The 131,278-nt window shown below is 36.6% G+C and overlaps 1 long non-coding RNA gene across 2 annotated transcripts; it reads left to right on the top strand.

Moving 5' to 3' along the window:
- Positions 1 to 9,824: 9,824 nt before the first annotated feature.
- Positions 9,825 to 106,829, top strand: LOC147349338 (uncharacterized). 2 transcript variants are annotated; one of them, XR_015150364.1, is made up of 4 exons: positions 9,825 to 10,589; positions 72,987 to 73,203; positions 104,739 to 104,868; positions 105,545 to 106,829. It is a non-coding gene; the product is annotated as an uncharacterized LOC147349338 (long non-coding RNA). The 2 variants fall into 2 exon arrangements; XR_015150363.1 differs by having other exon boundaries at positions 9,830 to 10,589; positions 104,739 to 106,829.
- Positions 106,830 to 131,278: the final 24,449 nt, after the last annotated feature.

Here is a 131,278-nt window from a genome sequence, read left to right as displayed (position 1 = left end):
CCTCATTTTTAACAAATAGTCTTTACATCAGTATTCTATCTTTTATAGCATGTTAGCTTTCTTATGCTATTTAAATGCAATATTTATAAAAACAGAGAAATACTTATTTCCTCTGCATTTCTTTCCATTTGTTGGCTATTATGGCATTTATATTAGACCTTTTTCCATTGAAAGAGTGGCTAAATTTTGGAAAAAATGGTAATACAGTCTCAGTTTGTAAAAAAATTTTAAATGAATGGAGAACTTATTAAGATATAAGATGGTCACATTATTTGGTGATCTATGACAACTCACCTCTGAAGTACATCATGTTATAACACAGAGCCACTTACTCTGGACAAAGTCACTTTCAGGAATGGTTTTATTACCATGAAAATGAATAGATGTACTGGCTCTAAAGTGCCACCATTGCCCTTTATGAGAATAGTGAACTAGATTAGCTGGCACGCTTGCTTCCCTCACTCTTTATGAGCCTTATGTGTTTTGGGGTATTTTCAACATTTTTATCTAGATGATGTTATTTTCAGAAAAATCCTATAACATTTTCCATGTAGGCAAGGAAAACATGAACACTGAACTTGCTTAATAAAACTCAGTCATGAAAATGCATTTGAATATACTTGTTTAGCAATCCTAACAAAATTATCTTTAGACTTCGCCCAGAGAAATCTTTCGAGGTTTCACATTATGGTTAAGGTACAAAAGCCTGAATGCAGAAAAAAGTGATCAGAAAATACAGAGGTTTAAAATGATGAAAAATATTTGTTCATTTGGGTCCCTGATTAAAATTAAGCACTGCAATTCTGCAGAATATAACTATATTTATATAGTTATATAAAAGCAAATATTAGTCATAAGAGATCAGTTGTCTAAGTAGAGAAACACAGGGTGATTTTTTTCCCTATTTTTTCCTGTGGTTAGTGTTAATATACATATACTTAAGAGTGCCTTATTCTCAAAGCAATTCAACTGTAATTTATATATACCTGATATTTTATGTAATGTGCTAAAAGAAACATTATTCGCATATAAAGATCATTGCAGAGGTGAAGTTGGTAAAAGTAATTAGTGAAAATTAATTTTGTGGGTTAAATAGATTTCAAATATTCTTATGGAAATTGGTTAGACTAAAATTTTGAGGGAATCACCTTCCCCTACATCTTTTTTGCTTCTGCTTTTGAAAGAAGCTAACAGTACTACTTAGTTGTATAGCTTTCTAAGATTTTTTTATACTCTTCATATTAAATATAAAGTGATACACTTCACTAATTATATGTGCAAAGAGTTCTCTATCAGGAAACTGTCAGCATGAAAACCCTCTTCCCACCAAGGAGTCTCTCCATTACTGAAGGTCAGTTGGTAGAGGTTATTATGTCCCTAGTAATAACAATTTGATCCTTTGTTTCCTTTGTTATATTTTTGTTCTCTCCACTGTTAAATGAACCTCAGCTGAAAACTATGAAATCAAAACTGCAGTACCTTAATAGCAGAGAAAAAATGTCATGGGGCAGTCTCTCAGCATCAAAGCATCAGGGGTATATCTTTTCAAAATGAAAAATATAGCTCATCTGGTTAACATAAAGGGCAGCAAGTTTTTTTATAGATGAAAAGTGGAGGCAGCAAAGTGGTGGTTGTCAGCAGATGCCAAAGTCTCAACTTTTCTGTTAGATGATCAAATATATATTAAGTCTGCATAAAAAACGCAGTTATCACAGGATTCAACATATTGTATCAAAGAGAAGCCAGTCCTCATCCCAAGTAGAGGTATTTCTTATTTTAAAATTTCATTTCATACTTGCAGACTTCCTAACCAGCAAGGAGAAAAATGGGGGTGCGGGAGTTGAAGATGAGCCTTGAAATATGAGAAGAGTGAGCAAAGTAAATGCCATGGTGGCTCAGATGGTAAAAGCGTCTGCCTACAAAGTGGAAGACCCAGGTTCGATCCCTGGTCGGGAAGATCCTCTGGAGAAGGAAACGGCAACCCACTCCAGTATTCTTGTCTGGAAAATCCCATGGATGGAGGAGCCTGGCAGGCTACAGTCCGTGGGGCTGCAAAGAGTTGGACACAACTGAGCAACTTCACAAGAGCTTAAAGTCATGACCTTGTGGATGACTTTTTGTAGGGATGGGACATTTCCACACAAGAGGTGAAAACAAGTGGATTTTTTTTTTTTTTTAATTCTGAGTTCTAAACATCCATTCTCTCTTGGTTCCTTCTTTGACATTTCTGCTAAATTGGCCAACAGAATATTCAGAATAGTTAGATCTTCTTGGCACAGGGAGCAGGGACTTTCATTTAACAACACGCATTTCACAAATATGCATTGTCAGTTCCTCACACCCTCCTCCCAGTGTATGTGATATGTGTGTAAAGGGATATATGCTATCAACTGTGGTATTGAAAGTTAGTTTTGAAGTATTAGAGAAATATTGGTTTTTATATCAGTTGCCTAGAAACTAGCTGTACAGTTATATATATATATATATATATATACACATACACATCCAACTTAAGCAAAAGCAATGTTTAAATTCAATTGCAAAGCATGCCATTTATCCATCAGGATGTCACTAACTGAGTAGAAGGGATAATTTGTATTTAAGTTTAAACTTTAGAGGAACACAGTCAAATAGAAAATTCTGTGATTATGGAAATTTATATAATAATGAAACAGCCTTTTAAATGTGCCTAGAAAATCTGTGATGTGCATTCTTTATTTAATTTTGATTAATTTAAGTATAAATATAAATAGATGTGTGTCTATTTACTATCTACTGGAGAGCATACCTTTAGAAGATCAAAAGGACAACAATGCAAATCCCCAAATAGTTGGAAACATCAAATCTATTAAAACAGATTTTATAGAATATAAACCTATTTTGGAATAGAATTATGGTGACAGGTTTTTAATATAGCCTTGTTCATATGTAGCAACCTCACCAACTGCGTTTTCTAGTAAGTATGTGTCTCAAGGAATTCTGGGGGCTTCCCGGGGACTTCCCAGGTGGCTCAGTGGTAAAGAATCTGCCTGGAAATGTAGGATATCCAGGAGTTGCAGGTAGATCCCTAGGTTGGGAAGATCCCCTGGAGGAGGAAAAGGCAACCACTCCAGTATTCTTGCCTGGAGAATCCCATGGACAGAGGAGCCTAGCTGGCAACAATCCATGGGGTTGCAAAGAGTCAGACACAACTGAGCAACTGAGCAAACATACAAGGCAAACAAATTCATAGAGCATGATTTTATTAGGAATCCTGAGAATTCATAGATCAGTTGATTGTAGGACCTAAGAAGCAGATTATTTAATGAAGAACAAAACAAATAAAAAACCATCCAAGATAAGTGCAGGTGACATAATATCTTTAATATACATCAAGCAAAGTCCTGTAGGAGAATTGGTGTGTTTAATTCCATTGTCATATAAAATAATTTGCTTCCTAGAAAGAGTGGTATTTGTGGTGATGAAGAGAGTAAGAGAAGTTAACTATATAGTAAAGAGACTTAGCAGCATGAATGTATTATATTTATGGAAGTTTGGAAATTATTGAATGGGTGCAGTTTAAAAGTCATGTTAATAAGCAATTTGGCATCAGGACATATCCTAGATGTTATGCCTAGAAATTTTAATCTTATTCTGTGAATGATAGAGTCCAGAAATATTTTAATAAGTGTAACAACATGATTTAATCTGTGATTCAGGAAACTAACACTATAGCAATGTATAGGGGTGATTGCCAAGGTAAGAAATGGAAGCCAAGGAAACAAGTGAAGAAGCTACTAAATGTAAGTAAGATTTTAGAAGGAATGTAGAGTAAAGGATAACTTTGTAGGACTTGCAAGAGTTTGGAGTTGATCATTCAAGTCAGACAACTTCAGGAAAGAAAGAAGTCAAAAGCTGGCTTTTACCATCTAATCTCAAAGCTTGACACAAAAGGTGATGTCCCTAAGAGAAGGTTTGGTTTTTGTTTGCTTACTTCTTTATTTTGCTTCTTTTTAATTTTGTGGTTTTTTTAACTGGTGGAAGTATGGCATCTTTGTGAAGTCCTTGTAGAAATTGATGATTAAAGGTAAAGAACATGAGTTAAACAGACATGCAATTCACAAAGTAAAATTCCAATTATAGTTATATTTAAAAATACATTGTGGAGTTAATGCAAACTCAGTTGAAAATTCAAGCAGTACAAAGATATGTAAAGCAAAAATGAAAAGCAAAACTACCCTCATCTCTATCCTTTCAACCATCCTACCTATTAAGGGTTTGTACTGTTAATAATTTGCACTGTTTACTACTATAACTTTTTCTACATAAGTATAAATACATTTTTAAAGTGCTAATAATTTCTTTTAACTATGTATTTGTATGCATAAACACCCATAATGCATATATAATACTGATGCTACTGAATTACATACCTGCTAGGGTTTCACAATGCTACAGCCCTGCAGATGTGTAATTTATATTTATACAAATAGAATAATTTTCACTCAAAGGAACAATTTATCAATATATCAAATACCCTTTTCATGTCAACATGTATAGATCTATGTCATATATAGATCTATATCATTATATCATTTCTTAACACAGATATATCCCTATTTAACTATTCTTTTTGTAATATACATTTAGGTTTTTTAAAATGTGTTTATATTACAAATAGTAGTGATAATTTAACACCTTGATATCTTTAAGAATATTTTCCTTGTTAAAAAAACAAAATCATTGTTTTAATATAAGTTCTACTGAGAAATATATAAAATAGGCAACATTCAAATATTAGTATGCAAATAAAAATTCAAATATATATTCCTTTACTTAGTTTTTAGAAGCTCTTGTGAAGAAAACAGATAACAGTAGAAATGATCACATATGAACTTTAAAAAACAAAGATTTTTAAATGTTCTGGTGTATTATTTTCAAAATGATCTCATTTTTAATTGTTGGAAAGTCATTATCTATGCATCTGGTATATGATTCTGTATTTTTTATCTAACCATCCACATAGCTTCTATGCAATGCTGACACAGCCTTTACACACACACATGCACAATTTGAGTCCTTTTAAAATGTACCATTTAAATGTGATATGTTCTATCTGAAGTTCAATGTATGAAATAACTACACAACTGCAGTTCAGAGAACCCCCATCTGAATAAATGTGAATACAAGCTTCACCTTGTGAATATTCAGACATTGAATCTCAGGAAGAAACTTACTCCCAGTAAACATTGTTTTTATAAGGAAAATGCAGATCTAGGACATGACTATTTTCAGAATGATGCAAATCTACTGACACAACTAAAAATACAAGTTAGCTTAGTGAGAATTGCAAAAAACTTTCTATTTGTGCAAATATAATTCTTTCCTGGCAGAGAATTTGATGCTGTGATTTCTCTTTTCACTTCATTCAGCTTAATTCTAATTTGTAATCACCCCTTTCTATAAAAATAATAATAATAACCAATTCTTCTGAAGGTGGAAAAATGAAACTGTGATAAGCTATCATTATTTTGGAGGCCATATCTGTAAATTATACACATGCAAATAATCCTCTGCCAATTCTATGATCCTTTGGTTTCAAATCACAAAAGACAAAGAATTATGCATTATTTTTTCTCATATTTGAGATCCCTAAAATTTGGAAACAGAAATAAGGAATTTATGTTTTGTTGAGCAGGAACTACACTTAGAAGACAGACCAGCCCACCTACATCATGCAGTTTTATTCATCTGCTTTAACAAACTGGGCTGCACGTGTGTCTTCATGTTAGACTAGATAAATATACCCCTTGAACACACGGCATTGGTCAATCAAAATGTCTTGCTGAGTCAAAGATACAAGTGGAATTTACTCACCCATATGGGTCCCATATATCAGGTTTGTTCCCTACCCATCCTATCCTGAAAATTCTAATGTCTTCCAATGCAACTTCTGTGTTGTTATACTGAATTTGGAAGTTTCAGTATGTACTAACTTCAAAATGATTTCCCTTTTTCTTTGGCTTTCCTTTTTCTAAATTATATCAGTGTTCAATTATGTTATCAATCTGTACATTACAGTATATATGATGAAATTGTTACCAATCAATGTCTGCTTATATATATATATATTTTTTGAAGTATAGTTGATTTATGAATTCCCTGGTAGCTCAGCTGGTAAAGAATCTGCCTGCAATTCAGAAGACCCTGGTTCTATTCCTGGGTTGGAAGGATCCCCTGGGTAAGGGGTAGGCTACCCACTCCAGTGTTCTTGGGCTTCTGTGGTAGCTCAGATGGTAAAGAATCTGCTTGCAATGTGGAAGGCCTGGGTTTGATCCTTGGGCTGGGAAGATCCCCTGGAAGAGGACATGGCAACCCACTCCAATATTCTTGCATGGAGAATCCCCAGGGACAGAGGAGCTTGGTGGGCTACAGTCCATGGATTCACAAAGAGTGGGACAGGCCTGAGCAACTAAGAACATAGCCCATAGTTGATTTACAATGTTGTATTAGTTTCAGGCATATAGCATAGTGATTCAGTTTTATCTATATATATATTATTTTTCAGATTCTTTTCCCTTATAGGTTATTATAAAATATTGAGTATAGTTCCCTGTGCTGTATACAGTAGGTCCTTATTGGTTATCTATTTTATATAGATGTTTTAATACCAAACTCCTAATTTATCCTCTCCCCCTTCCTTCCCCTTCTTTTTGAATTAAAGTTCACCAGAGTGAAAACCCAGAAATGCACAGATAGTTCTAGAATCAGTTTAGCCTTCAGCTTGTGGGCACAGCCGAGGGGAAGAAAATGCAATTTTCTCTTACAGTTCCAGTTACCATATGAAAGCTTTCTGTTAATTATGAGACTCAATACATTTCACAGAGGTTTAACAGATGGACCCAAGTGTCCATCAATAAGAAACTAAGCAAATGCATTTTGGCATGGTATTAGGCAGTTTGAAGAAGGAAAAGGAGAGGAAGAGGAGGAAAAAAAGAAGAAAAGATCTGGGAGAACGATCCCCCTCAACTGTGGAGAAATACAGGGTGGGAGAGAAAAGGGGAGGTATGTATACAAAAGGGGAGGAGGTACATACACATTCTCTGTTTATTCATGCTCTATTTTTTGTTCCATCCATACATCACTTTTCCAACCAAAACTGCATTTAAATAAAAACATCTCCCTCTCTCTCTCTGTCTAAACACACATACACACTCACAAATGTGGACAGAAAGACTCCCACAATCCTCTGAGGAAATAATATTATCCCCAATTTATGAATGACTGAAATGAAGCTGACTGGTTACAAGTCTGAGGTCACATAATTAGTATGCGCTGGAGTAAGAACTCAAGCACAGGTCAATCTGACTCCAGAGGCTCCATCCTCTCGTCATGCCAACTCGCATCTTCCATTACTGGAAGTCTTTCTCGACATGCTTTGGCTTTCTTGCTGTCACTGTTCATAATTACCCATTTGGAAATTTCGTCGACTCTTAAGATTTGACTATCCACTCCTATAGGGGTGACACTTAAAGCAGTATCTCCAGTCCTGGTATTTCTCATCTCTTGCAGTCCATGTTGACAGGAGACTGACTCTCAATAGTCAAATAGGTGGCCAGCCATTAGGTTCACAGTGATCTTAGCTGGAGTAATTTCTCCTATCCCAAATCACTGTGTTTATTATCCAACTACCCTATAATGTCACCTGTTACACAAAGCTTTACATTACCAGGCTAAATATTTTGAAATCATTTTTTTCCCTTCATTCCTCACTGTAAATTTTGATCTGTTATTGAGTTATTCCACTTATCACTTTAATCTCCTTCACATTTGTCTCTTCTTATCTGCGGGGAGCGAGCTCCGCCTCTGGCAAAGGTCATGAGGAAGGAGGCTTGGCATACGCAAAGGCGGGATCAAGCCTCAGGAGTCTCCCTGGAAATTCTCGAGCAATCTACCCCCAAAACCAGAGTCTGCCTACTTTCTGCTTTGTGCTTTCACCTACACCTCTGACTTTACGGGGGGCTGTCCCCCACTACCTCTCTGAAAAAAGTTAGCTTACAGCTCCAGTTAATAATAATTCCTGGGCGTGATAAGAGTGTTTTAACCTACAAACTCCTCTGAAGGTTCTCTAGCCTGCCTGACAGGCTCGTCCAGCCACATGTGATTGCTCACAGCCTCCCAACCGTGAGAGGCACAAGATGCTTTAAACCCTCTAAAAACAGGTTCTTTAGAGAAGTTAGAAAACTATTAGTATAAGTATAATGGGCTAATTAGAAATTGTGTTGGTGAAGGGTTTTTCATTTGTTGAGCCAATGTTTGCTGCTAAGTTTCCATATCCCTTACCTGCTGTGTCCCTGGCAGTGTATTGATTAATATAATGGGTGTAAATAGTAGCTTTAATGTTTGTAACCTGGGACCCTTGAGTTAATTCTTTTTCTTGTTATAGCCCACCACACCTTTGCTCTGTAGGAATGCAACTTTATCTAATGCTTTTGGAGGGTGGCTCCTGACTAATCACCTTTAGAGAAAAATAAGTTTTCTGAAGAAAAGGTCTTAAAATGTTAACAGGCCTCCGGGCCAGAAGATGATGCAAATCACCTAAGCTTTTGCATATAAGTTTGCAGGAAGAAAGCCTGGTTTGCTGCAAGACTCTACCCCTTCCCCCATTATCCTCTATGCATAACTTAAGGTATAAAAACTACTTTGGAAAATAAAGTGCGGGTCTTGTTCACTGAAACTTGGTCTCACCATGTCGTTCTTTCTCTTACCTTCTGGCTGAATTATTCAGCCTCTCTTCTCCACTGAATTTCTTCACTGAGCTATCCTTATTTCAGCCTCTTTTCTTCACTGAATTTTACTGAGCTATCGTCATTCTATTACTCTTTATATCCTTAATTAACATTTAATTAAGCAAGTGTTTCCTGATCTTCGCCTACGCCGTCTCTCCTTCGAATACCCTGGATCAGCCGGGGCTGGTCCCCGGCACTTATCCATTTTAACTGTTGAGATTTTTACCCAAGGACTTAATCCTCTACATTTTGACTAATGAAATAATCTCCCAGTTAGTGTTCCTATTTCTAAATTCTGCCTTCAAATTCATGTCTTATAAAACGGTTGATATTTCTGTCAATATTTTATTGCGTACAAAAATCTTTCTGACAAAAAGTTAAGATAATTATGTTAAGTAATAAAACATGGAATATTCTAGACTTTCTAAAGCTAGTGTATTAAATTTGGGCTCCTACAGTTCCATTGTGATGCTTTCTTCAACATGTACATTACTTCTTACCATTTGATTATAACTAAGCTTGCTAAATGAAGATTCACTCCATCTTCTTAAGTGAAGCTTCACTTTAAGGAAATCCTCCACTAGCACATAAATATGCACATAGAACCATCATTTTTTATAATTACAAAACACAAGAGATCTGTTCTGTCATTTTGGTTTCACTGTTACATGGCCCATACTTAGATCAGCAAAAACTAAGTCATAAGCAAGGTTTTTCTGTAGCAGTATGAAGGATAGAAAGCAAAAACTTTTGAATAAAAATAGATTGATCAATTTTGACAGAGGCTAGGTATGAAAAGTTGATGTGAAAACAAAAAAATATTTAACTGGATGTAGAAATCAAGTAGATATCGGTGTCCCTTAAGACAGCATGTCCAAACCTTTGTGGCCCCAGGGATCAGTTTCATGGAAGATTGTTTTTCCACAGACAAGTGGTTGAGGGGGGTAGTTTGGGGATGATTCAAACACATTACATTTATTGTGCACTTTATTTCTATTATTATTATATCAGCTCCACATAAGATCATTAGGCATTAGATCCTGGGGTTTGGGGACCCCTGCTATAAGAGAATAGTTTCAGGGGAAGTATAAAAGTAGAAATTAATTGGAGTAAATGAATGGGGAAGGAGCAGCTACTAGCAGTCTGAGTTATTAGAACATGTATGTGTGTGTGTGTGTGCGCGCGCTTAGTCATTCAGTCTTGTCTGATTCTTCGTGACCCCGTGGACTGTCACCCGCCAGGCTCCTCTGTTCACAGGATTCTCCAGGCAAGAATACTGGAGTGGGTTGCCATTCTTTTCTCTAGGGAATCTTCCCAACCCAAGGATCAAACCCAAGTCTCCTGCATTGCAGACAGATTCTTTACTATCTGAGCCAACAGGGAAGCCCGAGTTAGTAGAACAGTGGTTTTAAAAGCTGATCAGATATCAGAATCACATGGCGAGATTTTAAAACCCACCATACCTGTGCTCTATTCCAGAGCAATTGCATCAAAATTTCTGGGGAGGGGGATTGGTTGTCAAGAGCTACCAAAGTTTACCCAGGTGATTCTAATATTTAGTCAGTTTTGAAAACCAATGTGTGGGGTATTATTTTCAAGAACTTGGGTGCAAAGGAAAGGAGAGGAAACTGAGAGAGGAAAATAAGAGAGACTTGACAATAGGAATTATTTTCTGAACAGAAGTTGAAAATATTTGGGATTAGAATCCAGGTTATGGAAGAAATGGAAGTATAGAGATCAGAATCACTGGTTGGAAACTCATCCTTGAAAAGAAAAATGATGAACAGCTCATCTTCTGTGACTGGAGAAAGAGATGGGAAAGTGAGTACAATTACAGTTCTGTGGTTTTTCATTTTCACTTGTTTCATAAGGAGATTAGGACAGGAAGTTGGGGGAATTTGACTGATGGCCACATGTTTTGCTAAGATTATTTTCACCTTCTACAGTAGGAGTGGCAGTAATGTGAGGCATATGAAAACATTGGTAAAAAACTGAAATAACTCACATGGGGAAGGTAACTGTTCAAGGTAACTTTCAGGAAACTCATATTGATCAGGTGAGATTCAGAGCGCCATAATCTAGGTAAATGTGTAATTTTCTCCAATGGCATTTTAGTATTGAGATACAGGAGGAAAAGAATGTTGAGAGACATCCAATACTTGTTGTCAGGGAAAACACGACTTGAGAAAAAAAGACTTAAACGTTGAGGATACTGTCATAAATCTGCTTGACATAGACCATTATTTGAATAGATGGAAAGTTGATGTAATTTGAAATAGTTTGGAATGAAGTAATGTTCAAGAAGGTCATGGACACTGCAAACCAAGTAGTTCTATGATGTGAAGTGTGGGAGAAAATAAACTTAAGCCAAATAATTTGAAATTATATTATGTTTATCAAACTAGATATTATCCAAAGGAGTAGCAAATGCCAAATGAGAGAGAGTGGAGAGGCATGAATAGGGAGCAAGAGGGCCAGAGTGAGAGAAAGTGGGAGAAGGAGAGAGAGATGCGAGAATAGGAATAACCAGGGTTCATAATATCTCATTTCCTCAAATCCCTTTTCTTTGCTTTTCTCAGTTTTTAGTTCTGGTTCTTTTCCCTCTTCCTTCCTTTCAAAGTCCTGTGTTTCTCAAGTTTCTGCTCTTGGCCCTTTTTTTTTTCTTTTTTATAAGGGTATTATTGACGCCTTCACTGCTACAGTTTTCCATTATTATATTTGATCCCTGTGTTGGGAAGATCCCCTGGAGAAGAAAATGGCAACCCTCTCCAGTATTCTTGCCTGGAGCATTCTATGGACAGAGGAGCCTGGTGGGCTATCGTCCATGGGGTCGCAAAAGCGTTGACAGGACTTAGTGATTAAACAACAACAGCAATTTCTCCTGAGACTTTCTCTTTGATCCATGGGTTATTTAGAAATGTGTGGTTTAATTTGGGGGATTTGGAGATATTAAAAATATTTATTTATATTGCTGCAATGGATCTTAGTTGTGGCACATGGGATCATCAGTCTTCCTTGTGATATGCAGACTCTTTTAGTTACAGCATATGGGATTTAGTTCCCTGACCAGGAATGGAACATGGGCCCCCTGCATTGGGAGTATGGGGTCAGCCACTGGACCACCAGGGAAGTCCCTGGAGATTTTTGAAGTATCTTCTCTGTTACTGATTTTTAGTTGAATTCCATTTTGATCTGAGGTCCTACGTTGTAAAATTTCAACTTGTACTGATTTGTTAGTTCGTTTTATGATCCATAATATGCTATATCTTGGTGAAAGTGCCATGTGAACTTGAAAATAATGTGTTTCCATTGTTGTTGTGTGGAGTGGTCTATAAATGTCAATTAAGTTTAGTTTGTTGATGGCATTAAGTTCTTCTATATTTTTATGGCTACATGTTCAATCTATTACCCCAAAAGAGGGCTGACGTTTTCCACCATAATGATGGATTTGTCTCTTTCTCTTCTCATTTTCTTCAGTTTTTGCATTGTGTATTAATATTTTGAAATACTGCTGTTAATTGCATATACATTAAGATTGGCATGTATTATTGGTGAATTGACCCTTTTATCATGTAGTATTCATCTTTGTATTTATCAGGTAGTATTCAAATACAACATAGTAGTTGTATTTCCTATGAATTTTACTTTGGTGCTTATATAGCAGGCTTTGGTATTTTGAAAGGGTTTCCCAGGTGGCGCTAGTGGTAAAGAACCTGCCTGCCAATACAGGAGACAAAAGAGACAAGTTTTGATCCCTGAGTCAGGAAGATCCCCTGGAGGAGGACACGGCAACCCATTCCAGTATTCTTGTCTGGAGAATCCCATGGACAGAGGCGCCCTGGGAGCTACAGTCCATAGGGTCACACAGAGTCGGACATGACTAAAGCAACTTAGCATGGACATGCACGCATAGTATTTTGAAAAGCTTCCCAGGTGATGCTCCTGTGTAGTCAAGATTGAAAACCATTTCTCTTAACAGTTCCAATCTCAGTGAATAACTATAAAGTTAATACTTATCCAACCCTGGGAGTCATGATAAGCCCTGAGTTTATCTCCACCTTATTCTCATTCCACAATCAATGAAAAACAAAATACATTCTATCTTTGGAAAAGATCTCTTAACAATATCTCTTTTTAAATGTGTAATAACCATTTTAAGCTTAACATGTAAAAACAAATTTCTGACGTTGCCAATCAGAACTAGACTTGCAAAGTCTAGAATATCATTTTGACATTTCTCTTTCTAAAATGCTACTATAGGGGAAAAATTAATATTGTCAAATTGATTAAAGTCAATTTATTTGATATGGATTAAAAACATCTGGTGGGGTAAAATTTGGATTTTACATATCTTTTCCTTCCCCTCAGGTTAAATTATTAGATAATAATGTTTAAGATTCTAGTACTTTGAGTATACTTATATAAAATTACAGAACAAGCAATTTATAGAACTTGGGTTTAAAAGAAAAAGAGCTTATAAATCTGTTGCTTCATCTCTTTGTCATGAGTCAAAACCAGAAATTTTAAATGCCAACAGATTGCCTAGGGAAATCTGTCTCATAGTCAAAAGGAAGGAGTATTGCATTGTGAGTTGGTCTGAGCTTCCTTAAGCTTGACATGGTTTTCTTCCCGCTTGCTCTCTTAAAAAAATAAAAATTAAGTTTAGAGCAATATTCAAAGTTATACTGCCCTTTTTTGTTAATATTGACTCATAATTTCTGAGTATGTCACTGCTTTGTTCTTTCAAGAAAAACAAGAACTACCCCAATGTGGGTGTCTGACACAGGTTTTCAAACCTCTTATGGTCCTCAGTCAATGAATTCAATCTTCTCTAATAATATTGTAGCCATGACATCAGTCAGTAACTGCAAGGAAAAAAATGACTTGTTAGTAGAGAAATATGTGCATATTTGTGCAAATATCAGGATCTATCACATCCAGTGTTTGGTGATGCTAATATATAATACTCTGTTTGTTTACTCTTCTATTAATATGTAAATAGGCAAAAGGAAAGGAAAGAAAATATTCTTCCAGTCATACATGTGGCTGAAAAGGCCTAATCAATACTACATTTACAGTTTCCCTAGAACTCTACATGTTTAGCTTTTAGAAATCTGTCTTTTAAATATGCTATTTTTCTTAATTTGGAGTTAATCAGCTGAAATAGGTTCATCCCTTTCATTTCATCAGTATCACAAAGTGACTGTCTGGGAGCCTGAGTTCTAATGAGGCAGCATTCCAAACACGTACAGACAAAGCAGTGGTTTCCCTGGCAACGTGCACCATGAAAAAGCTCTTAGAATAGTTATTCCTACCCTTACACATGAGTCCTTTTCATTTCAGTAAAGCTTCCTGTCAGAATGCATTCATCAATGTAATTTACCAATGAAGTTTGAGAGATTAAATCCCTTTCTCCACAAAAATTAAAAAATAAAAACTGTAGCTAAAAATCAACAGCTAGGCTGAAATTATACCTGTGCTGTCAAAGGATGCTTCAAAGGAAGTAAAGGACATCGTAAGATTCCTGAATTCACTTTGAACCTGAAATTAATTTTCATTTGATTTAATCTGGGGACATAGAAATTAGATGCATTGGGAGGAGGGGCAGGTGTATTTAATCACTAGCTCTAAAATTATCCTTTGTGATCCAAAAATAATTTTTATTAAATAGTAGAATTTCACAAAACCTTAAGTTGCTATATGCATTAAATTAAGATTTATGATATCCTTTACTAACATTACACTTTGTTAGTGATGTTTACCAAGAAAAGCAAATTCTGAAAAGGTGATGTCTTTTCAACTGATGGAACTATGTAAAAGATTCTCGGATGAGATTCTTGAGCCCACTTTCCATCTAAGTATGCAGTATTAAAAGGCACAGAAACAGGCAACACCTTGTGTTATGTAGCATTTCAAACATGATGGAAAAAACCTGGAAATAAAAGGAGGCTGGTTGAAAGAATTGCCCATACATAAAATAATCGCAACACTTTATTTGGCTTTTTTTTTTTTTTTTTTACTAGAAATCAAATTCCTTGAGTTTAAAATATACCCACTATCTGTAATACAAAATGAGAATAACTCACTTCCAGCATTTCTCAAAATGTTAGCACCCAACAGGTACAGGGAGAGTTTATATGCTAGTGATTTACCCTGGTGGCTTCATCGAGCATCTACCTATGCTTGTTTTTAGCAAACATGCTTCAGCAAAGGAACATTTGTGTTGCCCAGTGCTTTTTTTTATTTTTAACACGGTATCAAAATTACTTTTATGTAGATTCAGTTGTATTTTATTGCTAAGAAAAGTCTATATTGCTTTCGCTTTTTTCCCATGACACGCTGAACCTTATAGTAACATTAAGTAAAAACTACCATTACAGAATAAAACACAGACACGTACAAACACATAATTTAAGAAAGAGGTAAGAAAATAATTTACATTGATAGAGCAGGGCATTCTCACTATTTTTTTCACCTGAAGATTGAAAAGGAAACTCATTTCAGCTTGTAACATTGCACGGACTGCTGCAGACACAAAATGAATCAAATCTCCTGTTGGATTAAATGGGTGGTATTTCTTCTCTTTCCTAGCAAGATAATTCCTTGCTTACTGCTATAGCATGCAAACGCAAATGTTGTCTTTTTCAGAATGTTTTTGAAAAGTGGGTCCCATTTTACTGTTGTTTGGGGATAATAAAATCACAAATTTCATTAAGCATCAAAAAGGATGTGGAATAAAATATAGTGGGAAAGAAGTAACAATTTAGGATACAACAGATGAGAATTTCATTACATGAATATTCATCAGTTTCTTAGAATTTGCATCTTATGTACAGGCTTCAGGGGGAAAAAAAAATGTGTGTTTTAAATCTCAGATTTTTTCTCTTCCTGCTGCTTTATCTTTTCAACATAGGAAGACATCCACGTGACAAAATGTAGAGAACATACTTTTAAATATTCAAATCTGTATACTAATCAGTCTCTTTCTTTATATTAGTTAGCAAACCTTTAAAGATAAGAAAATCAGAAAGATTTTTTTTTACTACATTTCTTTTTGTTTGTTTTTCAATGGACATTCACAGCTTTATGCTTATAAGACTGTATATATTTCAAGTACTTTCATGAAATAGAATATCATAATACACAGTTCTCTACAATTAAAGTTAGTGTGCAAAACCTCAGCTGAAAATTACTTATAAAACTTCCAATTACAGTTTACAAGTTTAGGTATTCTCTTCACAGTTGAAAAATATAATGCAGATAAAAGTTGAGTGTGCTTCTCTGCCTCCAACTACAACATAAAGTTGATCTTCCATAGCATGTTTCTTAAAAGCAACTCTGAAATAAGTTTCCTCCAGATCCTTTAAATTATTCACTTTCCCTAATTGCTTGTTGTATCATTCCCCAGCAGAATGACTAGAAAAGCCCTATTGCACTTAATCTAATTAGGGATTTTTGGAAAAACCGAGGTTACATAGTTCTCATTAACTGGTTAAAAAAAAAAAATTGTACCATCTCTAGAGGTATAGAAATAAACAACAACAACAACAACAAAGGAAAAAGGATGATTCCTTTTAAAGTTTCAGAAATGAATGTAAGTGTTCATATTCTGGTACATTAACAGTTTGTTCCAGTACATTGATATTTTATGTGGAGGCCCTACTCTGCAATTAATATGCCTGATGCAAATTGAAAAACCCATAATCCATCCTTCTCTGTTGGAATGTAAGAGTATATTATTATTGAGAAGCTACAGGATACCAGAGCCATTTTTTAAACTTGAATGCTCATTACCTTAAATCTGCATATAAAACAGTTTTGCATTCAGACGAGGTAATACATAACAGAATATATTGTGGCGCATATAAAAAAAAAAAAAGTGCTCCAAATAAAAACGACCTGTGGGCTTCCTTTGTAGAAGAAATTTATGCCGTTCCAGGCATTAGGGATTAATGATAGCTAACAGCAAAAGAGGAGAAATGAGCATTAAAATACTGTGCCTAACTTTCCTGACTACTCCAAGGCTACAGGACAAACTGAATTGTCTAAATATCCTTAAAGGTAAGGACTAGGTATTTATCATTAAGCAAATATGGTATTTGGGGATTGCATCTGATTTTGTCACATTAGTATTCAGAATATTTCTTATATAGTTTTGAAGGAGAAAAGACAACCTTAATGGAATAAGAAAAAAGAAAGAAAGAAAAAGAAATCCTTTGTTTCTAACAGTTCAGAGAATCTCTTTCCTTGTTTCCAAAATTATGCATACAGTTGTTTTCACAGGACATATAATTCTGCCATTGTCTTCTACGATTTACAAAATCCAAGATTTCAATGAAAGTTCTACTGTACCTTTTTTAAAGGGAAAATTAACCACATACCACTAAGGAAAGAGATTCAAATGTAATATGTTCTCAAAATTGAAAGATCCCTTGGATACTAGTTTATTTCCTTCATGACTCTCTCTTAAACCTGTTCAATTCACTTGCTTCCTATTTATTTTAATTCACTTGAAAACTGTTCAATTCATTTACTCCCATCACCACCACCTGAGATCTGGGCCTTATTAGCATTTTAGCATTCACATGGACACTTCCTTCTTGGTTCTCTTCCTGTCTATCACTTCAGATATTTAATGCTTCCCACTGGTGGTTATCAATATAATTGTCTTATTTTACTTACCAAGTGATAAGATTCTTGAGGCAAGAGGCTGTGTGATAAGACCTGTATCTTCCAAAACAATCATAGCAATTCACATTATTCACATGAAATAAATTTTTGTTAAAAAATTTTATAGTTATTGATTGTGGAAAACTGATTTTTTTTCACTAGAACAAAAAAGGGAATTCTACATATTGACACTTAGGAGTCTCATATGATAATCTTCGTAGTCAAGCATAGTTTTCACTTGCTGACAATCTCAATGTAGTAGTCTAGGACAGAAAATCAGCTAGGGCTTCAGAGAAAAATCAGAGAAAAGAGACATTCTAGGGGCTGTGTGGGCTTCTCAGGTGGCTCAGTGGTAAAGTATCTGCCTGCCGATGAAGGAGATACAGCTTTGATCTCTGGGTGGGAAAGATTCCCTGGAGAAGGAAATGGCAAACCACTCCAGGATTCTTGCCTGGAAAATTCCATAGACAGAGGAACCTGGCAGGCTAGAGTCCATGGGGTTGCAGAGTAGGATACAACTGGGAGCACAAGGGACTATGTAAAATCAGATACCTCTGTTTTGGGAATACAGAAATTTACATCTGTAAAGCCTATCAATGTGGTCAAGTTCAAGCCTTAATTTAGCTTCAGAGCCAAATTTCTTTCCTTTCAGTCCATGGGGTCGCTAAGAGTCGGACTTGACTAAACGACTTCACTTTCATTTTTCACTTTCATGCATTGGAGAAGGAAATGGCAACCCACTCCAGTATTCTTGCCTGGAGAATCCCAGGGGCAGGGGAGCCTGGTGGGCTGCCGTCTATGGGGTCGCACAGAATCGGACACGACTAAAGCGACTTAACAGCAGCAGCAGCAGCAGCAGCAGCAGCAGCAGCAGTGCAACGTATGTTTGTTTGTTTGTTTTTTTGTACTCTACAATGATACCACAATAAGGAAAGAATTGATTTATGAGAATAACATATATTTCTATATTCAGACCAGTATGTAACTTCACATTAACTTGGAAAGGTTGGCATCAGATGAGTACACACATACACACGCACATATACACATACTCCCTCATGTTTAACTTTGGCTCCAATAAAATAGGGCTGGATGGCTCTCCTATTTTTTCCTAGTACAAATGTTTAAAGAGGGCTAAACAGATCATTTACTTGAAATTGCCTTTGGTAGAATAAAGTTCATGTTTGTCAAAGTGACTATCACTTTATCATTATTCAAAAGATACTTTAAAGAGAAAAGTAGAAATGGCAATACAAACATTGAGAGAAAAAACAATAAGGCAAAGAAGAGAGATTCTCCAACAGATTAAGTTCATTGCAAATGTATGTGTAATCAGAGAATAAAATTGACTGCCTTGTGATTTGACTCATGTGAAAATGATTCTCACAATGAAAAATCTGTTAGTGGCCTTGCACAGTATTTGGCATTTTCACCATTAAAACAGACTTTTGGTTTCAGATATTGCATCTTATGGCATCTTCACACAAAAAGAGTAAAGCTAAAATTATATCGATCCTGTAGGCTATTGCAGAAGATTGGAGGAGGGAAGAAGAGGGAACTGAAAACAATTGTCATAAATTACAGCTAAAGATTTTAGTTTATACATGAAAAGAGTATTCTGAATGTAAATAACATTACATGTAACACCAAGAGAAGTTACAGAATTGCCTTCCCATGATGATTTTTTAGAATAGTATAGCATATTATAAATCAACTATAGTTTGGTTAAAAATAGTTTAGCTTAACATCTGGCTAGAATGGTAAGGATAGAAATGTGGGCAATAAAAATCCTTAATGATAAAATTTTAAATCCAAAATTTCATTTACTCTTTCTAATAGGGATGGTTCTTTTTTTCATACAGATAATTACTTTATATATTTCATTAAACTGTTTTCAGAATCTGCAAATATCATGAGTTTAGTTTTAAAGGCAAGTAGTACTATCTATAGAATAAAAGTAGTTTATAATAACCAAGGTGAATTGATGTCATTATGTGATAACTTGTATTAAGAGAAAGAATGTGTTTGTGTGTACAAGTGAAATTCACTGGCATAGAATGCAAGTGAATAAGGAAGAGGGCAATGAAATTACAACTAACTTTTCTTTCTGTCCCCTGAGAACTGGACAATTAGAATTTTTAAAATTTACAACAGGAATAGTTATTTTCAGACATTAAATCATTTTGACTGTTCATGTTAGCTATAAAATCAAAGTATTTCTACATCAGTGGATATTTCTACCAGTTAAGGTGATGCACATTGTTGAGGTACAGTCACTTTGTCTAATCCCCACATCTAATTTTGCTTAATGCCTTAATATGTGGACAAGTCATTCTGTTTCATCATCAGTTAATAGTGGACATATATATCTTTCTAAATAAGCTTAACATAGAAAAAAAAAATTAACACTCACCTGAGAATCTATATATTCTATATGAAATAATTCCTCAATTTTATCAGTGAGATAATACAAATGATCCGAATGTTGAATCAGATTCATAATAATTAGGGATTTACCAATCATTTTGAGGACCTAAAAGACTAGAATCTAGAGGCCCAGGGAGAGGCAGCTGGAGAGTTGGGACTCTGGGTCTTTTCTTATTGCTTCAGATAATCTCTGGGGTGTTAATAACATGAAAAGTAAACAGTATCAGTTATGACACACCTCCATATTACACTCAAATAGGCATATATTTTCTGGGAATTTATGCCCCCTATGTACATGGATTCTAGTTGTGTTTAACATAAGGAATGCTAGGTACATCCTGCAAAAAACACCCCACAGATAAGAGCTCTTCCGCTAGCTTCATCAGCTTGTTTGCCAAGATGTTTGTAGTTCTCATATTTTAAGTGTATTAGTCTGCTAGGGCTACCAGTACCAAGTGTCACAGACGGGGAGACTTAAATAAGAAAAATTTATTTTGTCACAATTCTGGAGGTCCGGGGACCAGCTTCTCATGTGTCCTTATGTGGCCTTTCTTCAGAGTGTGACGACCCCAGTTTGGCTTCTCTTTCTCTTCTTATGAAAGAGGATTGAATTAAGATACCACCCTTATGACCTCATTTAACCTAATTACCCCTTTAAAAGCCTTATCTCCAAACAGAGTTAGGGTGTCAACTTACGAAACTGGGGGGACATGATTCAGTCTACAACAACAAGGATATACGTGTTTCAGATGTCCCCCAGATAAAGGGAGAGTATGGACAGCAGACCTGCTTACTATCCCTCAGCTCTTAAAGCCACAAAACCCCATAGAACAGAGAGGTTTCAAAAGAACATCTAAGGAGTGATAAAGGATAAGAAGCTAAATCTTATCAGAGGCTGTGTTGAGAACAACAAAAAGAATGCATATTGCCAAGGAATTCTGAGATGATATAAAATACTTCATTAATAATGTAAACCTAAACTTCTCTGTAGTAAAAGTATAAAATTTATCTTTTGAAAGCTACCAATGTACCTTTTCCTCTAAAAACAAATATATTCCTAACAGTAGCTCCTCTATCATAGTGTGCACCATTTTTATCATAGCTTTGAATTAAGCAAATAAATCTTTAGAAACATAATACAGATCATAAGGTAAAATGGGGGTTCACACAGCACCCTATTTCACCATTAAGCCATAATTCAGTCATTAGTTTCCCAAGTCATTTCCACAATTACAACAAATATGTCTCATCAGCTATTCAAAATCTTAGTTTATCAAGCAGTTATTTGAAATTCTGGAAACACAGAAATTAGAGCCACAAAACCAGTTTACACACAGATAAATTGTATTAGGTATAGGAGAGTAGATCAGCCATAAATGTGGAGTGGAGTATGCAGTAAATGCCCCTGTTAGAATTCTTAAGGAAACAAGGGGTAGTGAGTACTGCTGGTCTCTTAACACACATACAGCTTCCTTCTTAAGAGGACCTTAAGTTCATTCAAATATACCCCCATTTTTCTGCATACACCATGTGACTTAGAAAAGTTGACCTTATTTCCTAGATCAAGACTTGAAACCTGATTACTCTAAGGCAATCTTAGTAATTCTTTTCCATTGCTCATGATTATTTTGAAAATCAGACATATAAGTCCCTCAGTACATGGGATTTGTCTAATTGTTATCCTATCTAATTGTTATCAAGGATCTAATTGTTATCAAGGATCTAATTGTTATCCTTGATAAGTTATCTACTTATCAAGGATAAGTAGATTGTTCAAACAGCCTCAATTATACTGAAGGGAAAGACTTTTATCCCTAAAAGGAGAACACCTCTTCCCTTTTATTCACTAGATTTGAATGAGAAATACTGTAGGACTCATTACTCCTGGAAACTTTTTTCCATTTCAAAGGGAACCAGAAGCAGATAAAGCTGTTAGGTAGATTGCAGAATAGAGATGCAGAAAAAATGGGGTTCCTTGCTAATATCCTAAACCCAGGAATGAACCAGAACTGAAAACTTTTCTACCTATTTACTTCTTCATATGCAATCTCTTCATTGCCATGGTAGGCTTTTGTTACTTGGAGATCAAAGTAAGAGATATATAATAATCAAAGAACCAAGGATATGTAAATAAATGTGCCTGATAAGGAAAACAGCTAAAATATTCTTAAGCAAGACCATATGAAAATTTTAATAAATTATTTAATTTTTGAGAGAATCTTGATTGATTTTTCATCAAAATTCTGCAGATCTGGAGATTTTCCTGTTTTGTGTCTATTATAATCTCCAGACTTGAAACATTGCTGTCACCTCGCACTCCTTCTTGACCTTTCCTCAATAACCAAACATTGGAAAGTGGTGGGCGTTTTCTCACCACAGTGTTTTTTCTAAACTGTACTATCTTTGTAACCTGTGCCAACACCTTATCTCAGATATTCATTATTCCCTCTCTCTTCTCATTCTAATTCATCCATCATTTAAAACATTGTAAGTTATTCGGTAATGCTTCAAAAGTGAAATAAAACATGTAGTACATGAACAGAGAGAGTAGTGAATGAAAAATAATGAAAAACCAGAAATGGATAAATAACTAAATCTCAAATTACTGAAGGAAAATGAGTTATGATTTTGTAGAAAAATAGCATGAGTGGATCCATATCTTCTAATGCTTATAATAAGATTATTTCCAGCAGATTAAAAAAAATTAATGTTGGAAAAATAAAACTATGAACCATTTTGAATAAAATGTGGGATAATTCCTTTATGACCTTGAAGTGGTTAGGATCTATCTGACTATGACTTGAAGTTCAGAAGCCATAAGATTAGAGATAGATAAATGCAAATAGGCTAAAAATAAGCTTCTTCATGGAAAAACAATCCTGTAAACAAAGTAAAACTCCAAGTGATCAACTGAGAAACTGTATTTGCTTTTTATGTAATATAGCTTCTCTAATACATGAAGTGTTCCTAGAAATAAATGAGCTTACGATTGACAATCCCCCAAATAGCCAAGCATATAAGCAAATAATTCATGTAGAAGTAAATGTAGGTGACTTAAACATATGAAAGGATATTCAAGTTAACTCACAGTAAAAAAAAAAAAAAAAAAAACTCTAATTAAAACTATAGCTTGATAATATTCTTTTACCAGTCAGAATGACACATCATTTAATAACACAATTCTGCAAACATCTAGAGAAGCAGGTACTCCCATCCATGCAAATCCATGGTACACATCTTTCTAAGGTAACTTAATAATAGCTACCAAAATGGAAAGTGGATAAAAACATTTCCAATTAATTACACCTTAGGTAGGTTAGCCTAAATAATAACCAACATGTGAAATTACTTATATATAAATGTACTCATTGCAGAAAAACATATATTAGCAAAATCCTGGCAACATCAAGGCTGTCAGCACAGTGTTACTTAACTAAATCATGTTACTTCCCTTTGAAATATTTCATAACTGTAAAAATGTAATGATAATGCTCCATATGTATTATTAACATGGAAGGCTCTTCAAGAAAGGACATACAAAGTGCTACTCTGACTCTAACAAAAATAAAGGAAATTGAGAACTTATTATGCTGATTCTTTTATGTGCATAAATCATAAAACAGCATTCATTCATATTAAGAGATGAGAACAGGGCAGATGGGGGACAAGGTAGCATGGAGAGTTTTTCTACTTTTGAATCATGCACATGTCACCTATTCAAAAAAAATAATAGTCTCTTGTCTCCTAGACCTACTAACATCCAAGTTCTTTAACCAGTTGTTTATAGCACTTTACAATTATTCTGGTAATATTTCTTCTTTCTTGCCCATGCTTAACCGCCTACTCATGAGACTCTTTAATACCTTAAATTTGCTTGGCGTTTTTCTACCTATGTGATATTATACTCATATTCCTTTCAATGTCTTCTTCTTCCATCTATTATCACCTATAGTAATCCTACATATGTTTCATGACGTCTCAAATGACAGCTCTTTCAAAACTCCTCTGATCAACCAAGTAGAAGTGATTTTTCCCTCATCAGAAGCCCTAGTGCACTTGTGCTCTCTTTTGCATATAAGATATTTTTCTTATACAAGAAGTCTGTCATTCTATTAGTTTTGAAGTTCCTTAAGAGCAAAGTTTCTTCCAACTGTATTTTTCAAAGTTTTATGTACAGGGTCCTATGCTAGATGCCTCATTTTCTCAAAAATTTTAGCTTACAGAATAAAAACTATTTGGAATGGTAAGTTCTTCCATCTTTATACCTTAAGAAATATCATCAAAGTATTTACACCCCAAAAAAAAAACAATTGTTAGCAGAATAGATGGTAAAGGAAGATGATTTTCAATGGCATTGGACTCTGGAATTGTGTGTTAAGAAAAAAAAGAAATGACTGGAACTAGGTATTAGTTTTGCCAAAAAACCATTGAAATCCAGGAACCTCATTGAAGACTCAAATAAGTCGTTGCTTTCTGGGAGCTGTAACTCATGTTAAATTATTAATTTTAATTTTTTTTTATTTTATTTTTAAACTTTACAATATTGTATTAGTTTTGCCAAATATCGAAATGAATCCGCCACAGGTATACATGTGTTCCCCATCCTGAACCCCCCTCCCTCCTCCCTCCCCATACCATCCCTCTGGGTCGTCTCAGTGCACCAGCCCCAAGCATCCAGTATCGTGCATCGAACCTGGACTGGCAACTCGTTTCATACATGATATTATACATGTTTCAATGCCATTCTCCCAAATCTTCCCACCCTCTCCCTCTGCAACAGAGTCCATAAGACTGTTCTATACACCAGTGTCTCTTTTGCTGTCTCGTTTACAGGGTTATTGTTACCATCTTTCTAAATTCCATATATATGCGTTAGTATACTGTATTGGTGTTTTTCTTTCTGGCTTACTTCACTCTGTATAATAGGCTCCAGTTTCATCCACCTCATTAGAACTGATTCAAATGTATTCTTTTTAATGGCTGAGTAATACTCCATTGTGTATATGTACCACTGCTTTCTTATCCATTCATCTGATGATGGACATGTAGGTTGCTTCCATGTCCTGGCTATTATAAACAGTGCTGCGATGAACATTGGGGTACACGTGTCTCTTTCCCTTCTGGTTTCCTCAGTGTGTATGCCCAGCAGTGGGATTGCTGGATCATAAGGCAGTTCTATTTCCAGTTTTTTAAGGAATCTCCACACTGTTCTCCATAGTGGCTGTACTAGTTTGCATTCCCACCAACAGTGTAAGAGGGTTCCCTTTTCTCCACACCCTCTCCAGCATTTATTGCTTGTAGATTTCTGGATCGCAGCCATTCTGATTGGCATGAAATGGTACCTCATAGTGGTTTTGATTTGCATTTCTCTGATAATGAGTGATGTTGAGCATCTTTTCATGTGTTTGTTAGCCATCTGTATATCTTCTTTGGAGAAATGTCTATTTAGTTCTTTGGCCCATTTTTTGATTGGGTCATTTATTTTTCTGGAATTGAGCTGTAGGAGTTGCTTGCATATTTTTGAGATTAGTTGTTTGTCAGTTGCTTCATTTGCTATTGTTTTCTCCCATTCTGAAGGCTGTCTTTTCACCTTGCTAATAGTTTCCTTTGATGTACAGAAGCTTTTAAGTTTAATTAGGTCCCATTTGTTTATTTTTGCTTTTATTTCCAATATTCTGGGAGGTGGGTCATAGAGGATCCTGCTGTGATGTATGTCGGAGAGTGTTTTGCCTATGTTCTCCTCTAGGAGTTTTATACTTTCTGGTCTTACATTTAGATCTTTAATCCATTTTGAGTTTATTTTTGTGTATGGTGTTAGAAAGTGTTCTAGTTTCATTCTTTTACAAGTGGTTGACCAGATTTCCAAGCACCACTTGTTAAAGAGATTGTCTTTAATCCATTGTATATTCTTGCCTCCTTTGTCAAAGATAAGGTGTCCATAGGTGCGTGGATTTATCTCTGGGCTTTCTATTTTGTTCCCTTGATCAATATTTCTGTCTTTGTGCCAGTACCATACTGTCTTGATAACTGCGGCTTTGTAGTAGAGCCTGAAGTCAGGTAGGTTGATTCCTCCAGTTCCATTCTTCTTTCTCAAGATAGCTTTGGCTATTTGAGCTTTTTTGTATTTCCATACAAATTGTGAAATTATTTGTTCTATCTCTGTGAAGAATACCGTTGGTAGCTTGATAGGGATTGCATTGAATCTATAAATTGCTTTGGGTAGTATACTCAATTTCACTATATTGATTCTTCCAATCCATGAACATGGTATATTTCGCCATCTATTAGTGTCCTCTTTGATTTCTTTCACCAGTGTTTTATAATTTTCTATATATAAGTCTTTAGTTTCTTTAGGTAGATATATTCCTAAGTATTTTATTCTTTCTGTTGCAATGGTGAATGGAACTGTTTCCTTAATTTCTCTTTCTGTTTTCTCATTATTAGTGTATAAGAATGCAAGGGATTTCTGTGTGTTGATTTTATATCCTGCAACTTTACTATAATCATTGATTAGTTCTAGTAATTTTCTGGTGGAGTCTTTAGGGTTTTGTATGTAGAGGATCATGTCATCTGCAAACAGTGAGAGTTTTACTTCTTCTTTTCCAATTTGGATTCCTTTTATTTCTTTTTCTGCTCTGATTGCTGTGGCCAAAACTTCCAAAACTATGTTGAAGTCATGGTGAAAGTGGGCACCCTTGTCTTGTTCCTGACGTTAGAGGAAATGCTTTCAATTTTTCACCATTGAGGATAATGTTTGCTGTGGGTTTGTCATATATAGCTTTTATTATGTTGAAGTATGTTCCTTCTATGCCTGCTTTCTGGAGAGTTTTTATCATAAATGGATGTTGAATTTTGTCAAAGGCTTTCTCTGCATCTTTTGAGATAATCATATGGCTTTTATTTTTCAATTCGTTAATGTGGCATATTACATTGATTGATTTGTTGATATTGAAGAATCCTTGCATCCCTGGGATAAAGCCCATTTGGTCATGGTGTATGATCTTTTTAATGTGTTGTTGGATTCTGATTGCTAGAATTTTGTTAAGGATTTTTGCATCTATGTTCATCAGTGATATTGGCCTGTAGTTTTCTTTTTTTGTGGGATCTTTGTCAGGTTTTGGTATTAGGGTGATGGTGGCCTCATAGAATGAGTTTGGAAGTTTACCTTCCTCTGCAATTTTCTGGGAGAGTTTGAGCAGGATAGGTGTTAGCTCTTCTCTAAATTTTTGGTATAATTCAGCTGTGAAGCCCTCTGGACCTGGGCTTTTGTTTGCTAGAAGATTTTTGATTACAGTTTCAATTTCCGTGCTTGTGATGGGTCTGTTAAGATTTTCTATTTCTTCCTGGTCCAGTTTTGGAAAGTTGTACTTTTCTAAGAATTTGTCCATTTCTTCCACGTTGTCCATTTTATTGGCATATAATTGTTGATAGTGGTCTCTTATTATCCTTTGTATTTGTGTGTTGTCTATTGTGATCTCTCCATTTTCATTTCTAATTTTATTGATTCGATTTTTCTCTCTTTGTTTCTTGATGAGTCTGGCTAATGGCTTGTCAATTTTATTTATCCTTTCAAAGAACCAGCTTTTGGCTTTGTTGATTTTTGCTATGGTCTCTTTTGTTTCTTTTGCATTTATTTCTGCCCTAATTTTTAAGATTTCTTTCCTTCTACTAACCCTGGGGTTCTTCATTTCTTCCTTTTCTAGTTGCTTTAGGTGTGGAGTTAGGTTATTTATTTGACTTTTTTCTTATTTCTTGAGGTATGCCTGTATTGCTATGAACTTTCCCCTTAGGACTGCTTTTACAGTGTCCCACAGGTTTTGGGTTGTTGTGTTTTCATTTTCATTCATTTCTATGCAAATTTTGATTTGTTTTTTGATTTCTTCTGTGATTTGTTGGTTATTCAGCGGCGTGTGGTTCAGCCTCCATATGTTGGAATTTTTAATAGTTTTTCTCCTGTAATTGAGATCTAATCTTACTGCATTGTGGTCAGAAAAGATGCTTGGAATGATTTCTATTTTTTTGAATTTACCAAGGCTAGATTTATGGCCCAGGATGTGATCTATCCTGGAGAAGGTTCCATGTGTGCTTGAGAAAAAGGTAAAATTCATCGTTTTGGGATGAAATGTCCTAAATATATCAGTTAGGTCTAACTGGTCTATTGTATCATTTAAAGTTTGTGTTTCCTTGTTAATTTTCTGTTTAGTTGATCTATCCATAGGTGTGAGTGGGGTATTAAAGTCTCCCACTATTATTATGTTATTGTTAATTTCTCCTTTCATACTTGTTAGCATTTGTCTTGCATATTGCGGTGCTCCCGTGTTGGGTGCATATATATTTATAATTGTTATATCTTCTTGGATTGATCCTTTGATCATTATGTAGTGACCATCTTTGTCTCTTTTCACAGCCTTTGTTTTAAAGTCTATTTTATCTGATATGAGTATTGCTACTCCTGCTTTCTTTTGGTCCCTACTTGCGTGGAAAATCTTTTTCCAGCCCTTCACTTTCAGTCTGTATGTGTCCCCTGTTTTGAGGTGGGTCTCTTGTAGACAACATATGTAGGGGTCTTGTTTTTGTATCCATTCAGCCAGTCTTTGTCTTTTGGTTGGGGCATTCAACCCATTTACGTTTAAGATAATTACTTATAAGTATGATCCCATTGCCATTTACTTTATTGTTTGGGGTTCGAATTTATACACCGTTTTTGTGTCTCCTGTCTAGAGAATATCCTTTAGTATTTGTTGGAGAGCTGGTTTGGTGGTGCTGAATTCTCTCAGCTTTTGCTTGTCTGAAAAGCTTTTGATTTCTCCTTCATATTTGAATCAGATCCTTGCTGGGTACAATAATCTGGGCTGTAGGTTATTTTCTTTCATCTTTTTAAGTATGTCTTGCCATTCCCTCCTGGCTTGAAGAGTTTCTATTGAAAGATCAGCTGTTATCCTTATGGGAATTCCCTTGTATGTTATTTGTTGTTTTTCTCTTGCTGCTTTTATTATTTGTTCTTTGTGTTTGATCTTTGTTAATTTGATTAATATGTGTCTTGGGGTGTTTCACCTTGGGTTTATCCTGTTTGGGACTCTCTGGGTTTCTTGGACTTGGGTGATTATTTCCTTCCACATTTTAGGGAAGTTTTCAACTATTATTTCCTCAAGTATTTTCTCATGGTCTTTCTTTTTGTCGTCTTCTTCTGGGACCCCTATGATTCGAATGTTGTAGCATTTAATATTGTCCTGGAGGTCTCTGAGATTGTCCTCATTTCTTTTAATTCATTTTTCTTTTATCCTCTCTGATTCATTTATTTCTACCATTCTATCTTCTAATTCACTAATCCTATCTTCTGCCTCTGTTATTCTACTATTTGTTGCCTCCAGAGTGTTTTTAATTTCATTTATTTTATTATTCATTATATATTGACTCTTTTTTATTTCTTCTAGGTCCTTGTTAAACCTTTCTTGCATCTTCTCAATCCTTGTCTCCAGGCTATTTATCTGTGATTCCATTTTGATTTCAAGATTTTGGATCAATTTCACTCTCATTATTTGGAATTCTTTATCAGGTAGATTCCCTATCTCTTCCTCTTTTGTTTGGTTTGGTGGGCATTTATCCTGTTCCATTATCTGCTGGGTATTCCTCTGTCTCTTTATCTTGTTTAAATTGCTGAGTTTGGGGTGTCCTTTCTGTATTCTGGCAGTTTGTGGAGTTCTCTTTATTGTGGCGTTTCCTCACTATGTGTGGGTTTGTAGGCTTGTCAAGGTTTCCTGGTTAGGGAAGCTTGTATCGGTGTTCTGGTGGGTGGAGCTGTATTTCTTCTCTCTGGAGTGCAATGAAGTGTCCAGTAATGAGTTATGAGATGTCTATGGTTTGGGGGTGACTTTAGGCAGCCTGTATCTTGGAGCTCAGGGCTGTGTTCCTTTGTTGCTGCAGAATTTGCTTGGTATGTCTTGCCCTGAAACTTGTTGGCCCTTGTGTGGTGCTTGGTTTCAGTGCAGGTATGGAGGCGTTTGATGGGCTCCTGTCAATTAATGTTCCTTGGAGTCAGGAGTTCCCTGCAGTCAGGGTTTGGACTTAAGCCTCCTGCTTCCAGTTATTGGCCTTATTTTTACAGTAGTTTCAAAACTTCTCCTTCTATACAGCACCATTGATAAAACATCTACGTTAAAGATGAAAAGTTTCTCTACCTTCAGGGTCACCCAAAGGGGTTCACAGCATTACATGGAGAAGAGAAGAGGGAGGAGGGAGTTAGAGGTGACCCGAATGAGATGAGGTGGAATCAATAGAGGAGAGAGTGGGCTAGCCAGTAATCACTTCCTTATGTGCACTCCACAACTGGACCGCTCAGAGATGTTCACAGAGTTATACAGAGAAGAGAAGAAGGAGGAAGGAGACAGAGGTGGCCAGGAGGATAAAAGGGAGTAATGAAAAGGAGGGAGACAGATCCAGCCGGTAATCAGTTCCCTAAGTGTTCTCCACCGTCTGGAACACATAGAAATTCACAGAGTTGGGTAGAGTAGAGAGAGGTTAGGGAGGAGACACAGGTGACCTGGTGGAGAAAAAGGAGAGTCCAAAGGGAGAGAGAGCAGTCAAGCCAGTAATCTCGCTCCCTAGTGAAAAATGGGTACTGAAGATTGGGTTCTTAAAGGTACAAAATTGGTAACAAATACATAAAAGCAAAAATTAAAAATCCAGAGTAGAGTTTGGAATTTCAAAAATATGATGTTAAAGAAAAGAAGAAGGAAAAGAAAGAGAGAAAAAACGAACAAACAAAAGCAAACAAGGTCATGAAAATTATAAAGAAAATATAGGTACAAAATTGATAACTAATACCAAAAAGCAAAAGTTAAAAATCTAGAGTAGAGTTTGGAATTTCAAAAATACAATGTTAAAAAAAAGAAGAAGAAAAAGAAAGAGAGAAAAAAACAAACAAACAAAAACAAAGTTGCAAAAATTATAAAGAAAATACAGGTACAAAATTGATATCAAATACCAAAAAGTATAAATTAAAAATCTAGAGTAGAGTTTGGAATTTCAGATATACAATGTTATATAAAAGAAGAAGAGAAAAAAACAGAAAAAAAAAGTCACAGAGATTATAAAAAACTATAGGTACAAAATTGATAACGAATACCAAAAAGCTAAAATTAAAAATCTAGAGTAGAGTTTGGAATTTCAAAAATACAATGTTAAAGAAAAGAAGAAAACCAAAAAAAAAAAAAAAAAAACAAGGTAAAAAAATTATAAAAAAAATTATATGAAGTTTGCTGTAAAAAAAAATAGGATCTTTTTTTTTGCAAAGTAATAGGTTATAAAAGTGAAAATTAAAGGAATAATAGAGGACTTAAATTTTTTTTTAATTAAAAAAAAAGAAAGAAAGAAAGAATGATCGTAAAAATAGTAAAAATATATCTAGGACTTTCTCTGGTTTTGTTGTGAGTATTGTGGGTTCAGTTCATTTTTGGCTAGTTCCTTGGTCCGACTTATATTTCTCAAAATCTATAGGCCCCTTCCTATGTAGTCGGTAGTAACCACAGGGTTTTAATCTATTGCCTGTAGCTTCCAAGGCGGTTCCCTCTGTTATAGCTTCTTCTGTTTGCTGGTCTCTTCAGTGTCTGGTTTCCGTCCTGACACAAAGGGGATGGTGGAGGACACTTTTTTTTTTTAGGCTCACTTGTTCAGTTGCGCTGTGGGGAGGGAGGGAGGGATGCTGCAAACAAATAACACTGGCGTGTGCTCGCAGTGCCTCAGCCACACTGGGTCTGCTCCCGCTCACGGCGCGTGTAGCCTCCCTGCCCACACTGCTCAGGCTCTAGGTTGCTCCACTGGTAACCATCCATGGCCGGCCCTGGGCTGCCTGCACCTCCCAGGTCCAAGCCGCTCAGGTTCAGGCACTCGGATGGTCCTCAGAGGCGCAGACTCGGTTGGGCCTGCGTTTTGTGCCCTTCCCAGGTCCGAGCAGCTCAGGTGATGAGGTGTTTGGCGAGCACGATTGCTGCGACTTATCACCTCCCCACCGCTCAGTTATCTAGGTGTACAACCAGCGCACCTTCTCAGGCAGATGTTGACCGTCCAGACCCTCAAGAAGTTTTAGTTAGCAAAGAAGCCTGCTTACAGTTTTATAGGTAATGTCTCTCTGGGGCTGCGATTGCCCCCTTCCAGTTCTGGCTGCCTGTCACCGGAGGGGGAAGGTCTGCAGCCGGCTATCTCTGTTCAGTCCTTTGTTCCGTGCGTGGGCCTGGCAGTGTCCTAGGTTAGGGCTGGCTTTTCACGTGGTAGATATCCCACAGTCTGGTTTGCTAGCCCAAATTATTTCGCTCAGATAGCGCTCAGGGTATTCAGGCCAGGTCCTTACTCTAAGCGACGCAGCCCGCGCCGCGCCTCCCTGCCCAGCCCCCGCTTGCTAATGGTGTGTGCAGGCATCTGCACTGCTTCTCCACTGGGGGAGTTACCATAGGGCTCGCAATCTGTGGGTTTTAATTGTTTATTTATTTTTCCTCCCTGTTATGTTGCCCTCTGTGCTTCCAAAGCTTGGCACAGATTCAGCAGTGAGAAGGTTTCCTGGTGTTTGGAAACTTCTCTCTTTTTAAGACTCCCTTCCTGGGACGGAACTCCGTCCCCCCCTCTTTTGTCTCTTTTTTGTCTTTTATATTTTTTCCTACCTCCTTTCGAAGACTTGGGTTGCTTTTCTGGGTGCCTGATGTCCTCTGCCTGCATTCAGAAGTTGTTTTGTTGAATTTACTTGGTTTTAAATGTTCTTTTGATGAATTTGTGGGGGAGAAAGTGTTCTCCCCATCCTACTTCTCCACCATCTTGGCTTCTCCTAAATTATTAATTTTTAAATATGCCTCTTAAAATTTGTTATTTTCTCCTTGAGAATATGCCAGTAATTTACACAAAGAAAGAGTGGCCCTGGTTATTGTTGTTTAGTTTCAAATCTATGTTTAATTCATTAAAAAATAATTGATAACCCAGTACTCTTGCCTGGAAAATCCCATGGATGGAGGAGCCTGGAAGGCTGCAGTCCATGGGGTCGCTGAGGGTCCGACATGACTGAGCGACTTCCCTTTCACTTTTAACTTTCATGCATTGGAGAAGGAAATGGCAACCCACTCCAGTGTTCTTGCCTTGAGAATCCCAGGGACAGGGGAGCCTGGTGGGCTGCCATCTATGGGGTCGCACAGAGTCGGACACGACTGAAGTGACTTAGCAGTAGCAGCAGTATACTAAAAAAAAATTTTAAACCCTATAGTAAACTCTAACATTCCCTGTTTCTGATAACTATATTGTAACTCTAGAGTATAACGTAATTACATAAGAGACTATCTTGTATTTTAGGAAATAAACAATGAAGTATTTAGGGTTAAAAATGTACAACATCTTCAATTTACTCACAAATGGTTCAGTAGGAAAGCTAGAGAGAGATGACAATACATCAAAATCTACTCAAGAGTGAATCCAGTAAAGGGGGTATAGGAGGTCCTTCTATTAATCTTGCAGCTCTTTGTAAGTTTTAAATTATATCAAAGTAAGAGTTACACATGTGTACATATACATGTTCAATAAGGTATATTGAATCTAAATTCAATATTGAAATTAAGCATTCAAATTCAGGGTAATTGCTGCCTTTGGCAGAAATGAATTTGGGAGTAAACAATAGGAAAGTTATGAGGTCTTCATGATGAATCACAATGTTCTAAATATTTTTTTATTATTAATTTTTATTGGAGTATAATTGCTGTACAATGTTGTGTTCATTTCTACTGTACCGCAAAATGAATCAGTCATACACATACATATATTCCTTCCCTTTTGGAATTCCTTTACATTCAGGTTGCAACAGGGCATTAAGTAGAGTTCCCTGAATGAACATATGAAAACAAATATGCTTTCATTAGTTATCTTATTTTATACAGAATATCAATAGTGTATATGTATCAATCTAAATCTCCCAATTCCTCCAACCTCCCCACTCTTTCCCCTTTGGTATCCATACATTTAGGCTTCCCCAATGACTCAGCGGTAAACAATCTATCGGCAATGCAGGAGACACACAGGAGCTGTGAGTTCGATCTCTGGCTTGGAAGAACCTCTGGAGGAGCCGATGGCAACCCATTCCAGTATTATTGCCTGGAGAAACCCATGAGTAGAGGAGCCTGGCAGGCTACAGTTTATAGGGTCTCAAAGAGTCTGACACAACTGAAGTGACTGAGCTTGCATTCAAGCAGACAGACACAACCTTAAATTTGGGGCTTCCAAAGTGGCAGTGGGTACAGTGGTAAAGAATCTGTCTGCTAAAGCAAGAGACACAAGAGATGCGGGTTTGATCCCTGGATTGGGACTACCCCTAGAGGAGGGCATAGCAACCCACTCCAGTACTCTTACTTGGAGAATCCCATGGACAGAGGAACCTGGTGGGCTACAGTCTATGGGGTCACAAAGAGTCAGACATGACTGAGCACAAACACAAACACACATGCACACATATCCATACATTTGTTCTCCCATCTGTATCTCTATTTCTGCTTTGCAAATAGGATCATCTGTTCCATTTCTCCAAATTTACACATATGTGTTAATATATATATATATATATATATTTTTTTTTTTTCCTCTGACTCACTTCACTCTGTATGACACTCTCTAGTTCCATCCACATCTCTACAAACAAAGCTGATTACCAAGGAGTATGATTCACTTGAGACTTACCTGTAGCTCAGATGGTAAAGAATCTGCCTGCAATACCAGGAGACCCCTGGTTCGATCCCTGGGTCAAGAAGATGCCCTGGAGAAGAAAATGGCAACCCGCTCCAGTATTATTGCCTATAGAATCCCCTGGACAGAGGGGCCTGGTGGGCTACAGTCCATGGGGTTGCAAAGAGTCAGACACGACTAAGCAACTAACACACACACCCATCATTCACTTGAAGTTATGATCAGTTTGTATGCAGGTCATGTTTTCTGTATGTGTGTTAGCCTCCAATAAATCTTAACAAAAACTCTACAAGAGGAGAAAAAAAGTTTTGCTAGCATCACGCACTCAATAAACATGAGTTTGAGCAAACTCCGGGAGATTGGGCAGGACAGGGAAGCCTTGTGTGCTGCAGTCCATGGGGTCGCAAAGAGTCAGACACCACTTGGTGACTAAACAACAATGATAATGAAGAGAGAAAAAGTCATAAGAAAAATGCCTTAAATAGGACTTACAGAAGTATAGTCGATATAAATGTCACTTTTTCTTGGACTGCTTTAATTAATACCAAATTTGGTAGCCTCCTACACAATTTAAAATTCACAATAAATCATCTAAACATTTCTTTAGTCTGCTGATTTTAAATACTTCATAATAATCAAAAGTTGCATGAAAGTTATAATATAGGATGCAATATCCTTTAATCATCCCAACTACTGTAATTAGGGCCTTATCTGTATTTAGATCCTAAAAATTTCTCCAAATAAGGTTGGCATTTAAAATATTTAACAATTTAAATTATTTACTGTATATCTGTATGCCTTTACTAGACTGCTTTTTTTTTTTTTTTTTAATTGAACTTTTAAATTTCTACCTTTAGGTCACTTTCTTCAACAAAATGTCTGAGTTACCTTCCCTTATCTTTCTGTTCTTTGGTCATCCAACATATATATTCTTAAATGCCTTGAGAAGTTTTAATTAACCTTTAATGCTCAAAATCCTCCAAGCCAGTCTTCAACAGTACATGAACCGTGAACTTCCAGATGTTCAAACTGGATTTAGAAAAAGCAAAGGAACCAGAGATCAAATTGCCAACATCAGTTGGATCATAGAAAAAGCAACAGAGTTCCAGAAAAACTTATACTTCTCCTTTATTGACTATGCCATAGCCTTTGACTGTGTGGATCACAACGAACTGTGGAAAATACTTAAAGAGATAGGAATACCAGACCAGCTGACCTGCCTCCTGAGAAATCTGTATGCAGGTCAAGAAGCAACAGTTAGAACTGGACATGAATCAACAGACTGATTCCAAATAGGGAAAGGAGTACGTGAAGACTGTATATTTTCACTCTGCTTATTTAACTTAAATGCAGAGTACATCTCGAGAAATGCTGGGCTGAATAAGGCACAAGCTGGAATCAAGATTGCCAGGAGAAATACCAATAACCTCAGATATGCAAATAACACCACCCTTATAGCAGAAAGTAAAGAACTAAAGAGCCTCTTGATGAAAGTGAAAGAGAAGAGTAAAAAGGTTGGCTTAAAACTCAACATCTAGAAAACAAAGATCATTGCATCTGGTCCAGTCACTTCATGACAAATAGATGGGGAAACAGTGAAAACAGTGAGAGACTTTATTTTTGTTGGGGCTCCAAAATCACTGCAGATGGTGACTGTAGTCATGAAATTAAAAAACACTTGCTCCTTGGAAGAAATGCTATGACCAATCTAGACAGCATATTAAAAAGCAGAGACATTACTTTGCCAACAAAGGTCCATCTAGTCAAGGCTATGGTTTTTCCAGTAGTCATGTATGTATATGAGATTTGGACTATAAAGAAAGCCTAGCACTGAAGAATTGATGTTTTTGAACTGTGGTGTTGGAGAAGACTCTTGAGAGTCCTTTGGACAGCAAGGATATCAGACCAGGCAATCCTAAGGGAAATCAGTCCTGAATATTTATTGGAAGGATTGATGTTGAAGCTAAAGCTCCAATACTTTGGCCACCTGATGCGAAGAACTGACTCATTGGAAAAGACCCTGATGCTGGAAAAGATTGAAGGCTGGAGGAGAAGGGGATGACAGAGGACGGGATGATTGGGTGGCATCACCAACTAGATGGATGTAAGTTTGAGTAAACTCCAGGAGTTGGTGATGGACAGGGAAGCCTTGTGTGCTGCAGCATGGAGTCACTAAACTGACTAACTGAATTGTTTGTTTACATATAAACTATTATTATGCAAGGAGAAAACTGCTTTGTAACTTCTCTGTTATCCTGAACTTTTAACTGCACTCTCTAAAGAAAGCATTTAATGGTTGTTGTATATACACATTTATTTTGTTGAAAACTAAAAATACCCAGACAAAGAGATTAACCTTCTTTGGAATTGGTATGAGGTATCTTCTACTCAGGAAACAAGTCAGAATACACAGCAGTAAGTACATTTGATTCCATAATTTTAGACTTAGTCATAAGCAGATTTTCTCAATGGTAGGGCCTCATATTCTTTTCACTGAAGAAGGACTCCATATTTTTAAGCTTCATTTCCCACAAAGGGTCTAGATAAATTTTACTTAGGAAACCAGAAGTGGGGCTGTCCTAAATGAAATGAATGTATGAGAAAAGGTCCCACAGATACACGTTCCCTTCCTTTGGTGGGAATATAGAAAACCAAAAAAGATGTTTTTTAAAATAAAATACAATCAGCACATTATATTATATCTGAACCTGCATTCTCCCTCCTGGACTGAGCTTAAAAAACTAGGAAACGTCTATGTTTACCCAGTTCTTAGGACAAATCCGAGCTTTCCTGGTGGCTCAGATGGTAAAGAATCTGCCTGCTAGGCAGTAGAGATCCAGTTTTGATTCCTGGGTCAGGAAGATCCCTTAGAGGAGGACATGGCAACCCACTCCAGTGCTTTTGCCTGGAGAATTCCAGGGACAGAGGAGTCTGGCAGGCTACAGTCCATGGGTCACAAAGAGTCAGACACGACTGAGTGACTAACACTTTCACTTACTTTTTCACTAGCACAAATCCTGGTATATAGTAGCTGCACAGTAAATATTTAAGAAACTGAAAAATCAGCATTTCTCTGGCTTGCCATTACCCTATGTATAAAATATCTCTGAAATATGACTGACTCTAGAAAATCCTCATATCCTCCGAGGACAGGAACTAGAGATTACAGTGCTAGGAGGCCCTGTGATTCTCAGTAAGTGATAAGCAACCCAAGCGGACAGAGGAGCAAGGCTGGAATACTCTAAGATGCTCTCTTTTCAAATAATTTTTATTCGTCAACTGCTTATTAAAGCATCTCAGGGCTTGACATCTTCTGTGCCTTCTGTATTTTTCCTACAGTAGAGCAGAAATTATTCACTATTGAATTGGGCACATGTCAAAGAGCAAAAAAGGAACTAGATGAACAGTTGCATTTCAATTGTAGCCACTATATAGCTAATAGTTTATCGTAACTCTCAAAGGTTTGGTCCCAAGATGCTCATGCAAGTTCACCCTTTGCTGACCTCTTACAATCTTTCTGTCAGCATTTTGAATGCTACTGATTCTGTGAGTAATATTTGCAGCAGAGGTCAGGCAGGCCAGTGAGTTCAGCATGCCCTCTCACTCATGAATTCCTCTTCTTCTGTGGCTTCTCACCATGAGTTCACATGCCGTGGCCTCTACATCCCAAACTGCAGTAAGCAAATTTCAATCCTGAGTAAAAGCAGAGAAAGTAAATCCTGACTACTGCTAGCTTATTTACCCCAGTGGTCTAAAGCAAGCTGAAATCAACAGACTGTAAATAAAAGAAGGCCCTCTTTTATGGCACTGCTATACACACTCACATGTTCAGATTCTTAGTTAAAAGCAGTTTTTTGTCACTAGCACTGCGTGGTTATCAGAGCATTGATATGTCTGTTGCTGTCAGAAGTGTCACCAGCTCTAGCAATTCCCCTTTTGGCTTGTTTTTCCTATTACTTATTCCATCTACGAGCTTGATGAAATTGTGGTGGACAAGCTGGTAAGAGCTTTCTGATAAGGCCAACAGGATTTGCCCCATGATGGTCTGCTTAAGTACTACAGATCCTTACTGTTAAAGCTTCCTGTTGCTAATAGCCCAGAATGCAAACAGAGACCTGTGCTGCCTTCCCTGGAGATACACAGCAGCCCACTTCCAATGAAGAGAAGTAACAAAAAGATCCTCTTGCTGCTAATCTTCCAGAGTGAAAGGGCCTGAAAATCAATGCCGGGAGAGGTTTTCCTTTTTTCTCTAAGCGTTAATCTAGGGATGATGACAGTGATAATAGTATTTCATTATACAGTTAGAGTAAGAAAGAAAAGTACAACAAACCTAGATATAAAAGATGAATGAATATTTGTGGCAGCCTTGTTGTTGGCTTTGGCTTGAAAAATATTTTGCTCTTTTTCTTGGCAGCTGCAGTTGCTACAGCTGCAGTCAGCACAGAGAGAAGTGTTGATCATAGAGTTGCACTGAAACATGTTAACAAAGGTAAAACTAATAGGTTTTTCATAAGTGAGATTCATTTCTATGGTATCATTAATGTGCTTCAGAATTTTAAAGTAAATGTGTTTCAATTCTTCCAACATGTTGGAATTGAAATTGGAGTGATGTCAAGATGTTCCATCATCAAAGACGTGAAGAGAATAAAACGGCTCTGTGTAGGGCAGTCATCTCAGGAGAAAAAGAACTAATAGAAATAAATGGCAAGTTTTTAGTTTGTTTGTTTTTGGCAAGCATTTGTATGACAAACTTACAATGTACTGGTTTCAATTCAGAAAGCACAGGAAAAATAAATAAATATATGCTCACTGCTTTGGTAGCAAAGGACTAAGCATGTATATTGTCAGAAATTCAATATTCCTTTCTTTCCTCTATATCCTCTACCAAACAGAAGATTTCACATAAATCAGAGACTTTAGATGTCTATGTGACTTAAGTAACATTTCATTTTCCTTTTCTTTAGATTTTTGCCTGAAACTGAGAGAATATGAAAAATAAAAGTCCCAGTGTATTATTTCTTTTATAGATACTTATTTAATGTCTCTTTTGTGGATAATTTAGAATAAGAAATCCAAACCATAAAGAAGATAGTGATGGCATTGCATGAATTTGAAAACCAAAGTTTTTTAGACCAAATCTTTTACTTGCATGGATAATGGTTCACTTTTAACTGGGAACAATTAATAGGTTTGCATAAATAGAAAGTAGTCTTAACAGTGCAACAGCCACAAATAGCCTTCATGAACTATCTTGTTGAATCCAAACAATTATTATAATTTATACAAAATCTAAATTAGAATGTAATTACTTTCTCTTCAAAGGAATCACAAAAGAATTTTTTAATTAAGAAACTGAGCATGTAAAGTTATTGGTCTATGGCCATAACAACCTTTTTGTTTTTGCAGAAGTCATACATTTAAGAATGTCAGTGTTGAAACACTGAGTAGTATAAAAACAGTATTAAAATTTGAAAAAAAAAACAAGCATTTGTAACAGAAAAGTGGATACTGACAGAAGCCAACATTTCTCTTGTTTTTATAATTACGGTGCTCTGTAATATTTAGAACGGAGAAGGCAATGGCAACCCACTCCGGTACTCTTGCCTGGAAAATCCCAGGGACGGCGGAGCCTGGTGGGCTGCCGTCTTTGGGGTTGCACAGAGTCAGGCACAACTGAAGTGACTTAGCAGCAGCAGCATAATATTTATAAAGTACTTTAATAAACACCCATTGCTTTTTATTCTCACAGAAGTTCTATGAGCCAGGCAGACAAGCCATTTTTTGTCCCCATTTACCTCTGTGAAAACAGCCTCAGAAGAAACATGCTCCCCAGAATTATATAATGATTAAGGGCCAGATCAGTGTCTACATATTTTCATATCCTACTTTTCTTTTTTGTCCAAGTGTCCTCTGCTTCTATGGATACTTGTTTCATTTTACTGTCTGTGACTTATATTTGTATTCATATAGCAAAGTAGTTGGCAAGCTTCCTCTTGGGGCATCAGAAATGAGGATCTAGGAATTACCAGTTGCTGAGGCTTTGTCACTGGTTGTGTGATATATCAGAAAAATGCACTAAGGAGTATTTTCATCTTAGATTTATGCTATAGGTGACACAGGCTTCCCTGGTGGCTCAGACTGCAAAGAATCTGTCCACAATGCAGGAGACATGGGTTAATCTCTGGGTCTGGAAGATCCCCTGGAGAAGGGAATGGCTACCCACTCCAGTAGCTACCCGCTCCACTTGTCTGGAGAATCCCCATGGACAGAGGAGCCTGGCAGGCTACAGTCTGCGGGGTTGCAAAGAGTCAGACATGAGTGAACAACTAATACATAAATCATGGCCTCATCAGCCTCATCAATAATTGACTAGATTCTTGGAATTTTAACAGTATTCAAAAAATTTGCATAAGTGGGAGTAACTTGAAAAGAAAATAAATGAGAGATTTGGATATCATGGAAGCTTTAGACTGAAGTCAGCTTTTTCTGATGAGATAGAATACTAGCATTATACGTTCTCTCTTCCATGATTACAACCCCAGAAATGTCACAGAAATAAGAGGAAGGTGGGTACGTTTAATACCAAAAGGTGTGAGACGCCCTCTGAGTATGAAATAGCGTGAGAGTGAGTGGAGAAGAAAAAACAACAAAGGCAGAAAAGTAGGCTCAAAAGATAACAAAATAGGCTGAGGCAGAGGTCTTATTCATATCAATTTATTTTCCTTGTATTCATTTTTTTCTTGCTCATTCAAAATTCAGAGTATCTTCTATGTGCAGAGTATTCTTCGAAGTGGTGACAATACAATAGCAAAATCAGCAAACTCCTGCCCAGAACTTCCATTCTAGTAATGGGGGAATTGAAAAAGACACCATCGCCGCTTCCTTCAAAGTCATTTTTAAGTCTGCTGGGCAGGATATTACCAGTAGAGTGAACTCAGCTCAGCTAGGAAAATGAGGAAATAATGACAAGGGAAGGAAGACCATGTGCACTTTTTTCTAAACGTGCGATTACGCACATCAGGAGTTAGGATGGTGATTAAAACTGAGGGAGATCACCCATGCTAAAAACTAACAGCTATGATGCATGCATACATCAAAATTCACAGTGGAATGGTTATGGGGGAAGAAGGCAAACAAAGAACGGCAGAATACCGCTATTCTCCTAAAGTGTCTCTCATTCCAAACTATGAAGGGGTTAATATTGAGCCTGCTTTTAGTACCTGCTTTTAGTTTCTTTTTCCACCTGAGCATAATAAAGCCCACCAAAAGCAAAATGAGACCTCAGAGAAACTCAACCACATAGAAAGTCCACATGCAACAAAGACAGCCAGATAATTGTACTAAAATAGCAATAATTTAAAATATGTGTATCAACTGCCCTCGAAGGTATAAGAGGATATTTGAAACCTGAAAAAGAAATAAACAGTCTTAAAAAAGTTTGCTTAAAATCTTAAAAAAAAAAATACAGTGTGAAAACCATATCTGTTGAAATGAAGGATGAAATATATGATATTGATAAATAGCAAAGGGGTAAATTTGAGGAGCACATTAGTAAGACAGAAGATGTTCAGATAATAGCAAATATTGAAGAAAATTTCAGGAAATGATAACACACATATACTGCTGATAGGAGTTTGAATTGGTACAACTATTCTGGAGAGCAATGCGGAAGTCCTTAAGTAAGTACTTAGAGAAATTAAACCTACACTTATAAAATAGCAATCCTACTTCTGATCTACTTACCAAATGTACTTCCACTTAAATCTGTGAAAGAACATAATGATTTCATTAAAGATTAATTTTTCATTGCAGGGAGATGGAGAGAACCAAAGACCCAGCATTATGAAAATAATATATATATATAATATATATGTATATATAATTGCTGAAAATGATGGATCCTATGCAGCATAGAGAACAATAAAGTAGAAATACACATAAGAACGAAGATAGATCTTAATAATAAAGTGTTGAATAAAAAATATAAGAAACATTTATATAATATAAATTCCCCAAAACTTCATAAAATTTTAAATAACATTCAAATATACATATATATTCAAGATCTTACAGCAAACACATTGTATAGAGTAGGATAATTGGAGTGGGAGGGAGCGGCAGATAGAAATAAGAATAGAAATGTTATAATAGGGCCAAAAACATTATTTAGATGAATTCTGAAATATTCATGTTACCATGATAAAAATGTACTTTAAGAAATGCATGACTAACACAATTCTTGAAGGAATGAATTCTTGAATTTAATGAATGACTTATCCCAATCTCACATTTTCCTACATTTGGTTCTCATCCATCCAGAGTTTTCCAAGAGGTCTATTATCCAGACCAACCTTTCCACTAGAGCTTTAAATACAATCCCTTCTTTCATCTCCAGCAACAGATCTTTGGCTGGCAACTTTAAGCTACTAATCGTCTGCAGTTTATTCTTTACTAACTGTACATATGTGTGTGTGTCCGTCATAAAAGTCTTCACTTGATATGGCTCTCATTTCATGCTCCCACCTTCTTTCACTAAAAGTATTTCCTCTGTAACTTCCAACTATAATAATTTATGTGTAGTTATGCTCTATGTTGATTTTCTTCTCAAAACCTGTCATTACCCACATGCTGTGTAATGAAGAATTGTAACATTTTAGACTTCTGTGTCTAGAATACTTGAAATTTGGTTTGATGTTTGATTTGAGAACAGATTTCCTGATCCTGTTCTCCGGGGAAGCAGAACCTAGTCGACTTATCTGTACCCTAATTGTACCATCCCTTCTGCCTCCTCTGGATTTGTTTGTCTTTGTAAATGATTAAATACTTCAGGAAGGAGTATAACATACTGGTCAAAGCCTCGTCTCTAAAAATCAACAAGGTAAATTCAAATCCCAGTCTTACCACTCATCAGCTGTGCAAAGTTGGCTCCTTCTCCTGGGCCAGGTGTTGTGGGTAAAGGACAAATTCCCTGGGTCAAGTTTCCTCTATTTATCTCAAAGATATCACTGTTAATCTGACTGAGAATTTGGAGTTCCACTCTTTCATTTCCCTTATTTTCCTATGTCTACACAACATATATTTAAATTTGTCCTTCCTATCACGTATATGTCTGTTTCCTTTACCTACTGTGGGCCTTACATTTAGAAGGTGAAGGAAGAAGAAAAAGAAGACAGCCATCCTACTTTCTTACTGATTATACCTTATTAACAAATATTGTCGTTCCATGACTATTTTGTTCATTTTCTTTATTAGCAATTTTAAATATTTTGTTTTTACTTTTTCCACTTATAGGATAAAGTCCAACTCCCTTAGTTTAATATTCCAAATCAACCACATTGTCCTGACCAATAACTTCTAATCTTCAGATATTCTCAGGTACATTCATTTATCTAATGTATACATTCTGTAAATCTATGAATATGTTTTTCTGTAATCCCTTTACCACAAATTTGCACTATATCATCTGTGTGGGGCTTCCCTGGTGGCTCAGACGGTAAAGCGTCTGCCTGCAATGTGGGAGACCCGGGTTCGATTCCTGGGTAGGGAAGATCCCCTGGAGAAGGAAATGGCAATCCACTCCAGCACTCTTGCCTGGAAAATCCCATGGATGGAGGAGACTGATAGGCTACAGTCCATGGGGTCGCAAAGAGTCGGACACGACTGAAAGACTTCACTTATATCATCTGTAATGCATTCCTTCCTCTTCTTCATAAAGTCATTTCCCAAGACAACATTCAAATTTCACTTTTTCTATTAACCTTTCTTTGATCACCATAAAGATCAAACAACATCTCACAACAGCATTTCCCTCCTAGAAAATCCCCCATACCTATTGCATAGCACTTTTCTGCAAGCTATCTTCTTTGTGTCTAGGCTTCTTATGTTCAGACCTGGATACTAAATTACATGAAGTTAAAGACTCTATATGCTACCTTCTCTGGTCACACAGAATACTCAGTAAAGGACTAGACTGCACATATCAATTCTGTGCAACATGGACTATTTGCTTTCTAGCTTCACAATGACTGGTTATGTGTTGATATAGCTCCTTCAGCTTTATTAGTGAACTTTCATTTACAAATATTAGTGAAAGGCTTCTTCAGGCTCTCTTTATATCTTTGACTCATTCTGTGGTCAAAAGGGCGGAAGGACAGAGCTACAGTGTGGCACTTAGATATAGGGAAGAAGTAAAACTGTCTTTATTCACAACTGACATGAATCTTATACACAGAAAATCCTAAGGAGTTCATGGAAAAACTACTAGAATAAGCAAGCTTAGCAAAATCATAGGACATAAGAGCAATCTACAAAATCAATTACATTTCTATCCACTAGCAACAAGCAATCCAAAAATGAAACTAAGAGAACAATGCCATTCTCAATAGCATTTAAAAAAATTCAGAAAAAAATTTAACATTTTTGTAATACTTGGACACTGAGAATGATAAAATATTGTTGAAGGAAATTTTGAAAGATTTAGGTAAATGGAAAGATATCTCATGTTCGTAGATTGGAAGACTTAATAACATAACGGTAATACTTTTTTTTTTCCCTAGTGTTCAGGGCAGTTTATCAATGTTACTTCTCCAAATGGCTATTTCTCACTTGTCAGGATTTGAAGAAATCTGAAGGGTGCAGATAGGGGTACAGGTGAATGTCAGAAGATACACTTTGAATGTCTGTGATGGGTAGAAAATAATGCAGTTGACAAGCCCCACATTTAAGGTGCTCAGGAAGTTTGGGCCCTCATGTTTTAGGCCCTGCCCTTTAGAGTGTAGTCTTCCCTCCCTCTCTCCTTCCAACCTGACATGAGGAGTCCACGGATAAAGGAATTATATTCACATAATGCTAGTGGTATATTTGTACCTCCCTATAAGACAGAAATGGTATGGACCTAACAGAAGCAGAAGATATTAAGAAGAGGTGGCAAGAATACACACAAGAACTGTACAAAAAACATCTTCACGACCCAGATAATCACAATGGTGTGATCACTCACCTAGAGCCAGACATCCTGGAATGTTAAGTCAAGTGGGCCTTAGGAAGCATCACTATGAACAAAGCTAGTGGAGGTGATGGAACTCCAGTTGAGCTATTCCAAATCCTGAAAGATGATGCTATGAAAGTGCTGCACTCAATAGGCCAGCAAATTTGGAAAAGTCAACAGTAGCCACAAGACTAGAAAAGGTCAGTTTTCATTCCAATCCCAAAGAAAGGCAATGCCAAAGAATGCTCAAACTACCACACAATTGCACTCATCTCACACACTAGTAAAGTAATGCTCAAAATTCTCCAAGCCAGGCTTCAGCAATACATGAACCGTGAACTTCCAGATGTTCAAGCTGGTTTTAGAAAAGGCAGAGGAACCAGAGATCAAATTGCCAACATCCTCTGGATCATTGAAAAAGCAAGAGAGTTCCAGAAAAACATCTATTTCTGCTTTATTGACTGTGCCAAAGCCTTTGACTGTGTGGATCACAATAAACTGGAAAATTCTGAAAGAGATGGGAATACCAGACCACCTGACCTGCCTCTTGAGAAATCTGTATGCAGGTCAGGAAGCAACAGTTAGAACTGGACATGGAACAACAGACTGGTTCCAAATAGGAAAAGGAGTACGTCAAGGCTGTATATTGTCACCCTGCTTAATTAACTTATCTGCAGAGTACATCATGAGAAACGCTGGGCTGAAGGAAGCACAAGCTGGAATCAAGATTGCCCGGAGAAATATCAATTACCTCAGATATGCAGATGACATCACCCTTATGGCAGAAAGTGAAGAAGAACTAAAGAGCCTCTTGATGAAAGTGAAAGTGGAGAGTGAAAAAGTTGTCTTAAAGCTCAACATTCAGAAAACTAAGATCATGGCATCCAGTCCCATCACTTCATGGCAAATAGATGGGGAAAAAGTAGAAACAGAGGCTGACTTTATTTTTCTCGGCTCCAAAATCCCTGCAGATGGTGACTGCAGCCATGAAATTAAAAGACTCTTACTCCTTGGAAGGAAAGCTATGACCAACCTAGATAGCATATTGAAAAGCAGAGACATTACTTTGCCAACAAAGGTCCGTCTAGTCAAGGTTATGGTTTTTCCAGTGGTGATGTATGGATGTGAGAGTTGGACTCCAAAGAAAACTGAGCGCCGAAGAATTGATGCTCTTGACCTGTGGTGTTGGATAAGACTCTTGAGAGTCCCTTGGACTGCAAGGAGATCCAACCAGTCCCTGCTAAAGGAGATAAGTCCTGGGTGTTCATTGGAAGGACTGATGTTGAAGCTGAAACTCCAATACTTTGGCTACCTGATGCAAAGAACTGACTCATTTGAAAAGTCCCTGATGCTGGGAAAGATTGAAGGCAGGAGGAGAAGAGGATGACAGAGGATGAGATGGTTAGATGGCATCACCGACTCAATGGATATGGGTTTAGGTGGACTCTGGGAGTTGGTGATGGACAGGGAGGCCTGGAGTTCTGTGGTTCGTGGAGTCACAAAAAGTCAGACATGACTGACTGACTGAACTGAACTGATCAGTGCAAGGGTACAAGTACTGAAGACTGCAATCCTTGGTAGGAAAAATAAAATAAAAAGTCCTAAGGCTTATGGACATGGGGAAGGGGAGGAGAAGGTGAGATGTATGAAAAGAGTAACATGGAAATTTACATTGCCATATGTAAAATAGATGAAAGTGAAAAGGCTCAGTTGTGTCTGACTCTTTGCGACCCCATGGACTATATAGTCCACAGAATTCTCTTGGCTAGAATACTTAAGTGGGTAGCCTTTCCCTCCTCCAAGGGATCATCCCAACACAGGGATCGAGCGCAGGTCTCTGGCATTGCAGATGGTTTCTTTACCAGCTGAGCCACAAGGGAAGCCCAAGAATACTTGTGTGAGTAGCCTATCCCTTCTCCAGGGGATCTTCACGACCCAGGAATCACACCAGGGTCTCTTGCATTGCAGGCAGATTCTTTACCAACTGAGTTATGAAGGAAGCCTCATAAAATAGATAGCCAACAGGAATTTGCTGTGTGGCTCAGGAAACTCAAACAGGGGTTCTGTATCAACCTAGAGGGGTGGGATGGGGAGGGAGTTCCAAAAGGGAGGGGATACATGTACCCCTAAGCTGAGTCATGTTGAGGTTTGACAGAAAACAGCAAAATTCTATAAAGCAATTATCCTTCAATAAAAAATTAATTAATTAAAAAAAATCACCCCAAACAGTGGTGTAAACAACCATTCCATTATTCTGGTAGAAGTTAGATATACTCTGGAATAAAGTTTCACTGATGAGAAAAAAAAAAAATTAGACAAGCGATATGAGGGCCTGAATTTACAGTTTCTTCGGGTCCTACACATGAGGGGGAGGCTTGGATATCTAACTTTCCCTCTAAGTTGACACTAATGTTACAAGAAATGTCTTTTTGTTCTTCAATATTGTTGAGTGTACGTTTTCTTTCATCCTTTAATTTTGAAAAAGGCTTTTTCCCTCTGCTTATGAAAGGGCAGACTCAGGTTTGGGGGCAATTAGGAGTTCCGTAATGTTTGATCCTTATGATATGTCAAGATTTATTTAGAAACAAGTAGATATGGACTTAGTACTGTTTATAAATAGCTTCCTTTACCTTTACTCCCAAATTAAAAAAAAAAAATTAACTGGGAAAAACACATTGTACAATATTTATACTTTGTTTCTAAATGTAAAATCAAGTAATATAAATCATCAGCCTTATAATTTATGCAGTGAAAGTATATTCCCAAGCTTTATACCATTCTCCAATAGCTTACTCCAAATATTTTTTGTAGCATTTACCTCATTTAAAAATCTCTGCCCATGTCTAGAAAGTGAGAAGTGACTTAGTCATTACATTTTGTTCTTGGAATCCGTCTTTTTTTTTTCTTTACCATTTGTGACTTACTGAGATCCAGCCTATATTTACTATGTCTTAAACATGTGTCTGTTATATAGCAGTTTATCCTTAGAAGTAGAGTGACTGGATTTGGATTTTAAAAGTCATTACCAATAACTAGAAAAAATAAAAAGGGGTTAGGTGCTGGTTCTGATTTAAAAGTGCTGGCCCACTTTTAAATTAGCACACAAAGAGCTATGTAAGGAACTTTCACCACCGAGTGAAAATTACATACATGAAAATCCTCATATTGAGCTTGGAGAATTTCCCATTCCTGTCAAAATCTTTTCTTAGGGAAGGAATCCGAAAAAGAAAAGATATATGTATACATATAGCTGATCCACTTTGCTGTATAGCAGAAACCAACACAACATTGTAAAGCAACTGTACTCCAATAAAATTTTTTAAAAGCAACAAACCCCAAAAATCAATCTCAAATACTACAAATCTACTTTCAATATATTTTAGTTTCTGATAGACTCTTGACATCAACTATTTTACCTTTAAATATCACTCAACAGAAAATTTATGATTTAACTGAGTAATGAAATATATTTTGTATGTGCTGTACCTTTCCATGACTTCAGTAGTTCTCTTTAGTCAAGAAATATTTCTCATTTTCAGCTATAATGTAAATTTTGAACTTTACCAGTGGTTCAGAGGTAAAGAATCTGCCTACAATGCAGGAGATGCAAGAAACATAGGTTTGATCCATGGGTCTAGAAGATCCCCTGCTGCTGCTGCTGCTGCTGCTGCTGCTGCTAAGTCGCTTCAGTCATGTCCAACTCTGTGCGACCCCATAGACGGCAGCCCACCAGGCTCCCCCGTCCCTGGGATTCTCTAGGCAAGAACACTGGAGTGGGTTGCCACTTCCTTCTCCAATGCATGAGAGTGAAAATTGAAAGTGAAGTCGCTCAGTCATGTCCGACTCTTAGCGACTCCATGGACTGCAGCCCACCAGGCTCCTCCGTCCATGGGACTTTTCAGGCAAGAGTGCTGGAGTGGGGTGCCATTGCCTTCTCCAAGAAGATTCCCTAGAGGAGGAAACAGCGATGCACTCCAATATTCTTGCTTGGAAGATCCTATGGACAGAGGAGCCTGTCAGGCTACAGTCCACGCGGTGGCAAAAAGTCAGACGCTACTGAGTACATGTAAATTTCAGTAATCTGAATAGCAAGACCTAAATAAAAGGTTGTAAGTGAGATAATAAATACACAGCCTTCCAAAGTTATACCTTAAAAATACTGAGGTATTCACGTACAGTGTGTGTGTGCGTTGAGTTGCTCAGTTGTGCCCAACTGTTTGCAACCCATGGACTGTAGCCCACCAAGCTCTTCTGTCCATGGAATTCTACAGGCAAGCATAATGGAGTGGGTAGCCACTCATTTCTCCTGGGGATCTTCCTGACCCAGGTAATGAATCCAGGTTTCCTGCATTGCAGGCAGATTCTTTGCTAAGTTACCAAGGAAGCCCAATCGTGTACAGAAACCATCTTTGAAATAATGTTAGAGCATGAAACTTGTATAATCTTATATGGCAGTAAAGAAACAGTAAAGCTAAAAATGTTCTAAAAGTGAAATAAAAATTACATTTGCTCTTGTACACATACATGCTTTTAAGAATGTGTATAGAAAGAACAAAATACAGTAATAAAAATTTTTAAATAACTTTTCTTATTGGCATATTAATAAAGTAGATTGCCCATTTATAGTTTTCAAGCAACCAATTTAGTCTATTATTTTTAATAATATGCATGTTTATTTCAGTAGAAGTCTTTCACAAGGTTGTGTTTTAAATTTCTTTTTAAATTTCTGATTTTTTATTTTATGTCAGTCTAATTCTCTATGAACATTTAAAAATCTCACTATTTTGGAATTTAATCAGAGCTAAACATTACAAATAGCATTTCAAGATTCCTTGAAAGGGATATGCAAATCATGAAAATATTTTATTGAAAAATGACTTCTATGGAATTAAAACATAGACAAAAGGATCCAAGGCAAATTTGATTTGGATAATTCTGGATAATTCTACAGATATCTTGAAGGCCATTTTCTAAATGTTTCCACATATCCTTGTGGCAGATAATGTAGCAACATTATCTAATAAATATTAGCTAACAGACTTTAGCTAAAATGATTATTGTTAAAGAAGCATAGGACAGTAACCACCTCCATGTGAGCAGAAAAATAGAATTTGATTTGAAATGCTATATAAATATAGACATTTTAAAATAATTTTCTACCTATAGTGAATAGAAATCTTTTTACTTGTGGTCTTAAAGTAGATTCACTCAGCAAAATAGCAATCTGTACTAGAAGAAGGAAAAAATTATGGCAGAGTTGCTGTTAAAATATATCTACATGAAACTTTCTGAGGAAGCTTCTGAAGTTTGATATTCTTCTTTTTATTTTTCCCATATCTAATTTCTTTTCATCTCCATTTCCCCTGTGGTTAATGATTATCAATGATAGTCTTAATGTCTGAATGGTTTAGCATAAAGAGAATATTCCCTTATATTTTAGAAATAGATAATTTTGTAGATCAAGAACTCTCTTAGATTCCTTTGCATCATGAATGTAGAAATTTTCACCTAGAAATTATATTTTGGCCTTCTAAAGTATCTGACATAAATTCTGCACTATTCCCCATGCTCTTTTATCGTTGGACTTATTCAACTGCAAAGCTCATCTCTTTCATGGATGCTTTCACTTATTTATATAAATAAAATTTTTCTTATCATTCTGCACTCCATATGAAACTATTAGTCTATTGATCTATTAGGTTTTTTTGTTACCTGTCAATTTTAAACTAAAGATTTATAGAAAGTTTGGAGAAGGCAATGGCACCCCACTCCAGTACTCTTGCCTGGAAAATCCCATGGACGGAGGAGCCTGGTAGGCTGCAGTCCCTGGGGTCGTGAAGAGTCGGACACGACTGAACGACTTCACTTTTACTTTTCACTTTCATGCATTGGAGAAGGAAATGGCAACCCACTCCAGTATTCTTGCCTGGAGAATCCCAGGGATGGGGGAGCCTGGTGGGCTGCTGTCTATGGGGTTGCACAGAGTTGGACACAACTGAAGCGACTTAGCAGCAGCAGCAGCAGAGAACTCACTCCTACCCCTGTATCCAGTTTCCTAGTGGTTACATTTTTAGTAGCTATAGTACAATATCACAACCAGGAAATTGACATTTATAAAATGTGTGTGTATAGCTTTGTGTCATTTTATCACACATGTGGGTTCCTATGGGTTTTACCTCAATGGCTCAGAGGTAAAGAATCTGCCTGCAATGCAGAAGACACAGGAGATGTGGGTTCTATCCCTGAGTCAGGAAAATCCCCTGTAGGAGGAAATGGCAACATACTCTACTATTCTTGCCTGAGAGATTCCATGGACAGACGAGCCAGGCAGGCTACAGTCCATAGGGTGGCAAAGAGTCTGACATGACTGAGCATGCACACACACACGTAAATTCCTATTACTACCCACTGCTATCAAAACACGAAACACATGTGTGTGTGTGTGTGTCCACGTGTCCACGCACGTGCACATTCATTCACTTGTGTCCAAAACTTTGTGACACCAGGGACTCTAGCCCTCCAGGCTTCTCTGAACACGAAATTTTCCGGGTAGGAATACTGCAGCCAGTTGTTATTTCCTACTATGGGGGATCTTCCCAACCCAGGAATTGAACCTGCTTCTCTTGAAGTATTGCACACAAATTCTTTACCACTATGCCACATCTACTTCAGGGAGAGACTTTATTTTTGGGGGCTCCAAAGTCACTGCAAATGGTGACTGCAGCCATGAAATTAAAAGATGTTTGCTCCTTGGAAGAAAAGCTATGCCTAACCTCAGTACAGTTCAGTTGCTCAGTTGTGTCCAACTCTTTGCCACCCCATGAATCGCAGCATGCCAGGCCTCCCTGTCCATCACCAACTCCCAGAGTTCACTCAGGCTCACGTCCATTGAGTCAATGATGCCATCCAGCCATCTCATCCTCTGTCGTCCACTTCTCTTCCTGCCCCCAATCCCTCCCAGCATCAGAGACTTTTCCAATGAGTCAACACTTCACATGAGGTGGCCAAAGTACTGGAGTTTCAACTTTAGCATGACTCCTTCCAAAGAAATCCCTGGGCCAGTCTCCTTCAGAAAGGACTGGTTGGATCTCCTTGCAGTCCAAGGGACTCTCAAGAGTCTTCTCCAACACCACAGTTCAAAAGCATCAATTCTTCAGTGCTCAGCTTTCTTCACAGTCCAACTCTCACATCCATATATGACCACTGGAAAAACCATAGCCTGGACTAGTCGGAACTTTGTTGACAAAGTAATGTCTCTGCTTTTCAATATGCAGTCTAGGCTGGTCATAATGTTTCTTCCAAGGAGTAAGCGTCTTTTAATTTCATGGCTGCAGTCACCATCTGTAGTGATTTTGGAGCTACCAAAAATAAAGCTCAATAAAGGACAGAAATGGTGTGGACCTAACAGAAGCAGAAGATTTTAAGAAGAGGTGGCAGGAATACACATAAGAACTGTACAAAAAAGACCTTCATGACCAAGATAATCATGATGGTGCGATCACTCACCTAGAGCCAGATATCCTGGAATGTGAAGTCAAGTGGGCCTTAGAAAGCATCACTATGAACAAAGCTAGTGGAGGTAAGGGAATTCCAGTTGAGCTATTTCAAATCCTGAAAGATGATGCTGTGAAAGTGATGTACTCAATATGCCAGCAAATTTGGGAAAGTCAACAGTGGCCAGTAGACTGGAAAAGGTCAGTTTTCATTCCAACCCCAAAGAAAGGCAATGCCAAAGAATGTTCAAACTACCACACAATTGCACTCATCTCACATACTAGTAAAGTAATACTCAAAATTCTCCAAGCCTGGCTTTAGCAATACGTAAACTGTGAACTTCTATAAGTTCAAGCTCGTTTTAGAAAAGGCAGAGGAACCAGAGACCAAATTGCCAACATCCACTGGATCATCGAAAAAGCAAGACAGTTTCAGAAAAACATCTATTTCTGATTTATTGACTATGCCAAAGCCTTTGACTGTGTGGATCACAATAAACTGTGGAAAATTCTGAAAGGGATAGGAATACCAGACCACCTGACCTGCCTCTTGAGAAATCTGTATGCAGGTCAGGAAGCAACAGTTCGAACTGGACATGGAACAACAGACTGGTTCCACATAGGAAAAGGAGTACGTCAACGCTGTATATTGTCACCCTGCTTATTTAACTTATATACAGAGTACATCATGAGAAATGCTGGGCTGGAAGAAACACAAGCCGGAATTAAGATTGCCAGGAGAAATATCAATAACCTCAGATATGCAGATGACACCACCCTTAATGGCATAAAGTGAAGAGGAACTAAAAAGCCTCTTGATGAAAGTGAAAGTGGAGAGTGAAAAAGTTGGCTTAAAGCTCAACATTCAGAAAACGAAGATCATGGCATCTGGTCCCATCACTTCATGGGAAATAGATGGGGAAATAGTGGAAACAGTGTCAGACTTTATTTTTTTGGGCTCCAAATTCACTTCAGATGGTGACTGCAGCCATGAAATTAAAAGACGCTTACTCCTTGGAAGAAAAGTTATGACCAACCTAGATAGCATATTGAAAAGCAGAGACATTACTTTGCCAACAAAGGTCCATCTAGTCAAGGCTATGGTTTTTCCAGTGGTCATGTATGGATGTGGGAGTTGGACTGTGAAGAAGGCTGAGCGCTGAAGAATTGATGCTTTTGAAGTGTGGTGTTGGAAAAGACTCCTGAGAGTCTCTTGGACTGCAAGGAGATCCAACCAGTCCATTCTGAAGGAGATCAGCCCTGGGATTTCTTTGGGAGGAATGATGCTAAAGCTGAAACTCCAGTACTTTGGCCACCTCATGTGAAGAGTTGACTCATTGGAAAAGACTCTGATGCTGGGAGGGATTGGGGTCAGGAGGAGAAGGGGATGACAGAGGATGAGATGGCTGGATGGCATCATTGACTCGATGGACGTAAGCCTGAGTGAACTCCAGGAGTTTGTGATGGACAGGGAGGCCTGGCATGCTGTGATTCATGGGGTCACAATGAGTCGGACACGACTGAGTGACTGAACTGAACTCAACTGAACTGGACTGCAAGGAGATTCAACCAGTCAATCTTAAAGGAAATCAGTCCTGAATATTCATTGGAAGGACTGATAGTGAAGGGTAAACTCCAATACTTTGGCCACCTGACGTGAAGAACCGACTCATTGGCAAAGACTGAAGGCAGGAGTAGAAGGGGACGATCAAGGATGAAATAGTTGGATGGTATCACTGACTAGATGGACATGAGTTTGCACAAGCTCCAGAAGCTGGTGATGGACAGGGAGGCCTGGCGTACTACAGTCCATGGGGTCGCAAAGAGTCAGACACAACTGAGCTACTGAACTGAACTGAATGTTCTGTTCAATTCTTCCTTCCTGGTGATTTAAGACACAATTAATCTTGTTATTTCTGTTTCAAGAGCTTCCTTTAGCTACTTTTTTGGGCAGGTCTGCTGGTGATAAATTTTCAATTTCCCTTCTTTTGAAAATGTTTTTAATTTCCCTTAGTTTCTGAATGAAAGTTTTGCCCAATACTGAATTCTGGGTCGACAATTTTTGCCTTTGAATATCTGAAAAATACGTCACTTATTCTTCTGGACTTCAGAGTTTCTGATGAGAAATCAGCTTTCAGTCAAATTACTTTTCCCCTGTAAGGAAAGTATTGTTTTACTGCCTTCAATATTTTTTTTCTTGTTTTCTGAAGTTGTATGTTTGTTTGGTTTTGTTTAGGAGCGAATGTCTCTGAGTTTATACTTTTGAGATTTGCTCAGTCTGAATCTTGGCTTCTTCTTCTTTTTTTTTTTTTTTTTGCTAAAGTTGGAAATGTTTTAGCCATTGTTTTTTAAAATACACGTTTAGCCCTGCCATTTATCTCCTTTGTTTGTGAAATTCTGTTGACATATGTAATAAGTTTAGATTTTTTTTTTTGTTTCAGTCCTACAGGTCCTTAAGGTTTGTTTCTTTGTTTTCAGTCTCTTTTTATTTTGTTCTCCAGATTGGGTAATTTGTATTGATCATTTTTTCAGAGGGTTTTTTAGAAAAATTTTTAGCTATAGTAATTGTCAGTTCCAAAATTATTCTTTGTCCTTTGTATCTACTATTCATTGGTAAAGCTTTCTATTTGTTTCATTTGTTTTGAACATATTTATTACTGATTATTAAAACATTTTTATAAGGATACCTTTGAAATTCTTGTTGAAAAAGTCTAGTATTTGTGTCATCTTTATGTTGACGTGTGTTAACTTGTCATTGAAGATATGGTTTGTCTGTTTCTTGCTCTGCTGACCAAGTTTCAATTTATCTAGGTACTTTGAATATTATAAGACTATTTTATTTAAATTTAGCAAGTATATCTTGCCTGACATGACACAGGGTGATAATGGAGGCTGCCTTTTTACTTCAAGTTTGGAGTAAAAGTCCAGAGTCCCCACTCTAAGTCGATCAGAGAATAGAAGAAGCTTCTTTTTGTGCCCTATGTGGCCTTCACAAAGGGAGGGCAGGTATTAGGAAACCTTGGTCATTGTTACCACTGACTAAAACCAAAATATTGGAACTTCAGCTTCAGCATCAGTCCTTCCAGTGAATATTCAGTGTTGATTTCCTTTAGGATTGACTGGTTTGGTCTCCTTGCTGTCCAAGGGACTCTCGAGAGTCTTCTCCAGCACCACCATTCAAAAGCATCAATTCTTTGGTCTCAGCTTTCTTTATGGTCCAACTGTCACATCTGTACTTTGGAAAAACCGTAGCTTTGGTTGTATGAACCTTTGTTGGCAAAGTGATGTCTCTGCTTTTTAATATGCTGTTTAAGTTGGTCATAGCTTTTCTTCCAAGGAGTAAGTGTCTTTTAATTTCACAGTTGCAGTCACCATCCACAGTGATTTTGGAGCCCAAGAAAATAAAGTCTTTCATTGTTTCCATTTTTTCCCCCATCTATCTGCCAAAAAGTGATAGGATCAGATGTCATGTCCTCAGTTTTTTGAATGTTGAATTTTAAGCCGGCTTTTTAACTGTTCTTTTTCATCTTCATCAGGAGGCTCTTTTGTTCCTCTTCACTTTCTGCTATTAGAGTGCTACCATCTGCATATGTGAGGTTGTTGATATTTCTCCTGGCAATCTTGATTCCAGCTTGAGCTTCATCCTGCCTGGCATTTCATATGATTAATCTGCATATAAGTTAAATAAGCAGGGTGACAATATATAGCCTTGATGTACTCCTTCCCCAATTTTTAATCAGTTCATTGTTCCACATCCCATTCTAATTGTTGCTTTTTGACCTGTGGAGCCTATCTTGAAGGATTTTTAGCATTACCTTGCTAGCATGTGAAATAAACACAATCGTGCAGTAGTTTGAACATTCTTTGGCATTGTCCTTCTTTGGGATTGGAATGAAAACTAACATTTTCCAGTCCTGTGGTCACTGATGAGTTTTCCAAATTTGCTAGCATATTGCTTACAGCACTTTAACAGCATCATCTTCTAGGATTTGACATAGCTCAACTGGAATTCCATCACCTCCACTAGCTTTGCTCGTAGTAATGCTTCCTGAGACCCACTTGACTTCACATTCCAGGATATCTGGCTCTAGGTAAGAAACCATACCATCATGGTTATCCTGGTCATTAAGACCTTTTTTGTTTAGTTCTGTGTATTCTTGCCACCTCTTCTTAATATCTTCTGCTTCTGTTAGGGACATACCCTTTCTGTCCTTTATTGTACCCATCTTTGCATGAAATGTTTCCTTGATAGCTCTAATTTTCTTGAAGCGATCTCTAGTCTTTACCATTCTATTGTTTTCCTGGTTCCACTGATACTGCGTTTATAAGAACATAAATTTCATTAATTTATTTTTTATTTGTTCAAATTATGTTGAAAACTCTATATCAAATGAAGGAAAATTATTCCATTGTTCTAAAGCAGCTTATAAAATGCAATGTAAAAACTGAACAGAATACATATAAGAAACAGGGCAAGAAAAATCTCTGTCTAAACTGCTCTACTGATAAAAGGGAGATATAATCTCTCTTCTCTATTGATTTGATTTAGTGAGGGTCAGTGCATGCAGTAGTCAATGGAATAAAAAAAGCAATAAAAATATGTTAGAAGGATAGAATAAAAGTATCCAGGGTTCAAGTACCTATTTTTTTTCCTGCTAGATCTGGCTATTTCTGTTTTTATTTTCTAACATACAGGAAGACACTTACATACATATCAGACATAATGATTTTCATTGTATTTGCCATTTAGTGTCTCCATTTTTGTCTAACTTTCTTATCAGCTCTCTTACTATTTCTGCTATGTGCTGAATTCTGCCTTCACTGATGATTAGCATATATACACTTAATTGTATATTAACTGGTTACTTGTCCTCCCTATAAACAATATGATAACATATATGAAAGACAAATATGATATTCTGTGTCATGTTTAGTCCTACCTTTGTCCAGAGCTTAAGTTAGCCTTTAGGTTTATTTTAGCAAACCAATATAAAATATTGCCATGTGTTTAACTATTTAGTGTAACATCAACACAGGAGTGTAAATGAAAGTTATGAAGCCTATACTTTCCACCACTTTAAGGTGTCTATACAGATCATTATGTATTCCTCACGATAGGTCAGTTGCTTAGCGACCAAAGTAGAGAACTACTAATTGAAAGTATTTTGTATTACTGGCAACGTTTGCTGCAGGACGTTGAACTTAGAAACAGCAAAGACTATTTCAGATAAAAATGTTGCTGGGGATGAAAGAAAACCAGTAGCAATATTATCTCAGTAGAAATAGTTATTATTTTTTACTTACATATAGTAATTTCTATTTGCAAAATATTTTGCCATTTCTTTCTTATGAAAAATTACCATTAAAATTGATTTTTAGCCTTAAAAATCATCTACACAATCAGAGCAAAATTCATAGCTGTAGCATCTATTAAGAAGAAAAATAAAGCAAAATAGAACCCAAGAAAGAGAAGAAAAGGAGGAAGAAGTAGAAATAGCACTAAGTTAAATCTAGGTTCCTTGAGATCAGTAATAATATCTGTATGGCCTTTTCTGAATGCATATTATATTTCATGATAAAAACAAAGGAGGAAGAGGAGAAGGAAAAAAAAGTGAAGGAAGAAGAAAAACTGGGAGGAAGAAAAGAGAAATAAAGCCATATTTGCCCGGGGAAAGAAAGCTGTGGGGGGAGAAGTAGCAATACTGTAAATAAATGGCTTCAAAACATGAATTTTATACCAGTCTTTTAAGCTTTCTAGTATAAAGATTAAAATCAGGATTATTTTCTCATTTCCTCATTTAATATACAATTTATGTGTCCATGGAAAATGACCTGTGGTCATTGAGGCTCACCTTCATTTTATAAAAGAACTAGGTCAGAAAAAGAGAACATATCCTTCATAAGACTAAGACTGAATTAGCAAGTTGACTCTGTTCTTTTGTTCATTTATTTGCTGTAAGAATTCTAATACAATTTTGTATTTGTGGGCTTCTATCACACTCCACAGACATGTGAAAATAAATGTGTGTGTGTGTGATTTAAATAACTGGTTTTTATAAGAATTCATTTGTAGCAATGGTCAGTTGTCACTTCTATCTTTAAGCTAATTTTATCCGGTAATTGCTGAAAAAACAGAATATATGTTAATTCAATGTCTGATCACCCGATGATTAATTATGCATCTTATGTGGATTGGAAATATATGTATTTTTAAGAAATCTCAAAATATATCAAAATGTTTAAAACTACAGCTGACCAGAATTTAATTGTTAATGTCCAGAAGCCATTTCAAGATCATGCATGGTCACTTTGAATATCAGCTGTCTGCAGTGATCGGAAGATAAAAGTTATAAGAAATGCTCTTAGTCTATGCTGTACTTATGATGCAACCTTTTAAAATAAATCCTAGAGATTAGGTTGTCATCGTCTGTTTCTCATAAAAGCTGAGTGTCAGAGAAGGCAATGACAACCCACTCCAGTACTCTTGCCTGGAAAATCCCATGGACGGAGGAGCCTGGTGGGCTGGCTGCAGTCCATGGGGTCGCGAAGAGTCAGACACGACTGAACAACTTCACTTTCACTTTTCACTTTCATGCATTGGAGAAGGAAATGGCAACCCACTCCAGTGTTCTTGCCTGGAGAATCCCAGGGGCGGGGGAGCCTGGTGGGCTGCCGTCTATGGGGTCGCACAGAGTTGGACATGACTGAAGCGACTTAGCAGTAGCAAACATGCTAAAATTCTAGTGCTAATTTGGGCTAAAATTCATTGTATTCTGGCTATACTTATGCAGAATTTTAATAAAACTCTCTGGGTATTCATGAAAAGTAGTCTTTGTTTACCTTAGGGTGGCATGTATTTTTTTCTCCAGAGATTTAAGTTAATGATGATAGGATTGAAAAAGATACAGGAGAGTGGATCAAAATTCTTAATTGATAGAAGTCAGTCCTGCCTTTGCTATAGCATACTGACTGGCATTCTACCCATAATCTGTTTTGTCTATCCTTGTTTTAAAAATAAATACTTGAAGATAATACTAGCTGATTACAGTTTTATGTGGCTGTATAACAAATCACTTCCAACCATAACAACTTAAAACAATTTAGCAACAAGCATTTATCTGTTCATGGAGCTGCAATCTGGGCTGGACTCAGCTGTGTGGTTTGCCTTCCCAGATGGTGTTGGCTAGGTCCTCGCATGTGTTTGTATTCAGGGGGCAGCTTTTCTGGAACTAGAGATTCCAGGATGGCCCTATTTACATGTTGGACAGGAGAGACTAGGAGATGACCTGCCTTTCTGTCTTCCTGCTCCTATATTCTCCTGCGCCTTTCCACCATAGGGGCACTCAGCCTCAAGTAACCTAACCTGGACATCTTTGCACAGTGGCTCAAGGCTAAGATGGAGTAAGTGAAAACAACAAACCCTCTTTAGGCCTAGGAGAAAAACTTGTACAATGTCATTTCTGTTGTATTATTTTGGTTCAAGAAAGTCCAGAAGTTAACCTGTGTTCAGGTTGGGAGGACATTGCAAGGACAGGAATTAAAATGGCATTATGAGTCTTTGATCATTTGGTCATAATGTGTGTTAAGGTTACAATTTGTTAAACTATGACCTGTGTGGAAAAGCAATATATCCTTGCATTTGTTTCCTACTGTTATCATAACAAATCACAACAAACTAGGCAGCTTAAAATAACAGAAATTCATTCTCTTGCACTTCTGAAAGTCAGAGGTCTGAAGTGCAAGTATTTATAGTGTTGATTCCTACTGGAGACTCAGAGAAAAATCCATTCCACACTATGAGGCGTTCTTGGTGTTCCTTGGTTTTTAGACATGCTACTTCAATCTCTGCCTCTGTCTTGATATGGCCTTCTCTTTCTGTCTCTGTTTATCCTCTTACAAGAATGCTCATCATTGGATTTAGTGCTCATCATAATCCAGGATGATTTTAGCTTAGACCCTTACCTTAATTGTCTTCAAAGATCCTTATTCCAAATAAAGTCACATTTTGAGGTTCCAGGTGGACATAATTCGGGGGAGGAGGAGAGGCATTCAAACCATTAGAGACTGCTATCAGACTTTATAATTTCCCTCCATGCTTTCAGTTGTCTCTACTATAAAGAATTTAGATTTGGAAAATTTCATATCTGTACATAACAGCATTTCTCAAAGCATGCTCCTCATGAAACAACTTCTAAGAGCCATTCTGTAAGTATAGAGTTTCTTGGTCACATAATTCTGGAACGTACTGGTTACTACTAAGACTTTCTGGAAATTCACATTATGCTTTAATTTATTAAAGAAAATCATACAGAAAAAAATACAGAATTTTTAGGAAACATTTTTTTTCCCCCTAAATGCATGTAGACCCTGAAACCTCTATTTTTATTCAAATAAAACCTCACAGAACCAGGGTTACACATACCAGAGTTTCTGATCTGAACTGTGATGTAGACTACATGATATTAGCTTCAAAATGTTGAACAAAATCAACCACGTACATTAATGAACATTTTAATAATCTGCTTCTTGGCCCATGAAAAAGACCTTTGACACCTGAGATGCTCTTTTTCCTTGTTCTGGTTAATTCCTATTTGTTCTTTAAAACTCTCGTTAGAGATTATTTTCAAAAAAAAGCTTTTAACTCTCCAAAGATATAGTTAGATGTTCTTCCAGTTTTGTTTTGTTTTGTTTTGTTTTGTTTTAATAGCTCCCTATTCTTAACAGCACTGTACTAAAATTATGTTGTTTGTGTTCTTTAGTCTCTGGCCATATGCTTGTTGAGGTTAAGAATCTTATTTGTCATTAATTCCTGGAACACAGCTAGTATTCAACCAGTGTTTGTTGAATGAATGGATGAGAAAATTTGACACTGGGTAGAAACAGATCAACAAATAAGCAGTATATATAAGCTTGAAAGAACATTCAGTTATAAAATATTTTACATGGAAATCACTGTTTCCTTTCAAAATAATGTCATATAAAGTCATTTATTGCCCACAATTTGCAACAATCATCCTCAGAACTTAACTCTTTGTGTTGTATATGTCCAGCACTAAATAGTGGGCCAGTAGAGCTATTAGAAAAAGGTATCGAGTAAATCTTATTAGCCACTTGGTAAAACAGTTAAAAAAAATAAATTTCTTTGACTCAGTCATGCCTGAATCCATTTATATAACTTGGATATTTAGGTTTCTCCATGAAATACTACTAAATTTGACTGGTCAAGCTAAGCATTTTAATAATAAAAAACCAAGTTCCTCTTTTAGCAGCCTCTGCATAAGTTTTCACCTCTTCCCATAGTTTTCTTTAGAAACAATAGTTCTATTTTGTACACTCATTCAGCATTATGTAAATAGCTCAATTAGTATAATCAGCTCAATTAACAGAATCAACTAAGAGTAGTAAATTTTACACAGTGGGCATAGCATCCTATTAGTGAGACGTTTACCTTCAGCCCTTTTGCTTCTCTACTTCTATGACACCCACATGTTAGAGAAAACATTTAATTATGGTGTAACTAATTAAAAACTTTATATTCAAAGGCTTCTAGAATTTCATATCTAAATACTTTTGCCAGTATAAAATTTCATGGCCTAATAAGAAGTTGCTAACTCTTTTGCAACCCCATGGACTGTAGACTGCCAGAATCCTCTGTCCATGAGATTTCCCAGGCAAGAACACTGTATCAAGTTGCCATTTCTTTCTCCAGGAGATCTTCCTTACCCAGGGATAGAACCTACATTTTCTGTGTTGGCAAGCACATTTTTTACCACTGAGCCACCTAGGAAGCACCCTGTAGGAAGAGAGAAAATTAGTCAAGATGGTGCCAGTGAGGTTCTCTCACCCCACCCTCACATCCTCTCACCCCATGTACTGAAACAATGACTTTGCATGGTTATATAGTGGATGAGATCACTTATAGCATTGTGGACGTATGTCACAAGGTACTCGCTTGGTTATGAGTGTGTGCAGTACACCTGTATGAGCTTCACCGTGAAAGCCCTGGTTGCTGCTACACTGGGGCTACACTGGAGCAACAGCATGGTTATGTTACATGAGGTTAGGTTATGACCATGTTTTGACTATCTTATGGTTATGTTATGGCTGCTGCTATGGCTGCCATGTTAGCTAGGAGAGAATAAACACATCTAGTTCCTACAGCTCCTCATGTCTTCTTCCAGCCTCCTGGCTTGTGCTTTGCCTGCCCTGGTTTCAGCAGACACTGTGAATAGTAAGACAATTGGCATAGTCAACGGGATTGAGACTGATACACCCCCATTCTCTTTTGCATGGCATGAAAATAATTAATGACCATCATTCCTGATAAATAACAATGTTTCATGGAGTAAAATGCATTTTCTGTATGTAAATAGTTCATCCTATTGAGTATATTATCCCTGAAATCTAGATTTCAATTTAATAAAGATTTATCAGTTCACTGAATATTATACAAAAAAAACAATTAATATTCCATGAAAAGTAATTTATTTACCTGGTTTATCCCAAAATCTTTACTGTCAGTAATCTTGGCTATAAGTTCAGAATTAGAATATTATTGCAAGTTCCTAAAAACTCTACTAAATATTATCTGTACTGAGTGGAATTAAATGTAATTGTGTTAAATTTATAGTCTGCAAATTTGGAAAACTCAGCAGTGGCCAAGGGACTGGAAAAGGTCAGATTTCATTCCAATCCCAAAGAAGGGCAAGGCCAAAGAATGCTCAAACTACCACACAATTGCACTCATCTCTAGTAAAGTAATGCTCAAAATTCTCCAAGCCAGGCTTCAGCAATATGTGAACCATGAACTTCCTGCTGTTCAAGCTGGTTTTAGAAAAGGCAGAGGAACCAGAGATCAAATTGCCAACATCCGCTGGATCATGGAAAAAGCAAGAGAGCTCCAGAAAAACATCTGTTTCTGCTTTATTGACTATGCCAAAGCCTTTGACTGTGTGGATCACAATCAAGTGTGGAAAATTCTGAAAGAGATGGGAATACCAGACCACCTGATCTGCCTCTTGAGAAATCTGTATGCAGGTCAGGAAGCAACAGTTAGAACTGGACATGGAACAACAGACTGGTTCCAAATAGGAAAAGGATTACATCAAGGCTGTATATTGTCACCCTGCTTATTTAACTTAAATGCAGAGTACATCATGAGGAACGCTGACTGGAAGAAGCACAAGTTGGAATCAAGATTGCCGGGAGAAATATCAATAACCTCAGATATGCAGATGACACCACCCTTATGGCAGAAAGTGAAGAGGAACTCAAAAGCCTCTTGATGAAAGTGAAAGAGGAGAGTGAAAAAGTTGGCTTAAAGCTCAACATTCAGAAAATGAAAATTATGGCATCTGGTCCCATCACTTCATGGGAAATAGATGGGGAAACAGTGGAAACAGTGTCAGACTTTATTTTTTGGGGCTCCAAAATCACTGCAGATGGTTACTGCAGCCATGAAATGAAAAGACACTACTCCTTGGAAGGAAAGTTATGACCAACCTAGATAGTGTATTCAAAAGCAGAGACATTACTTTGCCAACAAAGGTTCATCTAGTCAAGGCTATGGTTTTTCCTGTGGTCATGTATGGTTGTGAGAGTTGGACTGTGAAGAAGGCTGAGCGCTGAAGACTTGATGCTTTTGAACTGTGGTGTTGGAGAAGACTCTTGAAAGTCCCTTGGACTGCAAGGAGATCCAACCAGTCCATTCTGAAGGAGATCAGCCCTGGGGTTTCTTTGGAAGGAATGATGCTAAAGCTGAAACTCCAGTATTTTGGCCACCTCATGTGAAGAGTTGACTCATTGGAAAAGACTCTGATGCTGGGAGGGATTGGGGGCAGGAGGAGAAGGGGACGACAGAGGATGAGATGGCTGGGTGGCATCACTGACTCGACGGACATGAGTCTCAGTGAACTCCGGGAGTTGATGATGGACAAGGAGGCCTGGCGTGCTGCGATTCATGGGGTTGCAGAGTCGGACGCAACTGAGCGACTGAACTGAACTGAACTGAACATACTTTTCCCATGTACTGTTCTCCTGGTTTGGATGTAATAGCAACAGTAAATGTACATCCCAGGTTGCTCTCTTGCCAATAGCAGCTGGGTTGCACCTACTCAAATTGCATTTCATAATAAGTGCATATTTAAGCACATTAATGTTCAACTCTCAAGCTTACACAGAATAGAATTTTGAATTACCTCTCCCTCAGGAAAAAAAAAAAAAGAAAAAGAAAAAAACTCTTAGTATTTTGTGTTTGCTATTACTCTTCAGATCTATAACCTGTGAAAGCCCACCTAAAGGAGGTCAGAGGCAACATTTCAGGAAGTTAACTTTCATAGATTTCTTCAGCTCATGGGAGCATTTTCCTGCTTTAACTTGTCAGGAGAGACTTGACCTAAGAAAGTACAAGTACCATTTTATGAAGTGAGAAAACACCTACCTGAGACTCTCTGTTTCTGTTTGTCATAATCACATGCCATCCCAAGTAGATTGCAATAGCTTCAATAAATCATAGGAAAAAAGGACTGGTTTACATCATAGCCAACAATGGAAAGTATCACAAACCTGTAGCTGTTGGGTGGCCCTGGATCTTCTCACTTGGCAGCTTGCAAAACATATAATAATCTACTACACCTAGACCTAGCAGATTTGAAAATTTTAGAATATACTCCACTTCTTTCAATGGGGCTTATCTTATCATACATTGAAAGACAGTTAGTAGACCCAACAGAAAGGACTTCAAAATATTTCTGTTTCCTGTGGAAGCTTGGAAATCTGTTGCAAGTCTTTCGTGCGTTGTTTTCTCTTACTTTTTTCTCCTCATATACACACAAGTTTTTTTCTTGCCTATTGTGCGTACTTGGCAGGTTTTCTGGGCACAGTGCCCAGTTGGTTTAATGTGTGTTTATTATTGTCTATAGTGTCTCTGATTTTGTTTTGGAAATGGGCATTCTATAAATTATTAATGATTATTATTGTACTTTAGATTCCACTTTGCTTTTGGAATTTAGAAACAAAGAGTGAACACTGGACCCAGTGGGTAATAACCAAGAATATCAAAGCTATACCCAATGCTTAACTGTAAGGGAGGAGATTAAAGAATGTTTTGGAGTAAACAAAGCAGGATTATTTCTATAGCAGTTTAAATAAACAAAAGTAAACATGAAGGACTAAATTTATCACTTGACTAAATGCTCTTACTATCATTTATTCCCTTTTTACCATCAAAATAGTACCCATAAATCTTTTGATCAATATCCATGAGTAAAGGTATTCTTTCACCGTAGAAAGTCAGAGAAAGTGCTAACTTTTCTCCTCCAATTTACAGGAATTTCTGTATCTTATGTAGTATGACACAGTATCAAACATTTAGCAGATCAGTGCTGAATTCACCTCTGAATTTTGAGTCAGATAAAACAATTTGAATTTAGGCATCATTTCAAAGAAGAAAAAAGTCATGTTTATAAATAATTTACACACACACACATTTTTGAAGCAAGAAATAGTAAAGAAGGAAAACAGAGGAAAATATGTGGGGAAAAAAGTCTCTAGAAGTACCAAAGAATAAAAGGAAATGTTTTATTGGCCGTGAAATATAACTACTAATCCACTACATATAAGTGAAAAGTGGGTCTTTACCTTATAGCTGTAATGCTTAACATTTTGAAATTAAAGTTTAACTAAAGGATCATACGTACCCAATAATGTGAAACTCAGAGATAAGAATTGTTAAACAAGTGCCATCTTATTGTTTTTATACTGAAAAACAACATGTATTGATTCTCATTTATTTTATCCTGAGTAATGCAAAAAATAGTGAACTATTTTATTTTCCAAAATCGTTCTTTCTTCCCCTCAATCTCCTCTCTCTCTTCCTCTGTTGAGCATTGTAAATATTTTTTAAATTCATTCTTCTGAAATTGGATCTATACCTAGGATTTTGATATACTTTGCTATATATCTTGTTTTTATTCTTGGAATAAAAATATTCTCTACATTTTCATTATTCTAATATTGATTGAGCTTTAGGGTTAATTTATATGCAAAGCAAATAATTTACCCAAACTTGTAAGGGATATGCATTATCAGAACACAACACCTGCAGGACAAAAGAGAGGTTAATTTCATTGTTGCTCTGAAGCAAAAGGAGATCATTATGGAGTCTGCAGTAACCAAGCTCTGTGAAATAGCTGCATTAGTCATTAACTTTCCAGCACTAAATTTCATATCAAACTCAATTAACTACTACATAGCTTTTAATGACAATATTTTTTCAGATGCAGCTCTTGTTTACTAATAAGATTTCACATCACGACTCTCTGTTCCATTACTTTCTCCATGTTAATATTCAAGTCTTGATTTTCTCCAAGGAAAATGGAGCAATGAAAATTGCATTTGCTAAAAGTTCTCCTTGAATTATGTTTCAACATTTCAAGTGTGTTAATGTAATGCTTTAGAAGCTAAAGGGAATGATTATATAGGAAGCCAAAGTCCTCTATGTCTATCCCCAGGATTGATTAAGTTTGCTATTTATGCATATTTCCCCACAACATTGCTTCTGTGTTGGAATTTATCAGGATCAAAACTGTCTCAATTGGAAATGTCCCTTAGTATATTTTTATCACAGTGAAAGTCAAAGCCTAGAATAACAAAAAGGCACAAAATTAATGTCATCAGGAAACAATTTACACAGCTAATTAGCATAGCATTCTCATATAAAAAGACAGATGGATTAAAGGATCAGGTCATTCATAGCCTGCAGTAAACTGCTTCAGTCTTTAATCCCCTGCTGTTACCTATCAGGGTGCTTTTTTTATGGACTTAGATAGATCCCTGAAAAGATTTAGATTCTCCTGTTAGATTGATTCACCTTGTTCCTTTAACTTTTATTGATATGTTTCATCATTTCTCACTAAAATAATAACAGAACTTGAATTTAATTAGCAGCTAAAGAATCAAAATAAAAAATATAATTGAACATTTCTTAGTTAATAGCTTCTACAACACCCACAGACACACTTATTACTCTTTTGTGCTAAGGAAAAGAATCTGATATGAGGGCAACTATGAAAGAGTTATTTCCTACTTCAACAAGAGCTGAGATTGTTTTGCAAGTGCTATACATGCATGGCATCCAAGACAATCACAAAGCAGCCACACATGATCAACTATGAAAAATGTCTGATTCTTTAAATAGGAGAGTTCAATCAGCACAGATTGATTTCCATGAATCTTCTTTAAAAGGTTTCCAGGAGTAATATCTAAGAAAAGTAACACTAAAAGATGTTCAATTCAGTATATGTAAAGCCCAAAGTAGCAAATCAGTAAAGTGGTCTATGAAAAAAAAATTAAGTTGCAGGGCATAGGGAAATAAATTATTTCCTTTAATTACTGTATTAATTTCCCAGAGCTACCATAATAAAGGAAAAAGAAATGGCAACCCAGTCCAGTATTCTTGCCTGGAGAACCCCATGGACAGAGGAGTATGGTAGGCTACAGTCCATCAGGTCACAAAGAATCGGACACAGCTGAGTAACTAACACTACACTCCTACCATAGTAAAGACTTGTAACGTGCACAGCTTAAAACAACCAAAATTTATTGTCCCATTGATTCTGGATACTAGAAGTTCAAAATCAAGGTGTTGGCAGGTTTGGTTGCTTCTGGAGGCTCTGAGAGAGTGTTTGTTCTGTCTCTCACCCAGTTTCTGGTAGTTGCCAGCAATTCCTGTTTTTTTGTTTTGTTTTTTGCTTTGTAGATTGTTGTTGTTGTTCAATATCTAAGTCATGTCTGACTGTGCAACCCCATGGAATTCCCAGGTGGCACTAATGGTGAAAGAACCCTCTTACAATGGAGGAGACTTCTAAGAGACGCAGATTTTACCCTGGGCGGGGAAGAGCCCCTAGAGGAGGGCATAGCGACCCACTCCAGACTCTTGCTTGGAGAATCCCATGGGCAGAGGAGCCTGGTCGGCTCCAATCCATGGGGTTGTAAAGAGTTGGACGTGACTGAAGCGACTTAGCACACATGAACTGCAGCATGCCGGGCTTTCTGGTCCTTCAGTCTGTCTCTGCTGAAATTTGCTCAAACTCAAGTCCATTGAGTCTGTGCTGCCATCTAACCATCTCATCTTCTATTGTCCCTTGACTTCAGTCTTCCCTAGCATGTATTACTCTAATCTCTGCATCTGTCATTCTATGGTGTTGTAACTCTTGTGTTTCTTTGTGTCCAAATTTCTACTTCTTGTAAGGACATTAATCATTGAAGGAGGTCCCACCTTGATCCCCCATGCCCTCATCATTGAGTACATCTGTAAAGACCCTACTTTTTATTTCCAAATAAGGTCACATTCCCAAGCTCTACCAGGGAAGCCTTCCCTGGTTGCTCAGATGGTAAAGAATCTGCCTGCAATGCAGGAGACCCAGGTTCATATCCTAGATCGGGAAGATCCCCTGGAGAAGGGAACAGCAACCCACTCCAGTAGTCTTGTCTGGAGAATCCCATGGACAGAGGAGCCTGGTGGGTTACAGCCCATGGGGTTGCAAAGAGTCAGACATGACTGAGCAACGAAGCACATAAACTCCCAAGTGCTGGGGCTGGGATTTCAACATATCTTTTTGGAGACATAACTCAACCATAACAACCAAAATATAGTAAGAACAATCAGAATATTAATTTGTTAATTTATAAAAAGTATTATGCTATGTGGAATAAAATTCTTACTTCAGCACAGCCAGTACATATTTCCTCCCAAAGGCACATCTGTATGGAAAAACAAAATACTGTCCTGTGATACCTGGGTATATATTATATTACATTGTATCAGGAACAAAAGTGTGATAATTAGAAAATTCAATACTATCAAGTTAAAATAAATGGACACATGTATTTTCGTGATAGGAAGTCTTGCCAGTGAAATTGGCAATTTACCACCCCAGACTTCCTTCCTATCTCATGATTTGGAATTGTACTTGAAGAGAATGCAGATTTATACCTTAGAGAGTCATCTGCATCTGTGTTTCAAAAGGTGACTAACTGTCCTGTGATTGACAGACATTCTTTAGCTATGTTAATGAATTCATTCTCAACACTACAAAATCCTCTTGGCTTTAGACCCTTTAGGTTGCTTTAAGATGCTTAAATCTCAGATGGCATTCTTCCTCCTCTTAGTCTTGGGGATTATATTTTTGTAGCTCTTCTTGCTGTTATCTGAATGTGCTGGAAACGTGCCTGTATATAGAGAATATATGCATATATTCTTGGAGAGCCATGAAGCTATTTTTTTTTTTTCTATTCTTTTTGTTCAATAATGATACAAACGATACAAAAATAAGATCTACTTTAAAAAAATAATCAGTTATTGGAAACCTGTTATTTTCTAGGAAAAATGTAACATACTTTGTGTTCATTATCCTGTTTAATTCTTAATATCTCAGTGTGATAATTTCTATGATTTCTCTCTCAAAGATGAGGAAACCAAGGCTCCTACTGCTGCTTGTGCTCTCCATAGTACATATAATAGAGATTAAAATTCTTAGTTCTTCACATCTTCAGAGGTCTTGCTTCATATTTCCCTCCCTCAGTGACCTACAATATTTCCAACTATATTCACTTTGTAGTCTGAAAATTTTGAGCCTCCATGCCTAACTCCTGGTTATTATTTCAGGAAAGGTGAAAATACCAACTCTTCCAAGAAATTTGTGAAAACAAGTTGAAATTCATAACCACTTGTTCTATACTTGTGTAACCCTTTGTTAGTAATAACAGTAAGCATCTTATCTTTTTATGCCATTAATAATACTTTGTGTATGTATTTATCTCATTCAAAAGACACTAAAGTCCATTAGAGACTTGCTAACTTTTTTATAATTTATTCAACAAAATTTTGAGGGAATATTTATTTAGAGTAACTAGTATGTTATTAGACATTGGCTATCCTACCATGAAGAGAAAAGGTCACATCTATTCATGAATGTAAATCTTAGGGAACATGACATTAGTCAAAAAAATTTAAAGGTAAAATACAGAAACAAGGAGTAAACAATATCTTTAAGAATTTTACTAAGTATTTAGTTGAAATTTTAAAATTTCATGTGGTTTTTATTTTGATTTTAAAATAACCTTATTTAAATTAGTATTTATTAAAAATAAGAATTCAAATTTGTTTCTTTATGAACAGCTTTAAAAAAATGGGTAAATCACTTTCTTTCAATTGCAGGATGTATTGTTATCTTATTATTATCATCTCTTTTCCATTACCAATTTAAAATAATAAAATAAAACATTTTATATTTTGGGATTCCCTGGTGGCTCAGACAGTAAAAAATCTGCCTGCAATGCAGGAGACCCAAGTTTGATCCCCAGGTCAGGAAGATCCCCTGGAGAAAGGAATGGCTACCCATGCAGTATTCTTGCCTGGAGGATTCCATGGACAGAGGAGCCTAGTTGGCTAGTCCATGGGGTTAGAAAGAGTTGGACATGACTAACACTTATATTGCCATATAAGGACTTAACATAAGAAACACATAAAAAGATCATTCTTCATGTTTATGTATCTGGATATAATTAAGAATAGATCCAAGTCATCTACTTTTATGGTAGTAATGATCCTGTGTGATCCTTGATTTCAACACAGTGAACTTTTTTCTTGTAAATGTTAAATGTGTATGAAAATTATTGTCAATGACTAGTGATAAATATGAAATGTGCAGTTTTTGGTAACTACACAAAAGTGACTAGATGGACAGAGCTCATTTTTAATTTTCCTACTCATAATGTAAATTATAGATTAAGTTTGGAGAATTTTATAGCTAGGGAAAAAAAAAAAAAAGATCATTCAATCCAGATCTTTTATTTTATAGATGAAGCAAATGGAGCTCATAGAAAGTGAATTTACTTAAGCAAAATTGCAGCCCCGGTAATGGACATAACAGTAGATCAATCCCATATTTTTTCACTCAAGTCTAAAATTAGGAAAATTGTGCCCAATAAATGACTTATCTATAAAGTATAAAAATTATGGACGATTATGGATAATTATTTGCATTCATTTAGAATAAAGAACACATTAGAGAAGTACTTATAGTTTATCAGTTTTTAATCTCAACATTGTTACCAGCTTTCTGTGGGACCCCACCTTTTCTATATATTGTTTTCCATTTTGATTATCATTGAAATGCTTGAAAGACATAATTTGGAGGGCTAAAGTAGAGCGCTATCATGTTTCACATTCATGTTGTTTTTCTATATGTCTTTTCCCTGATTCTCTTTTTCTTTAATTCTTTAAAAATTTCTGGACTTGATATTAAACTAGGAATGTACTGTGTTCAAAAAAATGCAAAACTGATTTATAGAATGAAGCACTGACTCATTAGAAAAGACCCTGATGCTGGGAAAGATTGAGGGCACTAGGAGTGGATGACAGAGGATGAGATGGTTGGATGGCATCATCGACTCAATGGACATGAGTTTGAGCAAGCTCTGGGAGCTGGTGCTAGGGAAGCCTGGCATGCTGCAGTTCATGGGGTCACAAAGAGTCAGACACCACTGAGTGACTGACCTGAACTGAAATTGCATTGATAAAATTTAGCTTTATTAAAATAAAAAAAAATTTTTAAACCACTATTGTCTTTTTAAAGTGGTTAAGTTCATTCTTTGAGAATATTCAGATTAATGTAAATACAATTGTCTCCTTATGTGGTGGAACCTGTCCAAGCTCAGGACACTAAGAAGGGTGTCTCACTGGTGTTTCAGGCTTGAACCGTGACCACGGTATATGAATACACGTTGACACGTACAGATGTGTATTGCTAAAAGTAGTGTGAAGACCCTTCTTCAGCCTTAATGTCCCAGTTATAATATCAAATGTGTTGCTAGAGAACCATTAGTAAAGCTAGTAACTGATTCCCTTTGATCTCCCTTGGTTCCATTACACAGGCTGAAAGCAGAAGAGGGCAAAGCGCAAATAAGCATGCAAAACCAGCACACGTCATTGTATTGGCTGAGAACTAATGCTTGTGTGTGAACTTGTGTGTGAACTTGTGAGCTAGCACGTGAGTCAAAGGGTGCCCCATATGAAGGCTGTTAGTGAACCTCCTGTGTGTGACTCTGTCCTCTTCTGGTTGGAATTCCTTGGAATGACAGCAATAAAGAAGTAAGTAAATATTTTTTCAAGGAAAAATTTTGAAGTTCAAATATGCACAGTGCTGTATACCAGATTTCAGCATGTGTTGGTGTGGTAGTTTGTGCTACATCAGATTACTTTTTGTCCTTATTACATTTTTCAGTCAGAATCCCAGGTCGAACAGTAAGTTTTAACCAAGGTGAGTATAAGAGGTTTTTGATGTTTTCTTGTTAGGTCTGCACACTATTATCTAGGTCAGCAAACTTAGATTTTTATTCTGTATATCTTGTTCCAAACTACATTTCAGGCCAAAACAGGCATTGGATATATTGACCATCTCATCACACTCCTGTTATCATCTCCTCTCTCCCCTTGCCAAAACAAACCAGGGTTTAAAGTTTGATTATTTAATAAACCCTGATAGTAATTATGTCTTTCAGAAATATAGTGTTATAGAAACACTGTGGACTGGTATATTTTAATCCATAAACAACTAAAGATAAATCTGAATCCTTCTGAAAGAGTATATATATATACCTTTTCTTGGGTTTAAATAAAACTCTGAATCATCATAAGTCAGATAGTAAGATGTTTATAATATTTGGAACTCACTGTATGTAGCACACATAGGGAGTTTTATAAGATGCTTTTTGGTCTTCAGGCAGTGATCAGAAAGATTAAAGTGAAACAAAGACACAGTGATGGAGACTGATAGACAGCTTTTTCAGGGAGAATTTGTGTTTGAGGCTTGGTATATATGAATAGGAAAAGAAGTACCTGTAAGTAAGGTAGGGTAGAAATGGATACTTACACAGATTCAGAATCCACTGACCTCCAAGCTCTCACTGTGTGAGACTTCACAAGATATAATTAAATAAGTGTGGGGGGGGGGGGCGCGGGGAAAGGCCCAAATGTAGATGGAAAAAAAGAGAAGAAAGTATTTTAAGCCAGTAAAAACTGTGAGACATACATGTGTGTGAGAAAGAATGAGATAGATACAAAATAATTGAAGATCTTTGAAGACAACAGAGAAAGTCTATTCCAGTGCTTCAGGGAAAGATGATAAGATAGGAGTATCCTGTCTGTCTTGGTAGCGATAACAAGTTATTCAAAACTAAAACAAGGAACATTTGAGAGCAGGAAAGATTTTGAGGGTCATTGGAAATATTAGTTTTCTTTGGGCTCCTATGGACCAGGTTGCATAATTTATTAACAACATGTTTAGGCCCAAAATTCTACAAGTGTTGTCTATTTCTGACTACATGGAGAAAAGGAGAGACCAATTTCCTCTGGGACATGAGGGCCCTTCCCGGGTGGCTCAGTGGTAAAGAATCAGCCTGCCAGTGCAGGAGGTGCAGATTCAATCCCTGGGTCAGGAGGATCTCCTGGAGGAGGCAATGGCAACCCACTGTAGTATTCTTGCCTGGGAAATGCCATAAACAGAGGAACCTGGTGGGCTACTGTCCATGGGATCACAAGGAGTTGGACACGATTTACTAAAAAGACAGCAGCAACAATATGAGGGCCCTAGGATATAAAGATACAAGGACAAGAAGTTGGGTAGAGTTAGAAGAAATGATTATAAACATTAATTGTCCACAAGAGATGAAGGTTATTTCACTAAACATATTCCACTCTAAATTCAGCAATGACGTAGACTTGACTAAGAGAAATGCAATTAAAGGTATTTAAACTTGACTGGAATATTGAACAGGGGGAAGCATTTTTGTCCTAAGAGGCAGGGTAGCCTTGGTGTGGATCTAGTGCTTTTAAGAACCTCCTATGGCAGTCCTGGGCTTCTCTGGTGGCTCAGATGGTAAAGCGTCTGCCTTCAATGCAGGAGACCTGGGTTTGGTCCCTGGGTTGGGAAGATCCCCTGGAGAAGGAAATGGCAACCCACTCCAGTAGTCTTGCCTGGAGAATCCTATGGACACAGGAGCCTGGTATGGGCTACAGTCCATAGGGTCAAAGAGTTGGACATGACTGAATAACTTCACTTCTTTCTTATGGCAGTCCTAAGATCATGGGACCAAGGAGGATATGCAAAAAGAAAGGTATCAATGAAGGTGCCTTGTGAAAGTGGATATGGATTAAACTTTGGAAATCTCCTTCACCCCAAAATAGATGGCACACACTGACCATAACCTTTGATATTTAGGTTTGATGTACTGAGAGGTAGGAAAGACAATTTATTTTCCATCGTGTTATTTCCTGAGTGGAAACTTCTACTTCACTTCAAAGGAAGTGTTTTTTGTAGTATCCTTAATAGCCTCTAACAACTTTACCTGTGAGAAAAGGAATTCCTAGTTTTTTGCAATAGATTTATAAAAACCTATTTTTCTGTATATATTTGTGCATGGTAAGCTGTATCCTTGGTGTGCTCGGTTTCAGGCTATGGACTTGATTTCTGCTTCTATTTTGTATATGGTGAGCAGATTAAATGCTTCCCAGTAGGAAGGAATTCTCCTGCCAGTGCAGGAGATACTGGATACACAGGTTCAATTCCTGGTTTGGGAAAATCCACTAAAGGAGGAAATGGAAACCCACTCCAGTTTTCTTGCCTAGAAAGTCCAGTTGGTGGAGGAGCCTGGTGGGATTGCACCCTGGTGCAGTCCACAGGATTGCAAAGAGTCAGACATGACAGAGTATACATGCGTGCATGAACAGATTAAGGTAGATCTTTCTGTTATGCCTAGCTCTGGCTCACTCCCTTCATCTCAGTTTATCAGTCTCTGGGTAGACTAGCTCTATCATGAGACACAAGCTCTATCAGTTTATGAGAAAGATTCAGGGTTCTAACCTGTTATACCAAACTTTTCAATCTGTATTGGTAAGTAAGAAGTTTTTCAAGAGAGTTGTAAAAAATATATACCTTGAATATTAGGGGTAATGGGATTTTCTTCATGAGTCTAGGGGAGTTACCTTTTATTCATGTGTTGCTGCTACTGCTAAGTCGCTTCAGTCGTGTCCGACTCTGTGCAACCCCATAGACAGCAGCCCACTAGGCTCCTCTGTCCCTGGGATTCTCCAGGCAAGAATACTGGAGTGGGTTGCCATTTCCTTCTCCAATGCATGAAAGTGAAGACTGAAAGGGAAGTTGCTCAGTCGTGTCCGACTCTTGGCGACCCCATGGACTGCAGCCCACCAGGCTCCTCCATCCATGGGATTTTCCAGGCAAGAGTACTGGAGTGGGGTGCTATTATTCATGTGTAGTCATTAATTATTGATTGATTTGTGTACAAGTTTGTCTAAAACTTAGAACTTGAAAAGGATATCTTTCAGTCCTCTCCGCACTCAAATCCTAATATTAATGCTATATGCCTATATATTGTGCAAGATTTTTCCATTTGACTTCAACTATTTTGGTAAGAACCAGAATCTAGCTAGAACCCAACTGTCAGATAAGAAGGGTCCCCAAATTTGAGAGGAAGAATTTCTCCTAAAAATTCTGAAAATTTTACATAAGGGATTATAAGTAACATTGAATATTGCTTACTGATAAATGATGTTTTACTCAAAGAAAATATTCATTTAGTTATTCCTTATAATATATTAATAAGATATTTACACATTTTTATTTGAACAACAATTATCTCACTGCAAACTAAGGTTCCTCATTAGCACAATATATTTTATTTATTTATTTTTCAATAGCTCATGGTAGCAAACTGAGAAGTAAGAGAATATGAATCTATTTCTAAAGATTAGTAGCTTTGGGGAACCATTTCAGGAAAAACCCAAAAAAGATCTTTTTATCCTTGAAAAGTGTACTTTTAAAACCTTAAATCATTTTTCTAGGAATCTTCGCAATACAAAATATAGCATTGTGATTTTGACTACTATTTAATTGATTAATGTATTACCTTTAATTGGAGAATTGTATTAGTAAGATACACATGACAGGTTTGCTAGTTGCTTCTGAGGAGCTGAACCTCTTTTAGACACATTTGTAAGATGGGATTGGTGGCAATGAATTTCCTTAATTTTTGGCTGTCTGGTAATTTTTATATTTCCTTCATTTAAAGGATACTTTTCTAGATAAAGAATTTTCTGTTGATGTTTTAATTTTTTCAACACTCTAAATATTTCATTCCACTCTCTTCTTGCTTGTGTGATTTCTTATGAGAAGTGGGCTACACTCCTTATCCTTGATCTTGTGCAGGTAATGCATTTTTTCCTCAGGCTTCTCTCAAGTTGTTCTCACCTTTGATTTTGTACAGATGAATAAGTTATGCCTAGCTGTTGCATTTTTGGCATGATAATCATGCTGGATATTTTCTGAGCTTCTTGGGCCTGTGATTTGTTTCATGTCATTACATTTTTAAATTTATTGATCATTACTGCTTCAGATATTTTTTTTACCTCTCTTCTCTCTCTCTACTCCTTCTAGTATTCCAATTATGTGTGTATTACAACTCTGAAAATTGCCCCACATTCTAGTATGTTCTGTTTGGTATTTTTCTTCTTTTTGCTCTTGGCATTTTAGTTTGAAATATTTTTCTTGAACTATCTTAACCATCTCACTGAGTCTTCAACCGTGTCTGGTCTGCTAATGAACCCATCAAAGACATTCCCTATTTCTATTACACTTCTTTTGATTTCTAGCATTTCCTTTTGATTCTTTCTTCAAGTTTCCATCTCTCTGCTTGCATTACCCATCTGTTTTTGCATGTTGTCTACTTTTTTCATTAGTGCCCTTAACATCTTAATCATAGTAATTTTAAATTGCCTGTCTGGCCCTTACAAAATCTGCATCGTCATGAGTCTTGTTCTGCTGATCTTGTTATCTTTTCAGACTGTATATATATATTTTTTTTCTTGCATTTGCCGTGCCTTGTAATTTTTTGTTGTTGAAAGCCAGATGTGTTGCATCAGTAATATGTACTGAGATAAGACTATTAATGTGAGGCTATATGCTAATCTGGCAGGAGTTGAGCTATATTTAATGTTTGTTCTAGTTCTGGATGTCAGAGGCTTCAATGTCTTCTGGAGTCCTTGTTTATATCCCCTCTCTTAACTTTGGGCTTTCCTAAGTACTCTTCCTCAAAGAGTGTCTGCTTCTTTTAGTTCTTTCAGCTGTAAACCCCCAGTTGTTACACTGGAGTTCCAGCTGACTTAAGTTTTAAAGTATGAGAATGGGAAACCATTCTATGATATCATAATTTAATCTCAATCTTTTAGTGAATCTAATGTACTTTTATGACCTTTACAACTGTTTCTCCAGTGGTAATTTTTTTGTTAGCTGTCCCTTGCTAGTGAGCAAGAATATTCAATGGGGAGGAATGCCCTCCCCAGAAATAATAAAGCTCTGGTCATGTCTCTTACCCTGGACTGTCACTCCTGTGTGTGAAGAAGGCACTTGTTATACTTCATATGATTACTATTATCCTTGTCCTGTCAGAGTCCTAAATGATCATTCTTAGTCTTTACCATGAGAACTCTGTGGGGTTCTTGGAGATAGAACCCATGAAAATTGAAAGGTATCCATAAAACTTCCCCACAGAAGTTTCTCCCCTCACATATTATAATCCATACTCAGCCTCCAGGAATTAGTCAAAATCACCACTTTAGTGATCCCACAAGGTTTGGCTTTAGCAATATCTACCCCAAGAAGTAGATCTTGACAGATTTACCTCCCTCTCTGTTTTGCAGGAATATTTGCTCTGTATTCTCAATTCTCTGATGTGTCTAAGAAAAGTCATTGGTTTCCAACTTTTTAGCTTTTTTTAATTTTAAGAATAAAACGGATGACTTCCAAGGACTTTGCATGTTGGGAATAAATCCAAACAACCTTCTATACTATAGTTATTCTCTCATTTTTTAAACTAAATATTTGAGGCTATGTTATGAAGGATCTCCTTTTCCTCAAAAAATGAAATGCATTAAATATATTCTAGATATTTCACATTCATGAGGAGGGTTTATTCTGTACATTTTGAAGTTGCATAAATGTTATTCCTTTAGATAGAGTAGGTAATGAGAGATCATCCTGTTAGTCAAAATCCAAGTGTAAATTTAGATCATAATTTTAAATTGCTTATTCTTCAAAGCTGACATAATTTTAATTTACAATGTGGACTCAAGAGTGAAAGAACATTGAATAACCTACTGATCCATAAAGACACAATTTCAAATTTTACATTAGACAAAGTGATACAAACTTTTTCAATATTTGTATGTTTAATTCATCAGTGTTTTAAAATATTTGTATCAGTTAAGAAGTGTATTCAGCCAATTTATTTATTTAAAAAGTGGTACACATCTCACAAGAAGGGCTTATTGCAGGTATCTACAGCCAGTATCTATTCCCTGGTGGTAAAGAATCGACCTGCAATGTGGGAGACCTGGGTTCAGTCCCTGAGTTGAGAAGATCCCCTGGGGGAGGGCATGGCAACCCACTCCAGGATTCTTGTCTGGAGAATCCCCATGGACAGAGGAACCTAGCGGGTGACAGTCCATGGAGTCACAAAGAGTTAGACAACCAAGCTACTAAGCACAGAGCCAGTATCTAAGATAGTAGCATTGTCCCTGACCATTCCTATCTTTCTCTCAGTCATTTAAATATGTGTTTATTTCTTCATGATCACAAGTGAGATAATCTTTGGGAAGAAAGAGAAAGACAATTATTTGGGTTGTTGTCCCATCAGAATATAGAACAATTATTTTAAATAAGAAAATCAACTGCTAAAAATATCTTTAAAGTTCAGTTCAGTTCAGTTCATTCACTCAGTCGTGTCTGACTCTTTGCAACCCCATGAACTGCAGCATGCCAGGCTTCCCTGTCCATCACCAACTCCCAGACCTGAAACTCATGCCCATCAAGTTTGTGATGCCATCCAACCATCTCACCCTCTGTCATTCCTTTCTCCTCTCACCTTCAATCTTTCCCAGAATAAGGGTCTTTTCAAATGAGTCAGTTCTTTGCATCAAGTGGCCAAAATATTGGAGTTTCAGCTTCAGCATCAGTACTTCCAATGAATATTCAGGACTGATTTCCTTTAGGATGGACAGGTCTGATCTCCTTGCAGTCCAAGGGACTCTCAAGAGTCTTCTCCAACACCACAGTTCAAAAGCATCAGTTTCTCAGGGCTTAGCTTTCTTTATAGTCCAACTCTCACATCCATATGTGAGTACTGAAAAAAAAAACTAGCTTTGACTAGATGGACCTCTGTTGGCAAATTAATGTCTTTGCTTTTTAATATGCTGTCTAGGTTGGTCATAACTTGCCTTCCAAGGAGAAAGCGTCTTTTAATTTCATGGCTGCAGTCTCCATCTGCAGTGATTTTGGAGCCCCCCCAAATAAAATCTCTCACCATTTCCATTGTTTCCCCAACTATCTGTCATGAAGTGATGGGACCAGATGCCATAATCTTATTTTTCTGAATGTTGAGTTTTAAGCCAACTTTTTCATCTCCTCTTTCACTTTCATCAAGAGGCTCTTTAGTTCTTTGCTTTTTGCCATAAAGGTGGTGTCATCTGTATATCTGAGGTTTTTGATATTTCCCCCAGCAATCTTGATTCCAGCTTGTGCCTCATCCAGCCTGGCATTTTGCATGATGTACTCTGAATATAAATAAGCAGGGTGACAATGTACTTGATACTCCTTTCCCAATTTGGAACCAGTCTTTTGTCCCATGTCTAGTTCTAACTGTTGCTTCTTGACCTGCATACAGATTTCTCAGAAGGCAGGTGAGACAATCTGGTATTCCCATATCTTAAGAATTTTCCACAGTTTATTGTGATCCACACAGTCAAAGGCTTTTGCATAGTCAATAAAGCAGAAGTAGATGTTAAATATAAGCTACATAAAAATGTGGGACCTTGTAAAATTGTGAGGTTGATTCTGTGATTTTTTTTTGTTTTTTTGGTTTTGATTTTCTCTGCCTCCATTTTTAATCAGTCAAAATTTCATTCAAAAACACATAACTGTCAGAATATATAAATATCCTAGAACAGTGCAATTTACAAGTAAAATGATTTTGAATATTTTTTGATATACAGTTTTTAAAAACTCCTGAGTTATTAATGTTTTTTATGATTGTTTATCATAATCAACATATTTCTCAGTGGGAAATTCACCCTTTCTTGTGAAAAAAATTGTTATCCAAAACTTCTCCATGAACATTCACGTGGGTAAACATATAGGCATTCTGAAAAGAAGCAAAATTTGGTGAACAGAATAAACAGTAGCTTCAATATTTAATACAATCAAATGATTTTTAGAGGATTGTAATGGCATTCCTATTTCAATCATTAAGTCTAGATTTACATATCTGGACTCTTAACATCGCTTTGAAAAGATATATTATTATACTATATTATATGTCTATTAAGAGTGCTGACATGAATGGACAATTTAATATTTAAAATATCAATATTGAAATATGGATAAAGAATTGAAAAAAATGTAAGAGTAATGTGGTTGAGATATTTGAAATTATAGAAAAGCAAAAGAAAACATAAATGCACTATGGATTGGCTGTAGGATTGTGTGTGTGTGGATGTTAAATGCAAAAGAAGGTAGGGCAGGGAAATGGATTAGGCATCACTTCTAATTTTTTTTGAAGTTGCTTTATAATGTTGTGTTAATTTCTACTGAACAGCAAAGTGAATCAGCTATCTATATGCATATATCCCCTCTTTCTTGGATTTCTTTCCCATTTAGGTCACCACAGAGCATTGAGTTAAAGCTCCTTGTGCTATACAATGGATTCTCATTCGTTACCTATTTTCTACATAGTATCAATAGTGCATATACACATCAATCTCAATCTCCCAATTCCTTTGAAAGTGGTTGTAAAAACAACACACCAGGCCAAGACATCTTCACTAAAAATTATTTAAAATAAATATTTAGTAAGAAATGCTTGTTATTTATTTCATAAAGTTGGGAGGGACCATTTATAAATTATTTATGAGTCATCATAAGACTAATACTAGATATTGCCAAAATTTTATGAAAAACAAAAATCATAGATTCATGAGCATAGACACAAGAATCCCTAAGAATATATTAGCACAGCATCATCTTACTGGTAAGAAACAGAAGTAAAAAAGAATTTCGACTAACTGAGTTTAATTGCAAGAATGCAAGATTTATTTTGTATTAAAAATCAGTTATTGTAATTTTGACACATTGATAGAATAAAGGAAAAAAACTCCAGTGCTGGTACTTCCTTAGTGGTCCACTTGTTAGGAGTCTGTGCTTCCAATGCAGGAGACCTGTGTTTGATCTCTGGTTTCCTGGTCAAGGAACTATGATCCCACATACTGTGCAGTGTGTGTAGCTGGAAAAGCAAAAACAAAGATATGGTCATCTCAGTAGACAGAGAAAAAATTCAAAAATAATAAATCCTAAAACTCTCCAAAATTAATAAATCCCAAAATAATAAATCCTCAAATTATAAATAGAAGATTGCTTCAACTTAATAGAAGATGTATAAAATCCCAAGCAAACATCACACTTAATGATAAAATACTGTGTATGTCCCATCTAAAATTGTTAATTCTCAGTGATAAATTGGCACATCACCCAGTAATTAAAAGGGAAAAATTTGGACATTTCACACACATGCCCAAATGATATTCAAATAGTCAATGAGCTCATGAAAAGATTACTAGAGCTAATCAATAAATATAGTAAAGTTGCAGAATATAAAATTAACACACAGAAATCCCTTGCATTCCTATACACTAACAATGAGAAAACAGAAAGAGAAATAAGTAAACAATTCCATTCACCATTGCAATGAAAAGAATAAAATACTTAGGAATATATCTACCTAAAGAAACAAAAGACCTATATATAGAAAACTATAAAACACTGGTGAAAGAAATCAAAGAGGACACAAACAGATGGAGAAATATACCATGTTTATGGATTGGAAGAATCAATATAGTGAAAATGAGTATACTACCCAAAGCAATCTACAGATTCAGTGCAATCCCTATCAAGCTACCAATGGTATTCTTCACAGAACTAGAGCAAATAATTTCACAATTTGTATGGAAATACAAAAAACCTCTAATAGCCAAAGCAATCTTGAGAAAGAAGAATGGAACTGGAGGAATCAACCTGTCTGACTTCAGTCATTACTACAAAGCCACAGTCATCAAGACAGTATGGTACTGGCACAAAGACAGAAATATAGGTCAATGGAACAAAATAGAAAGCCCAGAGATAAATCCACACACCTATGGACACCTTAGAATCGGTCACGACTGAAGCAACTTAGCAGCAGCAGCAGCAGCATACCTCCTATTAGGGTCTTCCCTGTAGCTCAAATGGTAAAGAATCTGCCTGCAATGCATGAGACCCAGGTTCAATCCCTGGGTCAGGAAAATCCTCTGGAGAAGGGAATGACAGTCCACTCCAGTATTCTTGCCTGGAGAATCCCATGGACAGAGGAGCCTGGCAGTCTACAGTACATGGGATCACAAAGAGTCAGACACGACTGAGCAACTAACACCCCATACCTCCTATTATATACATAGGAGCTACCCAGGCAAGTTCAGTTCAATTCAATAGCTCAGTCATGTCTGACTCTTTGTGACCCCATGAACCGCAGCATGCCAGGCCTCCCTGTCCATCACCAAATCCTGGAGTCTACCCAAACCCATGTCCATTGAGTCAGTTGTGCCATCCAACCATCTCATCCTCTGTCATCTGCTTCTTCTCCTGCCCTCAACCTTTCCAGCATCAGGGTCTTTTCAAATGAGTCAGCTCTTTGCATCATGTGGCCAAAGTATTGGAGTTTCAGCTTCAACATCAGTCGTTCCAATGAACACCTGGGACTGATCTCCTTTAGGATGGACTGGTAGACCCAGGCAAACTAAGTGAATAAACAAATGGCCCAGGCCACCACCTCAAATACCATCTCCAGCTAAAGACAAGGATTTGAGGGTGGGGGATAGTGTGAGGGATCCATTATGGGAAGTTATATTCTTTTACTACTCTTTTCCTGATATGATTATTATACAGATTTAAATTAGAATTGTCTTCCTGGTATAGAGGGAGTTGTTTAGTGGCTCAATTGTGTCTGACTCTTTGCAACCCAATAGGCTGTAGCCCTCCAGGCTCTTCTGTCCATGGGATTTTTCCCAGGCAAGAATACCCAAGTAGGTAGCCATTCCCTTCCCCAGGGGAATCTTCCCCACCCAGAGATCAAGCCCATGTCTCTCGCATTGGAAGGCAGATTCTTTATTGCTACGCCACCAGGGCGACATCCTCGCAAATAAAGATTTTCTTTATAAGTGTGTGTTACTAAAGGACAGAGACTTCCCTGGTGGCTCAGATGGTAAAGCGTCTGCCTACAATGAGGGAGACCCGGGTTCAATCCCTGGGTTGGGAAGATGTCCTAGAGAAGGAAAAGGCAACCCACTCCAGTATTCTTGCCTGGAAAATCCCATGGATGGAGGAGCCTGGTAGGCTATAGTCAGTCCGAGGGGTCACAAAGAGTCAGTCACGATTGAGTGACTTCACTTTTTTTCACTTTCACAAAAGGACATCTACTCAGTTTTCTGAGTGTCTTCAATGTCTGCAGTCTCTTTGAAATAACCAAATCAAAATAATCCTTAGGCCAAAGAGGAATATTTTGGGGTGGTATATCCTGATCCCTTTCAAGTATATGGACATATAAGGGGGGATACATTTGTACTGATTCATGTTAATGAATCATGTGGCTGATTGATGTCGATGTATGGCAAAACCATCACAATATTGTAAAGTAATTATCCTCCAGTTACAATAAATTAAATTAAAAACAATATTTGTGTACTTTACTGTTCATTTGAATTTTAAAAATTTGTTCAAAATCTGGTATATTTTATCTATATTATAAAGAGATTAATTATATTTTAATTTCTTCTTTTGTAAATTGCTCACAGTATATTTATTATTAATTTTTATTCACAACTATTTTTTCTAGTTTTTTCCATATATGAAAATTTGATGTATTTATATAGATAGAATATATCAATAAGGTGTAAAGATTTGTTTCACATTAAGGGCATAGCTTTGGTGCTAGATGATGTTCAAATTGTCTCTGCTACTTATTTTCTTCATTTATAAAATTGGGATAATAATGAGTTAGAATAAAATTGGGATAAACAACCTTATAGAAATGTTGTAAATATTAATATATTAATATATATATCTATAAAAATAATGGCCAGTATACATTAATATTATAAATTTAAAATTCTGTAAAATTCATATAAAATTCTGTATATTTTTACCATTAAATATGTGTAGGTGTATATACATTTATTTATATGTGTATGAGTGACTATATATCATATACATTATATGTTTTTGCTTTTTTAATAAATTGGATAAGAGTATAAATAATATCTGAAAATATGCATTTCTGGTTAAATGTATTGCTTAATCATTTTACCTTAATTTCTAAAACACAGATTTTCCCTTGTATTAGGGTTTTACATTGTAACTGTATTAAATAAATACAAATAATTCGACAGTCAAATAATTTTGGGAAGTCTGAGTTAGACACTGTTCAAAAGGCATTTTAACTAAGTATAGGGCTGAGGCATTAATATGATAAGGTGTACTGTGACTACGAAAATGGAGAATTTGAAGTATGCAGCATCTCCCAGCATTAGTTTGAAAAGATTCCTTTTTCATGGAATATCTTAAATATTTGAGATCTTGTGAAAAAAAAAAATGTTAGCAAATAATGTTCCAGGTGTAAATAGGCACATAAAAATACAGTAAATCAAAACTTAGTCTATGGTGTCAAAAATAGGTGGATTCAAAAGTTGTCCCTGTGCATATTAACTGTGAACTTGGGCAAGATATTCATCATCTCTAAACTCCACTCACAGAGCAGAGGATTGGAGTAGAGCAGATGTATTTCTTTTATTTATACTTTATTTATACTCTTACATAGTTGTTACATTTATGAATATACCACAGTTTATGTGTTATATTGTTGCTTTTGGGGGTGGATTCTATATTTTGATAGAATTGAAAGCAATGCTGTATAAGGCTGTACACATGAAACTTACAGAATGCCCTAAACCAATGTAACCTCAATGAAAAAGTAAATTAACAAGAGAAAAAGGAATGCCATCATGCATACTCCTATGCATATCCTGCTGTGTAAGTGCAGGCATACCTAGGAATGGACTTGCTGGGTCATCATATATGTGTGTTAAGCTTTGTACTAGAGATATTACTGAACACTTTTCATGTGGTGTACCGAATTACACTTACACCACAGTATAGAAGACCTCCACTTGATCTATACCTTTTATAGACCTTATATTATGTGAAAATTTTTTCCATTCTAATGGGTGGAAATTGATGGGGAAACAGTGGAAACAGTGTCAGACTTTATTTTGGGGGGCTCCAAAATCACTGCAGATGGTGACTGCAGCCATGAAATTAAAAGACACTTACTCCTTGGAAGAAAAGTTATGACCAACCTAGATAGCATATTCAAAAGCAGAGACATTACTTTGCCAACAAAGGTCTGTCTAGTCAAGGCTATGGTTTTTCCAGTGGTCATGTATGCATGTGAGAGTTGGACTATGAAGAAAGCTGAGTGCCGAAGAATTGACGCTTTTGAACTGTGGTGTTGGAGAAGACTCTTGAGAATCCCTTGGATTGCAAGGAGATCCAACCAGTCCATTCTGAAGGAGATCAGCCCTGGGATTTCTTTGGAAGGAATGATGCTAAAGCTGAAACTCCAGTACTTTGGCCACCTCATGCGAAGAGTTGACTCATTGGAAAAGACTCTGATGCTGGGAGGGATTGGGGGCAGGAGGAGACGGGGATGACAGAGGATGAGATGGCTGGATGGCATCACTGACTTGATGGACGTGAGTCTCAGTGGACTCCGGGAGTTGGTGATGGACAGGGAGGCCTGGCGTGCTGCGATTCATGGGGTCGCAAAGAGTCAGACATGACTGAGTGACTGAACTGAACTGAACTGAATGGGTGCTAAAGGCCATTCATTTCATTTCAAAAGTATATTTTATTGAATTATAAAATAGATATATATCTTACATATAGATTTATAATTATATATTATACTATATATATTTATAGAGAGATATATGCTTTATATCTATGTTAAAACTCTACAACTCATAAGAGAACTCCATGCATTTTGACAGAGTTGGCACATTCATATAAATAGCATCCAGCTCAATAAACAGAACATTATTATTACTTCAGAAGCCCATTTGTGCCCTCCAGTATTCACTCCTCCTCACAGAATAACTGATATTCTGAAATTAGTATAGCAACACCAACTTTCCTTTTTGTTGTTGTTGTTTTCAAGAAATATTTATTCCATCCTTTACTTTCAAATCTTCTGTATCTTTATTTTTAAAATATCTCCTGTTAACTGCCTACTGTTTCTTTCAAGAAGAGATAAGCTTATTAATTTGTATTAGATTTAATAATGCAAGGCTCTGTAATAATAGAACCACTGAAAGGATAGTAAAAGAATATAATATGCTGTAGAAGGGAAAGTAAAATGAAATAATAAAAAAACACTGGACTTAACCCAAAGGAGACAAGAAAAGAGAGAGAGAAGAAAAATATAGACAAAGTTAGAAAAACAGAAACCACACAATATTAATGCCAAATCAGAATCCTAATGTATTAACAATTGCAATGAATTTAAATGGACAAAATATTCCAGTTAGAAGAGAAAAACCATTTATTCTCTATGTTGCTGTATCTGCTATTGCTACTTTCCATCTAGACACGGTTTCTTCATGTTTCTTTTCCAGGGATGGCTTTCCTCTTGCTATGGACTTTGCATTATGATATTGTGTCTGTCCTTACTTATTGTGTCTATTTATGGCTTCTACCTCCTAAAATATCACACTAAAGTTGCTTTTTTAGAAAGCCATATGTAATGCCTATTTCCCAAAACAATGACACATCAAAAGATTGTTCAGAGGGCATTAATTATTTATTAAGTTTATCATCAATATAAAAATATTTTAAAATAGATTTCATGGGAACTATGAGAAAAACATATTTGCACCTTCAGAGAAAAGGCATCTCACAATGAAAAATACGGAATGTGAATTTTTAACACTGTAAATAAATTGTATCAGTAATCTCAGATATGCAGATGACCCTAATGGCAGAAAGTGAAGAGGAAATAAAAAGCCTTTTGATGAAGGTGGAAGAGGAGAGTGAAAAAGCTGGCTTAAACTCAACATTCAAAAAACTAAGATCACGGCATTTGGTCCCATCATTTCATCCCAAATAGATGGGGAAAAACAAGAAACAGTGACTGACTATACAAAGGTCTGTATACTCAGACCTATGGCTTTTCCAGTAGTCATGTATAGATGTGATAGTTGGACCACAAAGAAGGCTGAGCAATGAAGAACTGATGTTTTCTGAAGAACTGATGTTTTCTGAAGAACTGTGGTGCTGGAGAAGACTCTTGAGAGTCTCTTTAACTACAAGGAGATCTAACAAGTGAATCCTAAAGGAAATCAGTCCTGAATAATCATTGGAAGGACTGGTGCTGAAGTTGAAACTCCAATACTTAGGCCATCTCATGCAAACAGCCAACTCATTGGGAAAGACCCTGATGCTGGGAAAGATTGTAGGCAGGAGGAGAAGTGGGTGACAGAGGATGAGATGGTTGGATGGCATCACTGAATCCATAGATGAGTTTGGGCAAGCTTCAGAAGATGGTGAATGGACAGGGAAGCTTGGTGTGCTGCAGTCCATGGGATGGCAAAGAGTCAGACATGACTGAATGAACAACATTTCATATATCCATATATTTATATATCTTTCTATCTATCTGCTTATCTATAGCTATCCTCTGTGTGTGATGACCTTCCAAGATGTTAAAGCTGGGTTTAGAAAAGGCAGAGGAACCAGAGTTCAAATTCCCAATATCCGTTGGATCATCAAAAAAGCAAGAGAGTTCCAGAAAAAAACATCTACTTCTACTTTATTGACTATGCCAAAGCCTTTGACTGTGTGGATCACAACATACTGTGGACAGTTCTTAAAGAGATGGGAATACCAGACCACCCCACCTGCCTCCTGAGAAATCTGTATGCAGGTCAAAAAGCAACAGTTAGAACTAGAAATGTATCAACAGACTGGTTCCAAATCAGGAAAGGAGTATGTCAACACTGTATATTGTCACCCTGCTTATTTAACTTACATGCAGAGTACATCATGAGAAATGCCAGGCCAGATGAAGCACAAGCTGGAATCAAGATTGCCAGGAGAAATATCAGTAATCTCAGATATGCCAATGACACCACCCTTATGGCAGAAAGTGAAGAAGAACTAAAGAGCCTCTTGATGAAAGTGAAAGAGGAGATGAAAAAGTTGGCTTAAACCTCAACATCAGAAAACTAAGATCATGGCATCTGGTCCTATCACTTCATGGCAAATAGATGGGGAGACAGTGGAAACAGTGAGAGATTTTATTTTGGGGGGGGCTCCAAAATCACTGCAGATGGTGACTACAGCTATGCAATTAAAGAGGTTTGCTCCTTGGAAGAAATGCTATGACCAACCCAGACAACATATGAAAAAGCAGAGACATTACTTTGCCAACAAAGGTCTGCTAATCAAAGCTATGGTTTTTCCAGTAGTCATGTATGGATGTGAGAGTTGGACGATGAAGAAAGCTGAGCACTGAAGAATTGATGCTTTTGAACTGTGATGTTGGATAAGACTCTTAAGAATCCCTTGGACTCCAAGGAGATCCAACCAGTCTCTCCTAAAGAAAATCAGTCCTGAATATTAACTGGAAGGACTGATGCTGAAGCTGAAACTCCAATACTTTGGCCACCAGATGCAAAGAACTGACTCATTTGAAAAGACCCTGATGCTGGGAAAGATTGAAGGCGGGAGGAGAAGGGGATGACACAGCATGAGATGGTTGGATGGCATCACCGACTCAATGGAGATGAGTTTGGGTAAACTCTGGGAGGCTGTAATGGACAGGGAGGCCAGGTGTGCTGCAGTCCAGGGGTTCGCAAAGAGTCGGACATGACTGAGCACCTGAACTGAACTGTATGTGATAATGGAAGACCCCATTTGTGGTATTCTCCTAGGGAAAAGAATAATATATTTAGTTTTGAAGCCATAAATTGAGTCTAGATATTAAAGTGACAGAGATGGAAGTATTTTAATGTTTAAGTAATGCAACTTGTTCCCAAAAGTTAAAATGTGGTTATGAGTTGAGATGGCAATTCTGAATCCTGCCCTCAGGCAGCAGCTGAACATTGTGCTTTATTAGCCATCAACAGTTTGCTCCACTGCAGGCTAATGTTGATGCTTTAAGGACAGAAGCGTTAATACTAATGTTCAAAGTGTCAGTCTGGAGGGAAGGCAGTAATTGACCTCATGAGATTAAGCTATAAAAATAACATCTTATATTTTGAGCTTTAAAACATTTCAGACAGAGCTTCAAATGCTCTTGGTGAAGTGATTAGTAACACAATTCTAAACTGATTTCCACTCAAAATTTACCTTAGAGAAAATCATTCTCAATTAGACTCAAAGTGTGAAGAAAGCAGGAAGAGTAAGTCTCTGATGTCTTTCTCTCCCTTTATCCTTCACACTGTTCACCTGTGGACATACACAACCAGGTACAGGTCTGGAATCCCTGGTGTGTATCTCCTTGTAGACCATTTACCTTGCTTTATTAAGTTTAACTTTCCCCTGATGTTATGGAAAGAAATTTTTAAATCATGGAAAATGAATATGGGCCATATCATCTCATGAATTGCACTAAATCATTGATTTTAATTTTTTTTTTACATTTCTGAATAATCCATTGACAAATCTGTTGAAAACTATGTTTTCAGGCAGATTCGCATTTTCCCCCATTCTTTTCTAAAGCAGAAAATAAAAGCATGAGAAACAGTGATACTTACACTATTGTATTATACAGGAATGATTCCTTGATTCCACATGGAATATGAGAAATCATCTGTCTATGGTTATAAAATTTGAAAAAGTAGCCTATGTATACTATTTCATTATTTATTATAGTAATTTTAACTTAATATTGTCATCTTGAATAATATCTAAGAAAACTTATATGCCTATAATTTTTGAACTGGAAAAACCTAAAGAGCTCAAGTTTAGCTTGTAAGTACTGAGACTGGACATCGACTTGGTTTATCTGATTCTGAAAAGAGTTTTGCTCTGAAATGCTGGAGGCAATAAAACATTATGAAATCTATGTTATGTCTTCATTGAAACCAACTGTTGCTCATGCTCTATCATTTTACTTTTTTGTTATGATATGTAGTTTAGACAATACCAGATACTCAGGGATACCCTAAAAACCATTTGTGGAAGCTGACAGATACTTCATCTGCCTGAGGGCCTTGCTAGAGAAGTTTAGTTCCATTTTCCTGATTATTTATGAAGTATGGTTAGATGGGCAAAAAAGAAAATTTGATATGAGACATTATATGCTTGAGGTCGTCGCTACCATAACTAATATAACACCTTAGCCCTACTCTGTAGGGAGTATAAATTTGTCCAGTTACTTTGGAAAACTCTTGGGCAGTATATTTATACCATGTGATTCAACAATTCTACTTCCACATATGCAGCCAACATAAATTCTAGTCTTAAATATATACACAAAGGCATGTAAATAAATACTCATAGAAGTATTATTTATACCAGTTTTAATTACTCATCAGATCAGATCAGATCAGTCGCTCAGTCATGTCTGACTCTTTGCGACCCCATGAATCGCAGCACGCCAGGCCTCCCTGTCCATCACCAACTCCCAGAGTTCACTCAGACTCACGTCCATCGAGTCAGTGATGCCATCCAGCCATCTCATCCTCTGTTGTCCCCTTCTCTTCTTGCCCCGAATCCCTCCCAGCATCAGAGTCTTTTCCAATGAGTCAACTCTTCGCATGAGGTGCCTAAAGTACTGAAGTTTCAGCTTTAGCATCATTCCTTCCAAAGAAATCCCAGGGCTGATCTCCTTCAGAATGGACTGGTTGGATCTCCTTGCAGTCCAAGGGATGCTCAAGAGTCTTCTCCAACACCACACTTCAAAAGCATCAATTCTTTGGCGCTCAGCTTTCTTCACAGTCCAACTCTCACATCCATACATGACCATTGGAAAAACCATAGCCTTGACTAGACGAACATTTGTTGGCAAAGTAATGTCTCTGCTTTTGAATATGCTATCTAGGTTGATCATAACTTTCCTTCCAAGGAGTAAGTGTCTTTTAATTTCATGGCTGCAATCACCATCTGCAGTGATTTTGGAGCCCAGAAAAATAGTGTCTGACACTGTTTCCACTGTTTCCCCATCTATTTCCCATGAAGTATTGGGACCAGATGCCATGATCTTGGTATTCTGAATGTTGAGCTTTAAGCCAACTTTTTCCCTCTCCACTTTCACTTTCATCAAGAGACTTTTGAGTTCCTCTTCCCTTTCTGCCATAAGGGTGGTGTCATCTACATATCTGAGGTTATTGATATTTCTCCTGGCAATCTTGATTCCAGCTTGTGTTTCTTCCAGGCCAGCGTTTCTCATGATGTACTCTGCATAGAAGTTAAATAAACAGGGTGACAATATACAGCCTTGACGTACTCCTTTTCCTATTTGGAATCAGTCTGTTGTTCCATGTCCACTTCTAACTGTTGCTTCCTGACCTGCATACAAATTTCTCAAGAGGCAGATCAGGTGGTCTGGTATTCCTATCTCTTTCAGAATTTTCCACAGTTTATTGTGATCCACACAGTCAAAGGCTTTGGCATAGTCAATAAAGCAGAAATAGATGTCTTTCTGGAACTCTCTTGATTTTTCCATGATCCAGAGGATGTTGACAATTTGATCTCTGGTTTCTCTGCCTTTTCTAAAACCAGCTTGAACATCAGGAAGTTCACGGTTCACATATTGCTGAAGCCTGGCTTGGAGAATTTTGAGCATTACTTTACTAGCATGTGAGATGAGTGCAATTGTGCGGTAGTTTGAGCATTCTTTGGCATTGCCTTTCTTTGGGATTGGAATGAAAACTGACCTTTTCCAGTCCTGTGACCACTGCTGAGTTTTCCAGATTTGCTGGCATATTGAGTGCAGCACTTTCACAGCATCATCTTTCAGGATTTGGAATAGCTCAACTGGAAATCTATCACCTCCACTAGCTTTGTTCGTAGTGATGCTTTCTAAGGCCCACTTGACTTCACATTCCAGGATGTCTGGCTCTAGGTCAGTGATCACACCATCGTGATTTTCTGGGTCATGAAGATCTTTTTTTGTACAGTTCTTCTATGTATTCTTGCCATCTCTTCTTAATATCTTCTGATTCTGTTTGGTCCATACCATTTCTGTCCTTTATCGAGCCCATCTTTGCATGAAATGTTCCTTTGGTATCTCTGATTTTCTTGAAGAGATCTCTAGTCTTTCCCATTCTGTTGTTTTCCTCTATTTCTTTGCACTGATCGCTGAAGAAGGCTTTCTTATCTCTTGTTGTTATTCTTTGGAACTCTGCATTCAGATGCTTATATCTTTCCTTTTCTCCTTTGCTTTTTGCTTCTCTTCTTTTCACAGCTATTTGTAAGGCCTCCCCAGACAGCCATTTTCCTTTTTTGCATTTCTTTTCCATGGGGATGGTCTTGATCCCTGTCTCCTGTACAATATCACGAACCTCATTCCATAGTTCACCAGGCACTCTGTCTATTAGATCTAGGCCCTTAAATCTATTTCTCACTTCCACTGTATAATCATAAGGGATTTGATTTAGGTCATACCTGAATGTCTAGTGGTTTTCCCTACTTTCTTCAATTTAAGTCTGAATTTGGCAATAAGGAGTTCATGGTTTGAGCCTCAGTCAGCTCCTGGTCTTGTTTTTGCTATTTATACCAGAATTAAATTAATAACATCCCATATGCTCATTAAAAATAGAAGGGATAAATAAAATATGTATATTCATAAAATGCATGAGAAATAATGACCTTATACTATAGAAAAACCTGGACATAGTTCAAAAATACAATATTTAATGAAAAGGCCATATATAAAAACATCCATACATAAGTTTCTATTAGTAATAAGAGCTTAGTAACATGCTATCTATTCCATATTTGAATATTTTACTTAACATCATGTCAAGTTTCTACATGAGTACTTCTAGTGTTGGAAAACTCATTGATTCTGATGGTATTTTGAAACACATGAAATGAAAAGTGAAAGTGTTAGTCACTCAGTTGTGTCCAACTCTTTGCAACCCCATGGACTGTAGCCAGACAGGCTCCTCTGTCCATGGAATTCTCCAGGCAAGAATACTGAAGTAAGTAGCCATTTCCTTCTCCAAGAGATCTTCGCAACTCAGGGACTGAACCCAGGTCTCCTGCACTGCAGGCAGATTCTTTACCTTCTGAGCCACCTGAAACACATATAGTGATATTAAATAAAAATGAAGTACCCCATAATAGAATGGAATAATTATCTCCCAATGCAAAGAGGGGAAAATCCAACTTTTGAAACATAAATATGAACTTTTACAAATGAAGTTTATTAAGTGCACTGATGTTTGGTGAAAGATCTAGAAATCTTGAAAGATGGGCATTAGAGACACTTTGCTTTGAAAAAACATAGGTGCAATGACATGATATTAGTCGTACAGCATTCAAAAGCATGTTTTGTGATAGAACAATTAGATATGGAGATTGACTACTAAAACCTATGGATAGACATTCAGATCTTGATTTTGTACAGAATCTGAACTTTCTAAAAATTATAGTTCTCAATAACTGAATAGGCCTCCTACATGAAAAATGTGTGTCAACATGGGCATTTTAGGCCAAGGTCACAATTCAAGTAACATAGATGTGGCTTTCATGAATTTCCAAAGTGCTTTTCCAACCTAAAGTGTTATGCAGGTATCTTTTAAAAAATCCTTTATTTGAATTAACTTTAAGCACTTTCACTATGTTTGAGAATTTTCCCACATGCTTCCTTTTGTTACCATGCAGAGGGTTATTTAACCTATTAGAGTAAAATATAAAACCAAATGCACATAAAGACAAAATGTGGGGAATCTTCCCCAGAAATTTCAGTAACATTGATGTCAACAGTATTGGAATAGATGGGGTGTGGAACCGTAGCAGTGCTAGTGTGCAGTTATGCTTTGGGTTTCTCTTATGTGTTCTGCTTCACGTATTTTGAGAGAGCTTAATGTGGGTGTTCCAATTCAATCTCAGTAGATTGTTATGCATATTATTGTTACTAAATCTCGCCTTCATAATAATGTCTACATACATGGCCTATTGAAAAGCAAGCATTTATATCTTCAGGAGAATAAATGGGAAGTCACAGATTTAGAACAATAATCAACTTGAATTCATGCTGCTAGGACAGGTACAGGTTTTTAATATAATCTCAGGCAGGGAAATGCTTTCATGCATGTTTTCTCAGTCGGGAGTTGAGGAGAGCATATGCACAATGGCAGACACCAGCAACTAGCCTTTGGCTGCTTGAAAGATAAAGTCATTATTACCTGGGTTTTAAACCAAATGTTGTGCTAGATGTTGTCTAGACTTATGCTTAAAATGCATATTGTGCTTTAAAAGTAAGGCTGAAAGTCACTGAAGTAAAACAAATAAATGAGAAAGCTGCCATTTTACATTGCCTTTTCTTATAATAAGTGATAATTGATATTCCAAAAACATAGTTTGCCTTGAATTGAAATTATTTTTATGTTGAGCAATTAATTACTTCATCAATGGGCATATTTTTAAAAGATAAGCTACTATATAAGAGAAGGAAAATTAACATTGTATATAGTACTTGCTCCTGATTGCTCTTTCACATTAAAGACTAAGAGTAGAATACTTTTTTATTTTACCTAAAAAATAAAATATGTTGATTGTCAACAATCATTCGTCTATGTTAGTCTCTCGGTCATGTCTGACTCTTTGTGACCCCATGGACTGTGTAGCCCACCAGTCTGCTCTCTCTCCATGGAATTCTCCAGGCAAGAATGCTGGAGTGGGTTGCATTGTCCTTCTCCAGGGGATCTTCCTGTCACAGGGACTGAAACCAGATAGATTCTTGACCATCTGAGCTACCAGAGAAGCCCCAACAATTGTATATATATGTGTGTATGTGTATATATATATATATGTGTGTGTGTGTGTGTGTGTGTGTGTGTGTGTGTGTGTGTGTGTGTATCGGAGAAGGCAATGGCCACCCACTCCAGTACTCTTGCCTGGAAAATCCCATGGACGGAGGAGCCTGGTAGGCTGCAGACCATGGGGTCGCTAGAGTTGGACACGACTGAGCGACTTCACTTTCACTTTTCACTTTCGTGCATTGGAGAAGGCATGGCAACCCACTCCAGTGTTCTTGCCTGGAGAATCTCAGGGACCGGAAGCCTGGTGGGCTGCCGTCTATGGGTTTGCACAGAGTCGGACACGACTAAAGCGACGCAGCGGCGGCAGCAGCAGCAGTGTGTATATATATGTATATCTTAAACAGAACTGTATAACTCTGAAAATTTCCTAGAGTTATCCTAGAGTTTCCTAGAGTTTGGTGGATTTGTTTCAGGATGCCCATAGATACTAAAATCCCTTATATAAAATGACATAGTATTTGCACATAAGCTATTCATACCCTTCTGTATATTTTAAATCACCTCTAGATTATTTATAATACCTAATACAATGTAAATGCTTTGTAAATACTGCCAGTTCATGGCAAATTCATGTCTTGCTTTGGGCTATGTGTTTTGTTTTGTTTTTTTTTTTTAATAATATTTTCTGTCTGAGGCTAGTTGAATCTGTGGGTTGAGTCCATGGATATGGAGGGCTGGGCCATAATATTTATTAAATATTTGACATGTGAAATTAACCTAAGAAAACAGAGTTGTCAAAAGTTGTTAATCAATATTTTGAGAGAAAGAGGTCAATGAAAATATTTTCATTTTGTCCATCAAAAAAAGCAGGAGTGATAGGTTACCTGCAATGTAAGCATGTATTAGCAATCTTATGTTTAACTAGGAAAATTATACATATTTGTTTTTATTTATTTATTTATTTCCATCCTAAGTTTAGAGATGTAAAAAGAAAACCATTCACACTGGCATAGGCCAAGATATAAAACAGTATTTTCTTATGAAGTTAGAATTTGTGTTCATTTTTTAAGGAAAAAAATATGAAAGTGCCGATTAACAGCTGAATGACAATTTAATTTCATTTTTGTCAATATTCTTTATGTTTCATATTTACATTGTCAAATATATGCTCTTTTAATAATAAATGAATAATATTTTATTCATATGGAAATTCTGTTCTAGCCATAACTTTGCTCTGCAAATTAATACACGATGTTAAAAAGATGGCAAAGAAAAGTTGAGACAAATTTTGTAAAATGGTCTCTTGAACAAATCATAGGGTTAACATTTGAGAAAAGTCTAATAATATCTTCGGAATGTTGGTAGAAATTTGTGTGTGAGAGTTGGTATGAACAAAATCTTAAAAATCTGATTTCCTACAGCCAAATACTTTCTTCAGTATCTATTCTAATTAGGTTCTAATTAGTAAACAAACCCTGGAGAATGCAATGGCACCCCACTCCAGTACTCTTGCCTGGAAAATCCCATGGACGGAGGAGCCTGATAGGCTGCAGTCTATGGGATAGCTAAGAGTCGGACATGACAGAGAGACTTCACTTTCACTTTTCACTTACATGCATTGGAGAAGGAAATGGCAACCCACTCCAGTGTTCTTGCCTTGAGAACCCCAGGGACGGGGGAGCCTGGTGCGCTGCCATCTATGGGGTCACACAGAATCAGACACGACTGAAGCGACTTAGCAGCAGCAGCAGCAGTAAACAAACCTAGATATGATAATGTGCGGAGAGGGGTGAAGGATGATAATCACCTGTGCCAGCTAACAAATGTATAAATCTTATGATTATTAAAAGTTGCACATATAAGTTATTTAACACTCACCATAATCCTAAGAGTGCTTTCCTGGCGGCTCAGTGGTGAAGAAACTGCCTGCAGTACAGGAGACTCAGGTTCAATCCCTGGGTCAGGAAGATCCCCTATAGAAAGAAATGGCAACCCATTCAAGTATTCTTATTTGGGAAATCCCAGGGACAAAGGAGACTGTCTGACTACAGTCCATGGTGTCGCAAGTGTCGGACACGATTTAGTGACTAAACCACCACCACCACCACCATATAATCCTAAGAAGGATTTAAGGTAATTCCCAATAAACAGTAGAGCCACATAAAGGTTGCTGATTCAATATTGTAGATTATATAATCACCATTTACAGCTAAAATAACATGGCTGAAAGCTTTTTGTCTAATACAGTGTAGTGAGTTTGGAATCATGGAGTAAAGCTGAGATATCCTGCCTACAGTGTTTTTTCACTCAATCATACATCCCTATAATTTAGATTGATAATGGCCCCTAATAAATCCCATTTCATTTAACTGTTACTTTAGACCTAAATGAAGGCCAGAAGATTGAAAGAGCATAAAGCTAAAAAGCTAAGTCGCTTCAGTCATGTCCGACTCTGTGTGACTCCAGAGACAGCAGCCCACCAAGCTCCGCTGTCCCTGGGATTCTCCAAGCAAGAACACTGGAGTCGGGTGCCATTTCCTTCTCCAATGCATGAAAGTGAAAAGTGAAAGTGAAGTCACTCAGTCGGGTCCGACTCTTAGCGACCCCATGGACTGCAGCCCACCAGGCTCCTCCATCCATGGGATTTTCCAGGCAAGAGTACTGGAGTGGGGTGCCACTGCCTTTGGAGGTAATATTTTCATTTGCTTCCATTTAAATATTGTTTGCAACTCAGAGTGACAACTAACATCATCAGGTTGTGTAATAAGCCCAGTGCTTTGAGCTTGCTGTGAACTAGAGGAAGAATTTTCTATTTGTGGCATACATATCTCTGGTTTCACCTGAGATAACTTTGGGTCAAAAATACTGCTTTGGAAAAATAACATGATATACAGGATCTTATCTTTATCAATGTTACCTTCCATTTTTCTAAGAAGATGAGAATTTCTTTTATACGTTTGCCAAATTCCACATATAATATAATATTCTGCTTTAAATAAATACATTCTTCATTTTCAGATCCAGAATGATTCTCTTTTCCTGCCTTTAAGTTTTCCACCACAATTACCATGAACTGTCAAAAGCAAATACACTACTAAGACAACTGAAGCTTTATGAAATATTCCACAGCAGTGTGATACTATAACTGACTTTGTCTGTCAGCACCATTCTTTTATTTCTCATAAACCCTTGCACTTGGGAGAAATAAAATGGTCTGCATCATTAATTTCTATGCCCAAATAAAGAGTTTCTCAGCAGGTTGCACATGAGCTATTTAAACTGAAGTGGTGTTAAGAAAGTCATTAATTATCCAGAAATGAATCTTAAGAATGTAAAAATTGCCTTCATGAGAGTCCATATCCTTTGAGAGGGGCTAGCTAAAAGCTAGACCATGATGTACCAGCACCAGCTAGGGAAAAAAAAAAAAAAAGTATTCTTTACACAGCCAGGGACTTTTGGCCATAGGTTAGCCATTTAAGGTGATCTTAGAGTAAAGGGCGGGAGTAACACATGTGTGATGAGTTTAATCTCTGTCTAACCAAAACCCGTGAGTGGTATTGGCTGTGTACATATGAGATTAAATAAAAGATTTAAAATACACAAAGCAAGCACACTCATCAATTTATCAGGGATTCTTGGATAGTGTCTTTTTTATCCTTTATACTAATCAAGATTTGTAGTACTTAATGTTTGTCCTTTTATTAGCAGTTAGCATATATTAATTCATGTAATACTAAAAATGACCACATGAGCTAGGTATCTAATAAAGCTTCCATTTAACAAGTGAGGAAATTATAGCAGATAGAAGCAAATTTATCTATCAGAGCTGAAATTTAGACCCAGGCAGTTAGACTCTAGAATCTGTGCTTAACGTCACACAAGGATATATCATGGCACATCTACTTGCCTTAGTAGGCCTGATCTGAGGATCTTTGGACCTAAGGACCACTTTACCAGTCTTTTGTGTCCAACAAATTATCAGTTCTAAGCAGTAAACATTATGAATTCTCTGGTTAAAAATGATAATGTCCAGAAGAGAGTAATAGGATATAATATACTTCTGAAAAAGGCAATCAAAAGGCCTTTTGATTTCATTTGTACTCCTTCTTGTCTAATAAGAGTGGGCAGAATCTCTTTTGAAAACTTTTCTGGTTAGACCCCAAAACTCTTCTAGCTTATAAAGTGCTTTGTCAATTTGCTACTAAATGTTTTTTTTAACATTCTTTATTTTAATTCCTCTGACAGAAGCCTTGTAAAGAATATTCAGATATAATGAATATTTCATAAAGATATGATTTATTAGGACTTCTCTGCCTTTGCTTCAAAAATCATCCATCCTTCAGAAAACAAATACACAAGAACTGCCTGCTGGTATAGTAACTAAACCAAATCGCCTGAAGGCAAACCCAGATTTCATAATAATTTCAGGACCTTATAGACTATGAAAAAGATAGTCAATGTTATATTAATATTTTAGCTGGCAAAGGAATATAGTTCTAAGCTACCACATGTGGCTGTCAGAACTGTCAGGTATGCCACTGTAAAATTATTAATGATTTAATTTTTTATGAGCTCCATATCTTTTTATATGAAAATAAAATTGATTTAAGGTCTAGAGGTAAAGAAAATGCTTAATAACAGTTCCTCAGGGTACCTTACCAGTGCCACCAATTTTTTTTCTAAATATTCTCTCTGGCTAGTTACTTCTTCACCTTTAGTAATAACGTGTGTGTATATATATATGTGTGTGTGTGTGTGTGTGTGTGTATGTCCTATTCATTTGTGAATACAGTTACCTTCAAATGAACACCTTTTACTTTCATGATATTAATATTATTGTATGGTCTCAGCTCTCCACAGTGATGTCAGACACAATTTGTCACAATCATTATTTACTATTTATAGAATATCCACTAGATGAATGCCTTAAAGGGCAACAGAAATACCTAAAGCACAAATGAAGATAAATAACTAATCTGTCTCCTTCTTTTGTGTGACTTATTTAATATCTGACTTATTCTCAGGTTGTGGCACACATCACTCTTAAAAAAAATATGCCATCAAAGGCCAAATTACAGTTGCCCTATTGGTGCTTGTGACATTTCCTTATTCCACATATATATTAGCATATGTTTATTTGTTTAAAGATAATTAAAGAAGTGAATTAGTTGATCTTTTAGAATATACAATTAAAGATTTTGTTCTGACAGAGGTATAAATGTACATATGTTACATTTTAGGCAGCAAAAAATATTTTTAGGAGAACCTTGAAGTTAAATGTTAATAATTTAAATACTGTTCATGTGGTTTTAAGAATTTCAGTTTGGGCTTTTAGTAATATTACTTAAAAGCACATAAAGTAGCATTACATAGCAGCGCAACAAAAGAAGGAAAAAAATTCTGATAAATTTTTTTTGCTCCATTTTCCTGGAACAGAATATGCTAAAATTCTATTTCTCTTGAGTGAGTGGCAGTTCTCAGACTTTCATATTCCATAGGATGTTACCCTGAGATGTTTTGATTCATTTGGTCTGGGGTGTGGCCCAGGAATTTGTATATCTAAAAATTTTGGTTGATATTGGTACTGCTGGTGCTAGGAATACTCTTGGAGCTGTGATGTCTTAAGAGACTTGAGATGTAAGTACCAATTGTTCTAAGGCCTTGTTGAAATAAACATTCCCAGTAAAATCACAGATACTGACATTACTTAAGTAATCTGACACTATAAGTAGGAAAATGAAAAAAAATATACTGTCTGAATGTGAGTTAATTAGAATTAATGTTTTTCATGTCTTGAACATCTTTGGGTAAGAAAAGAAATTAAGTTAAATAGGTAAGATTTAAAACACTGCTTTATGTATGTCATATTTCTAACATAACATAAGAAAAGTAAATTAAGTTGCATTAGGAAATGATTTTTTTTTTAAGTATACAGGCTTTGTGTTTAGATATTAAAACTGAAGTGAGCTACTTGGTTGCAGTTATTTTATGTTTATTATAGGATTTTAAAATAAAATTAACGTGAACAATAAATGTGTGAGAAAAAGATACTGAAACAAGGACAATCATTCAGTTTGTAAGATGGGTATTGTAAAAGAAATGCCAATCTAACAACTAAACCTGCACTGTAGGGATTGACTCCGCAGGTGGCAGGGTTTTTCAGTTACCAAATGTGCTCCATCCACAGGCTGTCTGCAGAATCTACCATCATAGGGTGTAGCTAATGTCAGTGCAATATAGTTGTGAGAAAGACCACTAGTAACCGCTCATGGATGGCCAACTCATTCTCAGCCACAGCAGGTTTCTTAAAAGCTATTAAGGTTTGTACTGACCAAGGGATCACTTAAATTTCCAAGAAAGAGCTCTTTAAATGTGCCACTTCTCTAGTTATGTGTAACACCATTTCAACTCCAACTCAATTATTCAGCACTTTTTTTCACTATCAAATTGGAAAGCTCTGACTTTTCTATTACCCAGCCACACATCTTTCTATTACACTGGACAGGGAAATTCTAATACATCAATTTAATCATTCATAAATCACTGTAAGACCTGAGGAAAACAAGGACAATTTGCCTCTAACCTGAGTCGTCTAGACTGATTTATTCTTTTATTCTTTCATAAATTCATTTATTCAGTCTACCCAGATTTCATGAGTGTCTATTTCCTGCCAGTCTCCAATATACACAGTTGAGTACACATGGAAGAATCACACAGTAGGGCAACATGCTTCTTAACCTCAATTAACCAATTGTTTCCTGGGGCAGAGATAGATGACTAATTCCAACTAACTGCTAATTCTTAGAAAAGTTTTGGTCATATTTGAACTAAACCATTTAACTGCTATTATAAGACAATTCAAAGTCCTTTCTGTTGCCATTAAAAAAAAAAAAAAGAACTCTTTCTCATATTACATTTTTGAAGTGGTCAGACTAGTTCTTCTTCTTTGATCTGACCATTTGCAAATTGTGTTTTTGAGACTAGTTTAACTTTGGAGAGCATGTTGTAGAATATATGTTCTTGAGAGTTAGTTTGTCCCACCTTGGGCTTCATCTGCAGAAAGAGAAAACAATGGAAATAGATGAGACGAGCCTTCAAGCTTGGGTTTAGTATAATCATTGTGGTCTGCAAACATTAGTTCAGCACTGATAATCTCCTAGACTTCAGACCCTGAAGTGGAGTGAGAAACCTTGGTGAGTAGAGGCTGCTTTGCCCTTAACTCTTGGAAAGTCTGAGCAGAAGACTGTCTATGCTGACCTTGTGATTTGCATATTACTTTTCTTCTTCCCTACTTTTGTGAACAGAATAGGAGAATAGGTGCTTCAAGGTGGTGCCCCTGCCCCCTCCCTGAAAAATGTAGGAGTCAAATCAATTTGTCATGCTGTGCTCAGAGTCCACTGGGTTATATCCAGGAACAAAATAAAAGGGAAAATATTTCCAGTATGATACAATCCTGGCTTTCCAGAAAGTACAAAACTTTCAGAGACAAATCATGAAAATGTTGTCATACATCACATATAAACAATTTTATGTCATAATTTGGGGCTTTCCAGATAGTGGTAAATTATGCACCTGCCAATGCAGGAGACAATCCCTGGGCCGGGAGGATCCCTTGGAGGAGGGCATGGAAACCCACTCCAGAATTCTTGCCTAGAGAATCCCATGGACAGAGGAGCCTGGTGGTCTACATTCCATAGAGGTGCAAGGATTCGGACATAACTGAAGTGACTTAGAACAGCACACGTGTCATAATTTAAAAAGCAAGACATAAGATAGAAGATAAAAATTGCTATAAAATGGTTTATATGACTACACTGAAAAAAGCATGATGTGGTAAATATTTAGAAGTTATCACATTTGTGTATTAAAGATGAATTTAAGTATAAAGAGACTTCCTAAACTAAAACACCTGTCATACAAAATGAAGTTTTATAGAAGTACAAATATTACTATCACTATTTTATTAAAAATATTTCAATGGCTTCAATTTTGTCCAATATGAAAACAAAAATATGAACATATCTTAAAAGGACCTGATGGTACTGAAAGTGTCTGTATTTCTGCCTTACCTCACAGTCCCGCCCCATGTGTTTATCTCCATCCCATGTGTTTCTAGTTATGCCAGCCTATTTCACTTCAGAATTTACCCCAGGATTCTTCTCTTATCAGGAATTTGCCCATATTGTCATCTTTTAGTGGAATTCTATTACTCCATTGCTCACCATTTCTTCTTTGCTTAGCTAATAAAATGTATTTATGTACCTTTAATACTTAGTACAATGCTTGCTAAGTTCTCATGAAGTCTATGTTAAACAAATAAATAGTATATTTGTGTATGCCATTGCTGATAGTCCCTAAGTCATGTCTGACTCTCTGCAACCCGATGGACTCTAGCCCACCAGGCTTCTCTGTCCATGGGATTTCCCAGGCAAGAATACTGGAGTGACTTGACATTTCCAATATTTGTGTATATGTCTGTGTAGATCCAACCAGTCCTTTCTGAAGGAGATCAGCCCTGGGATTTCTTTGGAAGGAATGATGTTAAAGCTGAAACTCCAGTACTTTGGCCACCTCATGCGAAGAGTTGACTCATTGGAAAAGACTCTGATGCTGGTAGGGATTGGGGGCAGGAGGAGAAGGGGATGACAGAGGATGAGATGGCTGGATGGCATCACTGACTTGATGGACGTGAGTCTGAGTGAACTCTGGGAGTTGGTGATGGACAGGGAGGCCTGGCGTGCTGCGATTCATGGGGTCGCAAATAGTCGGACACGACTGAGCGACTGAACTGAACTGAAAAATACATACATATATGTACCTATATACTTTTCAGTGATCAAAAATACCAATTAATCTTTAAAAATCTCAACTTTTATATCCAGTTTCCTAGGTTCAAATCCATGCTCCATCACTTTCTAGCTATGAAAGTTTAGGCTGTTACCTTGTTTATATGTAAAATGTGGCCAGTAACATACCTACTAGTTTTATGTAATGTGTTTAAAATTATGTCTAGTAGGTGTTCAGTGTTCAATAAATAATGGCTATTATATGATGATGAAAGCACAATACTTATTTTTTCTTATGGTTTTCTATCTACTTCATGGCTTGGTCATGTCTTATATCATATCCAAAAATATAGTTTTTCTCTGAAGTACTTATCACCATTCTAATTACATATTACATACATCAACTAGTTACTCTCTTGAAAAAACTATTGAGAGATCCATACAATCATTAATCCCATTTATTTTTTTTTCAAAAATATTAATATATCACCAATGCCTTACAGTCTCTGCTGCTAAGTCGCTTCAGTCATGTCCGACTCTGTGCAACCCCATAGACGGCAGCCCACCAGGCTCCCCCGTCCCTGGGATTCTCCAGGCAAGAATACTGGAGTGGGTTGCCATTTCCTTCTCCAATGCATGAAGGTGAAAAATGAAAGTGAAGTCACTCAGTCGTGTCTGACTCTGAGCGACCCCACGGACTGCAGCCTACCGGGCTCCTCCATCCATGGGATTTTCCAGGCAAGAGTACTGGAGTGGGGTGCCATCGCCTTCTCTGTACAGTCTCTAGTGAGTCCTTAAGAAGTATATGTGATAGAATCATATGCATTAAACTTAGGTAGCCACAAAAATCCAATAAATTGATAAATCTACCAATCTACCTTGATAATAATACTGAGATGTGAATAACTTGTATGTTACAATTTAATATTTTATAATAAAGTGAATAAATAAGAGGTATAGAAGCTACTAAAAGTAATCAGTTTTAGGATAGTTCAGTAGAGAAAAAAAAATTCTTTATACAACATGTGATTTTTCTGCCTAATCACTTCTTTTCCATTCTTAAGGTTGTATACAATTGTGTTATAAGTCCCACAATTTTGTTTAATTCTGGATTGAATTACAATTTTTGCATAAGCAACCATCCCAAAATTCAGCAGATTAAGACATTTATTACTCCCAGTTAGCTAACAGGTTGGCTGGGGACAGCTGATCTCAGCTCTCTCAACTGAGGCTGCCCTACTTTATGCCCTACTTCTCTTTATCCTTGAACCAGCTTACTGGTCTGAGCATATTATTTACAGTATGGTAAAAAAAAAAAAAAAAAAAAAAACCAAACCACAAAACATAGAGTTTGCCATCTTAACCATTTTTAAGTGTAAAGTTGAATAATATTTATTATATTCAGATCTTCAGAACTTTCTCAGTTGTAAATCTGAACATTAACTCCCCTTTTCCCACTCTCCTCTCATCCCTAATAACCATTAACTAATAACCAATAACTCTCCATTTCAGTGAATTTGACTATTTGTATACTTCACATAAGTGGAATCATACAGTATTTGTACTTTTGTGATTGGCTTATTACATTTAGCATAATGTTCTCTAGGTTTATCTATGTAATAGCATATGTTGAATTTCTTTCCTTTTTAAGGTGGTATAATATTCCATTTTGAATATTTAATATTGTTTTAAATTAAGTTTATTCATCCAAGGTGGATATTTTGGTTGACTCCACCTCTTGGCTATTGTGAATAATGCTGCTATGAATAAAGATATGCAAATATTTCTTCAAGACTCTACTTTCAATTATTTTGGCTATAAAACTAGAAATGGGATTGTTGTAAAACAGCATAGTTTTCTTTTTAATTTTTTGAATGAGTTTCATACTGTTTTACACAGCATTTGCAATATTTTATAATCCAAAGCATTCTAATTTTTCCACATCTTTTCAATATACATTATTTTCTGTTTTCTTGATAGTAGCCATCCTAATAGGTATGAGGTAATATTTCATCATGAGTTTGATTTGCAGTTCTCTAATAATTAGTGATGTTGTACATCTTTTCCAGAGAAGGCAATGGCACCCCACTCCAGTACTCTTGCCTGGAAAATCCCATGGATGGAGGAGCCTTGAAGGCTGCAATCCATGGGGTCGCTGAGTGTCGGACATGACTGAGTGACTTCACTTTCACTTTTCACTTTCATGCATTGGAGAAGGAAATGGCAACCCATTCCAGTGTTCTCGCCTGGAAAATCCTAGGGACGGGGGAGCCTGGTGGGCTGCCGTCTATGGGGTCGCACAGAGTCGGACACGACTGAAGTGACTTAGCAGCAGCAGTACATCTTTTCATATACCTATTGTCCATTCATATATTTTCTGTGAAGAAATGTCTATTCAAATCCTTTGTGCATTAAAATATTGAGTTTTGTGTTGTTGTTGAGCTCTAGGAGTTACTTATATATTCTGGATATTAATCTCTTATTAGATATATGACTTGCAAATACATTCTCCTATTATGTAGATTGCGGTTTCATTCTTTTGATTGTTTCATTTAATGACAAAGGTTTGAAGTTTAATGTAGCCCCATTTGGCTGTTTTTACTTTTGATTTCAGTACTTTTGGGGTCCTGCCCAAGAAATCACTGACAAATTCAATATCACGAAGATGTTCTCAATATTTCCTTTTAGGAGTTTTGTAGATTTAGTTCTTATATTTAGATCTTTAATCTAATTGGTGTTAATTTTTATGAATGGAGTGAGATAAGATTGAAATATATGCTTTTACATGTGGGTATCCAGTTTTCCTACCAACATATGTTTAAGAGGTTGTCCTTGCTTCAAATGACTATTCTTGGTACCTTTATAGAAGATCATTTGACCCTATATATGATGGTTCATTTCTTAAGTCTCTCTTTTGTTCTATTGGTCTAGATATCTGCCTTTATGCCAGTAGTACACTGTTTTGATTTCTGTACATTTAAATATGTTTTAAAGTCAGGAAGCATGAGTTTTTCACCTTTGTTAAACTTTTCTTGGCTAAGTGGGAAAAAAGGGAAGATATACCCATCTGAATGCAGAGTTCCAAAGAAGAGCAAGGAGAGATTAGAAAGCCCAAACTCCTAGAGGAGAACATAGGCAAAACACTTTCTGACATACATCACAGCAGGATCCTCTATGACCCACCTCCCAGAATATTTGAAATAAAAGCAATAATAAACAAATGGGACCTAATTAACCTTAAAAGCTTCTGCACATCAAAGGAAACTATTAGCAAGGTGAAAAGACAGCCTTCAGAATGGGAGAAAATAATAGCAAATGAAGCAACTGACAAACAACTAATCTCAAAAATATACAAGCAACTCCTACAGCTCAACTCCAGAAAAATAAATGACCCAATCAAAAAATGGGCCAAAGAACTAAATAGACATTTCTCCAAAGAAGACATACAGATGGCTAACAAACACATGAAAAGATGCTCAACATCACTCATTATCAGAGAAATGCAAGTCAAAACCACTATGAGGTACCATCTCACACCAATCAGAATGGCTGTGATCCAAAAGTCTACAAATAATAAATGCTGGAGAGGGTGTGGAGAAAAGGGAACCCTCTTACACTGTTGGTGGGAATGCAAACTAGTACAGCCACTATGGAGAACAGTGTGGAGATTCCTTAAAAAACTGGAAATAGAACTGCCTTATGATCCAGCAATCCCACTGCTGGGCATACACACTGAGGAAACCAGAAGGGAAAGAGACACGTGTACCCCAGTGTTCATCGCAGCACTGTTTATAATAGCCAGGACATGGAAGCAACCTAGATGCCCATCAGCAGATGAATGGATAAGAAAGCTGTGGTACATATACACAATGGAGTATTACTCAGCCATTAAAAAGAATACATTTGAATCAGTTCTAATGAGGTGGATGAAACTGGAGCCTATTATACAGAGTGAAGTAAGCCAGAAGGAAAAACACCAATACAGTATACTAACGCATATATATGGAATTTAGAAAGATGGTAACAATAACTGGTGTACGAGACAGCAAAAGAGACACTGATGTATAGAACAGTCTTATGGACTCTGTGGGAGAGGGAGAGGGTGGGAAGATTTGGGAGAATGATATTGAAACATGTAAAATATCATGTAAGAAACGAGTTGCCAGTCCAGGTTCGATGCACGATACTGGATGCTTGGGGCTAGTGCACTGGGACGACCCAGAGGGATGGTATGGGGAGGGAGGAGGGAGGGGGGTTCAGGATGGGGAACACATGTATACCTGTGGCGGATTCATTTTGATATTTGGCAAAACTAATACAATTATGTGAAGTTTAAAAATAAAATAAAATTAAAAAAAATAAAAAATAAAAAGTGTTTAAAAAAAAAAAAAGCCTTCTAAAGTGACAAATACAAAGAAATATAGGAAAACAATAGAATAGGAAAGACTAGATATCTCTTCAAGATAATTAGAGATTCCAAGGGAACATTTCATGCAAAAATGTTGGTATGGACCTAACAGAAGCAGAATATATTAAGAAACGGTGCCAAGAATACACAGAAGAACTATACAAAAAAGATCTTAATGACCCAGTTAATCACAATGATGTGATCACTCACCTAGAGCCAGACATCCTGGAATGCGAACTCAAGTGGGACTTAGGAAGCATCACTATGAACAAAGCTAGTCGAGGTGATGAAATTCCAGCTGAGCTATGTCAAACCCTAGAAGATGATGCTGTTAAAATGCTGCAAGCAATACATATACCAGCAAATCTGGAAAACTCAGCAGGGCCACAGGACTGGAAAAGGTCAGTTTTCATTCTAATCCCAAAGAAAAGCAATGCCAAAGAATGTTCAAACTACCACACAATTGTACTCATCTCACATGCTAGCAAAGTAATGCTCAAAACTCTCTAAGCTAGGCTTCAAGAGTACATGAACTGAGAACTTCCAGATGTTCAAGCTGGATTTAGAAAAGGCAGAAGAACCAGAGATCAAATTGCCAACCTCTGCTGGACCATAAGAAAAGCAAGAGAATTCCAGAAAAATATCTACTTCTGCTCTGTTGACTATACCAAAGCCTTTGACTGTGTGGATCACAACATACTGTGGAAAATTCTTGAAGAGATGGGAATATCAGACTGCCTTACCTGCCTCCTGAGAAATCTTTATGCAGGTCAAGAAGCAACAGTTAGAACTGAACATGGAACAACAGGCTGGTTACAAATCGGGAAAGGAGTAGTCAAGGCTGTAAATTGCTACCCTGCTAATTTAACTTATATGCAGAGTGCATCTTGAGAAATGCCGGGCTGGATGAAGCACAACCTAAAATCAAGATTTCCAGGAGAAATATCAATAACAGATATGCAGATGACACCACCCTTATTGAAGGAAACTAAGAAGATCTAAAGAGCCTCTTGATGAAAGTGAAAGAGGAGAGTGAAAAAGTTGGCTTAAAGCTCAACATTCAGAAAACTAAGATCATGGCATCTGGTCCCATCATTTCATGGCAAATGGATGGGGAAATAATGGAAACAGTGAGAGGCTTTATCTTGGGCTCCAAAATCACTGCAGATGGTAACTGCAGCCATGAAATTAAAAGACGCTTGCTCCTTGGAAGAAAAACTGTATTTTACATAAAAGCTAGACAGCATATTAAAAATCAAAGACATTCGTTTGCAAATAAAGGTCCATATAGTCAAAACTATGGTTTTTCCAGTAGTCATGTATGGATGTGAGAGTTGGACTATAAAGAAAGCTGAGCACTAAAGAATTGATGCTTTTGAACTCTGGTGTTGGAGAAGACTCTTGAGGGTCCCTTGGACTGCAAGGAGATCCAACCAATTCTTCCTAAAGGAAATCAGTCCTGAATATTCATTGGAAGGCCTGATGTTGAAGCTCAAGCTCTAGTACTTTGGCCACCTGATGCGAAGTACTGCCTCATTTGAAAAAACCCTGATGCTGGAAAAATTGAAGGCAGTAGGAGAAGGGGATGACAGAGGACAAGGCATCGAACCACCAAGGTTAGATGGCATCACCAACCTGATGGACATGAGTTTGAGTAAGCTCCAGGAGTTGGTGATGACAGGGATGCCTGGTGTGTTGCAGTCCATAGGGTTGCCGTGAGTCAGATAAGACTGAGCGATTAGACTGAACTGAAGTGGAGCCCATAAATATACATTTACATCTAATCCAACTCTATTTTCACATAACACTCTACCATTTTGTGAGTAGTGTATCTTGTAATAATGAAATAATGTTAATCCTTCCCTTCTGTTCCTTCTGTTATTATTGTCATTCATTTCATTTTTATACAAACATATATAAATATAGATATACACATAGGTATACATAATTGAACACATTCTTGGTATTACTGTTTTGAATAAATTTTATCTGTTAGATTAATTAAGAAAAAGATAAATAAAGCTTTTATTTTAAACTTTCACTTCTTTCTTTCTCAGTGCTTTTTCTTCCTTGATGTAGATCCAAGTTTCTAACCTATACCATTTCCTTTTACTTGAATAAACCTCTTTAAGCATTTATTGCAAGGCAGGTCTACTGGGAACAACACCTTCAATTTTTGTTGGTTGAGGAAGTCTTTAACTTAATCTTCATTCTTTAAAGGGTAATTTTACAAAGTACAGAATTCTAGATTGCCTCTTTTTTTTCCTTCCACTCAATACGTTATAAATACTTCACTGTCTTGTTGCTTGTATAGTTTCTGATGGGATGTTCAATAAAATTTTAATATTTGTTTCTCTACAGTTAAGAATATTTTTCCCCTCTCACTTATTTCAGGATTTTTATCTTTGATTTTCTGTAATTGAAAATGATATGCATAGATGTACTTTATTGAAATTCATTCTGCTTGATGTTCTCTGAGTTTCTTGGATAAGTAGTTTGCTTTCTGATATTAAATTGGGAAAATTCTCAGTTATTATTATTTCAAATGAATCTTCAGTTTCTGTCTCTGATATATAATCTGGTGTTTCTATTATGAATATGTCACACCTTTTTCAGTTTTTTTCACAATCTTTGTATATTTTCTGCTATTTTTACAGTCTCTATTCTTTTTGCTTTTTGGTTTTTTAGGATTCCATTGGTATATCCTCTTGCTCAGAAATTTTCCTTAGCTATGTCCAATCTAGGAGAAGGTAATGGTACCCCACTCCAGTACACTTGCCTGGAAAATCCCATGGACAGAGGAGCCTGGTAAGCTGCAGTCCACAGGGTCGCTAAGAGTTGAACATGACTAAGCGATTTCACTTTCACTTTTCACTTTCATGCATTGGAGAAGGAAATGGCAACCCACTCCAGTGTTCTTGCCTTGAGAATCCCAGGGACCGGGGAGTCTGGTGGGCTGCCATCTATGGGGTTGCACAGAGTTGGACATGACTGATGCGACTTAGCATTAGCATAGCATGTCCAATCTACTGATAAATCCATCAAAGGTATTCTTCACTTCTATCACAGTGATAATTTCTTTTTAGTTCTTTCTTAGGATTTCCATCTCTGTGCTTATTGCTATTGCATGCTGTCTACTTTATCTATTACAGCCCCTGGAGTATTAATCATAGTTGTTTTAAATACCTAGTCTATTTTCTTTCTCACTGAACAAGATGTACTGGGTAAAAAGAACTGCTGTTAAGTAGGCCTTTCATAATGTGGTGGTAAATTTATGGGGGAAGGAAAATAATTTTATAATCCTACAATTAAATATCAACTTTAAAATAAGACTGAATTATGAAACTTCATAAGAATTTCTCAGGTTTTTTTTTTTTTTTTCACTTTTCTTAGGTGGGATAGGATGGCTTGAATGGGCTGTAGTTGGATATTTCCCTTTCTCCAAGTCAGTTAGGCTCTGATACTACTCCATCAGGTTAGGTTCTTGTGAAATACTTTTCCCTGAGGGTAGGCCTTGTGAAGACTAAGAGAGTGCTCTGGCATATTTCAAAAATTTTTCATTCATCTCCTCCTACCATAGCAGTGGGGGTTTCTTTTCTAATATTTACCATGAAAACTCTGCCATGCTCCTAGAGATGATGTCACGGTATTGTGGGGGCTCTTCTATGACAGATTCTCCCAAGAGGTTTTAGCTCCTAGACTTGTCCATACTGAGCCTCCAGCAATTCATCAGTTACAATTCAGTTACCCTGGCATTGTTTTCTGTGCCTGTTTCTGGTTTCAATCTGTGTCTCTGCTCCAGTAAGCATTGACCCCTCATACTAGCCTATCTCTGCAGGCGGCAGTATGTCCTGTGTTCTCACTTGTCTTATGGACCTGAGAAAAATTATTGATATTTCAGTCTATTCAGCTTTAACTTGTTAAGATAAAGTGGTGACTTCCATTCTGAGTCCTTATATGTGGCAACAAAACCAGACTCAACAGTTTTATTTTCTTTCTTAATTCTGCTCACAAATTGGCCTGCTTTGTTTTGTTTTTGGGCTTACCTCTGTCTTGTAAAACTGGATTTACGTGGTCAAAAGAAACTAATTGATGCATTCAACAATCTGCCTGGCAACAACCTTTCTTAAGTCCTTTTTTTTTTTTTTTTTTTTGACTGTGGGTAAAACAGGTTTCTACTTTCCAAGCCTCCAGTAATAGTTTTATTGTTTTTTTCCTATCTTCACAAGCTTGTCACTTTCAAAGCCAAAGTGCTACATATTTTAGAATCTTATGATAGGACCCTATTTCTAGTTGCCACTTTTAATAATGGTTGACTGTTTAGGCATAACAAACCCTCTCAAGTTAACTGGAGTTTAGTTGATCTAGGATGTATTCAGTTGAAGTGTATCTGCTCCATACTTTGCTTTTAGAATTCTTGAACCAATGGGCTAGACTATGCATGCTTATCTTAGGACAATGGCAGAGGTTCAGGAGAGCAAGATCAATAGTACATGGATTTTTTTTAACCGTTTTGTCTCTTCACACCTGCTATACTCCACTTACAAATATGACAACAAGACCAATTCTAAAGAAAGCTTGCTTTGTGCTGTACCGTCTGCCCACAGAGGTGGAAGATGGTTGAAGTAAATATTTCTGAATAATTACCTAATCTGCAACAACTTAATCCACATTTGTACAGATGCTTTTAAATAAAATTTTCATTTATTCCCCTTTTTGTCTCTCAATAAATACACATAGTTACTACTAGCACATATGCAAATTAGGGGAAAAAAAAGGTTCTTTCTTTTGGTTGTATTACCAAACTCAGATTTGGCTTCTTGCCACTCAGAAAACCAGTAATTTGAGATCAAGTGTCAGTAGAAAGGAAAGGTGCTTTAATTAGAAAAGCTGACCATCTGGGGAGATGGTGGACTCATATCCAGAGCCCAACTCTGAAAATTCTGCTCAGCCATGACAGAGTTTGAAGGGAAAAGTAGTAGGAAGAATCTCAATGAATCATCGAGGCAGGAGGTTGGATTCTGCACTAATCCCCATTGCATGAAGACTGGCTGACTCTTCAGATGTTATCTTGCCCCAGTGATCTGCCTGCAGTATTCCTTAGGGTGCTATTGGACATAGAGAACTAATCATTGTTTAGCTGCTTACTTCTGCATTCTTATTTTTGTCTAGAAAAAGTTAAGAAAGGCATGGTGTGCGTTCAGCAGAGCCTAAGTCAGGAGTTAGGTTAAACTGCCTAGTGATCTTACTCCTATGATTATATTCCTTTAAGGTTAGAGAGGAATAGAAATGGCAAACAGGAAAGGGGCAGAAGAGCTGCTTTCAGTTCCCCACTGTCAGACATTATTAAATTTCTATTGGATTAGAGGTGAAGTTCAATTTTCTGTAACTTCTTCACTGAGACAAAGGCACTATACTCTTAGAGTGGAGATATCAACATTGGTCTGTAGCATCTTTTTGCTGACAGTTTTTCTACTGTCTTACATATGCAGACATAGCAAGTTACAATTAATTTGTGCACATAGATATGATTATTATAAGCAATAATGTTAATCCCATACTCTTCACGCCAGTTCTTGGAATTGTACCAGCCGTGAATGCAATGTGTGCATGTTAAGTTGATTCAGTCATGTCTGACTCTTGTGACCCCATGGACTGTAACCCACCAGGCTCCACTGTCCATCGTATTCTCCAGACAAGAATACTGGAGTGGGTTGCCATACCCTCCTCCAGGGGATCCTCCAGGGGATCTTCCCGACCCAGGGATGGAACCTGCATCTCCCTGAATAGGGAAGATCCCCTGGAGGAGGGCATGGCAACCCACTCTACTATTCTTGCCTGGAGAATCCCATGGACACCGCTTAGCTATGTCATGGCTACCATCGAGTCATCATACAATTAGCTTTCTCCCTCCCTCTCCCCTAGTTGCAGTTATAGTATCTGTAAAATAACTCAAGAATATGCATCAGACTCTGAGTCTGTGACTCTATTGTCCCAATCATTAACTGGTCAGTTTGGTACTTGGTAGGGGGAGGGGGCCTGCCAGATTCTGCTCAGTTTCAGATGGATACATTTCTAATGTGCAAGGTTTCATAAGTAAAAAGAGTTAAATTTTAGGTCATTCTTATCCTTTCATTTATAAGTCTTCATGAATTGAATGAGTGGCACCACTAAATACAGATATAGCACACAAATCTAACAACAGAATTTACAAGTGTATTCTTAACAAGTCATAGCTTCCTAGACTTAAGACTTGTGATATGTAAATTCATATACCATCTTCTCTAAACTGAATTTTTTTTTTTTTGCATCCGAATCACCAATAATGCATTCGAAATAGGATCTTTTACGTTGAGAGAACATTATGCTTTGTTACTATGGAAACTATCTGCTCTTCCTGAAAAGCTTTCTTTTTTTTCCTCTCTCTACATGTTTTACCCCTCAAATGCCTTGGCTGACATTTTGTGTCTGCCTTTACTCTGATTTTGATTGAGTAGAGTTTTATGACCCTCATACGCCGAGTATAATCATTTCTTTGATGTGAAACTTTGCTTTCTTTTCCAAGAAAGAAAGATGTAAGTAATCATTTGTCATTTATTTCTACCATCTCTTTAATTTTTAGATAGCAAAATGTCACATCTAAATAAATCTTTCAGAGGAATAAATATTTAAATAAATAAAATAATTGCTAGCAATTGGACATAGACTATATGAGCATCTTCACTCTTTATTTAGAACTAGTATACAGCATAAACTGGAGCCTTTAACTTAGCCAACATAGCCCCTGAAATCTGTGATTTTCCCTAAGGCTTTCATGAGTGATAAAAAAAATTGCCAATAAATTGTGCCAATGGACGGCTTAAAGGATTCAAGACACTCCAAGTGTTAAAACCTAAGAAAGCTTTAGTGGAGTGTTTTGCCTATAAAAAGAGAGCTGACTTGGGAATAAGATGAGAGCAATATGTCCATCAATGATTTTAGAAAAAAAGAAAAATGAATCCCCTACCTTTCTATCTACTACAATGTTTAGTGATGAAATATGAGATCATACTCAGAATTTGAAGGTCATTTTCAGTTAGGAATTAATCAAGAATTCATGAGCAGTGAAATTTTGATAGGGATAGGGACAAGATAGAGAGTGTCAATAATCCATATTTAAAAGGAGTTGGGATATGCCTTTTAATTATTCATCTATATATTTGGCTTGGTGATTTGCTATTTGGAAACCAAAAGAATGGCTTTTGATGCTTATCATGGTTAATTTCATATGTCAACTTGGCTAGCCTATGTTGTCCTGTTGGTCAAACACTAGTCTAAATGTTGCTTTGAAGGTATTTTATAGACATGAATAACACTTATAATCAGTCTATTTTAAGTAAAAGAGATTATCTGCAATAAAGTAAATAGGTCTCATGAAAGTGAGGTTTTCAAGAGAAAAAAATCCTGTCTCAAAATTGTAATGTAGAAATCTTACCTAAATTTGCAGTCTGTCAGTTTGCACTATAAACTTTGGATTTAACACTAAACTTCCACCCTGCCAACCTGCCATTCAGATTTTGGACTTGTGGGTCTTCAGGATCGCCACAAGTAAGCTCTTTAAAATACATCTCTTTCTTTATATACTTATACTCATTGGTCCTATTTTTCTGGAGACTTATTAAAGAAAATATATTCTGACAGTTGTTAACTGGTAAGGAAGACTTAGACTATTGCATTCGGGGAGAAAGATCAGACTGAGCTCCAAATACAACAAAGACAAGTGGGAATTTATGGCCAATGAGCAGGGTGGGTGGGTGTGGAGGTCATTGAATGGAAAATTATTACTAAGAGAAACCAAGGAGGGTCTGATTCTTGCTAAGCCAATTTAACAGATATTTTCTAAAAGCAAGCCAGGGTGATCAGATATCAAGGGTTGGGAGGATTCTCACTAAACTGACTCAACAGATTTCTTGTTGAAACTAGATTTGGCCAGGACACAGAAGCCCAAAGTTGAGACTGAGTTGAAAAGAAGGCTCACAGGAGCATAACTAAAGTGTGGTGAAGGAGAGAGTCTTTGTGAGAACAATGACTACCATAGTGAGTGCTTTCCAAAGTTATCTTCTATTACACATCTGAAAATCATAAGCATATTTTAGTCACTTTTTTGGGAGGGCATAAAATATGACATGAAACGTAAGTTTTATTTTAAAAGTTTGTGTATATGTACTAAAGATTTGAGAATTCCAACTCTTTTGTAAATAACTGGCAAACAGAGATATTTTAGCATCTGTGGAAATATCTACTTGTCCACAATGAATAGAAATTTAGTATCTATGAGGGTAAACGTAGGATAATTTTATTCATTTTCAAGCAGAGCATATTTTAAATCTATGGTCCAAGTTTTAAATTTATTGTGTAGAATGGAAAGCAGTGTTCTCTTTCTTATTATGTCAAATAATAGCATTGTAAATTATGAAATATTTCTTTAACTGGCAGCAGCTGGCTTACTGCTATGTAAAGTGCAATCTCAGCTACATCCATTATTTTGAAATTCCTAGAGTTGGAACGGAAAATAAGAGCAGATAAAACTTTATTAGCAAATACACAAAAATGTACTCATTAAAATATAGGCACATAATTCTAAGGAATGGTTTAATAGTATATGTGAAGACCAACTCAGTAAGTGCTGCCCTTGTAAATACTCCTGTCTGCATTACTATCTGTAACAGTGAACCATTTTTACTATCAAGATGAAGAGGTAATAATAGTGTCAAGAGAGCCTATGTAAATGAATCTCATAGGCATTGTAACAGCACATAATAGAAATGACTTTCTCACCTGGTAAATGACTTTCTAAAAGGCCAGTAGTGGCACAAATTCAATTATTGCAAACCTGTGAGTTTCTTTCCTACTAGTTAGTATGTCTTTTTTGTTTTCTTGATAATAGGAAAGTGTTTCTAAAGTAGTAATGGAGAAAAAATTACATATGACTGATATAAGGAAGTGAGAAATGGAATATATCTTGTATTGCAAATGTGCCACTCTCCTTTGAAGTAATGGGGGTGATTTATTAGACAACAAATGACCAAGAAGCATCATGTGCATTTATTATATTAGGTTTTAAGAGAGTACAGAATAGATGAATTTTTTGTCAACTTGGCACTTTCCTGTACAGCATTTCAGTTCCCAAGTGTTTGCTGAAAAATAACAGGTCTTTGTAAGTGATGTGCAGTGAAGTTGCCATCGACAGGACTTAAGCAGATTACTGTGAAAAACTGCATTAAAAAAATAAACCTTAAAATTCATCCATCTTTACACTACAAAAAATAAACATGTTTAACATATTAATATACATTATGACCTCCAAATAAATGTAACTTGTAAAATTTCAAAGACTTTATTTTTTAACCAGACTTTTTCATGATACTAGTGCCTATAGAATTAAATGTTACAGATTGTATTATTGTACCGAGTATTGGCTCCCTTGACCATAGGAAGATGACTTGTTCCTACCAGGCACTATGTGACAGGCAGAATAAGAATTTATTCTTGTCCCATGGACAAGTCTTGGACATAAAACTCATTTTGTCCAATATAATGTGGACAGAAGTGATGAAGGAATAGTTGGAGGCTAGGCTATAAGAAGCATCTCATGGATTGTCCATGTCCTTTTCCTCTGCCAAGAGATCACGATAGAGGTAATTCTTTTAGTCTGGATCATAGAATGAATTGAAATCTGGAACAGAGCTACAAGAAACACTCAAAGGGCATGTACAATGAGAGAAAATAAACTCCTCTTGTAGATTGCTAAAATTTGTGTGGGTTATTTTTTTACCACAACTTAATTTAGTAAATCTGTTGGCTGTATATGGTTTGGGAGGAATTCATCCTAAATGAATGTTTTTATACTATATTGGAATAACATTTACAAATTTAATCTTTGAAGTGTAACCACTATAACTGCAATCATCTTGTGAATTTATCTTAGTATATTAGGCTCCAGTTATCATACAGTGTCAAAAAGACACAATCTGGCTTTAAGTAGACTTAAGGCAAATAGAGAATATCAGTTTTGAACAATGGGAATACATTATATAGGTATAGACTTTTATAAACTATATTCTTCACATACAAAATATGAACATTATAAAATTGTATGTATAATAAATATTCTGTATCAATACTGAAGATTATTCCTTCAGTAATAATTATTACTTAACATGATATAGCAATAGAACTAGGAAAACTGTCTAAATGTTAATAATTAACATAACTATTATATATACGTATTTGTACCTACAACTATCATATATATATATATATATGTGTGTGTGTGTGTATGTATATATATATATACACCTGCATCTTCAATCAAAAAGTGTTACTAAATTGCTGATAGTAACTCCATTCTCAGCCTCATCAAAATATTGTTAATTCTTCTGGTAATGGTTTCTCATTGTCTCTGTGGTAAATCTTAGAGTCTTAGCCAGACACTGAAGGCATTATTTTTCTGAATCTAGTAGAATAAGTTTTCTCTTGTATTACTTTTCTGACTCTTATATTTTTAGCCAAACTAAAGTTATTTTCTAGCCAATCTAGAGTTTTCTAATAAACTGCAAAAGCTATTTCTTAATACCAGATTTTGGCTTATCATTTATTTCTTTATGTCTCACTCTATATATTTATCCTTCATGTCTCAGTATTGATATGACCCTCTCAGGGAAAACTTATTTGATCCCACCAGCTGGAAGCAATACCTGTATGTAAAAATTAGGACTCCTGTAAGACTAATACTTTCTCCTTTGCATTTTAACTTTATGCAATTGCCATCCATTCTGTAATTTATTTAAGGGTAGCAGTTGCTCTTTATATTACACTCACACTGGACTAAGATTTACAGGTCAAGTTATATTTTCTACATATCCCATTATAGAATTCCACATTACATATGGTGTGCACTAGAGCATCTTGAATAAATGAATAAATAGAAGTTGTCATGCCCTGTTCAAAAATATTATCTCTTGTATTGTACCAGTGAAAAGAGTCTGAGAATTTACTGAAACATAATGTCTCATACTGATTCTACTATTTTGTAGGTTAAAAATGAATTTCATAGGTGTGATATTATAAGTTATTTACACAAGGATTAGAAATTGATAGGCCTTTTCTGATATTACTAAGCATTTACAGATGCTTGACTGAAATGACCAGATACAGAACACTTCTTTTTTCATAATAATTGATCATTGAATTCCCTCGAAATGGATATAAAGAAATTTTATATATGCACACCTCTGAAATACTTTTCTTTGGCTAGCAATAGTCTATAAAACATGTGGCATTCATTTATTTGCATATTATAATTTTAGTATTTCTCTGTACTTTGTTATTTTTCTGAAACAGAAAAATAGATTTTGCTAAATTTCTGGATATTTTCTTTTGCCTCATTTATCAAAATGCCCTAAAAGAAAATCATTCATCTGACAATAATGTAAGACAATAAATAACAGCATGAGTTTTACATTCTACACTTTTGTTTAACTTTCCCTTTCATGGATATTAACATAAATATAAGAGCACATACTGATAATACTCTGCCTCAGAGATACTAAGTGAAAATCTAGCCATATAAAAATTAAATAATGTCTTATGAATATACTTAATTAGTGTTGGTTTTCAATATTTGCTAATGATACTATAAAAATTTTACTCTAAGTTTTTTGCTAATATTATCAGATGTATATATAAAAGAGATGAAAAATATTTTGATTTATATTTCTGTGCCTAACACATTGTTTCAGCCAAAGTGAGGGTCCATTACTAGAATATAAAACAAAAAATTAAAAAACCATAACTGGACAAACTGGAAAAACAAACAATGGAGAGCAAGGCAGGAGAAAAAACAAAAATTTAAATGAATTTGTATATTGAAAAGGAAGTAGTGAGCAAAAAACCAGTTAGTACTCTAAAAGAGTACTCTTTTAGAAGGGCAGTTTGGAAAGAAATAGTCATGAAATTAACATCATTAGTAAACTTACTTTGTCCACTTCTCTTAAGGGAAAAAGACAATTAGGGATACTGTCAGATTCTCCCCAGAGCTTCTTCTGAGTTTGCCTATACCAGTTTTATACTGCTGCTATACAAAGCACAACAACCTGGCAACTTAGAGCAATACCAACTTACTGTCTTACAGTTTTATAGCTTCAAAATCTGACACTGCGTCTCACCCGGCTAAAATCAAGGTTATTGCAGGGCTCTATCTGTACCCAAGGCTTTGAGGAACAACAGTTCTTTGGGGTTGTTAACCAAATTCAATTATTTGCAGTTATAGGCTGATGTCCCCATTTCCTTGCTTACCCTCAGCCAGAGACCTCCTTTAGTTGTAAGAAGTTTCTGTTCCTTATAGATGGGCCACTGCATCTCAGAATTAACAATGGCAATTGAAATCCTTGTCATGCATGGAATCTTCTTGACTTTTTTTTCCTGTTGCAAAGGTTTCAAAAGACTTTTTATTAACTTGGAGACCAAGGAAATAATGTACCATGAATTTAATCTGAAAAATAATAGAAAATTCTAGTGTTCGTGACCATCATAAGCCCACTCTTACCTGACTATATATGGGACACAGGTATTGCTTCAATGGATATTTTTAAAAATCTAGCCATATGTTGAAATTGGTCTCAATATGTTGTTTAATAGATAGAGGCAAGAAGATTAATAGGTACACAGATGAACAGAATAATTAGCAAGCTTGATTAAAAACATGCAGAATCTGCACCTAAGATAAAGAAAATACACAGAATAGCCTAAGCAGAAGTGTTTAGCTGCTGGAATTTTTTGAAGAAAAGTAGACATTCTTCTCTGTTTATGTCATTCTGTTTTAGGTATATATCCCTGCTTTGATAATATCTTCAGGAAACTATCACAGCACAGACTAATATATAATTTGAAAACATACCAATGCATTTGTCTATTTCTTTGTTTACTTTCATTAGCATTTCCATCACACATCAGGGCAAAGTAAAATGGAGTACTGCAGCCCTTAATTCTCTGCCATCTGACACTGAAATCTACTACATCCCTTTATTTTAATTTAAACCACTAAAGGAAGATAAATAAAGGGAAGAAATATTTTGTGCCAGAAATAGTTGTTTATAGTAACAACTGTGATGAGAGCTTTAATACTGTGAGGACTTCTTATTTGGAGGTTGTCTTTTATTTCAGGCAAGTCAGTTGTAGAAGACAGATTCTTCTCAAGATGTAATAAATGATCTTGTGTTTTATTCCTTAGAAGACTGTAGATGGTATTGTAGAAGCCAAGCACATTTATAGGGTGCTCAAACTTACTGATATAGATCTGACAAAGTTGTAGCCTATAGATTGAACTGTATGATCTAGATAAGTTTAAAGCCTGTGTCAATGTGACTAAAATCACAAGATCTAAACAAGTGAGGATTACAAATTTGCCAAGAATCAGTCCTCCCCAAAAAGCACAATCCTGATATGACTTAAATGAGGGAAGATTCACTTTACTTCCATTTTTTGATTAAATGTCTATAATGAATTAAAATGAAATTAAACAAAATCTTTACTATTTGTCATCGTGATAAAATACTTGTGAATACCCTCAAACCAAACATGTAATCATATACAACACATGTAGACAATTGGCTTTCATTTCAGATCTGAATTATTTTCTCCTTCCAACTAAATTGAATTAACTCTGAAGTTAAAAAGTATCTTTTTTTTTTATTTTGTAGTAATATAAGTGATTGTGGCCATGAATCCTAGAGTAAATCTTACTATCTAGTAAGTATTCATCACTTGAAAGCTGGAAGAGTTAATTTCAGGCCAGAAGGGACAGGATAAAAATCAGTTATGTTATTTTAAAATATTATTTTATAAATAATACTATGTAGTGGTATATAGAAATATTTAGTATTACTCTGCTTGGAAGTGGTAGAGAGAAAAGGAGGCAGAATATGGACAAAATTTTGGAACATGTGTACATAAAGGGTGACCAATGTTCCTCTAAAACTCATCCATTAAATCCAGTGATGCATAAATAGAAATACATTTATACATACATACACATGCAGAAGTTATGAAAAACTGTATTTGTTGCTTGAGTCAATCATGAATGGAGGCAGGTATAGATATCTGCATACTTTAAGAACACCAAGCTAGGTATAAATGAAAGGGAGACTGGATGGAAGATATCTGTGTCTAGACTGATGTAATATTTCTGGATTTGTATTTTTCATAGTGAAGTCCTCATGTGCACATGTTTAAAATTTTAATGTCTTTCTGAAAAAGCAGGCCTATCGCTTCAGTGAAGGATACTGTAAACTGGCAATAATTAGCCCCAAATTTCGGTAATCTTGAGAAAATATTGAATTTGAAACAGGAAGTAAATTTTCTTTTATAAAACAAAAAATATATCTTAAGGGGAATGGGAATGGTTTCAGGTACATAGTGGACTTGTGTGTGGGTGTAGGGTGGTACATATTATAAATGGGATTTACTGTCTACAACTTCATATTAAATACACTGAAGTATAGAGTTTTGTTATTATTAAGCATAGTAAAAATAACAGATTTCTAGAAAATCTAGAGTTCCAATGTGAAAGACATGGATTGTTGCTGTTGTCCAGTTGCTCAGTTGTATCTGACTCTTTGTGACCCCATGGACTGCAGCAGGCAAGGCTTTTCATTTTATTCTGTCCTTCATCAACTACTGGAGTTTGCTTAAACTCATGTCCGTTGAGTCAGTGATGCCATCCAACCATCTTGTCCTCTGTCATCCCCTTCTCCTCCTGCCTTCAATTTTCCCAACATTGGGGTATTTCTAATGAGTCAGCTCTTTATATCAGGTGGCCAAAGTATCGGAGCTTCAGCATCAGTCCTTTTAACGAATATTCAGGATTGATTTCCTCTATGATTGGTTTGAGATCCACACAGTCAATAAACTGTGGAATATTCTGAAAGAGATGGGAATACCAGACCACCTGATCTGCCTCTTGAGAAATTTGTACAAAGGTCAGGAAGCAACAATTAGAACTGGACATGGAACAACAGACTTGTTCCAAATAGGAAAAGGAGTACGTCAAGGCTGTATATTGTCACCCTGTTTATTTAACTTCTATGCAGAGTACATCATGAGAAATGCTGGACTGGAAGAAACACAAGCTGGAATCAAGATTGCCAGGAGAAATATCAATAACCTCAGATATGCAGATGACACCACCCTTATGGCAGAAAGTGAAGAGGAACTAAAAAGCCTCTTGATGAAAGTGAAAGTGGAGAGGGAAAAAGTTGGCTTAAAGCTCAACATTCAGAAAACTAAGATCATGGCATCTGGTCCCATCACTTCATGGGAAATAGATGGGGAAACAGTGGAAGCAGTGTCAGACTTTATTTTTCTGGGCTCCAAAATCACTATAGATGGTGACTGCAGTCATGAAATTAAAAGACGCTTGCTCCTTGGAAGGAAAGTTATGACCAACCTAGATAGCATATTCAAAAGCAGAGACATTACTTTGCCAACAAAGGTTCGTCTAGTCAAGGCTATGGTTTTTCCTGTGGTCATGTATGGATGTGAGAGTTGGACTGTGAAGAAGGCTGAGCACCGAAGAATTGATGCTTTTGAACTGTGGTGTTGGAGAAGACTCTTGAGAGTCCCTTGGACTGCAAGGAGATCAGCCCTGGGATTTCTTTGGAAGGAATGATGCTAAAGCTGAAACTCCAGTACTTTGGCCACCTCATGCGAAGAGTTGACTCATTGGAAAAGACTCTGATGCTGGGAGGGATTGGGGGCAGGAGGAGAAGGGGATGACAGAGGATGAGATGGCTGGATGGCATCACTGACTCGATGGACGTGAGTCTGAGTGAACTCTGGGAGTTTGTGATGGACAGGGAGGCCTGGGGTACTGCAGTTCATGGGGTCACAAAGAGTCGGACATGACTGAGCGACTGATCTGATCGATGATTGGTTTGATCTCCTTGCAGTCCAAGGACTCTCAAGAGTCTTCTCTAACACCACAGTTCAAAAGCTTCAATTCTTCAGCATTCAGCCTTCTTTATGGTTCAACTCTCACATCCATACATGACTACTGGAAAACCATAGCTCTGATACATTGACCATTGTCAGCAAAGTAATGTTTCTGCTTTTTAATACACTGTCTAGGTTTTTCATAGCTTTTCTTCCAAGGAGCAACCATATTTTAATTTCATGGCTGCAGTCACCATCTGCAGTGACGTTGGAGCCCAAGAAAATAAAATCTGTCACTGTTTCCATTGTTTCCCCATATATTTGCCATGAAGTGATGGGACCAGATGCCATGATCTTAGTTTTCTGAATGTTGAGTTTTAAGCCAGCCTTTTCACTCTCCTCTTTCACTTCATCAAAAGGCTCTTTAGTTCCTCTTCACTTTCTGCCATAAGGGTGGTGTCATCAGCATGTCTGAGTTACTGATATTTCTCCTGGCAATCTTGATTCCAGCTTGTGCTTGATCCAGCCCAACATTTCACATGGTGTACTCTGCATATAAGTTAAATAAGCAGGGTGACAGTATACAGCCTTAACGTTCAGTTCAGTTCAGTCATTCAGTTGTGTCTGACTCTTTGTGACCCCATGGACGGCAGCACAACAGGCCTCCTTGTCCATCACCAACTTCCAGAATTTGCTCAAACTCATGTCCATTGAGTCAGTGATGCCATCGAACCATCTCATCCTCTGGCTTCCCCTTCTCCTTCTGCCTTCAATCTTTCCCAGCATCAGGGTCTTTTCAAATGAGTCAGTTCTTCACATCAGGTGGCCAATGTATTAGAGTTTCAGCTTCAGCATCAGTCCTTCCAATGAATATTTAGGACTGATTTCCTTTAGGATGGACTGGTTGGATCTCCTTGCATTCCAAGGAACTCTCAAGAGTCTTCTCTAACACCATAGTTCAAAAGCATCAATTCTTCGGCACTCAGCTTTCTTTATAGTTCAACTCTCACATCCAAACATGACTACTGGAAAAACCATAGCTTTGACTAGATGGACCTTTGTTGGCAAAGTAATGTCTCTCTGCTTTTTAATATGCTGTCTAGGTTGGTCATAACTTTTCTTCCAAGGAGCAAGCGTTTGTTAATTTCATGGCTGCAGTCACCATCTGCAGTGATTTTGGAGCCCCCCAAAATAAAATCTGTCACTGTTTCCACTGTTTTCCCGTCTGTTGGCCATGAAGTTATGGGACCAGATGCCATAATCTTAGTTTTCTGAATGTTGAGCTTTAAGCCAACTTTTTCACTCTGCTCTTTCACTTTTATCAAGAGGCTCTTTAGTTCTTATTCACTTTCTGCCTTAAGGGTTGTATCATCTGCATATCTGAAGTTATTGATATTTCTCCCGGCAATCTTGATTCCAGCTTGTGCTTCCTCCAGCCCAGCATTTCTCATGATGTCCTCTGCATGTAAGTTAAATAAGCAGGGTGACCATATACAGCCTTGTTGTACCCCTTTCCCAATTTGGAACCAGTCTGTTTTTCCATGTCCGGTTTTAAGTGTTGCTTCTTGCCCTGCAACCTTGCCCTGCAGGTTCTTCAGGAGGCAGGTCAGGTGGTCTGGTATTCCCATCTCTTTAAGAATTTTCAACAGTTTGTTGTGATCCAAAAGCTTTCGTGTAGTCAATGAAGCAGAAGTAGATGTTTTTCTGGAATTCTCTTGCTTTCTCTATGATCCAAAGGATGTTGTTAATGATGATCTCTGGTCCCTCTCCCTTTTCTAAATCCAGCTTGAACACCTGGAAGTTCTTGGTTCATGTACTGTTGTAGCCTGTCTTGGAGAATTTTGAGCATTACTTTGCTATCATGTGAAATGAGTGCAATAGTGTGGTAATTTGAAAATTCTTTGGAATGGATACACATAGGCAACCTTTTCAGGATGCTTAGACTTGTGCCAGTATAAATGTCAAGGGATCTAGAAAGATCATATACAATTAGGTCCTACATGAAGAGGATAACAAAAATAGGAATGTTAACATCAGTGATGGTTTAAAAATAAAGTTTTGTGCAATATAATTATAAAATATAGAGGTACCATATGCAAATTTAACCTATAAAATTCACCACAATATCATCTATATATAAAAGTTACCTGAAATATGAAATATATCCTTTACTCTTGGAGTAAAAAATGATTTTTTGACAATTAGTAATGTATTTAATATGTCTTTAATTTGATCAAATAGTATACTGATCTCCAAAATCATAGATAATCCTTCTTAACACATGAGTAAATTGGTGTCAAGAAATCATTTCTCACTTAAGGTATAATAAATCTCCATGGATTTATGTAACATTAGTTTGAAATTTAATTCCCACACTCATGGCTGAATTAAGAATGAAAACACTAGATATACTAACTGTTGATGAGATCACAAGAGCAACTATAAATCTCATAAACAATTGCCAAAAGTGTAATTCCTGCACTCACTCTGGAGAACTATTCAACAGTATCTAAAGAATATAGCACTTGTAGTTTTAGATATACACTCAAGAGAAAGGAGTGTTTGCACACAGAGGGTAGGTTTAAATTGCTCATAACAGTTTTAGTGATAATAGCCATAAACTAGAAACAATTCAAATATCCAGCTAGTGGAAAATGTATGAACAAAAAAATTCATAAAATGGGATTTAGGATAGAAATAAAAATGTACTAGTAATACCTACAATTAGAATGTATTTTTAAAAAACTTTATTTTGAGCAAAAGATACTAGGCACATTAGGCTATGTTTCCATTTATATGAAATGTAAGAAGAGACAAAACGTGAATTAGAGAAGTCAGAATAGTGGTTACTAACAGGGGACATAAGTAAGCTTCCTAAGAGTGAGAGAAATGTCAATGTCTTAATCTTTCAGGTGGTCACGTGGTTATGTGCCTATACAAAACATATGCAGCTATTCATCGAATTGTGGGCATTCTACTGCATGTAAGTCATATCAGGTGGTCATGTGGTTATGTGCCTGTACAAAACATATGCAGCTATTCATCGAATTGTGGGCATTCTATTGCATGTAAGTCATATCATTTACACAAATTATGAAAACTTCTTGAAGACAAATTTACAAATTACATTGAATCATTGTACTAGAAAAATACAACCCTTTGAAACAGACACATGAAGGAGACTTAATTGGATATATATGTATTAAGTAATTAAAATAGCAATTAAAATTTTTCCCAATGAAACTTTGGGGATCATATGTCTTTGCCAGTGAATTCTATCACAATATTTAAGAAATAATTGATTAAAGGGGAAATCATCCAAATCATTTATGAGACTCGCATTTTCTTTATATCAGAACCTTAAGAGTAAAGCATAGCATATGCATTTTAAGTATAGATCCCTTAAGATCTATACAAAAATTCAAAAAAAATAAACAAAAATATTTGAAACATTAAATATGAAATATGAAATTTAGAATATCATTATTCATGTTCTCAGTTCAGTCAGTCTCTCAGTTGTGTCTGACTCTGCGACCCCATGAATCGCAGTACACCAGGCCTCCCTGTCCATCACCAACTCCCGGAGTTCACTCAGACTCACATCCATCGAGTCGGTGATGCCATCCAGCCATCTCATCCTCTGTCGTCCCCTTCTCCTCCTGCTCCCAACCCTCCCAGCATCAGGGTCTTTTCCAATGATTCTTTCTGGAGTTATTTCTCCACTGATCTCCAGTAGCATATTGGGCACTTAACCGACCTGGGGAGTTCCTCTTTTAGTATCCTATCATTTTGCCTTTTCATATTGTTCATGGGGTTCTCAAGGCAATTAATACATTTAAAAATGACTTGGAAGTTGAATTTTGATATATGAATTTCTGCTGAGAGAGGAAGATGGAGAGAGAGAGAGTCAAAGGCAGAGGCAGAGATAAAATGGGATTTGGGTTTTGCCGTTTTGTTCACTTAGTGGTCTACCCATGAAAATATTATCTAGTTCATGTCTTTGTTTTTTAACTTCACACACAAACATACACACTTATGTTTGTATACCATACAAATATAATATTAAGTAGTTTTTTCCATTTCATTAATTTCTTAAATATAATGAATTATAATATTTGATTTTTTCAATCAATATCACATTTTCTAGGTTCCTGTGTGGCTATATAGAGCTAGCTCATGGATTATAACTGCTGAATAAGAATAGAAAAATACACCAAAATGTATTTTCTTGTTCTTCTAATTACTGGTATCTTGCATATGGCCAATATTCTCTATTACATATAATGTTTCTATGAACATCTTTGTATATGACTTCTTATCTGTTCTCTGGGGCATGTAACTAGATATGGAGTTTCTTGGCTGTAGCATATATGCACTGGAACTTGATGAGATATTGCAAAATTGATCTCCAAAATAATTTTACTAGTTGTCTCCATAATTGACAGTGATTGAAAGTTCTTGTTCTCTTATGTGCAAAAAGAGATGTTTTAATGGATTGGGAGAATGAAATGCATTTTAAAATTTGAAAAAGAGAAAGTGGGAGATGGAATGTAGAAGCAGTGAACAAAAATATCTGTTTTGTGATGGATGCCGTAAAAAACAAGAGAGTCATTTATATTATCAGTTATTTTCTAAGCATTGAGGTAACAGCAGTAGAGAGAAAAGACAAGTTTCTGCCCTTAGGGAGCTTACATGTCAGAAAGACAGAACATGATCAAATAAATATATAGTATAACATCATTTGGCTTCCCAGGTGGAATTAGTGGTAAAGAACCTGTCTGCTAATGCAGGAGACATAAGAGACCTGGGTTCAATCCCTGGGTCAGGAAGATCCTCTGGAAGAGGGCTTGGCAACCTGTTCCACTGTTCTTGCCTGGAGAATCCCATGGAGAGAGGAGCCTGGCAGGCTACACTCCACAGGGTTGCGCAGAGTCAGACATGACTGAAGTGACCTAGCACACATATACACATAATGTCATTAATAAGTGTTACAGAGTGGGATAATTTCAGATAAGAAAGAGATGAGGAGAGTAAAAGATGTGAGTTGGAGATCAGAGATAAAGATGTTTTACAGATGAGGCATTAGACCAGCAATAAGGTGGTCCAGTAAACCTTTTGGAGGTGATATGTGAGGAAAAATACCTAAATGGTGTGAGTATACAGGCCAGTACAGTAGATATTCTATGGAAAGGTAACAGTCCCTGCAAAGGCTTCAAGGCAGAAATTTGATTAATATGTTCAAGGCATGACAGAAATACTCGAGTGCCTGGATTAAAGTGATTGAGGTATACGGTCTTAGAAAATGAAGGTAAAACTTTGGCAGAGGTCTGACCACATAGGATCCTTTCGATATGTGACCCTCAAATGTTATTCCAAGTGTGACCTAACATGATTAGAGCTTCTAAAACAACCCATGATCTTTTCTTTTCTTTCTTTCTTCTTTTATAATCTTGCTTCCTGCGTTAGACCAGAGAGGCTAGGTTATTTCCTATTACTGTAGTCCAGGTCTAAGGTCATCATGGCTGAGAAAAAAAAAACTTGATGGAATTAAAAGTTAATTGAAAGTATTTGCTGAAAGATTGGTTGAAAACTAGGAGATAAAGGAAACAATAGCTTTCTGCCCTGAGCCTCTGGGACAAAAACAATGACAGTCCCTTTTGTGGGAAAGTCTGGTACAGGAGCAGACTTGAGGAGACAAAAGAGGAAGCAATAGATGTTTCACATATTAAATGTGAGCTATTTAGGAAGCATCAGAGGGAAGATTTCAAGTAGGAGTTAGAGATGTTAGTCTAGAATCCACAGGGGAGGTTAGGGCTAGAGGTAATAATCTGAAGAATCACCAGTTTTCATAAACCCAGTG

Source organism: Bos grunniens, chromosome 21 (assembly GCF_055505025.1).
Source record: "Bos grunniens cultivar Pamir isolate PY7600 chromosome 21, Bosgru_T2T1.0, whole genome shotgun sequence".
In the NCBI taxonomy this organism is placed as follows: domain Eukaryota; kingdom Metazoa; phylum Chordata; class Mammalia; order Artiodactyla; family Bovidae; genus Bos; species Bos grunniens.
The sequence above is the reverse complement of the archived record's forward strand: the minus strand, read 5'-3'. Positions and strand labels throughout refer to the sequence as shown.